This window comes from Hippoglossus hippoglossus, chromosome 9, assembly GCF_009819705.1.
Source record: "Hippoglossus hippoglossus isolate fHipHip1 chromosome 9, fHipHip1.pri, whole genome shotgun sequence".
Lineage (NCBI taxonomy): Eukaryota > Metazoa > Chordata > Actinopteri > Pleuronectiformes > Pleuronectidae > Hippoglossus > Hippoglossus hippoglossus.
Genome location: NC_047159.1, coordinates 2,515,858 through 2,660,036, shown reverse-complemented (window position 1 = coordinate 2,660,036; position 144,179 = coordinate 2,515,858). Strand labels below are relative to the sequence as shown.

The 144,179-nt window shown below is 44.4% G+C and overlaps 1 protein-coding gene across 2 annotated transcripts; it reads right to left on the bottom strand.

The window, feature by feature from the left end:
* Positions 1 to 64,469: 64,469 nt before the first annotated feature.
* On the bottom strand, positions 64,470 to 132,100 carry antxr2a (ANTXR cell adhesion molecule 2a). 2 transcript variants are annotated; one of them, XM_034596165.1, is made up of 19 exons: positions 131,873 to 132,087; positions 131,558 to 131,753; positions 127,446 to 127,517; positions 124,333 to 124,404; positions 123,122 to 123,203; positions 122,926 to 123,030; positions 122,733 to 122,801; positions 121,054 to 121,134; positions 117,541 to 117,601; positions 116,679 to 116,774; positions 115,470 to 115,539; positions 107,223 to 107,301; positions 106,792 to 106,887; positions 101,864 to 101,914; positions 101,094 to 101,183; positions 98,971 to 99,138; positions 98,657 to 98,737; positions 64,890 to 67,124; positions 64,470 to 64,855 (listed from the first exon to the last, which is right to left on the bottom strand). In XM_034596165.1, the coding sequence occupies exons 2-18, from the start codon at positions 131,728 to 131,730 to the stop codon at positions 67,086 to 67,088; spliced, it is 1,485 nt and encodes a 494-aa protein (XP_034452056.1). In that variant the 5' UTR covers positions 131,731 to 131,753; positions 131,873 to 132,087; the 3' UTR covers positions 64,470 to 64,855; positions 64,890 to 67,085. The 2 variants fall into 2 exon arrangements, with proteins under 2 accessions (XP_034452056.1, XP_034452057.1); XM_034596166.1 differs by having other exon boundaries at positions 131,558 to 132,100.
* Between the last annotated feature and the right edge of the window lie 12,079 nt (positions 132,101 to 144,179).

Sequence of the window (144,179 nt, the reverse complement as noted above, 5' to 3'; positions counted from 1 at the left end):
TCCACCACGCTCACGTGATGAATCGTCTCAACCTCAGACTGAGATTAATTTAACAGGCTGAGTATAAACAGGTTTCGTCAAGTGGAGGGTCGGCTTCTTCTTGGTTTGAGGCGACCGTCGTGCTGCAGATTTAAGTTATTCAGCTGAAGCTTCTTTACACAACAAGTCAGAGGAGGAGTGTTACACTGAGGGTCTGCAGGTTGAAGATGATCATGAATCACAGATTACAAGTAGTTTAATTTGGGCCTAAATGAGGAACCGTATTTATAGCAACACAAAAAGTATTTTCTCAGTTATTTGTGAGAGTTTTCACACCAAACACTGTAACTAAAGATTGACAGCTTGTTTAGAAGCTGTCAAAACATCCTGGACACGGACACTGCCATCTTGTACCAATCACGATCTACCATGTTTTTATAAAATCAAATAAGTGATTAAAACCTCATTTATCGGAAACATGAAAACTGGAACACGCATCAGTGTGATAAGAGGAAATGTATTTTACTTTTTAGTTTGACCCATGACCCGCCCACTATCATCGAGGAGGCGGGGTTTATGACCTATACTAGATCCAGCCACCAGGGGGTAGTCGAGAGGTGGTGGCTTCACTTTACGCTGTCATGTCGTTGACAAATTAAATTGTTTCTACTCTCCGTTTCAAACCAACCAATCAGCATGCTCGTAATGCAGAATGTTCCAGTTATCCATAACATATTATCCGTCCAGGTTCTCTGAGCTGATTACATCATATACCTTCAATTACAAACGTATAATTCCAGCTTTATGTAAGATGGGGGTAGAAGACCAAACCCAACAGCCTCACATCAGGATTTGACCCTGCCCGCCTGCAGTTGGAGTAAATATCAATAGATATTAAAAAAACCTTTAAACCTCCTCTCTTCTGTTTCCTCCTCACCTCGGTGTCTCCGTGTGACTCCACTTCCTGTGTCCGTCCTTTAAAATTAAAAGCGCTCTGCAGAGACGAGCCACGGCGACTTTCTGACTTTGTGGCAGCGGCGATACTTTCCTAGCGACGGGCCTCGGCTGCAGAACGCAGACAGAAGAAGCATCAACAGAGTAACCGGGGCGGATTAGAGCTGTTAAACACTGGAGCCTTTCTCCCTCCGATCTGATGAGTGAATTTACCCTTGGCCTGTCGTCAAATATTTACTCTCAAAGTGCGGCCGAACTTCGCCCCGGCACAGGCCTCATTTTTGTTCAACCTTTGGGGATATTAATGAAACTTCTCGCACAATGTTTGCTCAGGAACTTAAATGAATCAGAGGCAGTAAATAACGCCCACATGTCTGCAGCCCCCGGACAGCGTCAAGGGAACCGGGCGATAAATCACCGGAAGAAAAGCTAATGTGGCCTTATACTTCAAAGTTTAATCGTCACGCAAAGAATCACTCTCTCCCCGCAGGCGACAGAGGCAAAGATACCCGGAGGTCTGGACCTTCACTCCTGTCCCGCATCAATCACAGCGGGGCGTTTTTTAATTTTCTGACTGTAGATCTCTGCGCTGCTGGAGATATTAAGATTAGTGAAACTCCACGCATACAGTAGCACCTCCGACACGGACGTGCAAAGATGTTTCAGCCTCCGCAGCCGGAGAGGAGCACGAGCTGAACAAGTGAGGGCAACACACGAGTCGTGTAAGATTCCCCCCCCCCCCCCCGAAAAGTGAGGAAGAGCACGCACTCGATATGAAACTGACATTAATCAAAACCCTTGTTTTTGCAGATTTACACAGCTGCTTACGTGGAAAAGAGAAAGCAAGTGAAGACAAATGTGTTTAGTTGGTGGACGAGTGTCTGGTGGTTCATTGAAGGTTTGACGTCTTCCTACATCTCTTGTTAGACAGCAACAAGAAAGATGCTGTGAAGGTTGTTGTGGGTCGACTTAAGAAATATCAACTCAATCAAACAGTCACAATCAGCTGTGACACCGAAACCAGGTCAGGAAATTAATCTCTAGCTTAATTGTCTTAAAAATATGAAAGATTAACTTGTTCCCTCTTCTCTGATGTGGAGATTTACAACTTCCCTTTTACATATTTATTGCAAATAACATTTCTTTGAGTTTTTCCACTGTTGTTCAGATTAAACATGATATTGAAACACATCCATTCAGGTTCTGAGACCATATTCAGACTTTTGTTTTAACTCATAACAACAGATTGATACTTACGGCTTGTATCTCCCTTTAAGACCGGGGGTGAAAACCATGTGTTCTCCTAATCCCAAATTATTCTTAATTTGTGTTTCAGATTCTGCGAAATGAGGTTTTCAGGTTTTAGGAGTTTATTTTAAAACAATGTTGAGATTTTTGGATGATTTTTTATAGAGAAATCTCAGGTCTGAATGGACTGAGGGTAAAATTAATCTTTTGACATTCATAGAGTTTAATGTCGAGAAGGTGAAAGGTCCGAGGTGTGGCTCCTTTATATAAAGTCTATAAATGTCGCATACACAGTAAACTACAAGTGACGTTTACTTGTTTTTTCCTGCTTGATATTGTTGTTGTTCTTGTTTCCTCACTTGCACAGATTGCGGTTCCTTCTCTTCTGCTTCGGTTCCACTTGAAATTCAATATTAAAAACCTGATCTTCGCTGACTTGTGACCTTCGGGGGGGAGCCGGTCTTAAATCTGCTCGGCGTAATATCTATCCAATGTGCTACTGAGATTGGATTACGTGGCTCATCCAATCTCAATGATTCTTTCTTTTTGGTTTGGAAGGTAGAGAGAGAGACGCTGCCGTGATGGAATTACTTCCTCCGCTCAAATGAAATACCTCACATACTGTATTCACACACAAAAAACAGCACCTCACCTCCCTGCGTCTTCATTAAAGACCTTTGACTCAGATGAACTGCAGCGTCTCGCCGGCTCCGCCCGAGCCTCCGGCTGCGGCGTCTGTTTTATCTCTCGAAACCGCCTCTTAAAACTCCCGTTTATCGACTCGCTCCTCGTGTAACGACCTTTTGTTTTTTGACAGATTTGTTTTGTGTTGACCTCTCTGTTTATGACTCTGCCCTCTTTTTAAATATCCCCCCTCTCGCTGATTTTATGATTTTGGGATAATTATTACCGCCATCCTTCTTCTTCTCCTTCTTCTTCTTCTTCTGCGTCTTCATCTTATTATCATTATTATTACTATCATGACAAATTGTTTACTGCAAACTTGCCACAGATGGGAGCGGGGACACGGAGTGAAAACAAAGGATCGGACGCCAAGCGTTACATTAGTGGATAAACTCCCATGTGAGCTTCACACTCACATTTTGTCTTTCACATGACTCAGTGACAGTTTAGGATGCGAGTCCGTGACTTTCTCACGTCCCTGGATCCTTGTGCAGTTCGTGCTTTTCTGTTTTTTTTTTTGGGGGGGGGTTGCATATTTTCTCGGCACTCTAAAGATTAACAAAAAAATACATCTGTGCCAAAGTGATGATGCTGCAGTTTGGGGGCCAATAGATTAAAACACTAAGCTATTGACCCATAACTAAAGTGATGTTTGAGCTCATAATCTTTTCATCTCGTGGTAGGTGAAACCTGCTTTGTTGGATTTTGACCGGCAGCAAACAATAGGGAGGATCATTTTAACTCGGCTCCATGCTGAGCAGGTGGGGGGGGGATACAGATCCAGGGGGGGGGGGGGGGGGGGGGGAGGGGGCGGTGGGAGACTGATATTCATGAGTCGACGAGTCTCGACGTGTATTCCTGCACAATACTTCCACCCTTACACACAGTCTATACTGATACTACTCCAAACAAATCTCATTTACAACCTCCTTCCAAAAACAAACCCAGGAGAAGCATCTTCAACGTCCTCCCGGGCTCTGTCCTCCCGTCGTCTCTGGCATCGGGGGCTGTTCCAATACAGCGATGCAGAAAGGAGGATGCACATGGGATCCAGGCAATTTCATTACACCGACTCAAGCTGTTTCAGTTCAGGATCCAGGCCTTTGTGCCGCTTGCCCAGCGCTAAGAACTGGAAACATGGCACAGACAACATTATGTGTTATAGCAACTTCGCGCCGGGCCCTGTGATATGTCCATCTGCCGCGACTAGTGTTGCAGATCGCGCTGATATCCCTGCCTGTGTTCCCTCGCCTCCTCGCACTGAAGCGCTCCAGGTTGCACAGCCACTCAGCCGTAGTCGCCCTCGGTGCAAAACTACTTTTTGTTGTGGAGAGAAAAAAGAAATTAATCTCTCATTGCTGTTATGCTTTTGTGTGGATGTACACGTTTCACTGGCACGGTGCAGTCTCTGGAGCTTTGAGGCCGAACTGTGGCATCGTTATGTCAGTAATTACATCTTCTTCTGCAGCGAGGAAACACCGGCATGAGAGTGCACGACGGGACGTGCACGTACCGATCAGGTGTTTGCAGACGTTGAGCTGAAGAATCGTTATTTGGTCCTGGAAGTCAGAAGTTTGACGTTTAAATCACAGACTGTATATAAAGATAGATGGAATGGCTTTTCAGAAATTAAGCTCAATCATCTTGATCGACACCTAGTGGCCGGTTGCAGCGTTTGTCCTAAACCCCACCTCCTCCATGTTAGCAGACGAGTCACGTGACAAACTTAAAAGTCAAAGTACACTTTCAAGTTTAAGATGATGTTTGTATGATGGTGTTAATTAGTTATTCACAGACTGATTTCTATCTTTATTTATAGTCTCTGTTACAGAGGAGGTCATTGCAGAAGTTCAACCTTTTGTCTTCTGATAAAGTTTTTTATTTATTGGATGATTTGTTGAGGTCGGACAGAAAAGTTTAGTGACATTAAAAATCAAATAATAGCTTGAAAGCTGCTTATATTTGTTATTGAGCCAAAACCCAAACACCACAACGTACGAGCAAATGAAAAATCTGTTCCGTCTTTCAAGCTGTTGAAATTTTAGCTTCACACCTTCAAACATACGTGATCTGATGTTGTTCCCCAAGATTACAACATCCCAAACCCGCCGGAGCATATTGACGAGGTGGTTTACAGACGTCTGATCCCTAAATCCCACAAAACAAGGCGATAATTCATATCATACATTTATTAGAGAGAGGGTTTTATGATTATTTTTGTTTCAGGATCGGCCTTTCCCGAGGGCGGGCGGCTCGACGTGGACGAGTGTATCGGGGTCGAGCGGCAGCGTCTTGCAGACTAAGCTCATCCTGCAACATAAGCTCATACACTTTCATCTTGAGGATTATTTCTTTTCTCGGGGAGGGTTGGACAGACGTTTGTGGGCAGATGATATTTTTGAAATTTAAATAAACAAACACATGTCACGGTGGGGTAAGGAGGGTGAGGGAATGAGGGGGCCGGGGGGGGGAGAGGAAGGGGAGGGGAGGGGAGGGGATGGCCTGCAGCTATCTGGAGAAAGCTGATTATGCTAAAGTCAAAGATTCAAGCGGACAAGTTTCTGTCTGTGTTAATCAAGGAGGAACAACGTGAACGCACAGCCTGCGTCCTGGTGACATCACTTCCTGCATCATCAGCTGAGGTGCATCTTACAGGAGAGAGAGAGTTCTCTTCAGGGTGGAGGCATACGGTGACGAAAGCAATCTGGGATGTTCTGGCTGAGCGAACATGACGGTGTTATCACATCACTGTTGGGGCAGTTTTATGGGTTTTAGCGGCGCCGCTCGGTCCACGCAGCATCAGCTAACTGTAAAAATGACGCAGCAGAACCGACTTATTACGACAAAGAAATCCTGAATGTTATCAGAACTTCTCTTGTAGCAGCTTCTGACGGAGACGAGAGCGGTTATCTGGAAGTAATTCCTTTACAGGGACGGAAAAGACAAAGAGAAGCAATAATGTCCCGAATCATTCAGGAGAAAAGAGACGAGTCGGTATCATCACACCACTAATTAACTCCACGATGAGCAGGATGAAACAGAGGAAACTGAGTGTTTTCAGTCCAACACTGAAGTACAATGCATGTGTGGCTCCAATTTATTTCATTGTAGAGCTCATGTATTTAAAATTCTATAAAAAGGACGGAATCAACTCTGTGTTACTTATAGTTTTGACATCATTTAGGACGTTTGAACCAAGAGTTTGTTCCACTGGTTCTGTTTGATCTGGTTCGTTTTGGTTTTACGTTGTAATCGAGGGAACGCGCTAAAGAATTTCGTACGACATACGTCCACGTAGGCTGCGTCTTCCTTTACTGGACATTGATTGGTTTGCAGATGAGCAGTTGGGTCGGACGGACCACGGTTCAGTAGGACTCCGGATCGAGACCTCGGACTAAATTTGGGTTTGTTGGTCCAAGGCTCCTTTCACACCTGTTGTCCTGAGCAAACAGGGAAGGTGTGAACCCCCTAAGAAACTGTACTAATCAGGTAAACAGCAGCAAATTAAGAGATAATATAATTTGGACAATGGTTCCTGGTATGTCTCACGTTTTTGTAACATTTTGTTTCACTTGATTTCCATCCCATATGTCTAATTAAAAAGAGTAGGAGCTCTAGAAACCACACGATGCCGGACCCTGGACCTCGAACCCAGCACGAGTCCAACCCGTGTATTTGAATCCCAAGAATCAGTCCCGTAAAGAACAAACGAGCAAAATGTGATTAAAGTGAAATTGGATGTAAATGTGTAATAAGCACGTAATAGTGTGAACGCATCACTGCTGCTAATAAAAGTTTTAATTATCCGCTCACATGAATCGATTTTTACAGATATTGTCATGTGCAGCACCGTGAACTATATTAAAGGATTTAATACAGTTTTTTTTTTTTTCAGTATCAAATAATACCTCAGGCACTGAACAACTGTACATGTCACATTATCTATTATGAACATTTGCATTGTCAACATGATGCATCGGAGCCTTTCACAGTTTCCTGGTTTCAATCCACGTGTCCTTGTGTTAATTGTTCATTTATCTCCTACATCAAAATTCACGTCTTCTCTCCTCCTGTAAAACGGTTGCAACAGTTTGATGACTCATCCTCCTCAAGGGCGTGACGCACAGACGGCAACAACATCGATATCTGGGGCTGTTCTCCCTCCACCACAGCTTTGTGTTTATTCCCGACACATACTGCAGAATCCAGTAGTTTCACAAGGTCTTTAGAAAGGAAAGTAACACAAGTTTAAAAAGGCCTGAACCACCTGGAGGAGGAATTACTGTCGGGAAAGAGTTTAACACAGAAGATGCAAGGGCAAAAATACAAGTAAGAGTAAAAATAGAAATACTATAAACATATATGCAAGTTTAGAGATATGGATCAAAGTTGTTTTAATGTGCAATTTGTCCATACTTGTCCATACACTGTAAAAAATATACATTTTGTGTTGCTGTGCAGTCTAATGGCACAAAGAAGTAATTAGAAGTAATTATATATATTATATTTTTATAATTATATCATGTGGTTTTGATGCAGATCACATTTTTACGTGTTATCGCAGTTTATTTTAGTCTATTGCCTATTTTCAATTCACTTTTTACGTTATTAAAATCTGTAAACTGAGCTGCGTCTCAATTCCGGGGCCGCATCCTTCCTCACAGAAGCGCAATGAATCATGGGATATTCCGGCCCGGGGACGGACCCGGTGGAGCGTCCCTTGCTCGGGAAGAGGACGGACGCATTTGGACACAGTGTCGTGACGCCGCCGTGACGCAGCCTCAGAAGTGAGACGCAGCTTCTGACTCTAAACTGATCTCCAATGTCATTAATGGATGAAGCTCATTTTCTGCTTTATGTTGAGGCGAGAGAGGAGCGAGGCGCGTTTCGTCCGCCGCCGTAATGACATAAACATCAATCTGTCTGAACTGCTGCTTAAATGACTGTGTAACCTTTACAGCTCTGTTAAAGAAAGATGTATAATTTCTGCATAAAACAAGGCAGAGAAGCTGAGGTAGTAAAAAAAAAAAAAAAAAAAAAAAGAGGAGGCAGAGTCCCGACGCACTTTCACTTTACTGGGCCTGCAGTCTTTTTTATGTCCAGTGAAAAAGTCGCGCCCTGAGAGTCACTTTGTAAAAGACTCACTGATATTTCCCTGACACGCACGTTAAGATATTCACCGAATTTTAACAGATTTAAAACATAGCTGGGAACAACAACAGATTGAGAGCAATAAAAAGTAGAATAAAGCCTTTATAACCCACTGACATTCCCCACATAATGGAAATATTTTACAATGCCCCCCGATTTATGGACCTCCGCCTGCTATAAATTATATTATGCAAGAAACATTATCATGACCGGTGGCGTTAACTACCTTATATTAAAGAGGTTTCCAGAGGGAAGGATTGACTTGCTGCATGTAGCCTGGAACAAAATTCAATCTGCCGCCATGTTTAATGTCACATTTTTTATTATCTTGCAAGCATATGTTGGAATGGCTACAGATGATGAAGCTAGCTGCTGGGCAAAGTGATCATCGCTGCTGTTTTTTCCTTTTTTATTCAAGCCCTCTTAATAACTGGAATCCGGCAAATTGTTTGTGACCTTTGTCAAGGTTTCTGCTTTAAACACGGCGGCGAGCAGCGGCTGGGCTCGCCCGCGGCGTGTGTGAATATGCAAAGCTCCCCCCTCCGTTGTTTAAAATCTCTTTTTTTGTGTGCAAGGTTTCAACATGAAAACGTGAAATCGTTTGGAAACCTTTTGCCTCGCAGGGGCCTTCATGGAGAGAGGCCACGTGGAGCTGAGCTCTGCAGCAACGCTTGATGCCGCTTCCTTAGTTGAGCATATGCCACGTTCTGTTCTGGGGAGTCTGTGTTTGTGCCGTGGCCTTTTTTTTTCACGGAGCCGCGGCGCCGGGGACGAAGGGGGCCGGTCAGGGACAGCAGCTGTGCCGCCCTCAGCGAGCATCACGACATGCGTGACCTGGACGGAAAACACGAGGTAAGCAAAAAAAAAACAACAACACACACACAACTCCTCAGTGATTCTACCTCATGTCACTGGACGTGCAGGTCCGTGTGTCCCGGTGTCGCTCATGTTGTTCACTGGAGACGACGACGCAGGAGGAACATGTGGGTCAGAAGGGTCAAAGAGAAAGAAGCAGTGAAACCGGGAGGGGGGGGGGGGGGGGCTTAATGGAGAGATCAGGAGAAAAGGCAGCAGCAGCTCTTGGATGAGGGAAGGAGCCGTGAAGGAGGGACTGAGGAGGGGGGGGGCGGTGGTCGGCCTGGGCAGGGGTATGCTGGTGCATCTGCCTGCGGCGTCGGTATTGACGGACATATTTCCCACAGCTCCGTGTCACGGCGGGATCATCGCACATGATTACGGGGGGGATCAGCGTGATCGGCTGTCGCTGATTTGGCTGACATCTGTCGGTGAGGTGATACAAGCTGGGACGAGGATCGACCCAGACAGGAAGTCTCGAGCTGGACGAGGCTCCTCGTGCGCTGAGCCGCGGCGACATGGCGTCTTCCTCGTGGCGTTTCAGCTCCACGTTCCTCCATCTGCTCGCAGACGTCCCACACACTGGAGCTCGACGTCTGGTGGAGCTCCAGTGAGAATCAGTGAGGAGAAGAAAGTTGTGTTCACATGGATTGAGAGCAGATCTCGCATTAATTACAGTACCGTCGTTTTATTATGATGTCATTTTGTGCATGACAATCAAAAAGGCTAAGAATCCTAAAGTTTAATTTTACAATTTAGCATTTGTTGACAAAGCAAAGTCAAGTGACATAAAAGTTTGAGGAAAAATACATTTTCATTGAAAGGGGAATCTCTAGCTTTATATACAAAGTTTGCTTCATTAATCTATGATAGAATCACAACTTATAAAAAGGAATCATATGCCAAAACCTCTGCTGATCCATGGACTAGCAGGGTTGACTCACTAGCTTTGTCTGAAGTGCTTTGTGTGATGGTCTTCATTGCTCAGTTGTGATCACTGTTTTTTATAAGTCACCTGATCCAGCAATGACAGATGAGGTTTATCTGTGAAAACTTATGGACACAAAACTTTTGATATTCAGGTCAGCAGAGATCTCATTGGCTGTGATAACTTGATAACTGTGGTAACCAGGCTTTTCAGGGACAAGGGGACACAAATAGTGCAGCTTACATTAACTCAATGAATCAATCAATTCATATTTGTTTCGCCCATATTCACAAATCACAATTTGTCTCATAGATCTTAACGAGGTGCACATTCCTCTGTTCTTAACCCTCAAGAGCATAACTACCCAAAAAAACATGAACAGGTAAATAACATAGAAACCTCAGAGGGTCACGTGTGAGGATCCGTCTCCCAGGACGGACAGACGTCCACTAGACGCTGCGTGAAACTGAGAACATCCACAAAATCACAGTATTTACAACATTGATTAGAAGAAACATAATGGAAAAGTGTGTTAACGTTAAAAGTATTTATACACAAGCAATGAGAAATGAAATGAGGAGTTATTGTCAGGAATATGTGAGGAGACGTTTTGTATATCAAGTAATAATAGTCCAGGATCAATGATCTCTGATTCGCTGAGTCATGAACCGGCTCCGTTAACTTTCTCTGTGATAGGAGGACGCAGCCTGAGCCTCACGCTACACTTTACATCCACAGAAATACACATCATCCATGTCACCAAGGTGTGTGTTGTAAAAGTTGAGAACTAAATCTCTGTTGTTGCTGCAGGAATATTTCTGGTACGACACCGAGGAGAGTCCCAGGACACGTCCACCTCTCTTGAGACACATGTTCGACCAGCGAGAGCGAAACCTCACAGCGGAAACAAAAGCAATTTACACGTAATCCACTGATTGAGCGTCCTTTACTTAAAACCAATATCTGTCCAGCTTCAAAAGATGGATTATTTATCCCGTGGTAAGTAATTGCGTGGTTCATAACAATGAGGTTCGGATTAAAGAATTCATTACGGGGGTTTGAAGCGGAGCACAGCTTGTGTACAATTACCTTTAAGTCCAGCCAGAGAGATAAAAAAATCATGTCCTGGATATGGAGCGCTGTCATGTGACCCTCATCACAGCGGAGGCCCAGAGAATCGTCTCACAGCTAAATCCCTTCTTCATTTCATCTCGGAGATTTGAGGGGAAATTCTTAAACATATGGCTTAGATTGCCGGTAATGGCCGAGTCATCTGGGGCCGGAGCCTGAGCCCCTTTCTCTTTTTTTTCTTGATGCGAGGCTCCATCTTTGATTAAATGTCAGACTTTCACTGTCACATATGCTGGAAGGGAAATCCGCCCTTTTTCCTTAGAGGTTTCCTTATTGGGTCGTTCCAAGAAAAAGGGTCTTAACTGCGACCTGACCACGACGGAGACATCGTGCACGACGGAGACATCGTGCACGACGGAGACATCGTGCACAACGCCGCCGCTCTCGTTACGAGTCATCTCCGAGGCGGCGCTCGACAAACCAATGGACACGAAAGCTTTTAGTTCAGATTGAGCAGAAGACGAGTCACAGAAATCGTTTTAAAAAACCTTTTCAAACATCGATGTGCACAACAGAAATGTAGCATCGCTGTCATTTCAGATTCAGAGTTGGATGATTGGAATTGCATGTGTGGAGAAATAGTTGAAAAGCGATCAGGACTCAGATCCGTGGCTCCGAACACAGTCTGCTGCGGAGTCTAATCCGGCCGTCTTGATAATGTGTGATCACAATTTACTAATTAATCTTTTCCATTTAACGCCTGGTTCGAACCAACAACGAATAAAGATTTAATCAGCGCACACGATTTAACGACAAACACACACACAGAGAGCTGCAACTGAAGACGTCACCACAGACAATCAGATTCCTATGATTGTCAAGTAATTCATATTTGAAAATGTAGGTTTTTCCTCTTGTCACTGAGGATTTTAAAGCTGGCTGTGAAACTGAAGGCTTGTTTCAGGTTGTTTATTGCGTATATGACCCGTCACCTACATGAATAATGGCCCCCCCCCCCACACACACGCTTTACCAGCAGAGGTGTTTATGACAGATTAGAGGCCAGCATCCAACTGCATTTTTTCAATCCAGTTATTTTTGTTTTAATGCATGCGTGAATCAATTAATTCCATCATAAAAGGGCCGCCATAAACTGTGTGCAGAAGTTAATGAGTCCGGCATTACCACATCATTACACCAGCTGGCATAATGGAGCATGTGTTGTTTGTCATAATATACGCTGCCACTGCTTAACAGTCATAAATTGTTTGGATTGGTAAGTTTGGGGTTTTTTGTTTGGTGACAGAGACGGAAAGGTTTGAGCAGAGGGTTTCCGTGGTAACAGCAGGTGCACGTGGACGGTGCACGTGTGCACGCAGGTGACTTTGAGGCCGATGGGATTCATCAGGGGGATTTGTTACTGATCTGGAAGCAGCATCTTTGGATTCTATTGACAGAACATGATTTGTGCTATAGATCTGCAAAAGGCCTTTTGGATGTTGCACTACCTTATGTTGTTTTCATGGAACTCTCAAACTCACAGTTTAGAAACTTAACATAGTTGAAGCTGGAGTTTGGAGTCAAACACCCCAACTAATTATTATGAGGTTAAAGGTTTAAGTAAGAGATTTAAGTGTAAAGTGAGTTTCTAAAACACGACAGATGCAGAACTGAAAAAAACTGAAAGAATACAAATATCTCAGGAGGAAAAAGTGTAAAAGACACAGACGAATATGTCAAGAGAGCTTTTAGTGATAAGAGCCGATGCTGTTGTCAATGTGCTGGAGACAAAAATGTCACGAATACGTCTTGTCCTGCGTCCGCCTGCTGCTCCACCCTCACCTGAACGGTTTCTGTGTCGCTGTAAACCCGTCTGAGCGGAGAATCTCCTGCTGTGTTGTGCACGTGTGGAAGACAAACTGCAGAGGAAGTCCGGACACAGTTCTCCGGAGGTCAACGTCTCATGAATTCATTTCTCTCGCAGCCAAGTTAAGAAAACATGAGAAAACCAACGAGTAACTGAAACTAATAAATACTTTTTACTGTCTCCACATTCTCAGAAACCCTGATGATATATTCTCTCTAGTCCTCTGTGTTTTTAAAGGTATTATTCCCACATGTAGTACTTACAACATAAAGAGTAAATACTTCAGGTATCTTCAGACTCTCCTGGTGCCTCCTCGGGCTGTGATCTGTAAACTGTGGGAGTTGCTGATGACCTGACGGCTCACTAACAGTTTTACTGTGCTCACTCAACCTTCCCACAGTAAATGCAGGTTCAGAATGCATCGCAGTGATTTCCACTCATGCAGCACATGTATCACTCGGTCACAGGGTGAACGAAACGAGCCTCCATCCATCCTCTCGTAAGCAGCCTGCAGCACGGCGAGGGGGGAGGAGCCGGGGCCCGTCTCAAGGTCACCGGGCCCTTCGCTATACGGTGGCATGATGGGTAGCTGCTGCCGGTGCCAGCCAGCCAGCCAGGAACTACCCAGGTCCGCCTGGCCGGCGTTACCTTGACTGAAAGGAGGGAGGAAGGCACCGGCGCCCCCCTGCCGCTCCGTAACTGGTACCAAATGGTGCCTCCCCTCTGGGGTCCTGACCCACGAGCAGGCGGAGTCCCAGGACGTCTCCGAGCCGAGCGGGAGGATGGGCAGACAGCTGTCTCCTGTCAGTGGGACCGTGCACCTTGAAGATCATCTTTTCCTACACAGTCCTTTAGCAGGAGACTTAAAGAAACAGGGATAAACAGGTTCATGCAAAAAAACAGGATGTTTAAGGTTCCATTTACCCTGAAGCTAAATTCACCAGCTGAGATGTTTCCTCTCACATGTGATGTAAGAACTCTCAGCTGACTTTCCCTGAATGAATACAGGTTAAAACCATAATAATCATATTGAGCTCTGGGGGCAGGTGATTGCTTTAGATCTGTCTGCACAGAGAACATGGAAACAACAAAGTGAAACAATAACTCGTCTTTTAATTCTCCTGAGGCCAGTTTTCAGACCTTTATTTATTTATGTATTGTTTATTCGAGGGAAACCACAGAAGAGTGTCACGGCTGCCACGTCTCCCTGCGCAGCCAGCGAGGCTCGGAGGAGCGGTGTTATATGGATCTTGATGGGAAGAAGCTGCATAATTAATTTGTATATTCTAGAATGACAGATGTTTGATTTTGGCCATAAAAGTAATTAATAAGAGAGTGGAGGGAGAGGCAGATTGCTGGAAGATTATTTATGAAGACTCCTCACTGAGCCCGTCGGAAGGTTGGGAGGCGGGGGCAGTGTGTGTGTGTGTGTCTGTGTGTGTGTGTGTGTGTGTGGCAGGGGGGCATCAGCCCTCGCTCGTGCCCCAACGTCACCTGCTCCCATCACTGCCCCAGCTGTTCTCCTCGCTGCCACCACCGTCGTCTCCGAGCATTTGTTTGATTTCTCCTCTTCACTCGAGGTGAAAACTGAAATGACTGAAATACATGAAGTCTCATCAACGTGGAGCTCAGAGGTTTTACACTGGGAGTGTTTACACTGGGACGATAAACCAGGAACATACGCTCCTGATTGTTCCACAGGGAAAACCTGAACACGTGACTTATACTCACAAAGGTGAACTAAAGGAATTCATCTCAAACAGGAAGTTTCCACCGTGGTGTTTGTTTGACGGCGTGCTCGAGGACGCGCTCTGTGCAGCAGAGATCCTCACTGACACGTTTTAGGTTTTTGATTAGAGACGTTACAGACAAATCAGAGGAAATGTATGTAAAATGTTCATTTGCATGGAAAAGAAGGGAATCTCCAGGTTTGAAAAGTCGAGATTTTAAGAATATACTCCTAATATCTTCTATGATTTCTTTGAAGGGGACACAAAGGAAAAGCTAAACAAAGGAATCTATAGAAAATATGTGCATTTACGTTTACATTTGATGTTAAGTTATTTTTATTTTCTTAATTCAAGTTCTATATTTTTGGTGGTATTTGGGTTTTACGGTTAAACTAGAATATTCAATCCAAATTTTTTTTTTTTCAATGGCACCAAATCATGACGTACATTATCTCTGGGCACTTGAAGGTCGAGAAAATTGCAGAGAAACACAACAGATACATTTTCCGATAAATCTGAATGTTTTTACTCCCTAATATTGTTGTTATGCTAATTCCAGCATTAATTGATGCAGAGGTAGGGTTAGGGTCATACAAACGACTACTACTGAAGGTTAAAAAAGTGGATGCACCAACATTTCATGGAATTTGATCACACTGAACACTAGTTTCTGACGGACCCACCACCGATATAAGCCTTATACGCATCCCGGCTGCAGAGCGCTGGTCAGAGAGCAGGACCCGGACTCACAGAGCGACTGTGGAGGAGAAGGAAAGTAATTACATACGGCTCAGTGTTCTGCAGCAGCAGGGACGAGACAATTTATGCCTCAATCTCGGGCACAAACTTCTGCTTTTCTTTTTTTTTTTTTTTTTTCCTCCTTCCCTTTTTTATTGCGGAGCTGTATACGGCCTCAGAACATAATAATGAACTGTAATGGATGCCAAACAGTGAGGACAGGGAGTGAATGTAATTTTCTCAATGAGGGCATAAATCTCAAACAGAGGGTGTTGCTCGGAAGTCTTCGGGATATTCAAATGCGCTGCTCTGATTGAGGCGGCCGCGGTACATCACAGGTCCGGTGACCAAACAGAAGGTGAGCGCGGGTTAGTGCCGCACTGGGAGATCTGCGGGGACGTCTTCGTCAGCGGAGATTAAAAAACAAAGCTTCCATAGCGATGCACAGGAAGATTTAATCAACCCCCGCCCGTCTCCTGGCTTCACACAGACACACACACACACACAACATTAAAACGCTGTATATACTTTGTTGTGACAACAATAGGGTCTTGTTTCATTCAGCTGTGAAGTCTGTGGGTTTACAATAATTCAGACCAGAGCCAGCGCTGTGGATTATGGGAATTAAACATTATCTGAATAGGAGCAGAGGTAGAAGGGAAAGGTCTGCACGGGCCGCGATGGGAGATTAAGGTCTGACTGATCTCTTTGTTAGAACTGCAGCGTGATGACAGCCTCCTGGGGAACAGCTTCCTCTGTTGGCTCCACCCGGCGTCGTTACGAGGAACCCGCGCTAACGAGTTTCCATCTTTTATAGCTGAAACATCCCGATTCCCTAGTTTAGACTTGTGTGGGATATCTCCGAGAGTGTGATCGACTATAAATAAAGATGGATCACGCATTCCCACTTCCTGGTATATAAAAAATAAAGCTAAAAACGTAGATAGAAAATCTGCCATCCTGTGCTTTCGATGTGATTTGGAGTCGCGCCGTGGCGACGGTGGAGTGAAGAGACCGGACCTGAGCAGGCCTGGGCTCGTGCAGACAAAGATTTGGAAATTATATTCAGGTTCTGTCACGTTAACAGGGCTCACAACTTCATTTATTTCACTGCATGTGACTTTAATCTGGAAAAACATTGGTCTCCGGTCGAGTTTAGACAAACAACTGAATGCCTGTCGGGGTCGGGTCAGGCTCAGGTAGTTTTCTGGCGGGTACGGTCGGGATCGGACAGGAAACTGTGGCACGAGCTTCACTCTAGTGCGGCAGTATAAAATGTTTTTAGATTTCATTGTCCCTTCTGCTAACATGGAGGAGACAGGGTTCATGACCCACACAGCACTCAGCCACCAGGGGGCGATCCAGACTCTTTGGCTTTACACGGACGATATCCAGTCTCCAGGAAGGTGCGATGCCTTCCAGGCCAGATCTCAGAAGACAAGTAAGTGAATGATGATGATAATTGAGTTCGAGAACTCTGGGAGGCAGTAAAAAAAAAAAGAAAAAAGAAACACTTGAGCCAAGTAAAATATCACTTCCAATACTTGTTTGACCTCCTCTAAGTCATCAAATTAAATCTCCCTGGTGGTAAATGGGCGAGACTGCAGAGCCGACAGGTGAGCTCGGCCGTCGAGGAAGAGATTCCGCGCACATAACGGTGCAGATGTGTCTGATTAATGGGTAATGCATTTGAAATTAATTACAGAGCGATAAATTAGCGCTCCCAACGCAAGACAAAGTGAACTGAATCTTCCTCTTTCTTGAAGGATAAATAGAGAGATGAAATATAATGAAGAAAGAGGGAAAGTGATCATAAAGAAATACATTTGCATACTAATTAAAGCCGACTAATAATCTTCCCGGTATTCTTCAAAGGAGTGTACTCAATAGAAGTCATTTCCATAACTTACTGAGTTAGTGTGGTTCTGTCCTGCAGCGCTGTGGGGGAACTTCTCTGCGTCAGCCGCTTCTCTCGTGGCTGGAAACTTTTCTCGCCGCTGAACTTTGGCGTCATTAATTGTGATTCCCGACACGCCCTCCGCACAGGGTTAAATGTCCTTTCAATCTGTTAATTGCAGGACTTTATAATTCAAAAGGAAGAGATCCGAGACCTGCGATAAATCACGTGACTCCTCGCAGGGTGTTAATGAATTCCTCTCTGTGACATTACAGGACGTCTGACCTGAAGACTCAGCAGCATCCGGCGAGCTCGCTCATCACCGGGAGGCACGCTCAAACAAATCATCTGCAAACTGAGGTTCATTCAAATATTACATGTATCAACAAGGAGTTAATCCAGATGTGTTCTGGTCCTTCAGAGGAAACATGTCACCATAAAGAGGCTCAGCAGCAAACAGGGAGTTTTCTCCTGCAAGAATTAAGACTCTCACATTATCAGAGGAGGAAAATAGAGCCGAACGACGATGAAACGATAGAAACAGAAGAAAAACAGAAGCGAACATGGGTTTTGCTTTTCACCGAGGTAGAGACAGTTCCTGGTGCGTAAAGGAACTCACAGCATTTCTGCAACACGAGTTAGAAAACAGCTGTAAATGCACAAATCTCAGTTTGCAGACATGAACTCCGGGAAAATGTCTGTGGAATTGGGTTTTGGTCATTTCCCACAGTTTGTCTTTCACATATGAAGAAGCAGCAGGAGATTGTTCGGGTCAGACGAGTTCACAACAACAGGAACATGTCCAGAACACTCAGGTTAGGGTGTAGTGCCACAAACTCTTGAATCTCATCTTCTTCCCATGTTGACGTCTCTGCTGTATGTAAATATTGTGCCTCTCCGGACACAATAAAGGAACCTTGAACCAATCACTTCCTGCTGTATTGTCATTTTTACGAAGGGGCTGCAGGAAAAGTTCCTGTGCTTTCTCACATACAGCCTCACGTCTGAAAGCATGTTTTCATATCGCATCTTTTTGCAAAGGTACAATCATACATAATGAAAAGTTCCACGTCCTGCTTTCACACCAGAAACCAGCAGCAGAAACAGGATCTGACATCACGTGTCGTTCTTCCTCTCGCTGCAACCACACGTCAATTAAAAACACAAAACACTTTCACCAGTTGAGTTCAAACATCCTTCTGTTAATTTCCCGCCCGTCTGTCCCTCATCTCGTCGCCAGGCGCCGCGACGCGCTTCCATCCCGGCCGGGGGTAAACCTCTCAGAAGCAATATGTAATTAAACTCAGAGAGCATATTCTCTAATCCTAAAGGCTATTACAGATTTATGGTCAGTACATTGTCTGAGCTCCACAATGGCTCTTCCTCACTGCACTCTTGTGGATACCGTGAGCCCATATATGTTCTTAAATGGGTAGATAAAGGTTTTGTAACCCTTTTAAATCGGGCTCGGTAATGGGAGTGCTACAATGGCTTACTGCCCTCGTGGGGTAATACGCCGGCTTTTGTGTTTGGCCTGGTATGGATGGAAAAGCTTAGACAGGATAGAGGAATCTGTAATTATAATGCATCAGCCGTCATCAATGACATATTTCTGAACCCATTTCCAGTCACATTGGAAACAAGGGGAGAAATTGTAATTACGGTATATTCATTTTTTTTTTTTTGCTGGCAGGGATTAAAGTATTGAGTATGTTTAATTGTAAGTGTTCTACATCAGTGGAGTCGTGATTAAGAGTGACGGTATCCCCACGACAGGACGCTTTGAAATGACTTGAATACTTCACTTAATTAGTACTTTTTATTTGCAGTATTTGGACTCAAATCTCAGTGTGAAGCTCTGGGGGGGGGGACCTCTGATGTAACGCTTCATCCTCATGACGTGGAACTGGGCTTTTTCCTCTCTGCTCTTTTGCTGTTCCTTGATTTATTTGGCTTGTTTGGACGATCATTTATAAAAAACACATTACTTGTATTTTTGTGGTTCTTTTCTTATTTCCTTACTATAAAGAACATCAACTACTGTTTTTAAAGTTTCTGTGAATAGTGAACGTCATTCAAACCTGGGCAGTGTGAAGTGGAAACACTGGATATCTTACTTAGTTCCAACTTAACTTGTTAAATCCCAAACACATTAACAGCAGCAGGAGATAGTTTTGCCCTCAATTACCAAGAAGATGCTATGTTCGGAAATCCTGAAACAAACCAAAGTCTGTTAAAACTGTAGTTTATTTCTATTGTATTCATAGTTTTATATTCCTTTGCATGTTATAAACTGTTAAAGGTTTATCTCATCGTATCTTTAGTCTGGTTTGATTTTCATATTCAGCTCTTACTCCTCAGATAACTACATATATGTGTCTGGGGGGGGGGGAGAATCACTCGTCCAGATGAACTGTGTGTCGTCACTTTGAGATTCTTCAAGTTGAGCGAGCGCTCCTCACTGTCACGCTCGCTCTCCAGGGAGCAATCATCCCACTGAACGTGCTGAAGATGTCTGTGATATCAATATACTGATATTGTTAGGATGCAATCGCTCTGAGGGATAATCGACAAATATGTATTGATAAAGAATTGCTTGATGAGACAAAACTGAGTCGGGCACAGAGCTGCTCTGGACTGCAGGAGGAAAAAACTTAAATAAAAAGGAGGGAATATGAAAACTTAAAAGTGATTCAAGAAGATCCTCCTCAGAAAAAAAAGGTTTAAACAATCAATCAGGTCAAAGACCCGAAACTTTCCTGAGATAATTTCCTATTCAATTCCATATATTTTTAGTTAATTAATCGGTCCTCTAAACTTAACTGTGAGTGTTATTTATAAACTTACAAACACTTGTTTTATCCACTTCCTGACTGCAGATTAATGTTCACCTTAAACTTACCCAATAAACAGGCCACCAGTTCTTTGATAAACGTGTATTTGTGAACGCTGAACAAACCAAATCTCATCTGAACCGATCACACCGAACACCAGGTGTGATCACAAACTTCGTGTCCCACAAACAAACAGGGGACTTCTCGTCTGTCCCCAGCAGCAGTCGGACGCCTTCGTCCTTCTCTGTCACCGGCTCCTGAGAATCACCGGGTCCCGGTGCCTCAATGATAATGTATTCTCTCTTATTTGACTTTTTTAATGGGCTTTCGCCTAATTATCATCCCATGGTTCCTCAGAAGTGAGCTGGAGAGGGAACTCCGGAGCCGGGGAACAAAAGGAGGTCAGATTCGGAGGTGTTGGCACGTGGCCTGATCCGCTCTGCTTCCCCCCCCCCCTGCCCATTTCTGCGCAATGATACGTTTTCCCCTTGAACACGATGTCAATATGTTGATGTGCCTTCCTTTTATTAAGACGCCATCCAACTGATAACAAGTCCTGCTGTGTGTTACCAACATAAATAATTAGAACAGAGACCAAGGAACGGCAGGTGGCTTTTGGCAGAAAGAAATAATCAGACTTGATGTGGAAAATAAAGTAAAAGGACCCATCTGTTCACGGCAGGGGGGGGGGCGAAAAAACACGTTAACATATTGTCAGAAACATTATGAAATACACAGTTAATAATTCAGTCATGGCACACGGCTCCGGACACTTGTTTGAAGTAATCCAACAGAAGTGAGCCAGCGCCTGTTTTCAGGCTTCAGATGAAGCCCAGATTTGCACGTGCATGACTTGTCCACCGGCCATTTTCTCCCCCACGTTCTGCCAATTGCCTGCTCAGAGGGTTGAAGGAGGACGAGTTAGCAGAGCCGTGCATGTAAAGCTGAAATAATCATCTCAGGGAGGAGATCGGCCAAGACGCAGCGGCAGCGGAGTGGAACTGTCAAACCCTCCGATTCACTGCCCGAGCTCCTCGGTGCATCCGAGGGCAAAGTGCACGAGCTGCAGGAGATCACCGACTTACTCTTCTCCATGACAGGTCCGCTGGGTCAAATGCAGCTAAAGACGACAACGAGCGTTTGGTAAAGTTTATTCTGCAATTATTCTTTTTCTTCACGTGTCAAAAGATACAAGGAAGTTGCTGGGAACACGTCAGGGACAGACTGTGAGACGATGAGCAAATGGTAGCAACAACCTGTAATGTAGGTTGTATCAAAAACATTTGAATTACTATAGTCGTTCTCAGCTGGTTTGGTTCGTTTAGATAATATATGTTGTGAATAAATTCACGCCGCGGCAAATGTGACATCTGTATGCACCCAGGCTGAGCAGCCATTTTGGAAAGAGCGGAGACACAAATGACCAAAATGAAGAGGCCGTCTAGAAAGGCCACTTCAACCAATCAGAGATCAAGAGGCCTCCTGTCAAGAGCTTCTCAGCTGTTGCGAGGAAGCACTGAGGTATTAAGGCCTCGGCAGGAGCCGGCGCTGATATCATTTCATCTCGCTCTGTTGTGCAGCATCAGGTTCATCGGTGGAAAGCCGCTCTGCAAATCAGGCAACACCCCCGGCTTACAAATGAGACGATCAAGGCTGCAGGGCTTCCCCACTCGGGGAGTGGAGCACAGCGGCGCCTCCATTACGAGACTGAACTTCTACGCACGCCATGAGCTCATCAGCTGCCGGCTTCCCAGAGCTTTAAAGACACAGTTATTTTAGTTGGAGCGCAGCAGCAGCGTGCAGAGAAACCTCCGATGAACAAACCACGACGTGGACTGAGGGGAGAGAGAATCCGGTCGTCAGGATTCATGTGTCTCTGAACTACAGATATTAACGTATTAAATCTGTAAAACCAATAATCACCTGTTTCACTGGATGTTCAGGTCACGTGAACTTAGAGCTGCAATAACTTATCGAGTAATGATCGAAAAACTACAGCGAATATTTGATAAATGCATGAGTTTGTATTTTTAAGCATCCTCCAAAAAGATAAATAAACCAATGCTGGTTCGATTTCCTCCAACAAGAGAATTTGCTGCTTTTCTGTGTCTTTGTCTTATATGACTGTTCATATTAATTATCATCTTAACCTGCATTATGAAACAGGATCTTTTTCAATATTGTTTGACATTTTTAAGTATAATTGATGTGTCAATTAATTGAGAAATTAATAATTCCTTCCATAAAATGTTTTAAACACAGTTTTCATGATTTTTTTTAAATAAAGCACTTTATGATCTTTAACTAATAACCTCCATCATGGAGGTTATGTTGTCACTTGTCTGTTTACTTGTGGGTTTATTTGTTTGTCAGTAGGATCAAGCCGATTTGAATGTGGTTTCACAGGAGGATAGTAAACACTGTACGGTAACAAACATGGCTACAGACCAGTAACTACCATGGATGTGTAGCTGAGATGATGTGGAATCAGTAGAATATCAACTGTTTAAATGCATCTTCAATAGATTTAGAACTCCGTCCAAACGAGCATGAGGTTCCGGTGCAGAACCAAAGAGATCTGTTGTCTCTGAGTGACAATCTCATCAAGACAGAGCAGATATCATTCTTTTAATAAGTCAGGAGGACAAATTGCTGAAGGACAAAGTACAAGAACCACATCTTTAACCTGAAAGTTGTTATTCTCCTGTAACTCCCCTCAATGGTTTATTTTAATTCCCCTTCAACAGTACATTCATCTCAAGGCTCTTTCCAGTCTTGTTTCAATTAAGGACGACTTGTTCACCGCTGATGCTGAGGTGCAACAGCAGCTACAGGGGAAGAACCCCCCCCCCCCCCACACACACACACGTAGTTCCCCTAAAATGGCTGCTGCCGTGTCCCTCGCAGGGAAACATTATTCCTAATAAAACTCTTTAATAAATACCTCAGGTCCTTGGAGAGTTCCTTGAACCTGAAAAGAAACAGTGTCTACACCCACGAGCAGAGGAGCCCATTACAGCCGCCGGTGGAAGATTTAATAGGTGTCATAATTTATCATGTAAACCCAAAAGTGTTTCTTAATTAAGTGCGGACGTTAATGAATTTTTTAATTTGATCCCTGTAAGTACTTTGCCATGCTAATTGCAATATTCCACACATTAGTTATCGGCTATTGCCCTTGGCTATTTGCTGTCGTGAGGAGGGGACCCCGTTCCCCCCCCCCCCCCCCCCGCCCGCCCGCCCGCCCGCTCAGCTTAACTTCATTAACACAGACGGAGCCAAACTTCAGAGGCTGTGTTGTCGAGGAGTGTTTTTTCGGGGGGGGGGTTTTATGTCCTGGTCAGAAAACAGAAATGCAGCCGTCGGATTCTTTCCACTAATTTAAACGTATTGATTGTTTCTTTGTATTGATGAACGACTGAACCAGTTGTATTTCTTGATGGTTCCAGCGTCTGTTTGCCGGTCGCGCCGCATTCCCTGAAGCTCCGAGCGGCGCCGCCGACGAGAGGAGTCACTGAGTGAGCTATTTAAAATGACTAATGCGAGCCGGGCTCCGTCTCGACGACTGCCTTTGTATCCGAAGTCCCGCTATCACCGGTGGCAGGTTCATATTGTTCACCGCAATTAATCTGCTCGAGAAACATAATAATGAAGTTGCCAACTGCTGCCCTGTGCTAGTATTTTATTAATCAACTGCAATTAGGCGGCGCTGCTATGTCCTTAGGATGACTTTTCATTCACTCGCAGGCGGGGGGGGGAGCGGCGTGCCAACACAACACAAGCTCGGTGAGAGTCTGAGTTCACAGATGCGTTCAACAATGTGCAACAATGTGGGGAATCGAACATTACGCCTCCAACCAAATGCTGCCATTTTTGTTGATTTGTACTTTTTATCGATCAGGAGGAACTATAATGCAGCCAGCCACCAGGGGGCAATCGAGACGCTTCGGCTTCACCTTCGTTAAGCTGTCGTGTCGGCCATCTTTAAAGCTGCTTCTGTGATCATGTATCAGAGACAACGATTTGACAGGAGGTCGATTTCTTTTCTTTGTAGAAACAGATTTTTAAGATGCATACACATAATAATAATAATTCATAACTATTCAAACTGAACTAGTGCATAGATTGAATTTAGTTATTTAACAGTAGACATCAGATGAGTTCTTCTGAGTGACCGCACTAACACGATGACAGCGAGTTCCCGTCCTCGCTCCCCCGCAGCACCGTCACGGTGAAGATGGATTCTCTGAGCTCTTTAATTTCGCCAAAAGGAAACACAAGGCCATTAACACACATTTCTATCCTCAAGCCCCGCCCCCTGTGTGTCATGACATTCAGGCTTAATGGAGAACTCGGCAAAGGCAAACGCTCCCCCCCCCCCCCCCCCCCGTAAATGTTTCATGAAGTAATTCCACCCATATGAAGAAACTCAGAAAAAAATCTGTTGACATTATCCCGCCGATGTTGTCGGAGCATCTGCAGAGGAAATGTATTTAATATTCCGAGGCCGTCTTACACTCTGACATTAGCCGAGGAAGATAATCCCTCAAAGATTAAATTAAATGTAGGCTGGAGTGTTTAGTGCTGCTATTGTTTTCATTAGTGCAAAAAGGAATTGTACTTGCTGCGCATGATATTAAATTTGTGCTTCTGGGCGAGCACTTGACATCAATACTCCCCCCCCCCCCCCCCCTCCGATAAAACATAATGTCATTCAGGGTGCGTAATCTCCAAGCAGCAGGTTAGCATTATAGTTTTTAACTACACTTAGCGGTTGCTAAATATGCATTTGTGGTATTAAAATAAATCTTCTGTTGAGATAAAAGCAGAAGGTGCATTCACTCCCGTCCCCCCGTCCCCCCCCCCGGCAGCTTCCAGCCATTTGCTCGTCTTCACTTCAGAAGAGAGGTGAAGGGCGGCTGGGTGGGGGGGGGGGTGACGTGGCATTATGAGGATGATAATAATGCATTTCGCTGTTTATTCAAGCAATCAGATGTTCTCTGTTGCGAGGGCTTTTTGGGGGGAAATGTCAACAGGTTGCAGGGGAAGCAAACATCTGTGAATGTTGATTAATTACGGTTTGACAGATGTTACCGAACGTCTGCAGAGTCTCGGATTTGAGAAAACAGTAGAAAGCTTCGTCCAATCCTGTTATCAGCAGCGGACGGGTGGAGCCGCACATCAAGCGCAGCTGCCTCCTCCAGCAGTTAGCATGGACGTCCTCTGGGTTTGTACACGACTGCATCAGACACCGTCACCCACTGATTATTGAATTACACCAGGATGCTGTAAGTCCACAAAGAAGGAGACCCCCCGATTGGGACATAGCTAATGTGGTGCATCACATGTCAGTTAATATCTTTGATATATGAGTATAATGACACTGCACGTTATATCGCTGATATCAAAGATCACAAAAGGACAAAATTAAGTTTTAAAAAGCCACAAAATACTCGGACGAAGATGAGGGAGCAAGTGAAGAGGAAGCTGAGGCTGGAGAAACATGCACAAGGTCAAAGTTCAACACTAAAACTTATCTACTGCAGTATTTTGATATTATGATATTGATCAAATCTGGATATATCCTGGTTTGGTAATAGTTTATCTCTCCTTATTTCTGAATGTACATAAACTATGATGTATTAAAGCTTGGAAGTTTTCATACCTTAATATAACAGCTTCAAAAAACTTAATAATAATAATAACTAGGGCTACGTTGTAGCACTAACGGGCCGAGCTCATGCATTTTGAAGCCTGTTGCAGTTAGTGGAGAGAGCGATCAATGACCAAGCGCATGTTCATCAATGTATAAAACATGTCACTTCCTGTCGCCAGCAGGTGGCGCTGTGACGATGAGTCAATATAGATTCAATTTTCACCACTTTTGAGCATGTTGAAGGCTCAAAAAGCCAAATCATTTGGGTTAGAATAATAATAATAAGAAGAGCCAACATTAACTTCAATCTAAATTAAATATGTTGTAAGAATTTAGATATTATTGTTATAAATCATTGTTATTAGAGTAATTGTTAGAGACAGACTGTTTCTACAGTTTCCGCATTTGTCCACCAGGTGGTAGTGTTGTACTGTTGTTGTACTGATTAGGCCGCGGAGGGGGGGGGGGGGACCGGGAGAAACGGCTCCGAACCACGGCCACTAATCACGCACTACATTCCACGCCATCACGTGCAGCGCTGTCAGTATCACTACGCACAGACTGATCTGTTCAGGTCAAAAACAAAAAATCTCCATGTTGTTGAGATGACGTCATTTAAAGTTGATATGATCGAACGTGTAACGTCAAAAATAGGCGACTTCCTGTTGCGTTTTGCCAGCATCTCCGCCATAACGCCTTTTTTGCGGAACTGGTATATATGAATATATATACCAGTTCCACAAAACTATTGTTGTACTGTTCCTAGAAAAAAAAAAAAAATGAAAAAAAACATATATATAAAAAAAACCACTAAAGCCTAAATGGTGGGCTTCCTGTTTGGTCTAGCATATCTATCCAAGAGACTTATTTGTTTGTTATGAAAAGACACATGTCCCTGTCGATTTTTGTACATGTCGGCCAATCGTGGTGTCGGGGCTGCCCTTTAGGGGGCGCTAGTCAGTTATTTTGCCACGCCCATTGGCAAAATAACGTAATAATTCCTTAAAACCATATGAATATTTTCAGGGGGGGAGTGTTGATACACAAATGTAGTTTGAGGGAGGTTGAACCTCGAACACTGAAGTTACAGCAATTTCGAGTGTCACAGCGAGTTGATGAACTTTGACGCCACGCCACTATTATGGCGTTTGACGAAAAGTCACAGTAATCTTATGCCGTCATTATCAATGTCTTGAGACCCGTTTGACACAGTTTGATATGGTTGCAGTAAGTGGATGAGGAGCAATACATCCAAGTGGAAGACATGCAAAAAACAAGACATTTCCTGTTTCCACCAGGGGGCGCTGTGATTTTAAGTCATAATTTCTGTGTAGATGTCATCAGGCCGGGACTCTTGTCTTACATGTCTCGATTGGACTCGATTGGACCATGTATGTCCGAGATACAGAACCTCGTGTTTTGATGGCGTGTAATCAAACTGTGACGCCACGCCACGGTCACACCATGTGACGAACAATCGATCTTTGAGTCAGTGTTTATCTCCGTCTTGTTGTGATGACACTCATCTCAATTTGAAGTTGATCAGATAAAAGCCCTGTGACAAGTTCGTCAAAGTAAAAATGTGGAATATGGCCAAAATGGCCACTAAATGCAAAATGGCGGGCTTCCTGTTGCGTTTTTCATAATGCCCCTTGAGACTTTTTTGTTTGTCTGGTCACGATACACCTGGGCTACGATTTTTGTGAAGATCGGTCAAAGGGAAACCTAGGGGCTGCGTTCCAGGGGGCGCTGTTGAGCCATTTTGCCACGCCCATTTCAAATTACTCCAGAATACGTACATTTTCACCACTTTCTAATTTTCTGCAAAGTTTGGTAAGAAGTTTTCACATGTTAAAGCCTCAAAAAGCCAATTCATCTGGGTCACTATAATAAGAATAATCCTTACAATTTCCAGAGGGCCTCCCACCGTCGGTGCTCGGGCCCGAATAATAATAATAGGGAGAATGGCATGTCTGTCATTGCCACAGCGCCCCCTAGATGCCACCAGCCAAGAGACAACTAGCTATTCTCCGTGTGGACGTCATGGCTGAGCCACCGAGGACAAGAGGAGAGGACAAGCGGAGAGGAAGTGACCGAGTAAGAAACGGAACAAGAGTGAAAGTCGGAGCATATTTCCACTGAGAATTATAAGAGGCCAAAGGTCAAAGGTCAGACATCGAGCTGACGTTGTTGTTGTTGTTGTTGTTCAGGTGAGTCAGAACTTGTTGGCTTCGTCTCGTGCTTGACGCTGGGATGTGTAAACTAATTTTAACCCATTTCAGTATCGACCTTTCCCACTGGACCATGAACACCATGTTTCAGCCACATTTCATATCTTGATATTTACACTCAGCTTGTTGTCTCCTCATGGAAACTGTGTGGGTGAGTCTCACCTTGAGCTGGACGACTCTGTGAAGTCCAGACGAGGTAGTGGACGGCCCGTCCCTCCACGGGGGGGCCGGACTCCGCCACCTCAGGGTCCCCGACTCCCCCCCCCCCTGAGGCTGAGGCTGGAGAAACATGCACAAGGTCAAAGTTCAACACTAAAACTTATCTACTGCAGTATTTTGATATTATGATATTGATCAAATCTGGATATATCCTGGTTTGGTAATAGTTTATCTCTCCTTATTTCTGAATGTACATAAACTATGATGTATTAAAGCTTGGAAGTTTTCATACCTTAATATAACAGCTTCAAAAAACTTAATAATAATAATAACTAGGGCTACGTTGTAGCACTAACGGCCCGAGCTCATGCATTTTGAAGCCTGTTGCAGTTAGTGGAGAGAGCGATCAATGACCAAGCGCATGTTCATCAATGTATAAAACATGTCACTTCCTGTCGCCAGTAGGTGGCGCTGTGACGATGAGTCAATATAGATTCAATTTTCACCACTTTTGAGCATGTTGAAGGCTCAAAAAGCCAAATCATTTGGGTCAGAATAATAATAAGAAGAAGAGCCAACATTAACTTCAATCTAAATTAAATATGTTGTAAGAATTTAGATATTATTGTTATAAATCATTGTTATTATAGTAATTGTTAGAGACAGACTGTTTCTACAGTTTCCGCATTTGTCCACCAGGTGGTAGTGTTGTACTGTTGTTGTACTGATTAGGCCGCGGAGGGGGGGGGGGGACCGGGAGAAACGGCTCCGAACCACGGCCACTAATCACTACATTCCACGCCATCACGTGCAGCACTGTCAGTATCACTACGCACAGACTGTTCCGGTCAAAAACAAAAAATCTCCATGTTGTTGAGATGACGTCATTTAAAGTTGATATGATCGAACGTGTAACGTCAAAAATAGGCGACTTCCTGTTGCGTTTTGCCATCATCTCCGCCATAACGCCTTTTTTGTGGAACAAAAAATAAACTATTGTTGTACTGTTCCTAGAAAAAAAAAAAAAAATGAAAAAAAACATATATATAAAAAAACCCACTAAAGCCTAAATGGTGGGCTTCCTGTTTGGTCTAGCATATTTATCCAAGAGACTTATTTGTTTGTTATGAAAAGACACATGTCCCTGTCGATTTTTGTACATGTCGGCCAATCGTGGTGTCGGGGCTGCCCTTTAGGGGGCGCTAGTCAGTTATTTTGCCACGCCCATTGGCAAAATAACGTAATAATTCCTTAAAACCATATGAATATTTTCAGGGGGGGAGTGTTGATACACAAATGTAGTTTGAGGGAGGTTGAACCTCGAACACTGAAGTTACAGCAATTTCGAGTGTCACAGCGAGTTGATGAACTTTGACGCCACGCCACTATTATGGCGTTTGACGAAAAGTCACAGTAATCTTATGCGTTCATTATCAATGTGTTGAGACCCGTTTGACACAGTTTGATATGGCTGCAGTAAGTGGATGAGGAGGAATACATCCAAGTGGAAGACATGCAAAAAACAAGACATTTCCTGTTTCCACCAGGGGGCGCTGTGATTTTAAGTCATAATTTCTGTGTAGATGTCATCAGGCCGGGACTCTTGTCTTACATGTCTCGTTTGGACTCGATTGGACCATGTATGTCCGAGATACAGAACCTCGTGTTTTGATGGAGTGTAATCAAACTGTGACGCCACGCCACGGTCTCACCGTGTGAAGAACAATCGATCTTTGAGTTAGTGTTTATCTCCGTCTTGTTGTGATGACACTCATCTCAATATGAAGTTGATCAGATAAAAGCCCTGGGACAAGTATGTCAAAGTAAAAATGTGGAATATGGCCAAAATGGCCACTAAATGCAAAATGGCGGGCTTCCTGTTGCGTTTTTCATAATGCCCCTTGAGACTTTTTTGTTTGTCTGGTCACGATACACCTGGGCTACGATTTTTGTGAAGATCGGTCAAAGGGAAACCTAGGGGCTGCGTTCCAGGGGGCGCTGTTGAGCCATTTTGCCACGCCCATTTCAAATTACTCCAGAATACGTACATTTTCACCACTTTCTAATTTTCTGCAAAGTTTGGTAAGAGGTTGAGCATGTTAAAGCCTCAAAAAGCCAATTCATCTGGGTCACTATAATAAGAATAATCCTTACAATTTCCAGAGGGCCTCCCACCGTCGGTGCTCGGGCCCGAATAATAATAATAATAGGGAGAATGGCATGTCTGTCATTGCCACAGCGCCCCCTAGATGCCACCAGCCAAGAGACAACTAGCTATTCTCCGTGTGGACGTCATGGCTGAGCCACCGAGGACAAGAGGAGAGGACAAGCGGAGAGGAAGTGACCGAGTAAGAAACGGAACAAGAGTGAAAGTCGGAGCATATTTCCACTGAGAATTATAAGAGGCCAAAGGTCAAAGGTCAGACATCGAGCTGACGTTGTTGTTGTTGTTGTTGTTCAGGTGAGTCAGAACTTGTTGGCTTCGTCTCGTGCTTGACGCTGGGATGTGTAAACTAATTTTAACCCATTTCAGTATCGACCTTTCCCACTGGACCATGAACACCATGTTTCAGCCACATTTCATATCTTGATATTTACACTCAGCTTGTTGTCTCCTAATGGAAACTGTGTGGGTGAGTCTCACCTTGAGCTGGACGACTCTGTGAAGTCCAGACGAGGTAGTGGACGGCCCGTCCCTCCACGGGGGGGGGCCGGACTCCGCCACCTCAGGGTCCCCGACTCGCAGCGCTGCCCCCCCCTCTGCCGCCCTGGCGTGGCTGATCAAGCTGTTCCAACAACTGGAAGACATCACAAGTTAAACACTCATTATTTTAATTTGATGCTAATCATGTGTTAATGAGACTAATCCTCGCAATGATTCAGGTAATTTGCTTAATGGCTGCCTAGAGTCCAGATTACAGCAATCAGTCACGTTTGATAAGACGTCTGTTGCGGGGCAGGGGGGGGGGGACCGGGCGGAGGAGCGGAGGACAGGGAACAGGTGAAGGCCAGCGGGCCTCCGGGAGAGTGAAGACATGCGAGTTCACCGACCCTCTCACCTCTGAGCCCTTAATGCGTCGGCTCATCATCAGGCCGAGCCTTTTCCACGCTTCCCCCAAGTCATCACGCCGCACGCCGCTCGCCCCACGCTGGATCCTGAACATATTGCAAGTAACTCAGAACAGTTTCCTCCTCGGAGCAGACGCACAAATCAGTCAAACGAAGGTGAAAATCCTCCTTTACTGAACTGAATCGACTGTTTATCATGGAAACAAGTATCTTCCACGTACGTTTGATTCCTGTAGAAAACATGTTAGACTCACTTCACCATCATTAACTGTGTGATTAACTAAAATAATACTGTAATATTCCAGATTAAATTCATGATTTGTCTAATTATTAATGCAATTAAGAAATATTGACACCAATTATCCTATAAAACGTATTTGTCTTCTCCCCAAATATCTAATGCTGAGGCACAATATCCACTTAAGAGTATTTTTATAGGTTCAGGAAAGGTTTGTTTGTTTTTAAAGAAAGCGACGTTGATGCCTGCACTACAGCCGGACCCCCTGGTGGGCGGACACACTGTCGGACAGTCGTCCCTGAGAGGAGGACGAGGAGGACGGGGAGGAGGACGAGGAGGACGAGGAGGAGGAGTGAGAGCTCTCCTCCTCACTCAGATCAGGAAGCTACGTCTCTGACAAATGGCCTCGGCATAATGACCTGCTAACAAACATAAATCGTTTTCTCTTGCATTTTTACTGTCATCAAAACAAATGCTCATTAGCCTTTTATGAGGGATTGTGTGAATAATAAATAGATCCTAATTACCCCCCATCACAAATGCAAATGTGTGAATTAAAAGCAACGGGTAGTAAAACAATAGAGCTACTGTCCCCGGCTTAATATTATTTGTACACTCGCTGAGTTATTGAGCAATTAATGCTTTGAATTAATTTTTGTGTGCGGTTTCTTTACATTATTGTGTCCACTGATTGATCTGCTGCTTTGACTCTCATCATTGTTTTATTTCAGCAGCTCCGTCGCCGGTGATTATTAAAACAGCTCCGACCTTTGACTCCTTCAGATTGTGAGCTGTGTGCGTAGACACGTATTTATTACCTCCCGACAATTATGCTTTGTTTTTGTCTGTTGGTTTTGCAGGATTACGCCAAAAAAAACTACAACGCAGATTTCCATGAAACTTGGTGGGAAACGTGTGTTACAGGTCCGGGAGGAACCGGAGGAATTTTGGTGGTTTATGATATTAGCACCACAGTTATGTGCGTCGTGTTCAACAAACAAACGGCATTAGACGGCATTATTGAGGCGCAGGCTTTAAAAACAATGGCACTTAGTCAAATCGCCGTCGCTGCCACTGTTTGTGGGAAGCGTACATGTCACGTCAATCAGAGGATAACCTATATTTTACACTCTAATCCGAGCTAAAGCGTCAGATGCCTTTACAGGGGGGCCCGGCCCATTGTCCAGGCCGAGGGCTTATCCATGTCTCACATGCTGAGTGACAATGGACTTATGAGTCAGTTGTTCTGTGCAGCCTCTGACCGCACGGTCCACCAGGTCCTCGAAATCTGATGCATGTGTTACTGCAGCCACACCTTCTGTTGACGCTTCAACACCCCCCCCCCCCCCCCACACACACACACACACACACACACACACGGACACACAACCTGATGGGCTCAGGACGTGTGAGGTTTTCATTTCTTTCAAATCATTTGCTTGTTTAAAACGCAGAAACCTCTTTTCTTCCCATTCCACCTGTTTAACTCACTTTACCTTTAACTTCTTTTACATAAACATTAGCAGGTAAACGCAGGATTTTAAACACAAGCTCTTCTGTTTTTCTACTACGTTTGTTTTGCACTTCACATCAAAGAAAAACCCACAAGGCCACAAGAAGGATTGTGATTTTCTTTGCATTGTCCTCACGTGTATTTCTGTTTTTGAAAAGCAATACAAATAAATAGTTTATAATTCTCAATCAGGAGCATTTGAGCAATTCATATGACACTAAATGAGTAATTTTAACATTTATAATATTGTGTATAATGTGATGATTAAAGTGAAGCAAAAGATATAAATAAAAGGTACTAGATTTTTTTATTTCTACAAAACTTTCGACATCACGAAAGCATTGGAGACTTCGCTGTGTTGTCGATGTTGAATCGTGCACGATGTAAAGAAAAATAAATGCACTGATGCACGTTGTTCACATGATGCATTGGAAATATTAACTTCATGTCCGGCATAGTTTCAATCCCCCGGGTGTCATGTCGATAGAAACCAGAATCCGCTGCAGAGTCACTTGACCTGCGAGTGAATGACGATTATTCTCATTGCAAACAAAAGCCAGATGTTAGTGTTAGTGAGGAACTGGAGCTTCATATATCGATATATATGGTTTACCGGCTAAAATACAATTTAATTTCATACCCAGAACTAAGAACTGATTTTCATTTAAAAGATTCACCGTCTAAATGTGATTAAAAATGTGTTTGGGTGAAAGTAAACTCTGTTTGATTGAGGTGATGGATGCATCGTAAGGTGCTTTGGATAAAAGCTGCTTGAAATTCCCTCGCAGATGACGGGGGGGGGGGAAGCGACACTGACGGGCAGATTACGTCCAACAACAGAAAAGCTCTTTCTCCTTCACTTACACTCATCACGGGGATTACAAATAAAAAAGGTAGCTCAACACACGGACTTTCATTTCTGTTATTGTTCGACAGGCAGCTGCACGAGGACTTAGCTCAACTGTAACTGTGTGTGGATTAGATCCGCCTGATCCATTAGATGGATTATGATTATGACCACATCCCAATATCATTTCAGGCCTCACACCCCACTGCTTTCTTACACATGGGCATATGATTTATGGAATGGACAGGAGGGATTCCACTGAAATAATGTGCAGAGCGTTTGTTGAGTAACTTTTATTCTCTCACACTTTACCTGCATCCTCTTATTTTCAGACGTCTCTCATCCAGGAGGACGTCAGAAGAAGATCTAATCAAATTCACCTCATATTTGTGTCTTGATAGAGTTTTATTTCTCTGTTACAGTATCCAAGGTCGAGTTAAACCCAATTCATGCACCTCCCCAAAAATCTAACTACGCGTCTCCGACACTCGCCGCCATTTTTGATTTGAGTGGAAGGAACGAACAACGGACGACGTCTCTCATCTTCGTTGTAGTTCTTTAAGAAAAAGTAATTGCTCTTCAACATCTATCAGATCCAACACGAGCTGTAGTAGTAACACTCGACGTTGTTCTGAAGTGACGCCAGAGAATTTGTGTGGAATGGACCAGAAACCAGAAGACACACAACACCAGCATGGACACTCACACACAGCTACGCAAAACTATGAATGCTCGGGTCGGTGTTTACGTGCTTACCTACGGTGTAGCTTCGACGCAGAAGCATGAATCAGCCTTAAGGAGGCCACATATGTAGAAACTTGAGGAAGGTACTAGATATCTCTGAGATGTGTGTTAAAATGAAACCAGGATAGCTCAGATTTCATGATGATCACACAACTTGTTAACGTCTGTGTTGCCCCAGTTTCTCTGATTCTTCAGGTATTAACAACAAATACTTGAGACATTGACCGTGTCCAGAAAAAACTGATTTCCCCTCAACTTCCCCAATGAGAAGCACAATTTTACAAAGGAATTTTCAGTTACTTATCACATACAGTTTGCTGGAAGCTCCGGTGAAGGTCCCGTTTCCCCAAGTTGTGAAGTCATTGTTCCAACTTGTGTGTGTTCGTGTGTTTTAAAGTCGGGATGTGGAAAAAAAACGTGGATCAATCAAAATGTGAAGTTCACATCAAAAGCTACTGTTTAAAGTTTTGGGTTTTTTAAGTGATGACGTCAGCAACTCACGAACCAAACTTGTATTTTACAGGTCGGGGGAAATAATTTGTCCTACAATTCTGACATGAAATCTCTGTGTGGTTATTATTAACATTAATATTGTTTTCAAACTTACTCTGTCTTGAAGAGTCCTAAACAATAGTTTGAATGACACCACCGGGGGGATGAGTCGTGGGCACCAAACAGGCAGACGAGGCCTAATGAGAGATGCTGCAGAATTGCATTATGTGAAATGTAGTTAGAGACGACAGCTCCGGATCCCTGAACTCTGCTGGAAGAACAAAAACAAACCGCTGAAGTTCCCCTTTAATTGTTTGCCTGTTTTGAGTAGTATTGTAATGTCAGGAGCGATTCAGGAGGTGCACCGAGCAAATAAAGCAATTAAACAAAGGTCACGAATGGTCAGGAGGTAATGAGACGGATAAATCAAACAAAAAGACATTTCACATTTACTGTATTGTCTGGTGTCTGTTTTCTGACTGATTAAGACGTGGAGAGAAACTTATAATGATGCTCTGTGGCTCAGCAGTCGATTCAAACTTATTCTTTCACGTTCGCTCAAATTTTAAATGAAAATGAAGAGAAAGAAATCTCCTGCAAACTGTCATTTGGTGGAAAAATAAGAATAAAGAGCGATTCTGAACAGAATAAAGCTCTGAAATGATGATTGTTACCGTTCCTGTTTCTGAACTAACACCGTCCCTGTGGTTGAAGCTCAGACCTTCGCTGTGAGTCTGCAGCAGCTCAGCTCTCTGCAGGAGATGCTCTGCAGCCTCTGATCACTGGCCTGATGAATGGGGGTCTGAATTGGAAATTTAATTGGATGTGGTTACAATTATAAAGCCGCGCTCTCCCCGGAGCAGAGACTGCTACCGTCGGCCGGCGCCGGCGGGGGGAACAAGTTATCAGCGGGGGGAACGTGTTCTGTCACGCCGCCCCCTCGTTATTCCAATCGACAGGGTTGTGAGGTGTGTCGGATCGGCGTCGCCCACAGTGGAACCGTTAAAACACCTGGACTGCTCCGATGGCGGCTGGTTGACCTCTGTGATGGCCTCCATTGAACGGCCAATTTATCAGGAACGGCCGGCGTGGGAGGGAGATCTCAGCCGCTTCTGCACGTCGGGCGCCGGGTTTTTACTGCAGGTGACTTTTTGAGGGTGTTGAGGTGGAAAGTCTTATCACGGCATCGCGGCCTACAGACGCAACACTTATCTCCGGCTCTGCTCATCACGAGAACACAAAATGCTCGTCTGTCCCGCAACGTTAAACACGTCACACACGCGGGAGCTGCAAAGATGGAGTTTTATGGCGGCGCCGCTGAGCTGCTCCACCAGAGCAGCACGTGGCTGTGCTCACAGGGAGCCTCGCCGGTGACCAATATGCTAAGCTTGTGCAGACATGCATGTTCTCTCCCGCTCTGCATCATTTTCTCTCCCTCAACATTTCTTCGGCATGTCTACTTTGAGTGTATTTGATCCGTCCACTCTCATTTTCCAACCGATAAACCCTCTCGCCCGCTCACCCGCTGCCTTCCCCCCCACCCCCCTCTCTTTCTCTGCAGCTGCAAACCCCCCGAAGGCCTCCGGAGGTTGAGGGAGCCCTCTTTTGGTCAGAGTCAGTAAGGCAGCAGCTCTGTGGCACCACAGTCGGATCCCATCAGTGAAATGAAAAGCTCTGTCACAACCTCAGTGCAGGGATCAGTCCACACACACGCCTGCTGTTACACCAGCGTACATTATAATCTCTGACATATGTAAGATCTGCCTCATGCTTTTTTCTCTCCAAGCCATAAGCTGAAAAACTTACAGAGAGTGAATCTGCTTTTAGCAGGAACCACTGATGGAAACGGAGCAATTATTAGATTGAGGCCAAGAATGAGAGACTGGAAACTATTGTCCTCGTTCAGCTGCGTCTCTGTTGTCCTCTACAAAGGAACCAGGCTTCAAGGAAAGTTTAACTCAGTTATCTTCAGTTCTGATGAACATCCATGAAATCGTGTAAACCAAGGTTTCCTCAGAGAATCGTTAAATTGCATTTGTCACATCCAGTTTTTTTATTTTAATTAAATCACTATTTTTAAGGATAATCATAATAATCATAACTATTATGATTATTATTATCATCAGTATCATTACACTATTTATATAGCATTTTTCAAAAACAGTGACAAAGTGCATCACAAGGTAAAAGTGAAGAATTGAAGGCAAACACAGGAAACAATTAAAAGTTTAAAGATCAAAACTGATAAAAGAGACGAGAAGAGAAAATAAAAACTAAATTAAATTAAAATTTTCTAAAATGATTCAGTGAGTCAGTAAAATTCAGGGTGGGGATAATAATAGTAATAATAAAAAATAAATAAAAACTTCACAGACCTGCTGCTTCTCAACTCAGGACCCTTCAGATGACAGTAAGTCCACGAGTTAATAATATAATATAGTTAATAATCAAGCAATGTATATATTTTATAAGTTATCCCAATGAATGGTTGAAGTTGGGAGACACAGCATGTGATCATCTCTTATGACGCCATTAATAACATTATGTTTACATGGCGGTTTCTCTCCCAACATATGGACACAGAGAAGCTTTAGTGCTCGACAGGCTGGAGCAACAGTGTGTGTGTGCGTGTGTGTGTGTGCGTGTGTGTGTGTGTGTGTGTGTGTGTGTGTTGCAGTGTTTACATGCACACGGATGCATGTGTGCACATATGTGTGCATGTACATTATCAAGTGACTCCTCTGACTGGGTTCATGGCTACTTATCCATGTGTGTTAATCTCTCTGTCTCCAGATCCTCCTCTTTACTCTCTCTCTCTCCTGTCTTAAGAGAATGTCTCTTTCTCCCTCCCTCCCTCGCTCGCTCGCTCGCTCCCTCGCTCCTCCTCCCCTCCCTCCCCTCCCTCGCTCTCTGTTGACATTCCAAGCAGTTGATAAAGAGAACGTTTCATTTCATGCCCGGCGTCAGCACCATGGCGGCTGTGCATGAGCGGGCCGTCCGTCAGAGCGAGAGACGAGTGGGGAGGATGCTCGACTACGTGAAGTCAGAGGGAGAGCAAATGGGCCAAATAGAGAGAGGGGGGGGAGAGGAGGGAGAGAGGGGGGGGGGGGGGAGGGAGAGAGAGACATATGTGTGTGTTGGAAAGTCATGTCCTATTTAAGTGACTATTATTAGAGCGGGTCACCATCTGCAAGTCGAGATAAAGCAAAGGGGGGAGGGGGGAGTGGGGGGTGACAGTGGAAGATTATACTAAAAAACAAACAAAAATATTAGTGCATGATAATTCCAGCTCGTAAGCAGCAACATAACATGTGAAGCCACAGGAACGAGCTGGAATCCAGTGGGGACGCATTTTACAGGTTTGGTTTGTTTGTTTGTTTGTTTCCAGGATTACACAAAAAACACTCAACTGATTTCCATGAAATTTTGTGGATTGGTTGCACACGATCACAAGAAGAATCCTTTAAATTTTGGTCATTTTTCAACATTTTCGCAGATTTCTCAAAAGAATAATTTCTGGATCCTGGTAAAGCCAGCCATTGCTTAAAATGCGATGCTGGTCTATTAGAGGAGTTACGGCACAGGTACATGAGAACACACCTGCACTGTAACACCTCTAATAGACCAGCATCACATTTTAAGTGGCGGCTGGCTTGCCTGGGTTTTCCAAAACGACGACTCACTTGACCACAGTAACTCTGCTTGTTTCTTAATCAGCATCCGTTGTTGCTCACTCACGTAGCAACTGTGTTTTCTGGCTTTCGTATATTCATGTGGTGGCTTTTCGTAGTTGTGTTTGTTGTGTTTTCCGTTAATTTCTCAAGTATTTTTTGCAGCAGCCACAAAATGCATCAACCAAACACAAACCCACGTGACTTCCTTCCCCTCGGCCCCGTGGCGGAGCAGCGTCCGAGCTGCACGATGAAGACAGCCCCTCTGCACTGGCTCCAGCTCGGCAGCTGATCTGCTCTCAGAGCTAATGTCACCTTGCTATGAAGGCACATATTGCGCAGTGTGAGAGCAACTGCTTCTCAGCCCACACTCACAAAGCAGATGTTGCCGGTGTCAGGGGTCGGGTTCGCAAGCTGGATGAGACCTAATCAACTATTTAAACAGCTGAGCGCCGATGACGTCGCCACAAACACACATTTACAGGCCCTCTGAACTCGCTCTGCTGCGACTGGACACTTTGGATCTTTTGTTCATCTCATTATTACGTGAATTTTCACCTCCACATCTCCACTGCTGCTTATTTATTATTGTGCTGAGTTTATGACGATGTCTGTGTCGTCATATCTGTATTACTGAATGTGAGGTGTCAGCACCAGTTCACCAGTTAACCAGTTAACCGGTTCACCAGGTCAACGCACCGGTTATTTCAGGACAATGTTTAGGATTCATCCTGTTTAAGAAAATTCTGATGTCATAAACCAAACAATCAATAAAAGACAAATAAATAGATTTTAAGAAATGTGATCCTCTTATTACTCATAGTAACTAATAGCTCTCAGACTAACGCCAACAGTCCCTGAAATTCAATCAAGCTGCACCAACACACACAAATAGATAAGTCCTCTAAATATGGCTGACTTTTATTATCCAGATCCATTAATTATTAATCAGAAATTGGTAGAAAATGTCCAAAACCTCCTGATCTCGCAACGTTAAAGAACTAAAGAATTGTTGCAGTCCTGCGAGTTCTTTCTCGTCTCATCCTTCCACCGATCTTTGTGGAAATCTGGACGGACAAGGGGGGGTGGACATTGTTACCTCCCTGGCGGAGATGCAGATCCAATTAAAAATCTGGATCTTGAGTATTATAATGTGCTTTGATAAGAGGACAGTTGGGCCTTGGACAGTTCATTCTACTCTCATGTGCTCTCACGGATCAGATCCAGACTCATGAGCCCTCGATTCAACTGATCATCCTCCGATTCCACCGTCACCTCAGACGATTAAAGAACACATAGCGGAGACAGACGCGATCCAGAGGCCGCCGGGACCCTGATGACGGCGGCCTCCTGTCTCGCTGAATGACAGAACCGTGTGGCGTTGGCGGAGCGGACATCGGAGGAGTGAGACGGACAGACAGAGAGAACGGGAGAGGAGAAGAAGAGCCTGGGGGGGTGCTGCAGTCAGTTTGTCAGAGGAACTCAAGGGTCCAACCTGCGTCACTTTGAATTCCTGGTCTCGCCACATGATATCACCGCCCCCCCCCCCCCCTCTAAAAACCAGCAGCCCCACCCCATCCTGTCCAACTGGAGATGGTAGATTAGCAGATAGATGCCCAGGCTGCGGCCCGAACAACATGTAGGCCCCCGACAAATGATTGATTCCCTCCTAATTCTCTCAAATAGGATGTGTGAGGAGGGTGGAGAGGGAGAGCGGAGGAGACTGAATGGTGATGATGGTGGTACACTCGATGGGTGGGGGGTGTAGAAGAAGAAGAAGAAGAAGAAGAAGAAGAGGGGCGAGAGACAATAAGTAGGCCACCCTGTGTCAGGTAAACTTTGGGCTTGTAGCTAACTGGACGTGTCAGGGCGGCTAAATGTTGAGCTGTCGCCACGGAAACAATGGTGGTTGAAGATATGGCCTAAAAATCTTATGTTAGCATCACATAGAGAGAGACGTGAGGGGGGGGGGGGGCGGCGGGAGATTGGGAGAGGGCCGGGGGGGTGAGGGGACAAGCCTAACTGGGAATTCCTGTATTTGCATTTTAGTGTTAATAAGGTTGCACACGTTATTAATTACTTTTAACGAGAGGTGTTATTTCTGTACGTTTATGGACAATCCAACAAACCTTTGCGTTTCATTTATGCTCAACGTTAAATACGGAAACTGACGGAGCTCTCTGTCCGAAATGTAATCGATGGTGGAACTTGTTGTTGTTACTTGTTGATGTTGTTACTTTGCCCAGAGACGAGCGGCAGCGTCTTTCTTAACAGGCTCATTATCATTTTACCCTCATTTCTTAGGGATAAATCATGGAGCTGGTAACAGACGAGTGCAGCGTATAAACCAAACCCAGACGTGACCGACCAGAACCTCAATATCATTTCAAAACATGTGTCCAGACCTGGACCTGACGGGTCCCGGGGGGGCCTCAGTGGATCCCGTTGGCTCGGCTCGGGTTTCCACACTCAGCGATATCAAACAGACAAACCAAGCTCATCCTTCATTTCCAAGGCTGAACTGGAAATTCATCATTTTAATTATTAATAAATATTCAACAAATCAGCTGTTACCAGTTGTCAATCGTCGTTTCAATCATCCGAGGTGTTTTAATGTCGCAGTCGGCAGCTACTCGCTGCTCTCATAAGTCATGTTAATGTATGGGACAAACAACTGTGATCCAGAGCTCCTCTACAGAGACCGGGCATCTGCCTTTGTTAATCAGCCGCCCCCTTCCCCCTCCCCGAGTAGGAATCAGAATAATGAGTCAATTAATGTGCTAAAATGGCAACGAGAGATAGAGAGAGAGCGAGAGAGAGAGAGAGAGAGGGAGGAGGGGAACTGGAAAAGACAGTGACGAGAGAGAGAGAGAGAGAAAAGAAAGGAACTGAAAGGGAAACAGTATAGAAGAAAGAGTGTTGTGCCATTTCATTGATAATTGTGTGTGTGTGTGTGTGTGTGTGTGTGTGTGTGTGTGTGTGTGTCAGCCAGCAGTTGTTTGCGGTGCTTGTGGTTTTCAGTATCACATCCACGGAGCCGCACAGCAGCAGCCGAGCATGACTGATGGTCTCGGCTGACACCCGCCTCCCCTGGCCTGTCCGTCTTAAGTGAGGAACCCCGGGTTTAATTGCAAAGGGCACATTGGAAATGAATCGAGAGAGAGAAATGAGACGGGTCGGAGGAGCGAGTGTGTATTAGACAAAACGACAGAAACAAACACGTAATGAAGAATCTCACTTCAGAGTTAAATCGGCTCTGCTGTGTTGATTTTGGCAAATCTACAATTTTCCCTCTTCTCCTTGTATACGACTGTGATCCTTGCTCATATACGTTTTTATGTTCAAACATAAAAGCGAAAGTCTCTCCAGAGGATTCACACGGGGAAAGAAAAAATAACTGCACGGGGCTATGAAGTAGATTGAATTCGTGAAATAACTTTTTAGGGAATTAGAAGTAAAGACGTTTATTATCTGCATCACTATTGTGCTGCACGTGTCAGTTATACTTACGTACCAGGCTAGCTATCAAAACAACGCTGAAAGGAAACACAAGGGAAACTAGAGCGGCCCTCGGAATGCAAGGCCCCTCTGTCTCCGGATGAAAACACATTAAAGTCACAAGATTCACATTTTTATTTGGATCTGCACCAAATTGCACAAACTCATATCTCAGTCTGCTAAATATTCCTGATTTAGAAAATTAACGATAAAACGGTAGAAGACCCAACCTTTAGAAAGACATAACCCCCCCCCGCCCCCCATGCCCCATGTGTGGGGTGAGGAAAACATTTATATATACACATTTATTAATAAAACAACAAATCAGCTGTTTTATCAAACTGACATTCGCACAAACAAACGTCAATCATCATTTCAATCATCTGAGGTATGAAATATAATTGTCATTTTCCTGCAGAAGCTTCTCAGTAAACAAATCTCCAGCTGACGGTTCACCTGAGAGGACGCAGAGTCACTGATCTTTAACGCGTCGGGCCGACGTGCGAGCGGCCGCCTGCCGACACCATCGTACACATGTGGCATTAAGAGACGCCGGTTTTACAAATTGACCGTGAGTGTAATTACCCCGTTGCTAATTGTCCCCCCCGTGAAAGTGGCACTGCCCCGGCCATTACGATCCGCAGCCACTTCAACCTCGCCGATCAATTATTTCCACTCTTGAATAATTAATAACGGCTTAATTGCCGGCGCCTCATTGACACGGAATCCGCGGGATTCTTTATTCATCATCTTGTTGTACACCGTGTTTCCTTCTCACTATCCTGAGAAACTGTTTTTAATTACACTTAAACACACAAGCGGAAGCGGGAGATGTTCACGCGGCTGTAATCCGGAGCCGCGGTGACCTGAGCGATCAATTATTCAGAGCCGTTTGCCTTTGAATCAGTCACTGACACACCGCACGGACGACAGGAGCTTGTACAGCTACGAGGAGAACACCAGGGGGTCCGGGCCCCAGCGGAGAGCCAGGTTCAGACGCCTGCACACTTACTCTCTGCCTGTCACTAGGAATCACCGACGACCTTTAATGCTCTCGCCCCCTCCGCTCGTCCTGAAGCTAAAGTAAATTAGCATGTGTCTCTGAGGAGGTCTTTTAAGATACAGCGTGTCTTATGAACGTGTGATCGCGAAGTGGAGTCACTGTAGCGTTCAGGAGGAACAGGCAGGCGGGGGAGTGATGGCGACGACTCTGCAGGGTGGAGGATCCAGAGCGGTTAAGAGGAAGGGAAACACGTGAATGTGAAAATCAACGAGAGGCTGAGTATCGGGGAGACTGAGCAGATGTACAGACGTTAACAGTTGTGTTGCCATCGTCAAATCCACGAGGCTCATTCTTCAAAAGGTCACAGGGGAGCTGCAGCCACGATAAATAACCCAAACTCCAACTTGTATGTCATCGATCTGAGGTAGTTCCCAGAGAAAAGCCACAAAACCACAGGGAGAAGTCCACAGTGAAAGGCCTGGATGGTGTTCGGACTTTATTTACTGTGTCATTCAGGGAAAGACAGCATTGGAATTTCTATAAAACAGATCTAAACCATAACAATAACGGCACATGATAGAAAATCTTGGCATTCATCCCTCAAAGAGATCCAGAGACCTGGAGACGACTGAATCAAGGTTTTACATTTGCTCCCTTTAAATAACTGCAATCCACATTTACCATGGACCAAACACAGGGAATGGTTACTTCCTTTAGTTAGAATATTCTAAAGTCAAATCTGTGTGGCCCAAAGAAGTTAAAGCTAAAAACAGAACCACTGGGGAACATCTGGATATTTTTTCCCTGAGATTTGTAGATAAATGAACAACACAGCATAATGTTTCTCCCTTTCATCCAGTTTATTAATAAACCTTTCAGCTTTAAAGCATCTTTTAAAAAACCTCCCTGTCCACAGCCTCCTGGTCCTCGTCCAACACACTTTAAATAACGCATCTCCCTCGATTTCCCTCGAACACACAAACCACAGAATCTCCGGGACAGAGGGGCCTTGAAAGCCTCTTTTCCCGTCCAGATGCTGGCGACGTCTCCCAGGCCATTCACGCCTCACACAGGCGGTGCTGCGTCGGCCCGGAGAACGCAGACAGAAGGGGAACTACACGAGGAATAAGAGCCGGTTTGTGTGCTTTTCCGTGCAGTCTTGAGGGAACAGTGGGGAGGGCGCTTGAATGCGACAGTGCGAGAGGTGGTGCGATGGCACTGGATCCATGGCAGCTGTTTCCTTCAATGTTTCATGCTCACAGCCACAGCTGCTCTCCAAATGAGAGTTAATATTGCAGGGGGGCCGTCCACCCTGGGTCGAGCCTTGTCGCATGGTCTGAATGTCAAACTCCGCCCAGCAGGGTGACACCGGCTCAAAGGACACGCTGCGTGGCTTTCCCCTCGCTCCTCGCTCGCCCTCTCCTCCCTGTTGATGTGTCTTTCTGCCTCATTGGATCTTCCCCCCCCCCCTCCTCCGCAACTGGACAAGGGTGAAATCTGTATTTTCCATGGGCACGCCAACGCGGCCGCCGCTTTAAATGAAAAATAAATGAGGAAATAGAAGATGGTTGTCGTTGTTGTCGTCAGGAGAACTCTGCGTCGACATGGAGATTTGACTGGTGTCTGTTTCTGGAGTCGTCGGGTGTTTCACGTGGACACGAAGAACCCAAAGTATTTCTTACTTAAATTATTAAAACTGACTGAAACCTCCAAATTAAACTCTTCTTGTAGTTTGTTTTCAATTTTTTTATTATGTAATTCAAATCCATTCATTTCCTTTGAAAACTATTCGTCCACATACATTTGTAGACAGAAATAGAGATGTTATTGTTCAACATCCAGGGGTTGAGTGATTCTAGTGCGATATACTACGATAACATTTACATAAAACATGCAAATTTGTTGTTAGTAATTACAAGAACAATTTTCGAAGTTTGGATAAATACTCAACATTTGGACTAACGTGAGAAATGCTCGTACAAAACAAGAGTTGTTTCTTGTATATGCATCCTTTCATGGAGCAGGACGACCAAAACAAAAACACTGATTCGTCACCTCGATGGTTGAGAGGTTTTGTGATGTCATTATTTCCATAAATACAAAATATCAGAGCTACTTATTCTACGCATAACTGTGGGAAACAATTCAGCAGCGTTTAAGGAAAATCTAAGAAAACATGAGAACTTTAAGATATACAGTGAGTTTCATACGACCCCGATCGGACGTGTTGGGCCAGTCTGAGTCAAACGAGGTTCGAACGTGAAGCTTTTGAGACGGTTTCTCTCGTGGACATACACGGAGCAAAAAGCCTCGGTTTGTGCGACGCTCTTCCCGCAGACCTGCACGTGACCTGCGCTCTGCAGTAAACCTGTGCTGATCCTATCCTTAGTGATAGATGTAGGGTGCCCCTCCACTCTCCGGTGTGTCGCAGCACCAGATCCCTGTGGACTGCCACGCACACACAGTGGTGGCAGCGATGAGCATGATTGGAAGTGTCCTGTCTGCGGTGGTGCAGCTGCATAAAGGAAACAGCTGCTGAAATATCACATGCAACCCCCCCCCCATGTCTCCTGGTATCTATCTCACAAACACACACACACACACACACACACACACACACACACACACACACACACACAGTGGCCAGCTCAGCTCGGAGAGCGCGGACACAAAGACATGTGCAAGATGGCCTCGGACACACAACCCCACCGACGTGTGCACTGCTGTGCTGTTGTCGTCGCCGGGCGGATGACGAGCGCGCCGCTGTGACGAGGCTCCTCTTTCTTTGGGCTCCATCCCGCTCCTGCTGTTTCCTCTTCACGTGGACTGACACGCCAACAGGAGATGATGCTCAGGGTCTTTGTTTGAGGCGTGAAGAGGAATCTCTGATGCTGCGTCCAGGCCTCTGACACCCGCTGTAATTCTTGCCTGTGTTTGCGTGCAGCTCCAAAGGTTTTCCACACCTCCCGGTGATGTCACCGCACTTTATCTATGCTTAAATATTGAGTCTAAAACACAACAAATCCCTTACAGCTAATGTTTAACACGCTTTGTGCAGCTAGGAGCATTTACCAGTTCAGACCCAGTGTCAAACCAATGTGACGTCACCTGTTGGTTGTGAGCAGTTTTGCCATTTCGTCCAGCGCCTCTTCCTGGTCGTTTGAAAGCAGAAGTAACCATATCTGGAGGAGCGGTGGGTGGAGCCTGGCCTGCGTGGCGAGGAGCTGATTGCTATCTTTGTTCCGTGGCCTAGTTCTCGTGTTGTGATGTGCCAACACGAGAACCAACCATCGAAACTGAAGTCGTGCAGACGGAACACGCTGCCGTTTCACTTGTGGGACTTTCAGGTGTGACATCTCCCCGATTGTTGACATTTTTAGCCACAACAAGAAGAAGTGATGTCCGGGAAAAAGAATATTGCCATTATACGTGTGTGAGACTAATATACTTTAAAGATGTGGTATCGGATCGTTGAGTAGATTCGCCTACTTGCTGATTCACGACCCGGCAATTCTGGCAATGTCACAGGTGTTTCTGATGCTGGAACATCTCTACGCCCAGTTTGATCAACTTTCTATGGTTCAATCAATTCTTGATTTGTTTTGAAAGAAACTGGATTAAACATAATAACATGTCGTCAGTGTAGGTTTACTGGAACATATTAAAATTAGGAAAACCTCTCAAAGAACAGTTACTGATACTCTTCTTATCTGTGATTTGATCCCACAGGACAAAAGGACTTAAAGAAAAATGAAAATATTTGACTCAAACATCTGGTTCCCGTCAGGTGATGATGTCTTATTGTTCCAGATATCACGACGGTTATGTTCCTGCAGAAAAACTCTGGAGGTTTCTTCTCTTCACCTCATCAGCTGCTCACGTCTCAGTGGGAGTTTCAGGCTGCCGGAGTCTTTGAGCTTCCACAAAAGCGTTTTATCACATTGTGAAAGGAAACACAAACCTCTGCCAAGTCATTTCTCATCCACATGCACCCTCACACCTGTTGCCTTCGCACTGTGTGTGTGTGTGTGTGTGTGTGTGTGTGTGTGTGTGTGTGGAGGGGGGGGGGGGGGGGGTTGCCACAGCGCTGACAATTACAGGACACAATATAAATAATGTTAGAGGCATATGGATCCTATTTGAGCAGCTGAGTGGAGCTCAACCAGATGTTCTGGGAATCAAACATGTTGAAAGGTGGAGTGTGTTATTTGAGGGTCGACCCCCGTGGCCCCGGACCAGACGACGACTTCAGTGGAAAAGCTCAATGATCTTACGTTCAAAAAGATTTTCTCTTTTCTCCTCTGAGGAAAATAACAATCACACAATCTCAGAGTCGGTCGTGTTATTTACAGTATAAGAATATTGAAGCTTATTTCAAATTCTTAAAAGGTCAAAACACAAAACACACTGTCTGACCTGCAGATATTTATTTGAAAGTAAATAAATGTCACTGCAGCATTTTCTATAACATTTAAAGAATTTAATTACAATTACTACATATTTGATATAAATATAAATATGTATAAGTCCTGTTTGTGCTGCAGTTACTCAAAATAAAACATATACAACTCAAACTCTATCTTAACTACTGAAGTCTTAAGGTTTCTATAATTGGTTGTTTTTTTCTGTCACTCACCGATGTATTTATTTATTTATATGTCTTAGATGTATGTCCTTTTTTAATCTTATTTATGTATTTAACCATTTAATTTCTTGGAATTGTTTCTCCTTTAATACTCTGGTTTTACTTACCCGTCTCTTTTAGGATCTTATACAATATATGATTGTTTTTTAAATTTATCTTTTTAAGCATTTCATAATTTTAACTTCTCCTCATGTCTTGTTATGTTATTTATTTTTTACATTTATATATTTGTTTACCTGCTTCTGATGTTCCCTTACTTCCGGTTATTCTTTTGCTTTGTGGAGAGTATTGTTTTAAATTGTCCTTATTCTATAAAGCACCAAGAAAATAAAACAAAATCTGACTGATTTAGATGAGAAATAAACACAACAGCTGTGTGATTAGATTCTATTACAAGAAAATAAAAGAAAACTAGTTTAAATAAAGAAAATCCAGAGACATAGTATAATAAATAAACACATTAATACAGGATAACTCAACCTAATGAATCCATCCCGGGTAACGATGGTTCCTGTCCTGCAGAGCTTCAGGCACATTTTAAAAAACAAGCACGATATTAACGCACATTTCGCAGCATAAATATTCAGGATATTAAACATGTGCAGCTCCATCGAGTGCCCATTATGTCAGAGACGAACGAGAGAGAGTCACTGAGTAGAAACCATTTGTCTCGTCTCTGCCTCTCTCCCTGTGCTGCTCCTCACATATGGCCGTCCTCAGAGAAGCAGGTCTCAGCAGGAAACGGTTCCCCCCCCCCCCCCACAGCCAGAGCAGGGTGACGCTGAGCTATATCAACAGTGACAAAAGTATATTGAATAATTATCTTTGGAATTAATACATTAGCCCAAACTTAAGTAAATGTCAGCAGATCAGTATATCTGCGGCTGAGAGGGAGAGCGGGGGGGGAGGGGAAGTGAAGGACGCTGTGCTTCATTAATCACGTCTTCCAAAGTAATGTCGGCAGATGAAATGATTCTTACAGAGAGCTGTCATTACAATCACACCGGTCATTTTAGATATCTAATTCCCCACTCAGCATCCCAATCTTCTGCTGCGGACGAGGAGGGAGGAAGATAATTAACTCATTCTGTGCCGATTACCTCCATCCTGCTCCCGCACAGGAATATTAAACAGGCAGCTTCATCCAAAACATGCTAAACTAGCCCGGCTTCAATAAACCTGAGGATTTAAAGCTGCTTTTCAGATATGGAATAAAGTCCAGACATTTTCCAGAGGGGCTGCATGTGAGGACGCAAATGTCAGAGTCAGTAGATCTGGAACTTTTCTGGGACTTTTCCTGCTCCTGGTAAAATGTCCTGTTGTGAGAATACAACAGGAAGACAGTGAGCGAGTGGACGTGAAGAAGAGGAGCCGTACACGTAGAAGACGAAGACGTCAACTTGGAAAGACGAGGAGGTTCCAGATCTTTTGGTGATGAGGGCCGACGCCGGTGTGGATGAGCTGTAAACAACAACACTGATCTTTCCACAGCAGAGTTCATACGTCATGTCCGGCCTCCTGCTGCTCTACAGGCTCCGTGTAAACTTGACTAACAGTTTAGATCATCACCCTCAGGTTCTCAGTCCAGGAGAGTTGATCACAAACCAGACATCTAAAAGCACCAGTCTGGATAAAGACGGGTCCGAAAGTTTGGGTTTGAACACCTGCTGAGAGTTTGAAGGGGTTTACTGGCAGCAAATGCAGGGGCAGGAAGTTAATCAGGTGACAGGTGTACAGTGGCTAACCAGGAACTAGGAAGTGAAAAGACAGGAAATGTCAGAACTGACTAAATGAAACAGGAAGTAGAATATTATGCATAAAACAAATGGGAAGTTGCAAAAAGTTTTCAAAAAACTGACTATTTTCTTTGACTAAAGTACTTTGCACCAAGAAGTTTTTTTCAAATGCTTTTTTCAAATCTGTCTTCCGATCGTCACAAACAAACCTTGAGTCGGATGCGTTTTATTATTCTGTTCATTCTAATAAATCCGCTGTCGCAGATAAAATGGAGTCGAGCAGATGATCTTGTGCTTCCTCTCACTTCTTGAAAAAAGAAAACATTGAGTCCATCTTCTAATCGAGGAGCTGAGGAGTTTTCCTGATCGCTTCCCAGCAAATCGAACCTCTTCCAAAAACTTTACGTAGGTTCAGTTTATTTTCTCCATGTGTCAAAATGTTGGACGAAGACGTTTGTCCCTGGACTCACCTCGGACACGACACGAAGCTCTTGTCTTCTTCCAGCCCACATGACAACGGTTACTGTAAAACCTCAAACCGTCGTCTGCATCTGTTCAATCAGCGCTCGCTGTTCCCCCACAGAGGAGCCTGATTGATATTTCCTGTGACGCGAACATCGGTTTGTCGTGAGCTGAACTGAGTCGCACACGCCCCGAACCCGGGCCCGCTCGCTCAAAAAGTGTGCGTACATTATTCACTGGTATGAATAAATCACCCCGACTCCTGATTGCGCAGCATATGTGGAGCCTAAGTTGTGTTCATCTGCCATTCCAGGCATCTGCTGGGCCGCTCTGCTCGGGAGTGACCCAGCCCGGGCTGGAGGGACGCGAGGATGAAATATACATGGCGAGTTTAGACAAGGAATCCAGGAGTGAGTGCAGGGCGGTGGGTTATTGATGATGATGCTCCATCACGTCTCCAGAGCTGCGATCCCTCTTCCTTTGTTTCCCAGAACTGCTCCATATTACATGATGCTTCCCGGGTCAGAGCGGTCCGCTGACTCCTCTCGTCAGGTTCCAGGTTCCGACGCACGCGAGGCGCTCATGGTGCCGTGCATGCTGGGAACCGATTTAGATTATTATTAAGATTATTAACTTGTGGCGATGAGTGAAAAGTCATTTAGGTTCTTATTAAAGATGGAAACTTGAACGTTCAATGCAGTATTCAATTCAATCTGCACGAGATTACACAGACACACTCATAGTCTCTCATCAGTCGTCTTAATATGTCTCATTTCTTTTCTTCAAGATCCATGAACTATTCTCGAGGAAATGTAGAAAATGTCAGAAAAACACTTTGTCTCACGATGTTAAAGGAAGAGACAAAGACATTCCTGGATCTGCCCGTCTGTCCAGATCCAAACCAGATCTTTTGGGCTCATGTCTCATCCGTGGAATTCAGTAGTTTATACGTAATCCTGACAAGCAAACAACACAAGACGGAGGTGAAGAGATGAAGGTGAAGAGATGAAGATGAAGAGACGGAGGTGAAGAGATGAAGGTGAAGAGATGAAGGTGAAGAGATGAAGATGAAGAGACGGAGGTGAAGAGATGAAGGTGAAGAGATGAAGGTGAAGAGATGAAGGTGAAGAGATGAAGATGAAGGTGAAGAGATGAAGATGAAGAGCCCAAGGTGAAGAGATGAAGGTGAAGAGATGAAGATGAAGAGATGAAGATGAAGAGATGAAGGTGATGAGATGAAGGTGAAGAGACGAAGGTGAAGAGATGAAGGTGATGAGACAAAGGTGATGAGATGAAGGTGATGAGATGAAGATGAAGGTGAAGAGATGAAGATGAAAATGAAGAGATGAAGGTGATGAGATGAAGATGAAGAGATGAAGGTGAAGAGATGAAGGTGAAGAGACGAAGGTGAAGAGATGAAGGTGATGAGACGAAGGTGATGAGATGAAGGTGATGAGATGAAGATGAAGATGAAGATGAAGAGATGAAGGTGATGAGATGAAGATGAAGATGAGATGAAGGTGATGAGATGAAGATGAAGAGATGAAGGTGAAGAGATGAAGGTGATGAGATGAAGATGAAGAGATGAAGGTGATGAGACGAAGGTGAAGAGACGAAGGTGATGAGATGAAGATGAAGGTGAAGAGATGAAGATGAAGATGAAGAGATGAAGGTGATGAGATGAAGATGAAGAGATGAAGGTGAAGAGAGGAAGGTGATGAGATGAAGGTGATGAGATGAAGATGAAGGTGAAGAGATGAAGATGAAGATGAAGATGAAGAGATGAAGGTGATAAGATGAAGATGAAGAGATGAAGGTGAAGAGAGGAAGGTGAAGAGATGAAGGTGAAGAGATGAAGATGAAGAGATGAAGGTGAAGAGATGAAGATGAAGGTGAAGAGATGAAGGTGAAGGTGAAGAGATGAAGGTAATGAGATGAAGATGAAGGTGAAGATGAAGATGAAGATGAAGGGATGAAGCGCCTGCACTTCTCCTCTCTTCATTCCTCCAGATGAAGTCGTCTTGATCCTCTTCATCAGTTTGACCTCCTGCGTTCAGCCTCAGATGATTGATGCCTTTTCGTCCCGATGTGAGACCTTCACCTGTCGCTCTCTCTCTCTCTTTATTAACGACATGTTAACGCCGGGCGAGTTCCACCGCCGACCAATGAGCTTTGTAATTAACTTGAACCTAAAGACACGACAGAGGAACCGTCTGATCACAGCTGCAGGTGTTTCTCTTTCATCTCTTTTCTTTTTCGAGACATCATTTACAACATCTGTATTTATAGACGATGAGTTTAATGATGTAAACGTTCCCTCGTGACACGTGATTGATGGAGAAAGATTCCATCTCCTCTCCGGCCCCCGAGGCCTCCGCCTGTAATTGTGTGTACAGGAGCGACGTCTCTGATGCGTTTCACACTCATTACTTTATTACACGTTTTAGCCAAAAGCGTCAGAATAATGTCGGTGATTCGATTCAGGGCCGTGATTAAAGCTGCAGACTTCCTTCATTTGTTCTTCTCAACAAATCGGAGGTGAATGTCTGAGATCCAGCGTTTCACAAAACTCAGCAAAATCAGCTTTCAGTTGTTTGACATGAACTTTGTTTGTGCATCACGGAAGTTTGTGTTGATTCGGACTCACAGTCACTGTCCGGCTGCAGCAAACACAAACAAGGACAATATATAATGAGATGAGATTTTCAATTAGGCACACATTTGCCTTAATCCTGCAGAAAAGTGAAAAGCAAGACAGAAGCATCAGTATAATAAAGTCATAAATACGTAAACATGCAATATAAATACAATATTATGTAAAAATACACTGTGTAAGGAGGAGGTTTTTATGAATTTATAGAAATGATGATATAGGCTAGTTAATATTATGAATCACTAAACAAAGACGCTGTACGTGTGTGTTTATAAAAGCTCGTCTGTGCCGGCGGCCGACGAGCTGCTCGTCCACAGTCTCCCACAGAAAAGACGCGTCGCAGATCTTTTAATCTCATTTTCAGGACGTCTCCCGGACGTGTTCCAGCTTCACAGCATTAAGAATACACTGGAAACAGGATAAGCTGCGGATGTGCCCTCGCGTGACTCCTGATCAACGCTCGCCGCCTCACAAGTGCTCGAGCTAAGCTGTGTAATATGTCCACAGATTCCCCAGCAGATTTTCATTTGGGCCTCATGACAACACCGGTGACCTGATAGCCATTGATCCCGCGGTGTGAGTTCGGCGGCGGCGTAAGTTCGGTCACGCTACTGGAGATTAGACGACGTCCCCAGACGAACACAACATACGTGATTATGCCGCACATACAGTGCGAATGAAAAACGCATATGTGTTCTCAGTGCCCGCTGTGTGTTGTTGAGGGTTAAGACCCCAGGAGACGCCTCTGATCTCAGAACAGCTGAACTCTCTGAGGCTGCGGACGCAATCAGGACTTTGGCCTCTGATCCCATTGGCTGAAATTCCCTCAGGAAGAATACGTACGGAAGCTCAGTGAATGCACGGCTGACTGAATTTGAAATGTGCCTCAGATATCCATCTCTTTTCCAACATTGAAACAGTGAATAGTCACAAAAGTCTTTGTACGGGAGACGTCTGGGATTTGTCTCTTCTACTCAGACACAGTTTCGTTATCTCCTGAGCTGCATCAACTTGCTGCTGAAACGTGGAAAGTTAAATTATTATAAATTATAAATTATAACGTGTACGGAGCACAAACCTGCACCAACGTTATCAGTCCTGTAAACGAGCCTGATGAGTTTGATCCAGATGAATCATTTCCTGGGAAATTAGTGAAAATGTCTCCCAGTGTTAAAGAAAGTGAAGGATTCCTGGCCACACCCCAAAAGTTAAAGGTTTCTTTATTTATTTATCGATTTTTATTTCTTTTACGTCTTTTAATCATTTCATTCCTAATCTTTCTGATCTTTTATTTTGTTTGAAAATTGTTTGAAACTTTGCTTTGTGCTAAAAAAACAAACTTTCTTTTAATTTGGTCTCTGTGTTGTTCGGTAGTTTTTGCGTAATCCTGACAACGTGAACGTCTTGGAGGAGGTAATGAGACGGATTCCATTTTATATCTCAGTCCGTCTCATCCATCCTTCACACATCAATCACACACCGGACCGGGGGATCGAACTAGAGGTCTTCTTGTGAGTGGACAACCCGCTCCTCCACCTGAACCACAGCCGTTAAAAACAAAACTCTGCTGAGACAACTGTCGTCTTTCAGTCACTAGACCAAAGTGTTGAGTTCAACGTGATTATTATTTAAACGTTGATTCACTTTGAGCAGAGCAGACGTATCGATGCAGCTGCTGTCAGATCCCCACACGTCTTTACCCACAATCCTTCATGTCAGCGTCTGTGTCCGGCTGACGGGGGGGGGGGGGGGGTCAACCTGCGCCCAGGGGCTTCCTCAGGTGAGAAGACGTCAGAGGAATCTGGGGATGAGACGGATTTCCTCCCCCAGGGGTCGCTCTCACTTTATCTCAATGTCAGTCTCTCTCATCCGTCCCAGTGAGATGAGTGAGGCTGTCCCGGCCAATCGTCCAGGAGGAGCTGATAGAGGAGTGAGTCAATGAGGAGGAAGAGGAGCAGGAGGACGAGGGGGAGGGGGAAGAGGAAGAGGAAGAGGAGGAGGAGAAGGAGGACGAGGACGAGGGGGAAGAGGAAGAGGAAGAGGAGCAGGAGGAGGAGGTGGAAGAGGAAGAGGAGGAGACGGAGGATGAGGTGGAGGTGGAGGTGGAGGGGGAGGAGGAGGAGGAGGAGGAAGAGGAGAAAGAGGAGGAGGTAGAGGAAGTGGAGGAGGAGGAGAAGGAAGAGGAAGAGGAAGAGGAAGAGGAGGAGGAGGAGGAGGAGGAGGAGAAGGAAGAGAAGGAAGAGGAAGAGGAACAGGAGGAAGAGGAAGAGGACTGCTCTGTAATATTCAGTCACTTTGGTTGTGGTGTTGGGATGAAGATATTTAAACACAACAACAAACACGAAAACACAACAAATTACAAAATGCAACAGGAGTAACTTTGAACAGATAAAGTCGATGAACACATGTCCATATGTTTTATGATTTGTTGTTGTGTTTTCTCACTTCCTGTGATATGTTCTTATTAAAGTTGTGTTTTCATATTTAAATATTGTGTTTCTCTTGAATGTTTTCTTAAACGTTGTGTTTTCTTATTTACTGGAAAGTTTCCCTGAGGTTTTATAAACGTTGTGTTGTTTTATGTTAACTCTGTGTTTTCTGAAATGTTTCATTATTTGCTCTCGTGTTTTGCACTTCAGGGCCACCGTAGAAACACCAGCGACTCAAAATAATAATAATAAAAAGTGTGTGGCTTAAACATCACAGTGTAACACACAACCAACCAACAATACAAAAAACATTTATGAAAACATTAATTTATTTCCGTGTCTTCTTCTGACATTACGAATGAAAGCTGATTAAAAAGTTAGTCACAAAGGCACAAGCTGTATTTTGAAACTCATATATAATAATATTTACCTTTATTGTTCCCAGCGTACCTCAGACCTCTGTAACTATTTGCTGATAATCTGGAGGCTTTTCCACAAAGCAGGATAATCAGGAGGATAATCTCAGTTATTAATAGGATGGAACAAATATGATTCACACGTCAGAGCTGAAGACAAAGACGTGAGAGGAGGAGCGAGGGACTCGTCCTGGAATCTGTGTTCGGGCTGTTTTTAGGATCTGAAACTCGTTTCTATTGGTCGATTGTTGTGTTGTTGATCAGGGATTTCAACCTCCACGTGTTTTTATCTAAGGTACTTGTCGTGGACTTCGTGGATTAAGCCCGAAATGTCGATTTAAATGGGGATTTGAGATTAATTTTTCCTCCTGTACACGGTAAATAAATCAAACATTCTGCAAAAACAGAGCGAGATCCACTCGTGTGAGATCAAACTACGAGCACACACTTCAGATGGCGGCGCCCAGCGTCCTGCCAGCCTCATGAATAAATGATTTCCCCCCCGCGCTGCCAAACTCTGCCACAATGAGCGAGACTGTATTTTGCCATTTAAATTTCTGAGCCCATTTTCATGCAAATGGGGAAATTTATTGTCACAAACCGCGTAACGTTGGCAGTAACACCTTATCTTAATGAATATCAAGTGTGGCTGTATTCCGCTGCCGCACTAATCAAGTTTTAGTTGGGCCGTGATTCATAAAGCCACGATTCATGGCCCCTCCGCTCGCACTCAGGCCGCGCGGCCGATACGACTGCGTTACGAGGATTGATGAAGTCATCCATCAGATTGATCGCCAGCATTCTACCAAATGAAAATGATTATCGAATTACTGCGGCCGCGCCGTTAAAGGAGCCCGCGACTCGTAAAGACCGGGGAAGTTAGAGCTTCTCTGAGCCCACTCAATTAAAAAGTACGAGGTAATCGCCTCTACATGCTGTTAGTTTGAGTTATGGTGGTTAGCACAGGCCCCCCCCGCCGCTGGTGCACCTCACTCTATTGTGCAATTACTTAAGAAATTATACATTAAAACCTCGGAAAGCAGCAAAGGTCACTTCAGGTGACCTTTAAAAGTGTCGTAAAGTTAAATAGAAAGTTGGACTGTCCAGTTTTTTCTAATTTTTTTTCTGCTAAACTGCTCCGACGCAGGAACCTAATCCCTAAGCCTCCGTCCGCTGTGAGTAGCGTGACGGGAGTTCTCAGCCGCTGAGCCAAATATTGATATTAATCAAAAACCTGAAAATGAAATAAGCTCCTTTACTTGTTTATCGGTTTGTTGTCGACCTTTCACACGAGGGAGGAAGCGCAGTGTAAACAGTCGAGGCCGCTTGTTTAATCTGTTCTGTGTAAATACAGACGAGGGTATTTAATAATATTTAAGTTTTACAGTCAACGTTAAATGTTGTATTAAAGAGGAACGTGGACATTTGATGGACATGGATGGATGAAGTCATATCTGAAACTAAGAGACAACAAATAAATCTGAATTATTTAATTTTCTAATGTTTTCAAATGTTCGGTTTACACAGCATTGAATCATAAATAAATACATTTTGGGAAAACATGTGAAAAATCTAAACAAAAAATGTTAATTCAAGATCCACTTACTATTAATTTACAAATCTTTAAAAGGGAGACAACATTTGAATCTACTATTATGCAGCAAATACATAAATTAAACTGAATAAAACTTGACTCCATGTATGAAAACAGTCGTTTACAATAACGAGAGTGACACTGTTATAATAAAGGAAAAGATTTCAGTCAGAAACGTTTTCACATGAAAACATATTTTACAGTTTTATGTGTAAAATCTTGTTTAATGTATTTGCTCTTCTATAAATAATCAGACCCCATTTGGAAAAACAGCATTTTTTAAATCGTTAAAAACGTTATTATGAATTTAAACAATGATACTTATTTTTATTTAATCTAATAGTATTTAGTATGTTTATAATCAATGTTATATGTATGTTTATTATCAATAAAAAACATGTTGCCTGATATTCTGTACATAGTTTCTTTAGTTTTCATCATTATCTTTATCTTTTTTTTATTCATCAGAAAAGTACTTTACACCTGCCACGAGTACGATTCACGTTTAGAAGTTGTGATAACTCCTAAAGTACAGGAAACATTTCTGCACATTAAAGAACTGAATATGATTCTTAACTTAACACTTTGTTTCCACCTCTTTACAACAGTTTGAGTTTGATGGAAAAACAACAACATTCACTCACCGGTTTAACAATCAAACTGGAAGTAAACCAGCTTCATCTAAAACAAAAGATCTGCGGATGTGTAATACTCTCGTTTTCTGGGAGGGTGATCACCCCCCCACCCCCCCGAGGGATTTGTCCCTTTGTTTTTAACAGATACTTCAATTAGCAGCGTGTGAGTCAGGGGCCGAGGTGACAAACATGTTGTTGTGTGTTTGTTTTCAGGAGCCACCACCACCACCAGACTCCAATAGATCAGACATCGACGGAGGTGTCAACCAGCCGCCGCCACCTCCACCTCTTCACCGTCCAATGGGAGGCGGCGAGAGGAGGCGTCGCCCTTCACCTCCCGCCCCCCCCCCCCCCAGGCTACACTCTCTCCGTCCTCCTCTCCCTTCATTCACTGAGGATCAAGCCTCCGTAATCCCTGGATTTTTATATCCGGCAAAACAGCTTGGGCCCATCAGCAAATTGCGGCGGCATATGGTATAGGTTTATGATTCATCTGGCACATGCATAGCAATGAGAGCCTCATCATCCGCGGGCAAACACCGGGAAAATATCGTAATGTTAAACGATGCCAGCCGCAGAGAGAGAGAGTGGCACAGGCCGAGTGGGGGGGGCGGTGTTTGTTCGGCCCAGCGAGAGCAGCAGCTGACGGAGTCGGGACCAGAGTTTGGGATGTTTGGGATGAGTCGTCAGAGTCTGAGGGCCCGACGGGGGGCCGGAGTCTGAGGGCCCGACTGGGGGGGCCAGAGTCTGAGGGCCCGACAGGGGCCAGAGTCTGAGGGTCTGACTGGGGGGCCAGAGTCTGAGGGCCCGACAGGGGGGCCAGAGTCTGAGGGTCTGACTGGGGGCCAGAGTCTGAGGGGCCGACGGGGGGGCCAGAGTCTGAGGGTCTGACAGGGGGCCATGAGGGGCCGACAGGGGCCAGAGTCTGAGGGTCTGACAGGAGCCAGAGTCTGAGGGTCCGACGGGGGGGCCAGAGTCTGAGGGGCCCGACGGGGGGCCGGAGTCTGAGGATCTGACAGGGGCAAGAGCCTGAGGGTCCGACAGGGGCCAGACTCTGAGGGTCTGACAGGAGCCAGAGTCTGAGGGTCCGACGGGGGGGCCAGAGTCTGAGGGGCCCGACGGGGGGCCGGAGTCTGAGGATCTGACAGGAGCCAGAGTCTGAGGGTCTGACAGGAGCCAGAGTCTGAGGGTCTGACAGGGGCCAGAGTCTGAGGGTTCGACGGGGGCCATGAGGGGCCGACAGCGGCCATGAGGGGCCGACAGGGGCCAGAGTCTGACGGTCCGACAGGGGCCAGACTCTGAGGGTCTGACAGGAGCCAGAGTCTGAGGGTCTGACAGGGGCCAGAGTCTGAGGGTCTGACAGGGGCCAGAGTCTGAGGGTTCGACGGGGTACCAGACTCTGAGGGTCCGACAGGGGCCAGAGTCTGAGGGTCCGACGGGGGGCCAGAGTCTGAGGGCCCGACGGGGGGGCCAGAGTCTGAGGGTCTGACAGGGGGCCAGAGTCTGAGGGTCCGACGGGGGGCCAGAGTCTGAGGGCCCGACGGGGGGCCAGAGTCTGAGGGTCCGACAGGGGCCAGAGTCTGAGGGTCCGACGGGGGGGCCAGAGTCTGAGGGCCCGACGGGGGGCCAGAGTCTGAGGGTCTGACAGGGGGCCAGAGTCTGAGGGTCCGACAGGGGGGCCAGAGTCTGAGGGCCCGACGGGGGGCCAGAGTCTGAGGGTCTGACAGGGGGCCAGAGTCTGAGGGTCTGACAGGGGCCATGAGGGTCCGACGGGGGCCAGAGTCTGAGGGTCTGACAGGGGCCAGAGGGGCCGACAGGAGCCCGACTCTGAGGGCCCAACAGGGGCCACAATCTGAGGTGTAAGAGGACGGGGACACATCAGGCCTGAATCTGTCTCACTCACAGCCTCAGTGCAGCAGCAGTGTCTCACGGTGACGACTCTCTGCTGAGAGGAAGAGATTTATATCACATTAGCTCCAAATTAATTTAAGGTGAAATGGAGATGAGTGTTTTTACAGCTTCGCAGCATCAAGAACATTATCTGAAGGTGGAAGGTTAATACAGTCGTTAATTAACAGGCAGATATTAAAGATCACAGCTGAGCTGAGTCCACTTTTCTTTCAGATTCAGGTTTTCAGGCCAGTTTGTGGAAAACAAACATGAAACAAACTGATGATTCTGCTCAAACGTGAAAAGAAACTTCGATTCACAGTTTAGTCTGAAGGTCAAAGTGTTTTAAACAGCGTTAACGTTAAGATCGTGATTATTTATCTTGATGTTCTTCAGCGACCTGTTTGTTTGTTGGGCTTTTTGACACGTGTCATATTGTTTAAGCTGCAAGTGAGTTGGCCTCATTGGGATCAGTAAAGTTGTTTGAATCGGAATAAACTTTTTAAATGTTTCCGAGACCTAAACGCTGCCAGAACCGAAATAATTATATTTTAAAAAATAAACACAAAACACAGGGTCAATGATAAGAATGGCTTTTTTATTGCTAAGGCAAATTTGAAGTTGAAATGTAACCCAATGTTAACAAATTCAAGTAGATTAACTTAAATATTTTTTGATTTATTATTTTATTATTGTAACCAAGCGTCTTAAACCTTGACAGTAGAGCTCCTCCCTGCACCGAGGCCCGACAGTCCCTAACATGAAATCAAATATCTCACACTCACAGATATTAGTCCTCTTAATACTCGGTTATTGATATTTTTCATCATGATTCATGAATTATTCTATCTCTGGGAAAATGGTGAAAAAGTTGAAAAACGTCCAAATCTCACAAAGGTAAAGAAAAAGTTCCCGAAGTATTTAAAAAAAAACAAAGACACAAGGAAACAAAGTGGATTTCATTTAACATTTTGCTTAATTTGTACTTTGGAATCAAGAAAACTGGATTTTAACATCTGTCAGATAAATGATTGAATATATTTTTAAAACTGTAACATAGAAAAATACCTGAAACCTTTTCTGAACCTGTTCTGGTTTTCTAACACGTGTAAAATGTTGCAGAAACCATTCATGTGTTTTATTTCCCCACACACACACACAAAGCTTTACACCTGAATCTGGGCTGCGCTCCGTGATGCTCCTGCTAGGTATGAAATAATGATGGCACAATATGTGTGGCGAGGCGCCGGGGGGGGAATCGTTGAGTCAGACCGAGCGAGATCACCTGTCCGTCCGGAGGGGTCGCAGGTCCGTCTGGAGCCGAGGAGGATAAACAACACACTGACTGTCGGCTGCCCGTCGCTACTGACCCGGGCACGGCCCCCCCGCTGACAGACGGCCCTCTGAGCCAATGGCGTCGGGGCACAGTGAGCCCGGGCTGACCCCGGCGGGGGGGTGGAGCCCTGGCAGAGGAGGGGTGGAGTCACCTTGCCGGCAGCGTCTGCTTTAATGAAGGCAGAGGGGAACTTTGGCTGGAGGTGTTTCTGTGGAATCATGTCACATTTGCAAAGAGGCACGAGCGGCCGATCGCTGCCGACTTCTCCAGCAGATGTTCAGAAACGGTGCTAACGTGCTGGACGATGGGAAACTGTGACGCTAACGAGAACTGAGTTCAAAACTCAAATTAAACCTGATTGTAACGGAAATATCTGCATTAAATATCCAGATTTATTAAAGTGTTTCTGTTTATTCATCTATTCCCGGATGCTTTATGTTGGATTTCAGTGAAATTTACACATTTTCAAATCAATCCCACTGTTTGAAGTTAAATGTTGTTGTTGTCGGCTTTTTGTCGGAACGTGTGTGTTTGTGTGCAGAGAGAAAACAAAACAGAGGATCAGAGCTTTGTGACATATTCTCATTGAATTGAATTTGCATCCACCAGTGAAATGTTGAAACAGCGACAGAATAACGACATTTCTACGTGAACTCAACGGGCCGATACGTAAAGTTTGCTGTTGCTACGTGGCTAACGTTAGCATCAACAGCTGCTTACTCACCAATTTAGTTTTAGTCGTGTCCGGTGGTGGAAAGTAAAGCTGACGTTTTGTTATTAATGTCCAACGAGTCAAAACTGAAGAAATAAACGTTTTTCAAGTTGACAAAAATCATGGGCTGATGACATGTTTTTTATGATGTTATCACATATTTACTAAATGTGCTTTTATTTAGATGGTTTTTGTTTTTCATTGTCTTTGTTTCTTCTCATCCTTCAAAAGTGGGTAAAGATTCAAAGACACAAAAAAAAGGTTGACACAGAAAAACCCACGAAAATATGAGAAATTTAAAACTATTTCTGTTTCTATGAAGCTTTAAGTTGAAAGAGTGAAATTATTTTGTCCCGTGGATCAGATTATATTAAAGAACTGTTTCTTAAATGTGGTGGAGTAATAAGGAAGCGTGGAAAAAACTATAGATCCTGAAAAACCATGTGAAATTCAAATTTAAATGTGACTAAATACTAATTAATTACCTGAGTCAAAGTCGATTAAAAGCCTTTAAGAGTTTATTTCACTGCAGCGAACACGAATCTCACGTGAAACACGTCACACACATTCAGACCCAGTTCCCGTTTCCCTGCTTCTCTCCTGAAACATCCGATCAAACCGCCGCCGCAGTCTCATCATCTTACAGGACTCGTAAATCTTTTATCAGCATTTATGGTATATTGGGCTTTAAAATTCACAGGGAGCTCACGGGGAAAAAAGAGCATCGGGATAAAGCTCGGAAATCCTGAACCGTCGAGCTCGGCTAATCCCCACCCCCCCCCACCACCACCTGCATTTCCCACAGCCGTCGCTGAACAGCAGCCCCGCGTTTCGCCTGAGAAGGGGATTTAGTTGTAATGCTCTCAGAAACACAATGCATAAAATCAAGTGTCAACTCTAACAAGCTGTTGTGGGGGGGGGGGGGGGGGGGGGCGGCCGGGCCGGGACCTCGGGGTCCGCGGGGGGGGGGGGGGGGGGGGCTCCCGAAGGTTAGCGGCTGCATCTGATCCCAACACTTTCCCAAAATTTCAGAGGACAACTGTGCAAATCAGGAATAACCTGGGAAGCCAGACGGGGTGGGGGGGGGTTGCAACAGCTGCTTGAGTCTGCTCGCCGCCTGCCAGAGAAACTTTATCAGGGGAAGTGGAGGCTGAAGTTTTATGGCACTAAAGCCGCCTCCATCAAATTGTGAAAACAGACCCTGGTGGCGCAGCTCAGGGCGGATTTAGGAGTGTGCTTTGTGTTTCCTCGGCTGTTAGCGCTAATACAAAAGTGGGGGAAAAAAATTGCAAAGAGCTTCGGATGCCGTTGTCCTCGTGTGCCACTTTTTACCGCTCGGACGACGGATCGACTCCAACACAACATCCTGTTCCTCTGTGGATCCTGAGAGAAACTCTCGTTGCAACGTTGCTGCGGCGACGCTTGAAATCTGAGTCAAAAACGAATTCACATCTTCAATATTCAAAAGTCTTGATCCTCGTGCGTCTCTCGCTTGATATTTGTGAATTTCTCTGCAGCTGAATATTTGCAGCGTCTAAGCTTCTTTAAACACGCAGCATCTTTTTCTTCACTCTCCTCTCACACGTCTTTGATTTGTTCACATCACAGCTCTGAATACTGAGCTCCTCCTGATGTACGAGCTGGAGCGGCAGGTATATGATATATGAGAATAAAGACAATTCAACAAACGAGTGATTCTTCTTCTTCCGCTGAATATAAATATGTCCAGAGGAGTTTTTTGGTTGTAGGTTTTAAAGTTGTTTCTAAAATAACACGTTAATTCCCGGTTTTGTTTTTCTTACGTTGTTTTTAAAGTAATTTGCTGATATCTTTGCACGATTTTGTCGGTTTACCCACTCGACCACTTTTATCTTTCATCAAATCTCCAGTAACTTGTGTACATATTTTTTATGTATTTTCAGAGACAGAAGATGAGACTGAAGGAAACGACAGAAAAGTTCAGAGAAAGAAAAACTTCACATCTTCACACTGTAAAAAAGAAAAACTGTATGAACTAAGAAGCTCTGAGAGTAAAGAGACAGATTTGTGAACAGTTGAGTTTTGGGTTTGAATCTCGTCTGAATCTTTAAATAAACTGTGATGAGCTCGTTCTGCAGAAAGATGACAATGATCACATGGATGTTTTTAACCACTCAAATAAAAACCTGAAGAACCTTTAGAGATGATTTGTATGTTTTTGTAATTGAAATCACCTTTCAAGAGATTTAATAGTTAAATATCAGAAAACAAAATACTTCTCTGTGGATAAAGTCGTTCAAATTCTCAGAATGTAAATTAAAATCCTAAAATGAATCTGAATTTTATTCTCTAAATGTTCAGCGATGGAACGATTCTCACAGTCGTGACTTCAGCTGAATGAATTCCAACGACACGGTGTCGCTCCACAAACTGTGATGAGAGGGAAACTCTGATATTTATGAAACTGGACATCAGACAAAGATGATTCTAACAATGAGGAAGGGTTATTGTACACACACACACTCGCACACACACAAACAGACACACAGACACACACCTCAGCTGGCATCTTGTCACACTATGCAAATGTGGATAAAGCAGAAGGTGTATGAGCGCATATTTTTACTAAATGCAAGACCTCATTTTTGGGGCGTTGGAAACCTTAGGGCTTTTTGTATACGTGTGTGTGTGTGTGTGTGTGTGTGTGTGTGTGTGTGTGTGTGTGTGTGTGTGGTGCCTCCGGTGACTGACTTCACAGGGGGAGAGGCTGCACACTGTCCACTCCTCTGTCCACACACACTCTGTATAATCACGTTCCCTGTCGGGCCCTATAAATCTGTAAGGGCCCAATTAAAGATGGCCTTCAGCGTGTCCACCCCTACCAGCGCACACGTGTTAAAAAAAAAAACACACACAACACACACACTTTTTCCTACAATGTGTATTTAACACAACAGGGTTTATTCGTCTGAAAATACAAACAGTGTAAAACTCAACAATACAAAAAGCCATATTTGGGTTTTTTTGGGGTTTCAACTCACACGTGTGAGTTGAACCTGGAATCAAAGGTGCTTCGTGAATATGAGAATATATAAAAAACACAATCTTAAAGACAATGAAATGATAATTTACAGTCGATGAGTTGAAACTGAGCAGAAACCGAAGCAGGCGAATGACATTCAAGCTACACTCATGTTTAACATGTGGATAAAAAAATAAAATAAAGACGCATCAACAACTTGTTTTCGACCCGAACTGTTGAATTTAAACTGTTGAAAAGTTAAATGTTTTAAAAATAAAAGTAAACTTATCTTCTTTTTTTTTTTTCACTTTTGAATCTTAAACATTAAAACAACTTTTTTTTTTTTTAAAGCAGAAAAACAAAATAAAAATTTTTCATCAAAAACATTCATTTACAACAAAAATATATATTTTATGTACAATAAAAAAGTGTTGGACAATTTAAATACCGTGTGTGTGTGTGTGTGTGTGTGACGACGTGTGTGCGAGGACACACAAGGGGACATGTGACGTGTTGCTGCCGTGGCGACGTGTGTTGTGACGGTTGTGTAAATATCTCATTAGTCCGGGTTGAAAACGTCCTCGTGCTCCTCGTCGTAACAAAGACGACAAAAACGAAAACGTCCTCGTCCAGAAAAAAACGCTGACGAGCCTGTGAAACATCCGCCCGCAAAAATTATGCAAGAGGCTAAAAGTGTTGAAGTCGGACATAAATACCAGTGCACCCCCCCCCCTCCCCACCCCCTGGATTTGATTCGGGTTTATTTACGTCCCTCCGATCAGGACGAAGAGGAAACAAAGGAATAATTATGAGCGGCGTGTCGCGCGGCGCCCGCCGCCCGCCCGCCCGCCCTCGCACGCGCCCCGTGCCCACCGACCGGGAGACGCTCGCCCATTCCCCCCTGAAACTTGATGGTTGTTGAACTTATTTTTAGTGTCATTTGATAAGCTTCCCTGCTTGCACAGAGACATCCCACTGACCCAGCCACTGGTCATTGTCTATACCGCTTCCCGTCAAAGCCGCCGCGCTTTGTCAGGTTTCGACTCGAATATCCATTTTGCATCTGAAGTACGGAATCCGAAGTGACTGGATCATTCGAGCCTTTTTCTTCAGCTGCTGCCCCCTTTCCTCCCCCACAGTGTTTCCGCTCACGCTGACATCATTTGGGATTGGCGTCATGACAGCGCGCTTGAGAAATCCACAATATATATAAGTATATATCCCCTGCTTTTTGGGGTGGGTTGAGGGGCGGGGGGGGGTCACATAATTTCTGGAAATGAACAATACTTATCCGTCCATCGCATCCGTTGCTTTTAGTTTGCGTTTCGGAGGTGGCGCGGCGTCACCGCGGCGCCGTGTCCTCTTTTTCCTGAGAATAACGCGGTATTAGGTCATCCAATGTCAAAAGGCATAAAAAAAGAGGCTTCACAGGCTGCTGCTTGCTGTTGCCTTTAATTATTTTAATTAAACTTTGATATTCCGGTGCCGAGAGAACCACCGGGTCGTGACGCGGCCCGGGCCCCTCAGAGGGATTGAGACGCCGGGGCCGAGCGGCGTCGGGGCGGCTGTATCTATATCTTGGAAGTCCTAAGTGATGGGCCTGTTTATGGGCGGTGATGTGCTACGCCTTGCCGAGCAGAGAGCAGACTGCGCTGGAAACAGGGGCAGGAAACACCAAGCGCCATGTCAAGGTCTTCAAGGCATCAATCCCTCAAACGGAGCCGAGGCTCATCGTGGCGAGGAGGCTGTCCCGCGGTCGAATAACGCTCTATTAATTTCCTTGTCCCGAGTGCATAATGAAAGGAAGGTGTCTTAAAAAAAAAAAAAAAACTCAACTACAGGGCGAAGTCTTGATGCCTTTCTAGTACCTTGGGGCATCCTGTCCACAATTTGTCATGCGTGTGCACTTCTCAGTGTTAAAATGACAAGAGGAGCCCGTCAGAGGGCGGCCGCCGGGCACCCGGCCCCGCTGGAGTTGGACAGGAGTCGCGAGGAGACATTGCCAAGAGGCAGTGGACTTCTGCACTGGTGAGGCCCCACTGGGATTGTTCCCACTTCCTCGCCGACGGCAAACAGCCCCTTCCCTCCGTGGTTTTTATTTATTTATTTATTTATTTTGTTAGATAGCTTCCGTCTGTGTACGTGAAATGTGGTTTTTCACAGACGGCACAATATGGTCAGAATATGTGAAGCCTTTGGTAACGGAGTCCGAGCGCCGGCTTCTGGGGCGAACCCTTATTAAAATAAATTAAAACCTTATTTTTTAAGTGCACGTGTGTTTAAAGAAAAGCTTGTAAATAACTTAAGGAATAACAATATTAACATTTGAGCCGTCGTGTGTGTGTGTGAGCTTCGAGCGGAGAAGCAGAAACTTTGTGCACAAAGTGAAGCGGAGGGAACAGGAAGTGGTTTTAGCTGCAGGATTATACATCTTTTAAAAAAATAAAAATGAAAATAATAAAAATAAAAAACCTGAAACTTCTTCTTCTCGAGTTGCTTGTCACTCGCTCGTCTGTTTTCTACTGATGCTGCACTCGGTTGAAATTAATACAGCGACCCTGAAAACAAGAGACGAGACAGAGAGTTAACACTTTCAGAATTAACATCAAACTTATATATGACTTCAGTTTTTCACTGTATTTTGAATATTTGCTCATATTTATTATTAATATTTACCATTAATACTCTAATTTTTCTAAATATTAACATATTCTATTAATATAGATTTTAGTAATAATTGTTCTACTTTTAACCCCTTAAAAAAATATATATAATAAAATAACAAAAATAAAACAGATAATATTCATTGAACAATTACAATCTAATATTTAATAATGATAAATCCTCTTAATTCATTGTTCTCAGTGTTTGACATCGATGTTTCAGCTGCAGTCGAACAAAACATCATCAACTGATGAACCTGCACCAACGTTTTTACTGTTCATTCACTACCGGAAAATACAACAAAAACACAGTGTGTGTGTGTCTGTCTGTCTGTCTCTGTGTGTGCATGTGTGTCTGTCTGTCTGTCTGTGTGTGTGTGTTTGTCTGTGTGTCTGTCTGTGTGTGTTTCTGTCTGTGTGTGTCTGTCTGTCTGTGGAGCAGTCGTCTGAGTGCAGCAGTAGGCCAACTGGCACCAAGAGGGAGCTCTCGCACAGTGAATCCTCCGCAACTCGTCGGCCTGCAGCCTCTCACTCACACCACACACACACACACACACACACACACACACACACACACACACACACACACACACACACACACCCACACACACACACACACACACACACACACACACACACACACACACACACACACACGACAACTGTATTTCTTTAACGTCATAAAACAGGTAGTTGTAGTTTTTACGTTTTAAGGAGCAGAGAGACAAACTGACTGACTCCAGATCTGAGGACAAATTCCTCCACAAGAGCAGCAGCAGAGTTTTTCCCTTCGTGAAAAGTAAAAAACCCACATAATCACACTTTCTTCCAGTTTCATCGTTCCATGCAAACGAACACTACAACAATACAACGCAGGCGAACGGGGATTTGACTTGTGCTTCTCACAGCTGTGGTTCTCCGTGGTGTCTCTGCTCATATCGGGATAATTACGTCCATTTTAACGATTCAAAACAGAAAAGAGATGTGATGGTGTTGTCTTGTAACTTCAAGTCAAACTTCAAAACAGAAGCCTCCAACTGGCTTTGAACTCAGAACCTTCTGGGTGTGAACTTCTGAGCCTCTGTGAAGGTTTAATGTCGAGGAAACATGAACATGAAGACACACACATCAGGATTTCGGGGGTTTCCAACGTGCACATGTACGTAAATAGTTTTATTGTGAAGGTGAGTGTGTGTGTGTGTGTGTGTGTGTGTGTGTGTGTGTGTGTGTGTGTGTGTGTGTGTGTGTGTGTGTGTGTGTGTGGACATGCGATATCTTCCTCATGCGGCCGTGGCTCAGTGAGTTTTTATGTCCTCTTCCTCCTCTTCCTCCTCTTCCTCGTGTTTTGGGACTTAACTGTGCATCTCCGCTCTCTCAGTGTGTGAGAGTGTGACGCCCTTTTTACTTGTGAGTTATTTAATCTTTAAATCTTACAAATATTACTTGATATAATCATGTACAAATAAAAACTGCTCATGTGAATTAAATGTTCTTGGACAGACGTGATCACAACAAGTGGCTTTTCGCTGTGTCGACAGTAAAACAAGAGTAAAGAGGAAAATTAATTTCCTGCCTCAGCCTGATTTCTCACATTAATCTGGTTTCTCTCGCTCGGGACGCTGACGTGTTCCGGGTCGTTCTCTTCCGTTAGCCGTCACTGTCCAGGCCCGATCTCCGAGGATTCAATTGTTTTTGGAAAAGTATGAGCACTTACACTACTTTGGTTGTCATAGTAACCGTGCAGACCCGCACCTTTCTGACCTTCTCTGTCCAGCATCTCATGCTACAACCCCCCCGACATTTTGCTGCTGCTGCTGCTACAGCACAAACAATAATTTTCAGAAAATATAAAACGTGTCAGTGAGTCTTGAACCTTGTGCCAACAGGTGACGTCATGTTCCAGGTATTCAGTCGTCATGGCGACTCAGAGGGATGACTCGATGTCCAGGACGAGTTTTACAGCCACAGTTGTTGAATCACAACAATATCAACAAATGCTGCAGCTTCTTCTCTCCTGCACGACGCCGTCCGGAGGGAAACCATCCAGGAGGAGCTGAAAACCATGCAGGCACATTCTCGCACATGCAGGCCGCACCCCGTCCAGGTGGCAGCCTCCTTACGGAGGCGTCACGGACAGAAATGACCACGAGGCGCCGGTTCGTCGGCCGCCTGGTCAACGCAGACCTGCCAGTTCCTCGCTGTACAGTATCAGCACTACAGTCTGGCTCGGGAGCAGAAGTGTGCATGGGCCGAGTGTGACGAGGGCTTTAGACAAGCTGGAGAATCTTCCATTCCTCATTACTTGGCAGGACGGCTGGGTGTTTGGTGGGGGGGCGGGGGCTTCGCTCCATCTCTGCATGGTAAGCCCCTCAACGTGTACCCTCTGCAGCTAATCTCACACAGTCAACAAATAAGGCACATCAGATGCTGTTTTGGCCGCGGCCATCAGAGCGGCTAAGTTCAGTGGATTTCGCTGGTTTACGGCGTGGAGGGAGGGGGGGGGGGGCCTCAGCGAGGGAAGGGGGCGCTCTCTGCAGCGGCAGGATGGGAAGGCAAAGCAGGGGGGGGGGGGATCTGGAGCGAGGGGCGAAGCAGGTGCGGCACAATACGGTCAAACCCATTCCAGCTCCTCGGTTCCCCGGATGAGCGGGGCCCCGACTTGGCAGCGAGCGCTGCCTCGTAACTGGGCCACGCTGGAGAGACGGGGGGGGGGGGGGGGGCCCACCTGTGCCACGCGGAGCGGCAGAACAATAGTCTGAATATGTCAGCACGGAATGTCAGTGGAATCTCATCAGACAGACGGGAGGGAGCGTGACTGCAGATAGACGGGTGGATGAGTCAGGTGGGGAGACGGAGAGGTGAAGAGACAAGAGGAGGGGGTCAGGGCGAGAGGCAGCGACTTCCAAATGAAGACGGAGATTAATCAGGTTCGTTACTGACGCTCCACCGGCATTATGTGGAAATAAATGGAAATATACTGAACGGTGACACAGGACCGACGGACACGGCTCAGGAGATCCAGCAGAGAATCTCAAATGCAGACGACTGCGCCTGTATTTGTCTGTTTATTCATATTTAATCTATAAAATATCAAAAAAATAAGAACAAAAAAAGTTGATTCACTGGTTAATTTTCAGCCAAAAGCAGGATTCTTGCAGATTTCGCATAAACTGAATCATCTGAACTCGTCCTGTGGCGTCTGGACTCCGTGTTGTTGTAAACTTTTCTCTCTCTGAGTCTCGAGTTGAGCTCATGTAGGAGGACGAGCTGCAGAGGTTCTCATTAGTTCAGGCTTGTGTGTGATTTTGAATGTTATCTCTCAAATCCAGAGCTTCTTGATTCAAGGCCAAACTCTGTCCCTTTTCTTTAAGACAAACAGATACTGTTCTAAATACCACAGACCTCAGTCTATCTCCTGGATCTGCCTGTTTCTCCTCATCCTGAGGTCAGTGGTTGTTCTCTTGGCCCTTAACGCTCCTTCCACCGAGGTTCAATGAAATCAGCTCAGCAGACAAAACAAAAAGAGAAGTGGCAGTCGGAGTTCTCAGACCTCCACCTGGCTGATTGGCCACTTTAACACCATATTGCATAAACATGTATTGAGATCAGATACATTCAGATCAGTATCTGGATCTGCAGCTGTTCATAGAGACGAGCGGATATATTTATTATTTCTCTCTGAATTGTTTCTTCAGAGATAAAAGTCAAAAAACACCCAAATGTTAAAGAGAAGTTGTCTTTGCATAATCCTGCTGACAAACTGACAAACAGCAATTAAAACATTAATTACCTCCTTGCTGGAGCTAAATATTTTTTCAAAACACAAAACTGCTTTTGTAAAAACTAATGAGTTTTGATTTTTATTTGAAGATAAACCGAACGACGTTAGGTTTCTAACTGGGTGACGATGTCCTTTCTCTTAAGTTGTGTTGTGTCCACTTTGCTATTTCCTGGCTTCCCAGTGGGGTTTGGACAGAAGACGTCTCGAGTAAACAAGTTTAGATAAATACTGGAGAAGATGTCAAACCACCGTATGAACCCAGGTTAGTTTATTACCCTGCAGCCATTTCCCAAAAATCGACTCCCCTCTCTCAGCAAACACGGAGAATCAGAGAGAGAATAACTGAACCAAGACTAAAGCCTTCTCTTGAAGAAAGTGAAAAAACAAGTCCTGGATCTGACCCCAAAATTTAATGGATTCCTCCCTTTCCCCCCCCCCAACTCACCCTTCCACCAAGTTTCATTAAATTGGTTCGGTAGTTTTTGTGTAATCCTGCTGACAGACAGCATCAGAAAACACAAACAGAAAATGAAAGTTGATGCTTTTCTAATGTTTTTCTTGACATGTTCACATTTGTCTGTAAGAAAAAACCTTTAGTGAGCGGAAACAGCTGAAGGTTGAGTTTCTTCATCTGGTTCCACAAAAAGCCTTTGAGTGAACATTAGTCATGTTTGGAGAGAAGGTGCTTCGTCTCAACTACGACAACTTAATATTCACCTTTCAAATCAAACATCAGTCATTTTTCTTTTCAGCTGACAGGATCTGATCCTCGAGTCGAACGCTGGAAGTTTCACTCGTACATTTGAACGTTTCCTTCTCTAATATATTAAATCAAGCGTTTGTCTCTCGATGACGTCGGCTCAGAACAAGTTTCTCCTACGACAGTATTTAGGAGGCAAATACAGAAAACAAACACAGCTGATCAGGAGTCAGCTTCCTTCCAAATGTTTGCACTGAGCTCGTCGTATTAATCGATTGTATAGTTTGTCACATTTGTGAAATCAAAAAAAAAAAAGAAAAGAGTAGAAGCCTAAAGGAAGCATCCATTTAGGTTACAAACAAATCTCCCATCTGGACTGGAGTGCAAAAACACTTTCAAGCATGGGGAGTTGTAATCAGTTGCAAGATGCTTATTTTTGCAGTGATAAGCTTCAGGCTTTGAAAGATTTTATCACCAGAACAGAGACTTTTCTTTTTTTTTTTTCTTCTTCCCACATTAGAGCTTTGCAGCTATACAGTATCTTAGTTAATCCAGGGTTTAGTTAATCCAACAGCAAACAGGACGACGGCTACATTACTCCAACACTTGTCTGTTGTTGTGGTAAAAAAATAATGACGAGTTGAACAAGGGAAAGTATTGAACTGTCGTACGCGTCTCAGAGCACGTTCGACGGCGGCCGAGGGAACTCAGCGCACGGCAAATTGTGAAAACACGTGCAAATAGAAACGTCACACGTGCAAATTAGGAAAACAAATGAGCTGCAAAAAGTCACAACACATGCAAATACAGAAACGTGCTGCGATTTGGAAACTGAAATGTTTCCAGGGGACGGAAAAAAGGGATGAACCGGCTGTAGTTCAATACTTTGTGAAGTTCAATGACAACTGACGAGGAGCAGACTTCAATAACTTCACAATAATTACTAATACTTTTACGTTTGACTAAATCAAGAAGAGTCAGTCACAAGCTCTTCTTGCGGTCGATCACAAGACACTGTGATGTTGACCTTTGACTTCTAGGAAATAAATTCGAATTTTATACAAATATTTTTATTAAATTTGTGTTTTGTGAGGCCACAGTTATATTGACCTCTGCACCGAAGTAAGGCAATTTCGTGAGTTCTTCATATGCAGAAATCATAATTAGGTCAGTAAGTGAATATTTATGCCAAACCGGAAGAAATTCCATCATAGTTTCTGAGATTTCATGAGTTTGTGATGCACGTATGGACGAACAAGCCGAACAACAAACCTCGGCACGACGACATTAAAAGGAAGATTAACCCAAACTTCGACTCAGAGCCATGTTGGTGCAATTCACCAAACTACTTCTCAGTGTTAGAACCCCCCCCCCCTTTGACAAAAAAAAGTGTGAACTGTTCCTTTATCAGATCCACAGTCGTCCTCTCTGCACACAGTGTCGTCTCCGTCCTCCGCGCCCCCTGCCTGTGAAACCTCGGCCTCCAGACATGTGTTCTGTTTTACTCCGTCCTCTGCCACATATTGAACAAATTAAAAGTTCAAGTTGGACGGACGAAGCACAGCTGCACGAGGACAGAGGAGGACGCCAGAGTGTGAGCAATCCTCCCTCCACGAGGCTGCTGGCCCTCTTCTCACAGCACCTCACACACACACACAGACACACACAGACACACACACACACACAGACAGACACACACACTGCCCACACAGCGCAGCCATCTGGCCTGCTGGGAAATCAGAGCCACCTGAGACTCGGCCAAATACATGATGCTTGCTGACAACTCGGGCATTTCTTCTTCTCATTGTAAAGAGATGAACACAGATTGTACAGGCACATAAGGTACATGGGAGGACGACGTTAATAAATAAAAAACAGTTACTCCTTTACGATGCTGCGGAGTTGAACCCTTGAATACGACGTATCGGAGCTGAAATCTACCTCCTCTTACAAATAAGTGAAGAATTATCAGCCTTTGGTTTTGCCACCAACCAGTAAAGTGTAAATAAACACGTTGTTTTTTCCAGATTATCATGAGGTCACTGTGACCTGTGACTGATGGAATAAACGCCTCTTTGGTCCCAAGTGATAACCGACAACAATTTCCTAAAGACAGACTTGAGACATCATCTTCAAGACGCCAATGACGCGACCCTTGAGCACCGGGAATCTAACCAGTTAATCAGTGAGTCCAAGTGAACATTTAGCATCTCGTTCACTTGCTCTTTGGAAACAACGGTGATCACACTCGAGTCTTTGAAAAACTGCAGGACGTCAGATGTCAGGATCGAAAATCGTAGGCTTTTTTCTTCGAGCGACAACGAGGAGGAACTCGTAAGCTTTGCATTCACCGCTTGTCGTCAAGTTGTGACTCGATCAGAACCAATCAGGGAGAGATGCCGGTGACTGCGTTCGTCCAGAATACATCCCCAGAGATTTTGAACCAAAATGGCGCAAGAAGCATGTTCAAACTCTGCAGTAACGTGGACAAGAGGCGTTAATGTAGCACCAGTGAGGCCGTTGTCGTGTGGATGGAGCGTTGGGCTAAATTCCTCCATTTCCTGTTTGCTTCTGAAGCATTTATCAGCCTGTATGTGTTTATTCTTGCAGCTCGTCCCCGGTCAACGTGCTGCGGCCAAACGTCTCCAAAGCAAAGCGCGAAGCAGCTTCTGACCCTGTATCAGCTGTCTGCGGCTGCAGGGATAAGTGCTACCTCGTGAAGCTTGAACACGGACGCCACACTGTACTGTAGGTGCAGCTGTTTCCTGTCTGGGCCTCCTGCTTGCCCGCCCTCCCAAGCCTCGCACAACTCCCCACCCCGCCCGCCCTGGTTTTTGTCAGAGTAAGCGCACATCATTGGCAGCTAAAAGCTCTGGGCACCGTCCCTCTGGTTGTTCCAGGGAAATGCCAATCGTTTTGGCGTCGACAGGGCCCTCACAGACGGTGCAGGAAGGCACAGATGGCACTAATGGACGCGCAGAATCCAACCGAGGGACCGGGACAGAGCCACACCGGAGCGCCGTCCAAATAACTGTAGTGTGAATGTACTGTATGGCCACGCGCCACTCTGCTCTAGCGGGGGCCGCTGCCACGGCGATGCGGCATAAAGAATTTAAAATGATAAAATAATCATAGGAGAGGGAGGTGGTGGGAGGAGCGTCGTGGAGCGGCGCCAGGAGGATCAGACAGAGGAGAGATTGTTCTGAGGCCGGATATGTGTTTAAGTGACTGAGACAGGCCTCCTCCGGCTAATGATCTGAGATGAGAAAGAGCCAGTTAATAGACTGCAACCTTCTCCTGGTACAATGATACTTGTGTAGAAGGTGTAAACCAGCTGATAGCCTGCTTCGTGACCCCCCGAAGCGATAGACTCTCTCTCCCTCCCTCTCCCACGTGAGGCCCACATGCTGCAGATTTTGAACATTTGTTGTGTAACGCATTCACAAAAAGACACTCCAGTCCTGTTTAGCTGGTGGTGCTAAACAGATGCTTGTAGGAAGAAGCTCGTCGGTCGCAGCTTCTGGGCCAATGAGAACCTGTTTGGAGCCGCGTGTTCTTCGGATAAAGTTTGAATATACGTCAACCGGGTCGTGGCACCTTGAGTTTCAGCCTTTTTTTTCAACCGTCTGTGTGTTTTTCCTAAAAATGTAAGTGGCGAGCGGAAGAGCAGTTAGGTGGGAGGATTGGAACCGGAGAAAGGAAAAGCGTGGCATTTGGAAATGTATGGGAAAAAAAAACTTTCTCAGGTGCTAATTGGCAACGGAAAATATGTACGAGAAAACTGTTTTCTTGCAAAATTCATCCTAGAAGTGCGACTAACGTGAAAAGACGACGATTTAAACTGCAGCGGCACCCGAAAAAAAAAAGAAATAGAAGCCAGTTGTGCAGTGGACACACAGACACACAGCTGCTCCGTGTCCCAAACGCTCAGATCTGCAGCTCAACGCGCTCAGACAACATGTGCAAACCTTCTGAACTAGACTCCAAACTAAAAAATAAAGAAGGAGGGGGCCACCCCATTTGTTAATTTCTCCTTTGGGTGCCACCGAGTATCAGCGTCCTCAAAAAAAAAGCCAGTGGCTCATCTGTACTTTTAAATTATATGTCATGGCCACAGCCCGTCCTCGCAGAGGGGCCAGGAGAGACGCCACAAACACTCAGAGCTGCACCAAAAACATAAGCTCACTTCATGTCTCCGGGTCACGGCCCCATCAACAAGCATCTCGTGCCGCTGTAAAGTATGTGCACAGTTTGTTTCTCTGCTCTGTGCTAAAAGGGAGTGAACCTCGCTGACGCTCGCAGCTCAGGGTCCTTTTTGTCCTTTTAGATATTTAGAAAGTGCACAAACAAAATCCGGATTAAGCCAATCAAGGAAGCTGGTGAGAATTTGAAAAACAGCAAACTTGCCAAAAAGATGTAGTTTTTCTTCTTCCTGCAGAGAAGTCCATCTATTGGGTTGTTGTTTTTTTGTGCATGTGCAAATTCACATCTCATAAAACCGTGATGCAGTGAATGTGTATTATAGACTCCATTATTACCAATATTGTATTTTAGAGTTGTAATGTGATCAACAGTGATTCTGACACAATCTACACACAACTATTGAGATATTTACAAAAAAAAAAAGTGACCCGAAAATCTGCCATCGCTCTGCTCGGGCCACAAGTTTTGTCCAACTTGACCTGAACCCAGTGTTTTGTGATATAAGTTTCTGCCCAATAACAGGCACATGCAGCATAAAGAAGTCAAGTATTCCAGCCAACGGGACCAAACGTGACACAAACACGAACGTCACTTCAACATTTTGGTCAGAATCCGGCTCAATATCTTCTCCTGGGTTGTTTTACCAATACTGCAAAGGGTAGAAAAGCTACTTCGGCTAAAATATACTTTATATATTTTTTAAAGTCCAGGTCCAGACTCTGATCTACTCTTCACTGACCTCTGTTATCGGCTATAACCACAGAAACAACTTTGGTTCCACAGGTATTCACCAGCAGGTAAAAATGGTTTCGTATCACTTATTAATAACAACGTACATTTCCCATCAGGTGTTTCTGCTGCTTCAGACGACCGACGGAACATTTCTTCCGTCCTCGTCTGGAGTTGAAGACAAAAACTGTTTCCATCCAGATATAAATATGTTTAAAGTCCATCTGGGCCCAAACTTTGTTGCCTTGAATTTAATCTGTCAATATTTTAAAAACAGACGATTCAATCTTCACAAACCTTTTTGTAAATAAAGGTCTTAGTGCGACTCATTAGCAAGCAATGTGCTTTACTCTGATGCCAGTCGTGTTTCTGTGTGAGCGAGCAGATAAATTCTCAAGTGCTGAAGATCTCGTTTTGGAATGGAACTCTTTGATTGGCCTCGATTTTTGGAAAGTGTCCCTTCAGTGTGTGTTAATGTGTGTGTGTGTGTGTGTGTGTGTGTGTGTGTGTGTGTGTGTGTGTGTGTGTGTTACTGCTCCTGCTCCCTGCATGGTTCCCCCTCTTCCCCCTCCACCGGCGGCATGCTGGACGGGGTCACATGCGATCTGCTCTGAGCGGAGATGCAGGCCATGCGACAGCGAGGGCCAGTAATTGGAGTGAGCTGTCAAGACGAGGTGGTGTGTGTGTCTGTGTGTGTCCGTGTGTGTGTGTGTTGTGCACGTGCCAGGGCGGCTCCTCTCCTACAGGGTGGCACACATTAAAGTCCCTGATGAGGCTAATGCAGGAGGAAATGGTTTTGGCGTGGCGCCCGGCTGAGAGGTGAGAGGGGAAGGCCGGGCTGGGGCGACCCTGACCTCGACTGAATCTGGAGCAAGTGCAGGAAAGAAATAAAAATAAAAGCATAGAAGAAAGTAAAAATGGCAGAAGATACTGTACATGTGTTTATATTTATTCTGAATATAAAAAAAAAAGAGAATTGCAACTTCAGGAAGAAGATATGGACGTTCGTGCACATGCAGGACAAAAAGAAAATGCTAAATCTCCTTTAGTTGTACGACAATGAATCTGCTGAACTTGCAGAGATGAAGCCTGTTTTGTATAATTCTGTGTTTTTGTCCCCGTCATCTGCAGATATGAGTTTTTAATGTTGAATTTATGATGGTTCGCATGTGTTTATTTAAAACCTGCCACCAACACAATGTCCCTCGTGCACGATAATGAATAAAAGCTTTTTTTAATTGGTCACCTGAGTTTAATTTTAAACAAATATTCATGTATATTTTTAATAGCGATTCTGAACCTTAGAATTCAACGCCTCATATTTGTGTAATTATTGAATCATTGAACCTTCAGACGTAAATAATCCAGAGAGAGATCACAGCCCTCGTTTCTCCGCTCGGAGTTAATCAACTCATTAAAGATGCAGATTTGCAGCTAACGACGTGTCGACGTGAACTCGCCAAGAAAACAGGCGACGTCTTCCTGCCGTCGACGTGATTAACAACAATTACAGACAGAGAAAGTCAGAGAAGAGCATTAATGGGACGCTGCCTAATCACAGGCACAGCGGGGATAATTGTGTTGTGGCTTGATGAATTAGTTATTATTAGCTTCTCTGACAATTTGGTGCGTTTCTCGTCAGCACGTGAACATCTGTAGCCGCGTTGTTAGTGTTCGACTCTGACGGACAGAAAAGTTACATTTCAAACACACATTTTCATTTTTCTAATATTTTAACAATTAATTCTGCGACATTTTGGGTGTTGAGGTTTTCTGCTTTATTATTTTGCCTTTAAATAATCATGAAAGATGTTGCTTTATTCGTATTCTACATTAAATGTGTCGTTTAAACTATTGAACATGAAACAGTCTTTGATAAAAAAAAGAAAGATTTCAGATGTGTGGCTGTGTGGCAAAAAAAAGAAGCATATATTGTATTAATTTATTTGTATTAACTGTGTTGTAGTTGCTGTTTATATTCCAGGAGGTGTTCTGCTTATTTAGCAGAGCACAGTTGATTTGCACCAAAGGTTCACGGCTCATAATTCACGACCAAAATCTGTCTTCATGTTCAAAGTTGAATTTGACTTTACAGCAGAAACTCTCAGCTTTAAATCTCAGCGGGAGAACAAGTTGTTATTTACGAGGCTGTAAACTAACGGGGTTGAAACGCGGGCGAGCGGCGGCGGCGGCGGCGGCGTCCTGCTACAGCGGGTGGACGAGCTCGGTGATAAAGCATCTTGTTAGCTCTACTGAGGAAAATATGCTTATCAAGCCGCATGTTAATACAAGCAGTAAATAATGTGATCATCGGCCAGCGATGCTGGAAATATAACAGCGTGAAGGAGCCTGAAGCTACGCTGACGACAGGGAGGTGTTTATGTGTCTCTCTTTTTTTCCACATGGGCTCCAAACTGTGAGAACTGGGCTAATGTGACCTGAGCGTGGAAGACATGAGCACTAACACACACTGGGTGGACCAACTGCAGGCTATTTACCCAACATGCACGGAGGAAACCTCACTCAGCTGCGTTAAGGCTGCGGAAACGGATACAAATCAGTTTAACGGGATGAATTTACACAGGAGACAAACTAGAAACAGATTTTTTAATCAGGAGATTTTTTTTTACTGCTGCTGAGTTCTGATGCTGGGAAGCTGTAAAATTCATGTTTTATGAGGTTTTCCGGTGAAGTGAAGCTGCTGCAGCTTCGTTTTTATGAATTATCTCGAGCTCAGTTGGAGGAAACATCCAGGATACTGTACGTCGGGACTGAGCACTCAGCATCTTCCAGAAGACTGAGATTAAAATGTTTTCACACACAAACGTATGTTATGGACATTAAGAGGAAGCTGCAGTGAAAAACTTAAAGAGTTTGGTGTCATGTGATGCACAACAGTGAAAAACATCCGACTGCCTTGAACTGATATTTGCAAGAAAGAAATCAGGCTTATCTGGGGACTGGTTTCTACAAGTGGGTTAATTTGGTGCAACTTGATTAAATGTTGTTGGTTATTGGTGCTTTATATCTATTTATATCTCTTAATATATCTTTATGTCTTTATATCTCTTGTCCACATCGCACTTCCTTGAGCTTTGAACGATTCCCACGTCAGTTCTGAAGCCGATAACATAAACAGCCTTTTCATGTAAACTCTAATTGCCAAAACAATAAGCAAAATGGTCTCTAAGTTGATTAAATCGGGTGTTTTTAGATTTTATTTATTTTAGAATTGACCCATTAGCCCTGATCTTCCCTCCGGCTCCCTGCTCGAGCCCTGACACAAAACTGTGTTGAGTTCCCGCTTGCACTCTATCTTTAAGCCGCATGGTGCCATGTGCAGCTGAGCTCTCCGAGTGTGCGACACCTAAATCAGTCCAGATGAAAACAACTGCTGTGGTGCATCTGCTTCTTTTAAAAAGGGGGACGGCCCTCATCAGCTGCACCAACACTGGTCAACATTCTCCACTGTGACAAACGCGCCTGTGAACCCGAGTCGACTCTGGTTGACCTGGGAGTTGGTAGAAGAACGGGGGGGGGGGGGGGCCTTGATATGCAGGATGATGAATCGTCGCACGGCTCAAACCTTCCCCAAGGCCCGGCAGTGAAATTAACAAGTTTGGCAGAGCGGCGTTGCCTTCGCAGGCGAGCGCTGCTTCGGCAGGCGGAGGGCGGGTCGCCCCGCGTCTTTGTCTCAATGGAGACAAATCTTTGGCGGCCTGTTTGTTTGGAGAGGGGGTGTGAACAGTGCACGAGTCTATCAAATCAATTAGAGTCTTATGCAGAAATGGCCTGGCCTGGCCCGGGTCTGAAGGAGCTTGGCCCAGATCTTTTGTGAGGGGGTTATGTGAGTCAGAACGTTTCCACAGCCAACAGTCATGATTCGTGTACTCACAACACCAGCACGAGCGGGGGGTTGGCGGGGCGGGCGGGGGGGGGAGGAGGGGTGAAAAGCTTGCATATGGCCAGAGCCAGTGTGTCACATTTGGGCTAGAGTTCACATTGGGCTCAGACGCTCACACCAGTGAAGCGATGCGAGGATCGGCTGCGGCACCGCGGCCGCGTCTGAGGGCGAGATTTAGCGGCTCAGGGAGCGGCGGGTAGAAACCTGCACCACATGTCCGCTGACATCACCTCCGTGCGCACATTTCTCCTCCATCTCCTCCTCGACTGATGCAACGGACAGTGTTTACCTCTTTACGTCGTAAAGAGGAATGAAGCGTCAAGAGCTCCTCTCACGTCTCTATGTGCCACTCGGGCTGCTCCTGCACGGCTGCAGGGAGGAATCACTACTTCCTGTCCGTCAACGGTGAAGCTTGGATGTCGTCCAGATCAGCGTCAACGCGGAAAACCATCAACGCACCACCGTTTGATTCCCCAGGTGACGGAGCCCTTCACACCTTGACTTTCTATTTTTTTTTCGAATTTATGCAAACGAGTCTGTTCTCACTTTCCAACATGTCTGATTTTATTTTTCTCTCAGTGGAAACCGACAGACAAAACACGAGGCTTCGGGCGAATCACTTCCTCTGAAGGCGTTAGCACACGTGTGTTTTAGTAACACGTAGTACATGTTACTGTGATTGACACATACTATGGAAAGAGTGAAGTATCTTCTCTTTCTTACAAACTTCCAGCGGAGTAAAGACTGTTGATGCAGAGGAAGCTGCAGAGTTGACCTAAAAAGTTCTGTGGCGCTAACAACGCGACACATCTTTGTCACATACACACGTGTTGTTTTGGACACATCAAGAATTTATACTCTACGTTAGATACATACATACGGGAACAAACGAAGACGTCTGTCTGCACTCGACGTTCGTTTCAGCGGTATTTGTGTACGTCTTTCTGAAAGGTATCGATACACATGAAACAGCAGTGCAACCAGAAATCCTGTTGGGGGCAGTGTAGGCAATAGTTCCAGGTAAACGACACACGAGGAAGAAATTACAACAACGGTGAAACTATGTGAGTTAAGACTTAAAATTGGTTTAATCCGTTAAAATCACTTATCGAGCAGAATTGCGGGTTTAAGAAATTTTGAAATTCGTGATTTACGTTTGTTTTCTTCTCTGATATTTAAAAATCATCAATAATTTATTCAAAACACAAAGAAATCAATAAATAAATCCTCAACAGTTTAATGGATAAAGGAGAACATGGCTTAGCTGCATTGGGATGTTGTGAAAAGTCCCATTAACCCATCAGACACTACTGGAACATCTAATAATATAATATCCGGAGTGGAATCGTCCTGTTGATTTATCAGTCAGGCTCCGAATGTCGACTTCTGCGCCGCTGCTCTTTTCCTGCTCTTTTCCTGCAGTAACACTGATTGCACTGTTTAATTAAGCAGGTTTTCAGACTCGGCGTCGGGTCAACACTCGCCTCAACTTCTGCTGCCGCCGTCAGCGTAAATCTGAGAGCGGCCTGCATTATCTTAATTTATTTGCATATGTTGGAGACCACAGACATTCACAGTCGCCCGAGGCCTCATCTCGAACACTCGGTATTGAGTGTAATTATTCAACAGGGTGGCGCGGCTGCGTTTTCTATTACGAGGCATTAAAAAGGCTAATGTCGCCGCTGTTTTCCTAATGGCGAGGTTGGTGGCCACGGCATTTATTACCGCGTGCAGATACTGCGAGTCTCCGAGGATATTTCACCAGGAGGACGCACATATGATGCTGCGGGGACGGGCCGTGTCTTTGCAAGTTTGCAAGTTTTTCGGGGGGGGGGGGGGAGTCACGCTGCACTGTTTGGGGCGACACGCGCGTCTTTAACTCAGCGTGTCAACATCACTTCCACTGAAGGGAAAACGCCAGCTACCATGTTTTATGCATTTGCTTTTCAGTTCAACTTCTCGTTCACGTCGCCGCAGTGAGACGCAGCTCGACTCGTGCTTCGAGCTTTTATATTTTTACATAAAACAGGTTTCATACGTTCGCTGCGGATGCGTCGGCCTTGATCGCCTGCCAGACGCCGAGACGCCGCCGAGAGGCGATGGAACGTGACACAGACGTGGCGTCTGGATGGGAAAGTGTTTGGATTCAGCCTCATTTCATCTTTGTCTAGTTGAGACAGTAATGACTTTAGGGTTTTTTGCTTTTCCCTCGATGGGGTAAAGAAAAAATGTGTTTGTGGATCAATTATAATTTAAAAAGATGCTCTCGAAAACAAAGGGAACACAGGACGACAACAGGCGATGACAAACAAGAAAATGTCTGTTACATGATTCAAGTATTGAATAGACACTAGAATTTCATGATACCCTGTCTTACTTTTCTATTATCTTAATTTGGGGATTATAAGCATGTTAATATATTATATATTTATCTTTGATGGATGTATTAAATACAGGAAACTGTTTCAGTCTAACCCAAAGTCTCAAAGAATTTCAATTTTAACAGATAACTCTGGATCTTTCCCTCAGTACTCTGCTGTAATCACAAAATATTGATAGATCTGTTTTCTCCAATATCAATATAACTAATTATACAATCTCCCACATGATTCAGACAAACCCTGTCACAGGATCATGAATTTGACCTGAATCCTCACAAACCTGATATGATTCCACCTGAAAGTCGCTAAAACACAATATTGAATCATCTCCCAGCCTCAGTGACGATTCCACGACATATGAGCAGGAGGCAGCGGCCGAACCATCACAGCTACAGAACCAGAGAATTAACTTATCGGTGACAGAGCAGAGCAGCAACTCTCACGCACCCGATCTGTCTAATTGACTCAAATATTCTGCCCTGAAATCCCAAAGGCCTCGAACGTGGCGCACACACACACACACACGCACACACAGACACACACACACAGACACAGACACACACACAGAGGCCCCCTGTCCCCTCTGCTCTCTCCTCCCTCGCCCCGGCTTCATTAGCAGCGGTTTGCATCATCCCCGGTGAAAACGTCACATGTCATCAGTGACTCCATTCTTTATCACTTCCCGCGGTATAGACAGTGTAACCTTCAGAAACCTGCTGCCCACAGTTTTACGTCTTAATTAGGCGCACTGTCACAGGCGCCCAGCGCCCCTCGTCCCGATGTGAACGGACAGAGAGCGATGGAGACGGAGAGGGAGTGTGAAAGACGCAGAGGAGGACAAAGTCACACACCGAGGCAGCAGACAAAGGCCGAGCGAGAGGGAGAGAGTGAAGGAGACGATGTAGAGTGGAGGAGAGACAGCGACGGGAGCAGGGAGAGGAAGAGGAGGAGGAGGAGGAGGAGGAAGAGGAGGAGGAGGAGGGTGAGGAGAGTGGAAGTTGATGTCCTGCAGTCGATCGGATGAGAGAAAGTAAAGGTGGAGTATTCTGGGTGAAGTTAAGTTTTGACATGTAAAACAGATGATGAAGAGTTTGATGTGATTTTAAATGAAGTAAACTTCCAGAAGAACATTTAAACTAAGACCTGGCGATCAGGTCTGAGCGATAAATCAATATCAGTAATTATCGCAATATCGTTTTCATCAAAAACTTTAAAACAAAAAGGTTCAATATACATGGATGTGAAACTTGAGGAGGCAGAAAACAAAATTCATCTCAGATTTGTAAAATGTTGAAAAGTGAAAAGTCTCTGCTCATGAAGGAGTTTTAAACCACAACCTTCATTCACCAGTAAAAATCCATCTTTAAACTTAAAAGAAATAAATAGTAACGCAACATTTATCATGATAATTGGCGATATCGACTCTATGGAATTGTTTTTATTGGGATATAATTTCTGGCAGCATCGTCAGCCCATACTGAAGAACAATTAGAACTGCAGATGACAAAATAACATCTTTTAACAAAAGCACAATAAAAATGTTTTCTACAAACATTTTCCTTTTTAAAATCATGTTTTCACACAAGCAGCAGCAACATTTACTCAATGAGCAAAGAAAAAGCAGAAAATCTAAAAAAATAAAAACAGAAACCAGGTCACTTTTGGTACTCAAGTGTTTTTTGATACTCGGTGCTAGAAACACCATTTTCGTGCGTATTAAAAAATAATATTGAATCTCACTGTCCAACCAAATGAGCTGCAAATCTTCTAGATTATTTAAAAGCCAATAAACTTGTCCTAAAAACACAAAAAAAAATGCTTCAGTTTCAGATTATGAAGCTTAAGTTGCTCCTGAAGTATAAAAACAAAGTGTGAGAACCATCGAGCATCTTCTCCACAGTTACATTCAAGCTTTGTGATTAAAACCTTATTTTTAAAATCTGGATTCTCATAATTAAAAGCATTTTCATGTAGGTTTTGTCGCAGAGAGCAGAATTCAGTACGAGAGCACGAAGGAGGAGGAGGAGGAAGAAAAGCAGAACAGAGCGGAGAATTGTGTTGGCGACTTGCTCGGCGAGAAAAAGAGTGAAAATCCGGCTTAGCGGCGAAAACACTGGAGATGCTTGTGTCCTCGGTTTGGGGACAGCTGACGGGTTAACACTATTAAGACGGCGGAGAACACAGGACTGAATGTGCATCTGTGCCTCCGAAACACTGCGACCGAGCGGAGACACGGACTCGCAGACAGACGGACGGCAGAGGAGCGAAGGGACGACGCAGGAACACAGATTCTTTCTGTTTTCTTTTTGTTACTCCACGTCCACGACGCCTCTTTATCTTTCCTGGAGGCGAAACACAGCTTTAACAGTATTTTGTACGTCCTCATCTCGTGTTTCCTCTTCTCCACAGTAACATAAAGTATTTCTACATCGAATAAAAAAGATCCTCTTGGCTCTCGGGCCCCTGCTGCCGCGGCCCCCGAGAGCAGACGTGTAAACAGACAAACAGACAATAAGGGAAAAACCCACAGACGCTCCTCTGATGAGCTGCTGTACGGCCATGAAAAAAAAAAAATACCATTACAGCACTTAGGCATCAATTAAATCTGTATCATCATTACTCAGTGTAATTGAAGGTGAGACAACCTATCAATTGTAAAAGATCACACTGTCATTAAGGTTAATAAGCTGTTTTATAAACTATCGCCATTAACATCGGATACATCTATTATCATGATGAATGACATATTGATAAAATAGGCGGTGAAATTGTCGTCTTCCTCCGGAAAAAAGACCGCGACTCAAACTGTGGAAAAAGTGGAAATTTCCCCCGAGCTGGGACCCGAGAGGGAAACGACAACTACATCTGGAAGCTCGTCAGCGATGCTTTCAATTAGCCGCCGTGCAGTTTTGCCAGCGATTATCACATCTACAGCTTTTCTCTCAAATCAATTATGGAACGCTGTGATTTATTCATGGGACACTCAGGCTCACGAGGAAGTCGACCCCTGGACTGACGGAGAAAAAACATGTGCAGCAGCATCCTTAAAGAAGACATCTGTTTAAATCAGAAGACATCAGTCAATAAAAAAAACTATTTCAACTATGTGAGCTGCATTTTTTAAAATCAGAAAAGTCAAATTCTGATATTTCCAGGACATTACAATAACTTATGAACTGTGATGAGACACAAAACCACGACGGAAGCGTCTTAGGTTCTTTTCCTCGTCTCGTCCGAGGTCACTTCACACAAGGAGCAGCAAAAAAAAAAAAAATTTAATTAGTGTCAAATACAAATTAAAACGTCTTTAAATTGCTGTTGAGCCCACAGTTTGGGATGAAAGCGCTCGTGCTTAAGCTCATTAGCGTAATTAATCTCACGTTAAAGAAGTGGCAGAGGCCCGGCGCTGAAGGAGTTAACGAGGTGGAGCCAGTAATTGGACGAGGAGCGACCCTTTCACGGCCAGTGACGCCGACATCCGCTAATTCACTTAAATGGTCACTAGAGGCCGAAGAATTTGGATCCAGAGAGAAACAGTGAGCGGCGTGGGGGGGGGCCTTAAGAAATATCACATTTTTTTATATTTTCAATCATGATGACACCCAAAAACTGAAGCTTTAATATCCACTAGCTTGTAATAATGCAGGACTGTCTGGTCGAACACAGAAACGTCATAAATCAGCTGCAGCCGGAGTGAAGAAGAGATTTCTCGTGTACTAAAGTCCTTAAACTGGTTTCCTGTCAGTTTTAAAATATTTTACTGGTTTTTAAAGCACTTGTTTCATGCAGCAGCAAACACACGTCTCACATGCTCCCAGTGTGTGAACCAGTAACGGCTCCTCAGGTACGAGTCGCTGAAGGTGAAGCAGGTTTTTAGCTTCTACGCTCCAAAGCTGCCGGAGCACCGAGGACCTGAGAGCAGCCGGACGTGCTGAAATCTTTAAACACAAACTTAAAACCTCTTCATTTTGCCTGGTTTGTTGTTTATAGACGTCTTAATTTATGATCATTTGAAATATCTGGCTATAAATATGCAAGGTGTACCTAATAAAGTGAACAGACATGGGCTGGGAGTGGACAAGAGCTGAGTGAGAGAAATTTAATTGTATGATTACTTAATAGGTTTAATCAAAACTGCATCAGCCATTGGCTCTATCGTCCTAATTGTATATTTTATATGTATGTCATATTAAATATGTTTATTAGTTGAATATTTTATGGTTTTCTAAGTTTCATTTGATGATTCTCATTGTTAAACTGTGGACTTTGTATTGTTTCGTATCTTTCTTAGTGACATTCTGATTATTTTATGTCATATTTACTTCACACTACGAGACACAAACAAATCAATGTAGATAAAAGTTATTGATGTGATACTGAAATCAGACGTTCATAACAGATCTGAATAAACTGCGACGGTTCTTTAGAGCTGACATCGACGTTTAAAAAGTGAGTGACCTGTCGGAGCTCCACCGTCAACCAGCTTCAGAGGATCAACAGGACACGAGAGACGACAGGGAGAGGAGGTGTGTGTGTGTGTGTGTGTGTGTGTGTGTGTGTGTGTGTGTGTGTGTGTGTGTGTGTGTGTGTGTGTGTCTGTGTGTGTGTGTGTGTGTGTGTGTGTGTGTGTGTCTGCGTGCATGCACAGACTCGGGCCTGCAAACCGACCAATAGAACCACATTAGTGACACTTCACCGCTCTGTTCATAATAGAGACGAGGGGCTCAGAGGGTGAGACGTTCGGGGGGGGGGGGGGGGGGGTTACACGAGGCCAATTAGTTTATTTTCTGAGCAAAACAAATCATAAATAAAATTCGTTTAAAAAACCCTGAACGAAGGCGAAACGTGTCCGTGTCTGTGGAAAAGAAGTAAAGATATTCTAGTTCCGGAGGAGAAAAGTGGAAACAACGTTCAAACTGGAGGATGAAACAAGTAAGAAAGCTGCTGTTGTATGTTCCGTACATACAAAGCACATATTTACATGTTTATTCATAACGTACGTCGCTTATCAAACATTTCAGAGTGGATCACATTACACGCAGCTCCATGCGAGGGCCCTTCACTACATATTAGCCGGCGCCGTCACACCGTTACATTTATGTATACAAAATACGAGCGGCCTAATTGAATATTCACTGTGAACATATTCCCTGCATAACACGACTCCCCGCTTCCATCACTTTAAAAATTCAAATCAATGGGAGGAGAGGAGGGGAACATTAGAATACATTACTGCATGTATGTGTGATCCTCCTCCTCCTCCTTCTCCTCTATATGTCTGTCAAGAGGTGAGGAGGAGGAGGAGGAGGAGGAGGAGGAGGGCAAAGTGCACGCGACATCGCCGGCCTCGGCAAAGCTGACGTTAACAATAATGTAATTTAATTAAAGCCAAGATCCCAGCGGTCCTCTCCAAACGACGGGGGCTTTTGATTTTAATAGGTGATGAAGAAAATGGCTCGGCGCACGGGCGGACACCGCCACCGACCAGTCTGAGGGACTCTGAGATTTAAAAAAAAAAGGAAAACGGCACAGGCGGGACATCAGTTCAGATCGTATCAGGCGGCGGTGCAGGGGGGGTGCAGGGGGGTGCAGGGGGTGGGTGGGTGCAGGTACCAGCCCCGGCCACCCAAATACAACAACACCGATCAGCTAATGGAGAGGAAGAGGGGAGGACCCTGAACGCACCACGGGCCCGGACGGTCCCGGGAAAAACAACAAGGCTGGAAAATACAAAAATACTCAAAGCTGCGTCCAAAGTGGATTTCTGCCCCAGAACAAGATTTAAAAGACGAGAGGATGAGGAACAACAAGAGCTAATCCGAAACCGATCGAGAGCGGAGATCAGAGTCAGAATCTTTACATGCTGGTAAATGACATTAAATCTGGACGGATATTAAAATCTCACACAGACAGATTGTTTTCGCTTTGTTTTCAGGCGACGTGTTGCCGGAGAAACGGTTTTGTTTTGTTTTTGTTGTTGTTGGAAAATCTTTCACTAAAGTAACATAAATGAAGAAGAATTCGATTTTTCATATGTTTCTATTTATTGACTCAAACACGTAAAAATGTGTGCATATGAAAGTGTGTATTCAAAGTATAAAAACACTAATGAGCCTTTAGAGTCAGAGAAGAGTCTCAAACATGTTTTTAATGCTCCTGACCTCAAACAACAAGTCTTAAGAATCAAAGTTATACATATTATTATGGAAAATATTCATAACAAGAGTTGTTTTTAACTGAAAACAACCTTCGACGACTCAAATCCAAGAATCAGATTCAGAGAAATTTGGGAAGAACATGAAGGGATTTGTTTCCTGACGTCTCTCTAATCATTTTCTCATTAATTCTCTCCATTTCCCACATTAGGCTTAGTTTTCACTTTACTCCTCCAACCAGCCGCCACCAACAACAATTATAACACACACACACACACAGACACACACAGACACAGACACACACACACACAGACACACACAGGGTTCCCTCATTGGTAATCCTGTTACCAGCCAGGTCCCAGCCTGGACTTGCCGTACAGGGCCGTGCATGAGGAGGAGGGGGGGAGGAGGGGTGAGTGGGTGGGTGGGGGGGGATTAACATGGTGGTCATTATCGAATTTACAACCAGTCATACAGACATCTGCCCTACTTTTCCTCTGTTAATGTAAAAAGAACTAATCTGGTTAAGAGAGCACGGGCGCGGCCCGTAAATCGGCGGCGCTCTCCGCCATAGTTAAAGCTGTCACTTCTCTTGTGGGGGTTGCGGCGGCTGAATGGAGCTGTCAGCCGGCTACTTGTTAGGGCTAACAAGGCCGTCCACTGATAGGACTAATGAGGCCCAGGGCTCGCCGCTACCCTGCACAGCAGCCCACCGCCGCCACCACCGCTGATGCTGCTGCTGCAGCGCTCTGTGCTGTGCAGCGTCTTAAGAGCTCCAACGTGCACAGATCTACATGGATTATTATGAAAAGACAGAAAAAATACAGAAACTTTCCAATGCAGTTCCCTTTTATTAGGAATTATCATCGAAATCTGTTGAATCGAGACACAAGAAGCCGTCAAGATACCAACACTGGATGTTTTTATGTTTTTACTTTTAATAGAGTAGTAATATAATAGTTGGGTGTAGACACAATCCATCGGGACAGTTAATTTTAATAGTAAATTCTCTTCTACATTCATGCAGAAGAAAATATACAAATACGCGTGAGACAAAAATCTTAAATATAAATAAGATGAGGAGAAACAAAAATGACTGAAGCAAACATCTGATCTATTAGAAAAACACAACTCATTCAGCACTTTGCACCTTTATATGCAATAAATCATACTTTTTGAATCACGTGCTTTCCCGGTTTCTTTGGTTCTGTCCGATATCACATGAGCAAGAATCTCCACTGTTTTTATTTTAGATAATTTTCTTTTAATTTTATAGAAATTGCTATTATTTTCACATCTCTAAAGCAAAGTCACCGAAGAAAAGATCTATAAAATGTCTAAATATGAGAGGCTTTATTAAATGTATTAAACTTTAACTACAAAACTCACAGGAATCAATGGATTCTATGTTATCACACGAGATTTGCTCGAAAAAATACAAGAACTGGGCAGCGACGGCCACGAGGAACCAAAACTTCAAAAAGGTTAAACTGCAAAATGATTTCTAAAGAAAGGAAAATGTCTTAGAACCCGGAGATAAACTAATAAAGTGTAAGACTTCCCCTGTGGCCAGAGAGTAAAGATGAAGTTCTCCCAGATCTCACACATCTTATTTCCTCCTCGAGCCGAACCCACACGACGCTGCTCCTCCCTCAGCGAAAAAAAAAACACCCACCGACTTAATTCCTCCGTTTTCACACAGAGGTAAATTAGACGCCGGGTTAAATGTCAAGCATGAGAATGTTTTTTTCTTACTCCACTCATTTCATCTCTTCTCCCAATGCTTCATTATTTGTGACGCCCTGGTTTAATTCCAATTACCCCTGTTAATTAGGAAATCTCATGCTCTCTGATCTAGAGCTTCATTTCAACCTAATGTCATTTGCCAGGTTGTTTACTTCCGATTAAAAGCCCTTTTATTGTGAAATTAGGTGTTACATTTGTTTCGCTGAGGTATTTATCCGTGTGATGGTAAATATCCCGTCTGATGTCAACACGTCGACGTCCCCTCGCATGCATTAGCCCGTGTTTATTCTACATTAGCGCTGCTGTCAACTCTTTCTTTGGGCATATATTAGTACCACATTAGCATATTGTCTCATCAGACGTTTAGGTACCAAATTATTCTGTCCACCGGCTGTGGAGGGAGCCGAACGTGGGCCTTCCGCCACGCCGCACACCTTCGAGACCGCGACATCTTCGCAGGCATTTTTTAATCCTAACGCCGAACAAATGCAGTTTGACGGCTTGTATTAGTTTCAAGAAAAGATGTTCTCACCATATTCAGCGTGGCATTGTAAAAGACAAAGGCAGGAACAGAAAGGGAAGCGTGAAAGGATGAGTGTGTGTGTGTGTGTGTGTGTGTGCATCTGTTTACATTTGTTTTTTCCTTTTTCTTCAAAACGATGCCGAGCAAATGTTTGCTCTGCTTTACATCTGAAGATGAGGCGACAAAAAGATGCAAAGCAGGAAGCTGCCGAATACATCTTTTCTATGTTCGATTCCGTATAAGACTGAACAAGCAGTCTGTCGTCGTGCACGGAGTAAATTCCTCCATATCGTTTTCTCCTCACTACAAATGAGCCTTTAATGGTTTTTCACCTCTTGCAGGATGTGAACTGGGTCATTGTGTTTTTATCTCGGCCTGCTTCAGTTCCTGTGAGGCGGCCGTCTCCTCTCCTGGACCGCGGCCATGTGACCAGCCTGCCCAGAACATACCGATACACCAGTTCACTGCTGATCCTATGGCGTGGCTACTGTCCAATATTTAAATCTGTATTTAAATCTGATTTAAATCTGATTTACTGGTGCAGTGAGTCGGGTCGATCTAATCTACTGTTGGTAATATTTCCCTTGGTCGTCCGATCTCTTTCTATTTCGACGACGCAATTTAAAGAGCACATATCATATTCTCTGTGCTTTTATTTTGGAAAAACTGGATGAGTTAAACAACAATAAACAAGATCACAGTAAATTAGAAGAGGAACCTAAAACTAAATCATTCTAATCAACCAGTATGACAATAAAATAAGGTCATGGTCTTAATTTGTAATGGCAAAATAAATTAGGATCTGTTGGTGATGTTACGTTTGACAGACGACACCGTGTTCTATCTCTATTGTTGGATGATTAAATTGAGATGAATGGAAAGTAGGAAATCTAAAATCCTGCTTGGTTGACATTCATCTGTAAAAAAGGAAACCGCTCCACAAAAGACTCCATTTCCCACAATCCTCTCTGAGTTCTCATAACAAAGACGTGTGTTTTGATCATGGCTGTGGAAGACGATAAACATATTGGAAATATCATTTTTTTTCCCGCCACATTAAATCGTTCGCTCCTCGACCGTCTGCTGTCGAGAGAAACTTTCACTGGGAGAACATTTTCCCACAAAACGTGACCCAGTGGCTCACGATGTAAAAATGCAGTGTAGAGGCCAGAGGGAAGCTGCCAGCACTCGGAGTCATTGCTCATTGTTTACCGTCATTATTCTCCCTTCGCCGGCTGAATGACTACTGATGACTTACTGATGTTAGAACCCTACACGAGGCTCCTTCACTGAAACACTGACAGTTAAAGAGCAAACATCTACGTCCAGCTCCCAGTCTAATGCTTCTCTTGGCTCCGGTTCCAAGCAAACAATCACCTCGCAGCCTCCTAATTGAGCCCAGAGAAACCGGCGGCCGCTGCCGAGGAGGAGGGAGAAAATAGACCCGACATGTATTTCTGTGACCTCCGAGGACAGCTCTGCCATGCCATGCCGTGCCGTGCCGTGCCAGGCTACGGCAAGCAGACTGTCACCTATACCCTCGGTGGCCCTCGGCTTATGCCAGCCTCGTCCTCGTTATTTATTTTTCCGCCTTACATCCGTCCTTCTCTCTCTCTCTCTCTCCCTCCCTCTCTCTCGCTGCTCCCTCCGTCTGACGGGACTCCTCCAGAGCAGGTCCGTGGAGTCCCTCTGCTCACAGTCACTTAATTAAACGCTCCCACAGCTCAGGCTACGACGTGACCGACGGCTGTTAAATTAAGATGCTGTCACAGCCGGGGCACGGAGCGCTGGCAGGGTGAAGGAAAGATAAAAACAGCTGAGGGAGGAGAGAGGAGGAAGGAGGAAGGAGGGAGGCAGAGAGGTGGGAGGCTGGTTCTACGTCCACTTGTGCTTTACTGCCTCCCGTTTGTTTCTGTGAAAAAAAAAAACTCAAAATCCTCTCAGATGTTCCCGACTCCTGATGTGAAATGTCTTCTTATCCTTCCTTCCTCCAAGGAGCTTCTATTTCTGTCTGCATTTGTTTGTTTGCTTGCAGGAAAAAAACTGCAAAAGCTGTTTTTAAAAAGATTTTGCAGAGGGGTGAGGAATGACCCTTCAATTTTTGGTGCAGATCCAGATGAGGGGGCAGATCCAGGAATTAATTTTTCACCTTCTTTAAGGGGTGTAATAGAGTGTTTGTCAACATTTTTATTGATTGCTCAGAGAATATTTCATGGATCCTGAAAAATATATATATATCTATATTTAGGGGACTAATATTATGTGCAGATCCAAATAAAAATCTTGATCCAGTGAATTTAAATGAGACTGTTGGGACTTGGCGGACGTATCCTGATTCCCTTCTGTATCTATTATAGAATCATTTTATTGTACAATTCTAAAATAATGGAAAATCCCTCTCACAAACATCTGGAATCTAAATCAATGTCTTCACGTTGATTGAATTTCCCCCATAAGAAAGTCCAATGGAATGAAATTCAAAACAAAGAAAATTATTCTAAAAAGAGATAAATATGTTTCTTTACTTATAATAATAATGCCAATGATGACAAATATGGCAGCGACATGTAGGATGACAGAAATCAGAGCAACAAAGAAAAATATGTTTTTTCTTTTCAGATGAGCTAAGATGAAATTTGAGACTTTGACGATTTTGACGATAAGACGAAGAAGAAGAAGGTTCTGTTTCTCAGTTTGTCTGTTTCTGATCTAAATCAATAAAAATCGCCTCGTTGGAGCTTTTAATTTAAAATTTCAAGATCTGATCTGCACAAAAAACCCTGATAAAAATGTATTTTCTGAGCTCCACGATGTCGAGGCCCATCAGATAATAGCATTAACCTCCGCACACACCAGCTCACTCAGCCCACACGTCCCCCTGGCGAGGAGCAGGCGAGCGTGAGGAGAACAAATGGAAATCCAACTGGAAATCCAACCGGACTCACAGGAACTCAAACGCTCGCTCTCCGTTCCTGGCTCGCCCGCCCGCTCGCCCGCGTGTCTTTCTCCGTGGCACTCGGAGGGTTTAATGTACAGTGATGCATCATTCATCGCGCACCTTGTTGGGACATTTTGCGGACAGCTGCTTTCAGAAAACAATACCTGGAGTGTGAAGGTGGGGGTGGCGAACGGTAAAAAAAAACAAAACAGAAAGCACACCACCGCCTCTTCAAAAAGAGCCGAGTGAGCATCAGAATAAGGCCACCCCCCCCTCCCTCTCTGCCACCTTCCTCTACCTGCTGTCCCCAGTCGATCCCCGGCAAAACTTGGCGGCAGATGTTGCTGTGCTAAGTTGGCTCTGAAGTGCCTCCCCGGCTCCCCGGTCTCACCGACAACACAGTCAAACCACATTAGATCTCTTTATTTGTGCCCGGGGCAAGTTCGGCACTGCAGCTGTGTCCACCCCCGCTCTACCTTTGGTGTTGAAGGCCCTCAGGCGCTAAATGTGAGACCACAAAAAAAAAAAAGAAAAGAAAGACAGAAAAAAAACTGTTTCACTCTCATTTTCTGTCTCTCTCTTCTGCATCTGCTGACAATCCAGCAGTCTGGCTGCGGGCGGCGGCGCTGAGGGAGGGAGGGGTCAGCGAAGGAGGCCGCTGAGCGAAGGGAAGGAGGGCGAGGACGGAAGGAGGAGGAGAGCGGCGAGGTGGCGTGGACACCCGGCTCCCCGAGCTGAACAGATGTCTGCGGCAACCTGCTTCCTTACACCTGTACAAGTCCCCGTAACCTCCGCGGAAGCAGCCCGCAGGAAAATTCATGACCCTGGAGATTTCCTGTCCGCCATCAAAGGCCGCTGCCCTGCCCCCCCCGTCCCCTCCTTCCTCCCTTTCCTTCTCCTCCTCATCATCCCCTGCCTCGTCTCCATGTCCCTGCTGTGCCATCTACAACCAAACCTGCCACCAGACACAATTTAATCAAGCCACGTTCACTTGTAAACACCAAAATCACAACCAGGTTCCAGACCCTGCACACGAAATATATACATACCACAGTCGGCCAAAGTTTCTATATCGAAATAATTCCACTATAGTGGCTAATTATAGAGATAATTATTTACTGGGTAAACAAAAATGTATTTGTCTCTATTGTTTGTCGACCTTGATACACGCATTTGACGGATTTGTCAGTTTCACCCCCTTATATAGCATCAAATAACTAATTAAAACCAAACTTACACTTGAACATATATCAGTGGGATAATAAACTGCAAAACAACCTAAAATTATGGAAATCAATATATTTGACGTGTACTTTGACTTGTAATTTTAGTCTATGTCCCATCTATTAACATGGAGGAGGCTAGGTCTATTACCGATATTGCAGCCAGCCACCAGGGGGCGATCAAGAGTAGGGTTTCCATTTTAAGGAGCAGTTATTTCATCCATCTTTTAAAACAGAGTCTATGGTTAAAATCCAGCTTTATCAAAAATTTAAAAACATCTCAACTCATTTAAAAATAAAGTTTGATTCCACGGCAGCTCGGTGAAAGCGTCCGTGGCCCCGTGTCTGATTCCCTCCCGCGTCTGATACGTGATCACAGACGTGAAAGTGGCGTTTGGCTCGGCGATCGGCATGTGAATGAAGCGAGCCAGCTGTGCCAGGGACTCCGCTGGCAGCCCGTCCTCTCCCAGCCTAAGTGCTTTGACACAACTGGTTTACCCACCAGCGGGTTTCGCTCGCACGTCCCTCCTCCTTCAGAACAGTTTGCTCGGAGCGACCTCATGTGTGGCGACATCTATCATCTCTCGCACGGCGGGATCGGCCGCTTTCCGACGTTTCTGCCTTTTTTCTGCTCGAAACTCCGACAGTTGGACGAAAGGTCGGGCGAGGGGGAATTGTTGTCAACAAAGGGGCGTCTGCCACTGCGTGAGAATCAGCAAGTTTGGTCATCTCATAAAATATTAAACCCTGGAGTCATCGTGATGCCTCATAAAAGAACCAGGCACCGGGAAGTTATCATCATGGCAGAGAAACAGACTCACATCATACATGAGTCATTCTTACTCTGACAGGGAGAAGTCATTCTAAAGGATACGTCAACATCACACACACACACACACACACACACACACACACACACACACACACACACACACACACACACACACACACACACACACACACACACACACACACACACACACACACACACACACACACACACACACACACACACACCAGTTGTAAGCTCTGCAGTAAGGGACTGGTCTGCACTGGTTTTTGCTTGAGACCTGCGCTTGAGTCCGGACACTTTCCTGAAATCTTCCAGAGCGGCTGTATGTGAGAACGCTTGCTCCAGATGTTTTCTGAAACTCTTCCTGCCGATCACTCAGTAAAATGTCCGGACGAGCCCATGTGAGAATACAGCAGGAAAATTCACAGTGAGCAAGCGGGCGTGTTGATGACGTTTCTAACCCGCGATGGAAGTGACACTGAAAGACGCTTGTGTGACTTCTTGATAAGAACAAATCTGGACTAATCTGGTTAAAAATACAAGTTCAGGAATACACGTTGACGTCCATGTTCCTTATAGCAGCGAACGTTATTCCCCTTGAGACATTTGCAGTCGTGACATCATTCTCTGAACCATTCAAAACTCTGATGGTTCCACTTCTCTTCCTCTGAAGAAGGAAGTTTATACATTAAACATCTGTACAGATGTGTCACTTGTTCCCGTTTGCCTGCAGAGCCTCTGCATTATTTTACAGGAAAACGTTCGGAGGAGTCAATTGTTGTCACTTGAGCTTTTAAATTAAATTAGATTTTGAGTTGGCCTCATGCTGATGTGGTTGTAAAAACAGCTGTGTGTTGCATTAATGTGGGATGAAGGGGGATTCCTGACTCCAATCTTCGACATTCCTTTTGAGATGAAGCAACAGCAGCTCATGCCGTGTCCAGAGCAGATGTTGTGGTTTGTTGGTTTGACCGTTTCCTTGTAAAACCCCCCCCAAAAAAACACTCTGACATGGCGGTTTGTGAGGAGCGTGCTCTCCTGACCGCCGGGCCGGTGTCAGGTTTCAGTGAGTGTCGGTTGCTAGCATCAGTACAGTTCCTCTTCCCCCGAGGAAGGGCTGAGTAAAGTCCAGGGTTTGACCGTATTAGGTCTCGTCCGCGCCGCGCCTCCTCCTGTGAGTCGCTGCAGCTGCGGCTCGATTAGGAAACAGCAGCACAATGACAGAGTTGTGCCAGCAGCCTCCTCTGCCGAGGCCCAGTACACAGATCACTGGAACAACACAGCTGTAGTGCAACACGGCAATAAAGTAATGAGTCACTGTGGCGACTCAAAAGATTTGCAATGATAAAAACACAGCGGTTTTCATGGAGGTTACAGAAGCATTTGAAAGACCAGAGTGTCTCATCGTAAACCATTTGAATGTCCCAGGAGTGGAGAGGAATATCTACTGGGGAGCAAAGGTGACGTGACAGTAGAAAGATGTAGATATGAAGGACTCACTCTGAGCAGATGGAAAAACAAAAAGACGACTGGGATTGAACTGCCGACCCTCTGGTTAGTGGACGACCCGCTCTAACTCCTGAGGCGCAGCCGCCATGTTCACACCAGCGGACGTATATAGACAACATCACATTTGTATTGTCATATTTCTGTTCTTTTTCCTATTCTTTGCCTTCAAATCTGTATTTTTAACTTATGAAAACATAATCACGAATACTATTTTCTATTTCTGCCAATAGATTCCCTTTAATATTCCATGGACTGCATTTATATGGCAATTTTCTAGTGTTAGCGACCACAAAAAGTACTTTACATACACTCAAGTCTCATTTAAATCACTATCACTCATACGTCCACACACCGATGCTTCAGGGGCCACCACCGACATCCTGATTAGTGAACAACCCGCTCTACCTCCTGAGCCACAGCCGCCTTTAAAGATGATACACACTCGTCCTTTAAATCGTCAGAAAAGACAACAACTTCTGACTGATGAAGGATATTTACTCTTTACATCCTCAAATACAATAAACAACTGACCACTGATGAAACTGTGACTCACTCCCTTCAGGCGAGAGGTTTGAACAACAAAAAACCCAACACTGAAACGCTCATTTACTGGATCCCACACACACACACACACACACACACACACACACACACACACACACACACACACACACACACACACACACACACACACACACACACACACACACACACACACACACTGAGGTATTACACATCGTGGCTTATTTATAATTCTTCCTCATGTGTATGATGTCTGTGCTTTTGAGTGTCGAGTTGTAGATTTTGAGAAGTTTGGTCGTTGCAGGTTCTTAGTGTCTTACCTTCTCTGCCGAGCTGGGACGCATGAGGGAGACTCGGTCGTACTGCCGCCCCAACAACGCCCAGAAAGCATCGAGACGACCCTGATCAAACAGAAAACATGGGACTGCATATAAATCACAAGATCCCATTACGTGCAAAACAATGTGTGGAAGGGAAAAACTATCTAACCAACCATTAAAGCTCGTTAAATTCTTCAAAAACCTACAAATAGTGACTGAAACATGATTTATCAAATAGCGAAAACCACAAGGAAGAAAATGGAAAGTAGTATTTAGTCGTTTTTTTGTGTCAGGTTGGTCGCGGGAGTATTTACCTTGATGGGAGTGTACCACTTATTCTCTGCGTGGTAGGTGGGAGCCGGCTTCGGGGGGGGACGTTTCACAATTGGCTCCTCTACGTAATCTGGTAAGGACACGATGGCGTTCTTGGCTTTCTCCAGCCGGGCCCCCTCCTCCGTCGAGCCCTTTTCACCCCAACGCACCTGGACACGCGAAACCAAGAGAGTCAGTAACACAAATATCAACCCAGCACCGAAATGATCCCAGTTCAGACGATTTCAATAACAGACCCCACATATTCAAACCCCTTCACTCAGGGTTAGTGTTATAGATTTGTAATATCAGAGCTGGATATAAACTGTGGAGGAGATTTTCTGACTGTAGCCCCTGATTTAAGATTAGTCACAACATCCGTGATGATTATACCAAAGTATTTGAACAACTTCCATCACTGCAGTGTAAATCCATAAGAAAATAAAAAACACCTGAAAAACCTGTTGTTTCCTTTGTTAACAAGCTCATCTACATACTGTATTATTTGTTATAGAGTGTGTGTGAGTGTGTGTGTGTGTGTGTGTCTGTGTGTGAATGCAGGTTTGTGTGTTAGCTAAGCTGTCCTGCCTTTTAATTGAATTCATCACATCTGTTGCAGGGAGGAGATAAAAAAAAGATCCAGCATCTCATGAACGGGGAGAGGTGATTAATTAGCGACACAGTTTTCAAGCTGTAGGTTAAGCCGTGACAATATAGAACAGCTTTTCAGAATCATCTCTGCGATACGTCCCTGGCCGGCCGCATCATCAAGAGGAGAGAGGGCTGCGATGAATAAAAGATATGTTGTCACCTCAGCCCGTTAAATACACGTTTGACATATTGGCAGCGGGCAAAGTGACGTCGAAAACGTGGATGCAGGAGAGAAAAGGACGTCTCTCTACAGGCGCCTTGTTCTCCGAGCGCGAGGGCGAATCCTCAGAAGTCAGGAGACAGACCTGTCGGTGGGAATCAACCTGCTACGGGAAGAAGAGCGAGGAGGGAGTGTCGGGTTCGCATCTCGCCCAACACACTCGTGGGGATAGAATCAAGCGGTAGGAGCTCCCCGAGGATGCCGGGAAATCCCTGCAATGCCACCAACTTCCTCGAGGCTGGAAAGCGGTAGGGGGTACGGCAGCGAGGGCAGAGGAGGGAGGAGGGGAGGGAGGGCGGCTTTCAAACCTGGATTCCCCGTGGACGGAGCAGGCGGATAACAAAGGCCCTGCCAAGGTTTTTGGGGGGAGGTGGGGAGGGGAGAGGTGGGCGAGGTGGATATGTCAAGTTGACAGCAGCACTCAATCCTTCATCCCCACGATGACTTGATCCAATCAGGCCCCGGACGGCCAAGGACGAGATGGCAGGGCCTGTCACGTCGGAGGCATCAGTGGACTGACGAGGAACGGCGGCACGGGTGGACAGCGTCAGTCCCACCTCCCGCCGCCTGTGTGTCTCCGCTAACTTCTAGAAAAACCCTGAACGTCAGCAGGTTTCTCTTGAACATGATGCAGGTTTACTGGAGAACAGCTGTCAGACGAGCCACTTCCTGCCCGTCCGGGGACTGGATCGGATATTTGTAGGATGCCAGATTTTTATGTCACATAAATAGAAAAGATTGAATAACAACACATTGTGAAATTTGCTCCTCAGACCATTTCACATGTGGGCAGAGACATTAATCTGTTATGTTTGATTCATGTGTCAAAGAGAACAGAAGAGACAGGATTTTGTGATGGAAATGTATCAAGAATTACCTCTCAGGGGTTTTATGCCTCCACCAGACACAAAAGTTTTAGTCTACACACATTGAAGTCACCGTGACCTTTGACCTTGACATCTAAGCAGTTAAAAATTTGAACACAGGCTTGAGATATCATGCTCAAAAGGCCTAAAACATGTTTTGTGAGGCAAACGTGACCTTGACCTTTGAACTTTGACCTCCCAAACCTAATCAGCTCATCTTTAAGTCGAAACTGAATGTTTGTACCATGATTGAAGAATGTTCCTTAAGCCGTTCTTGAATTATCACGTTCACATTATATCATTCCTCCGGCCAGTGCAGTTAACCCGAAGCCTCATGTTTTGAAAACCAAACAAAGAAGAAGAAGAAGAATGATGTCAAGTCTCTGACCTCCATGCGTTTGATTCCTCCAGCTCCTCTTCCTCCGTAGTAGGAGGCGTCCACAGTCGGCCACTGCGACTTGGGCAGCGGCTCCGGCTCCTGAGGAAGACGTGGAGGGAGATTCAGAGACTCGTTAAAAATCCAAACAGACGCAAACTTCCTCTACCATCATATAAACATCGTCGTTTATCAAACCTGCAACGCTGACAAGAGGAAGACGGAGCAGGAATGTGCTTGTATTGTTCTTTTCTTTCAGGTCCATTTATATTTTGAATCCATTTCCTTCCGATTGTAAAGATCATTTCCGTAATTTTGTCAAGAAGGAAGTGAGACTAAAATAATGTGATATCTTTATTTTTAATCAATACTTATATGAGAGGCAAACTAGAGACCAAAAGAAATCTGTTAGGATATGAAAAACGATGACAAATGGGTTGTTGGACATAAAAAGGTCATAAAAACAATTAATTAACTAAATTTCTCAGAGTAATAACATCAACAGTTTTCAAAATATAGCTCAACATTTTGAGAAATAAACTTTTTGTCTTGAGTCAGAGGAAAAGATCTCGACCACTCATCATAAAAAGATAAAAATGGAATCAATCTCATCTTCTTATTTTGAAAAGAAAGCCACTAAGCCTAATTATGCAGATGCAGAAATGTTCCTGTAATTTTCTGCTTTGGTTTAATAAAGAACAGTATCTGAGCTGTGGCTTTGCTTGATGAGTTTCCTATATTTTAATTCTAGTATTTAGAGACAACACCACATTAATACTCACAGGTGGCGGAGGACGGGAAGGTGGAGGAGGTGGCGGCGGGTCTTTGATGACCTGGATAAACACAAAAAGCAAAAGAGCGTCAGCACAAAGTCCACGGAGGGACGAGTGCAAACACACAAACACACAAACACACACACACACACGCTCAAACCGTGTGTCAGGCCGAGCACAGACGGGGCTGACGGAGGTGATTCGTGACAGGTGACTGAGACAAACAGAGACGTCCCTGAGCTCGCTGCACGGCAGAGAGACGCCGCCGCCGCCGCTGCCAGGCTGCTCTGTGTACGCAGCACCACCACCCCGCTGACTACTGATTACAAGGGTTCGGCTTGTAAACCAACATCAGGGGCCCCCCCGTGCAAAATAAAGAAAAGCTGAAAATCAACTTGTTGACAGGGGAGTCTTTGGGGCGATCGCTGTCGCCCGTTTACCTCTTAATTAATTGGACGGGGTTCAGTGCTCCCGAGCAATACCCCCCAATCATAAAGTCCTAAGGAGTTAATTAGCTCCAACGAGATACGGAGGAGGAGGCTCGGGCTCGGGCTCGGCTCCAAGCTCCGTCTGGGTGGAAGATGAGTGGCGGCAAACACACAACGACACACACACAACGACACACACACACACAGAAGACCGACACACTTCACCCGCAGCAGAGTGACCGGCCCGGCGGCATTGTTCATGACAACACTGGGTGACATGGCACCTGAGGAGCAGGTTGTCCACAATGTGATTCCCCTCAAGGACAAGATGCCTCCACGAGGTTTTTCAGATGTGCATCGCGAAGCAAAGGCGCGGCCTGACACTGGCATTTGTCAGGTGTCAGTCAGACGCCTCACATTCCCCACGTCCAACTTTTTACTGCAGGTTTGCTGAAGACGCCACTCGGGCCTCGTGTGTGAGACGGATCACGCCGGGGAGTTTATTCTTTGGCATTTTGAGGTTTCAGGGGTTGTAAGTCATCCTCTGGTAAAAAGTCCGTGGCTGTAGCTCCCGAAACACAGAGGTCGTCTTATATTTCTGTAAATCCTTTGATACGAGAGGCCCTGGAAGAAGCTTACAGGTTATATGTGGTGTCTTCTTACATATTCTAGACTAAAATTCAATTTGAATATTTTAAGACTGAGGATTAAACCTGTTCCCGTTAGGTGGTTTTGCAAGGTTCTGTCGGTTGACAGCGTGAAAACTTATCAATCACAATCAGAGGAAGTAGAGACAGCATTAAACAACAGAGGAAGAGAAAGAAGAGGAAGCAGCCGCCGTCTTCACCTCCGACGATATGTTTGAACGCTTTTTCTATTGCTCATACGATGCCTTGCTCTTTTGGCCAAGGACCCTTCAAAATGCAGAGTAGACGAGCCGGGGATCGAACCACCAACCCTCTCTACCTCCTGAGCCACAGCAGTGCTGCTCCTGAAGTTGGTGATAGTTGTAGTAATACCATAAAGATGTTACCGTGGCAACCAAATGAACCCGTTCCATTCAAACGGAAAGACCACTACTCGCCCAACTGACAACACGCCCACGTCAGACGCCGTCTACAAACCAATCAGAGTCAAGTACAGGTAGACTCCGCCCACGTAGCTGATGACGACAGGACTCACGTATATGTCAGACAAAACACTTTAGTCCTTAAATTACAATGTGAAACCAAAACAAACCAGATCAGATGAAACTATGGGACAAACAGACGAAGCCTCAGACTCTGAGGAGAGGAAACGTCCTGAACGAGCGTGAACATGAGACGAGGCGAGGAAGGAGCCGAGCTTCCTCTTCTCTCCTCCGCACAGATTGTGGTGTCAGATAAAACCTCTTCACAGTCTCGCGGACGTTAGCGCCACACCGGTCTATAAATACTGTACATATATAATTACAGCGAGGACGTCTCTCAGCTGGAGCTGTGGTTGAGTGGAAGGCAGACCTTTGTCCATTAGTCATCGAAGACAGATAGTACACTGTCATCACTGCTTATGCATTTGCTAAATTGGTTTTTGAGGGGAGATAAAAAAAAAGAAAAAAAAAAGGAGCAATGTAATTATAGCATATCATAGATGCTAACAGCTGTTTCGTTCAGGGATCCCACCGCATTGGCCACATACTGTTGTCATTAGAATAATGAAAAATAATCAATTACCGTTAATTAATCGCTCTTTGACACACAACTGGCTGTAAGCAAATCCAGTGCGTGGCTGCGAGTAGCCTCTCCATACGCTGATTAACGTGATTTTAAACCTCACCTTACGCCGACGGGATTATCTCTTTTTATTAAGTGCAGCAGATTTCCACGACATATTGTGGGATTATGCCGATGACGGCGGCGAGGCTGCTGTTTCCCAGCTACCTGACGGACAGATGTGAAGAGCGGCGCTCAGCGATGTGGCGGCATAATTAAAAAACTAGACCGCGGGATACTTAGCCATCTGACGTGCGCTCGCCACTGCGGCCATGACACCGGGGGGGAGAATCAGACCAATCAGAGGAGCTCGGGGAATCTTCCCCATGTGGCCGTCTCTGCAACTGGACAAGATGATCTGTTCGTTCCCAAACTTGCGATCAAAACTTGTCGTCTGAAGCTTTTTTCGGGAGGTGGTTCCATTTTTAAATGATTCGTGTTTTTGTTTCCGGACACATTCGACTGTTTTGAGAATAAAAATGTCTCCGAGGGAAACAGACACACAAGACTGGGAAAGTTCTGCATCAGGGAGCAACGCTGACGACTCGTGAAGTTAAACAACATGAAATAATCTGAGATTATTAACATATAAGGCACCGACTGAGTTGAAAATGTGTCCAAAAAGTGCCTCCAAATTATCAGGGAATCATTTGTAATTTGGATAAAGTGCCGATGGTTATTTGAAAACTGCATCAACGACACAAAAACTCTTCTGAACTGAGGGCGACGCCGTTTCCGAGTTTACTTTCCAAACAAATCATAAACAAAGAAATTACCACTCCACAGCTTGTATGACCTCTCTCCTGGCACCAGGCCATGTGGGAGAGAGGCAGAGAGAGAGGGATTGTGGGAAAGAGGTTGGGCCAGTGTGTGTGTGTGTGTGTGTCTGTGTGTGTGCGTGGCCTCATCCTGACTGCTGAAACCTGGCAGACTGGGGGTTTAAATATTAACAAGCCACACATGGCCCTCCTCTTCTGCCGCGTCCCTCGATGGAAGGCAACAGCAGCTCGCTCCACCAAGACAAACACGTCCGCGGCCAGACATGCTGCAGGGGGTTTACATTTTAATGCCTTTGTTGGTTTTCCAAAATATGCTTCCATCTCATTCTGGATGGGCTCCCTTCAGGTCCACAAAGCCAGGTAACGTCGATCATTTAGGGGGCGGCGTGATTGAGCCGGAGCGGAGGTGCTGAGGGGAGGAGGGGGGTGCGGTTTGGATGGAGGGTAAATTTGCCTTCATCAGAAAATAATAAAAGCAGAGGCACAGAAAAAGAGCGGGTGCACCATCTGTAGCCCCGCGCTCTCAGCCCCAAACCATAATCTGTTGTGGGTTTTTCTAAATTGTTAAGTGGGAGAGGAAGGAGGTGAGGGCGGGTGAGGAGGCAACGACGGTTTCCAGCAGTGAACAGAAGTTTGAACTTGTTAGAATATCACATTATTGTGGCCTAAATAATCTGTGATAACTATTTTATCATCATATCTATAGAATGTTTGAATAATTATCAGGTTACCATCAGTGAATTTGATCTTTAATATGTTTATTGTGTGTTTTATCTCATTTATGTCAAATGAAATATGTTCAAAGCACAATAGGATACTTCTTACTATACTATATCATACTATACTATAATGCCTACTATTGTGCAGATAGGTGATGATAGATGATCAGAGACCATGAATTTTCCAATTAATGTATGAAATTATTATTTTTCATAGTGGTAACATTTAATGCTATTAAAATTAAATATGCTTCTCTGTAGGTTCATGTCCGCATTTATCGAGCACACACACACACACACACACACACACACACACACACACACACACACACACACACACACACACACACACACACACACACACACACACACACACACACACACACACACACACACACACACACACACACAGCATTGTTTATTCTGTATAATAAAAGGTTTAATATCAGCAAACAGATAAATCAGTCAGGCTCATGAATTAATTTTAAAAAATGAAGTTGTTCCTCCACGTTCACACCAACACGTGAAACTCGCTTCAACCAGCAGAGTCTGAGACTCCAGCTAATCCGTGTTTACCAGAACTCAGTTAGTATTTTAATCAGGAGCAGAAACATGACGGACTCAAAAGTGATTAAAACACAAACTGATAGTGAATCACTCGCGTCCCCAGGTGGATCGAATATCAGCCCTGAACAAACACAGCTCGTTAACTGAGGAACAATCTGTCACATCTCGTGTTTGTTCTCTGACTTCATCTTTCCTCAGAAATTCGTGTGCGATCACTTCATCACGTCAGCCGCTCATCGGCAGGATGTGGGCTCTCGACTTCCTGGTTGAGGTTCGAGCCTGTGTGGTGTTGCTAAGCCACCGCGGGTGAACGAGGTAAACCGGAGGTGATGAAGTTGAGCAGATGTTCCTGCACCGCTTCCCCTTCACCGCCGGCTGATGAACAATATCGAGCCTGCTGAGCGCGAGCGACCTCGGCTGAACCTGACCCCCGATCGGCTGCTGGTCGCCGTGGTTTCAGCTTTTGGTTTCTACAAGTTACATTAACCGAAACGCTTCCTCAAATTCAACTGCCACAGTTTCAGTTGAACCCAGTTGCTCAAGACGAGCTGCGTTTTGCAACAGCAGGACGTTTGCAACAGAGGGAATAATGTTCTCACATCTTTATACTGCGATGCCATTTCTTAGAGAATCTTCTGAATCGTCCAGTCCTGTAGTTAAAATCAGCGTAAATGGATCCTCAGTGACACTCACCAGTGTGCAGCACAGAGGAAAGAACCACCACATGAGGGCCAGAGCCACGAGGATCAGCAGCACCAGGAAGACGATCGCCACCGCAAAGCCGTCCGACTGGGGGAGGAAACCACAGTAATCAGATTACACGCTCTAATTAGGTCTTTTTGGTTTTGGATTCCAGGGACAAAATCTTGGTGTTTGATAAACATCGCAGAACTCAAGTGTTTTTATATTTCATTTCAAATTAAAAAGTGACGACTGACACTGGATGTCTGTGTATTTTTGTCTATTTGTGGTGTTTACTGCTCCTTTAAACCAAATGTTCCCCTCGAGGATGATCCACACATCCATATATCAATTCATCCGTCCATCCATCATCCCGCTGCCATCCTCACATCTGGTCAATTCACATAGAAAATGATTTTAACTTGTCGGTGCTTCAGACTCACACACGTGGAAGCAGTGATGGTGTACGAGCTGGAGATGAAGGATTTGCCGTCGTTCAGGCTGATGAGAACGTCCATGGTCCTGAAAGAGAAAAAAACGTTTCATCCGGATTAACTAACTGGAAATCAAATAAATAAGTTATAACTTGACTTGTGACAGAATTTACTTTTTTGCAGACTGTGTTTTAATCTAATCTATTCACATATGAGGAATAACTATCAAAGATCTGTGTGATTTTAATATAACTAAAAGAGAAACTGCTACAAAGACTCAATATTAGATAAAAATGTCCATTCCAATATCAATAATCATTGATGCAAAGAAAGAAATAAAGGAGGCAAACTAAAAAGCCTTTATTAATGTGGGAGAGATAGAAATGCACCTGGAGCACAAAGGCCTTCATCGAGGTAACTGACTTATCTATCAATCAAATCTTATCCATCAATTATCAGTACTTTCCTCTAATGGTTTGACAAATCAACTGAAAAGCTAAAAGTCATTGTTTCACCAGTGATTTAAAAAGCATCAAACAAAGTGCTCACATCAGCACGACGCTCACTAAAGAACACAACGGCTGCAAACTGGATGGTCGAGGCGAGAGCGAGGAAATCCTCATTATCACGGGCGCGGACGCAGGGAATCGGACTTTCGGTAACAAGCCTCGTGAACTCCTACGACTTATTTAGACGGAGGAAAGAAAGAAAGAAAAAAAAAAAAAACGCAGAGACCAAAATGGGTGCAATTAAAACCCCTAATGATGAACGGCACCGCAATTTCCATATGTCTATTATGCCCAATCCAATTACTGCAGGTTTAATGAGAATTCAGGAATACGGAACAAGTGAAACGCCTGAAATCCTCCAACACAAAAAAGACAGAGGAGAGAAAGAAGTGCGGCGGCGGCGTGGTTGTGTGTGTGTGTGTGTGGTTGTGTGTGTGTGTGTGTGGTTGTGTGTGTGTGTGTGTGTGTGTGTGTGTGCGAGTGGCCAGCTGTGAGTGTGTGGTAGCGTACAGGGGAGGCCTGCATAAAAACCGGTGCTGCAGAATAATAACAAGAGCGCTTCTCTTTGCTGAGGACGGAGCCTGAGGCAGAGCCTTGGGCCACCAACTCTCCTGTGGTTCGGAACAGATGAGCGACCAGACCATGTGTCCATTACTATGCGTTGTATTTTAAATAGTCTGAACTGACTTCTTATTTACCCACGCTAAATATTTAAAAACAAGGGAACTTTAAAACCGCGTGATGCAGTTTGACACTTCGACTTGTTGACGGCTCCACTTCACAGGTTTGACTTGTCGTGTCGTCGAGGAGGTTTACGTTTCACGGAGGTTTGTTTCTGTCCGTCAGCAGGATCACGCAAAAACTACTCAGCTGATTTTGTTGAAATTAGTTGGAACGTGGGTCAAGTAATTTCAGGATCTTTGTTCACTTTTTCTCTGATTTCCCTGAGACTCTTGATGAGGCTTATGAGGCTTTTCCCCCATATTCAGCAGAATCTATCAAATCAGTTTATTTCCCTGAAAACAAGAGTGAAGCTCGAACTGGAGAACCAGTTGGCGCTGCGGTTGTCGATGGACAGTTCTCGAGATACGTGCTCCCCTTCAGGTAGATGCCCTTTCAAATAAATAGATTATATGGTTTAGAATCTTAGTTCACATTGCAGATTTCTCTTTGTTCCTTTTAAGAACCAGTTTAAAATGTTCCTAAAATCTTCTTTGCAGACTTCACACGACATAAGCTACGTTTAAAAAACGGTTGGTCTTATTGTTGGTGCCAGAGTCGAACCAGCTTTTCGAAACACAGAGAACTCGTTCGAGATTAAACACCGGCTCCGAACCTCGGGAAAGGTGGAAAAGGACGAGGCTGATCTAGTTCCATCCTGCTCCGGAACATTTACAGTCCGAGAAACAGGCAAGAGACAACACAAATAGAAGAGAGTCAAAATATATCACGTTATAAACCCGGAGAACCACATAATCTAGCTTGTGGGTTACAGTGCACAGGGTTTGAATCCAGTCCAGCTGAAACACAAAGTCGAGTCCCGACTGGACTGTGAACTGCAGCTGAAACGTTTGTGCTCGTTCCTCCTCTGCATTAAAACGAGGAGATGCTCGACAGGACGAGCGCTCCTCTAAGAGAACCCGTTTGCTTCCATCACAAAACGTCTCTTTGTGTCTGAAGACGCGGAGACGCACGGCCACTCCAGGTCCTTGCATGTTAACTAAGTGCTTGAGCTGAATGGGTGAGGGGAGAGGCTAATTCAGTTGACACCCTCAATCCGTGGTAATGGTGGGCAGGTTGTTAATCAAGCCGGAGGAGCGGACCCCCCGGCGTGTGAAGGAGGGAAAGCTCCCAAGCGAGTTACATTGACGAACGCCAGCACCGCCCCCCCCCCCCCCCGTAACCTGACATCACTGGACATCCTTAACGCACCACAACCCAACCAGCGAGGCCTCCTCCTCCTCCTCCAGACTAATTACAGAGTTACTGTTGAGTGGGCAGAATCTGAGGCACAAGTCGTATATCCTCGTCTCTTTTCACCCTTTTTATTTCCAAAAGAACGACAAAGTATTTAAGTGGTTCGGCTGTAACACATTTTTACAATTAGCGCCGAAGTGTTTAGTCAGTGTCTTTGTCACTCAAGGGAAAATTGAATCAGTTATTCAGATATTTAAGATTCCTACGGGGGGGGGGGGGGGGGGTTTCTTTTATTTGTTTTTAAAGCACTAAATGACCAGGCCTTCAAAAACATATCCAAGATGTTATCAAATTTTATACTTATGCTAGTCTATGTTGTTTTATTTTGCTCATGTCTTGTATTTTGCATCGTGTCTTCTTTCATTGTGCAGCACGTTGTTCAACTGCAGTTGTTTTTTCAATGTGCTCTATAAATAAACTTGACTTAACAAGAACATCCTGTGCTGCAAACACTTGAGGGTAAGTGTTCGACTTCCTACAGATTAGATGCTTAATTGTTTGACCAGAAGAAAACAACAATAATAGAAGGTCTATGAAAAAGCTGCTTTTCTGACATGAACCAAAGCCAAACTTTTTTCCGGAGAGGCTGAATATGAGAACGCAAAACGTCCGAGTCAGTTGCTCTGGACATTTTGCAGAACTTTTCCTGCAGCCTCAGAGTCAACGGTCAACTTGGTAAGACGACGAGATCTGGGAGCTTTTGGTCACAAGAGCTGTGAATGTGCCGTAAACAAAAACATGTGATTAACACGTCATGTCCTGCCTCCTGCTGCTCGACCACGACAATCCCCCGGTGCACTTTTCATAGGTAAAAGGAAAAATTACACAAAATGTCTGCACCCAATTGTCCGGACATTTTCCAGAGCTCGTGTCTGAACGCGGCTCAGGTTCGTGCCAATCTGGTGATGTTGCACGGAATATTTAAATGTTGGCACGAGGGTTAGAAAGTGGGGGGAATAAAAGGCAACTGCATGAGTTTAAAAAAAATGAATGAATAATTTAACAACCCTCCCTGTCATTTAACTTTCACGCAGTCAAAGCCAGTGAGTGACAGTGAGGAGAGAGCTGCAGCTGCTCGGTGGGTCGCCGCTTGTGTTTGAATAAATGGGAGATGAGAGGGCAGATTGTCACGGGGGCCGAGGGATCAGTCAGAACCCGAGCGGAGAGCGACACGGGCTCCCAGGGACACCAGTTGAATGGCAGAAGGTTGCTCCTCGCCCCGCCGATCTCTGGCACCGCGCTGGAGAAAAAAAAACTTTGTCCCTGGGCTCACTATAATCTGTCTGAAAGTAGGGGGCCCCCGCTGTGACACTAAGCTTTGGTGATGCGATGCAGCTGGAGAAGCTGACAACGGTGACGCTAATGGCTTTCAAACTTCCCGTAAAGATGTGAAAATTGAGGAGGCTGAATAATTCACAGCGGAGCATATGCGAACGGCTGTCACTCGGCATCCAGGAGCCATCACTCTGCAGTCTGACTTCGTGGCAGAAGTTCTGATGGAGGGAAAGGAAACTCGGCCGAGGCGAGGGGATCACCTCCTAAAGCACCGGGACCGGGAGACACTTCCACTGTTTGGAAACTAAAAGACCGGCTGATGGTGCGAAGTTCAAAGTAAACTGGAGGTTTTGCGGCAGAGCAGCTGGTGACGCCGAGGAGAGAAAACAAGTGTGTTGCACGACACGACGTCTTAAATACACATCTTTACTTTTTCCATTCATGGGACAGTGAAGTGCAGGAAGCCATTTACTTTCATTACTTTAAACTGCAAAGCATCAAAGACTTAATAACCTATGTTTTCATAGTTTTTCTGCTGGATTTACGCAAAAATTACTTGACGGATTATCACGGAACTTGGTGAAATGATGCGTTATTGGTCAGAGATCCAAATAAATCCAGGAATTTTGTTTGCCTAACTCTTCTACTATCTATTGCAGAAGCAGGAGTTCAGGTGCTGGAAACACCGAGTTAGAGTTCTCCTATGTTACGATGAGAAGTGTAAAAACCAATGGAAACAAACATCTGCACTGACAAACTTTCTTTCCAGGTGTTTCAAAAACAGCAGCAGCATATTTTACAAACTGATGAGCTGGAAAAATAAAACTGTGTTTTCAGATAATTCACCAAATCATTTAAAGTCGTGTGAAGGTGATTTATTTAAAGCTTCTTTCTTCTATTGTCTTATGTTGGTTTAACAATTCCTCATGATGCATTTTACATTTTCTTTAACGCACTTTGAACTACTTGAATTGAGCTTCACATATAAACGATCCAGGTCCCTGACACAAGGACGACGCCTGCAAAGTCGTTTATATTAGATATTTCTTTAATAAAAATAGATTTTCAGAGATAATAGATAAAATATATATTATTATTTGATCTACAGAAGGTGATGCACTTAAAATAATGGCTCTTACGAGGATCAAGTGCATTAAGTGATGATAATACTTTTACGAATTCTTATCGATTCTGAAAATTCTCTTATTTCTCTATTTGCTATAATTATTCTTAATATTTGTGTTTTTCCAGATCCGAGAACAGCTTGAATCCCTGATCTGGCTCGTCGAGGATCTGAGTCCCGCACGTAAGAAGCTGCAGGTTCCGGCTCCGTCATGTGACAACGAACCGATGCACGTCCAACACGCCGGTGCCACATGGAGGACAATCAAACAACAGGACATTTCTATCGTAAACATTTTCATACCCCCACTGGAGCAGATGGAGCGGTGCCCCGGCGAGCAGCAGCCCCGGGACGGCCTGTTTAATTATTGACGAGCATCAGCTACTGTACCTGCTTTGTAAAGCAGGTGTCGACTCCCCGCTCAGTTATTTCTTTGCCCTTCGTCATTATTGTGAAAACACCAGGTGAGGACATGCTGCTGCAAGAGCGCAGCCACTTAACCTCTCGATCGGCGGCCCAGCAGGGTTTGCCGGGTCTCCTAATGGGGATACACCAAGGGGGGGAGGAGGGAAGGGGGGGGGGGAGGGCAGGGAAGGAAGGGCATCGGCAGCTGCCAGTGTTTGAAGCCTGATGCCACAGCTGTCAGCACAGATGATGCCTCTCCGTGAGTGCTCCTACACAGCTCAATGACCAACTGAGGACACTGTGATTCCTGGACATCGAGCCTGGATGTGGAGCCGCCGCCTGCTGCGGGACCCCGGTGGGACGGGGAGCAGCGGCCTCCTCGGCTCGAGCAACCGCTGTATTTCGAATATGTTTCCCAACAATGCACATCTGCGAGGTCAAGACGGGAAGGTGGAGGCGGCGCTCGCTGAGGAGAGGGCGGCCCCACGTGTAACAAACATGGTGGAAAAAGGGCAAATGCGCAGTGAAAGATTCTTCCTCGGCTGAGTAGAGCGGTGTTCGCGGAGCGCCCCGAGCGTCCCCGCACCAGTGATGGAGCAGAAGCAGACAGATGGACGGAGACGGAAGTTTCCGGGCTCCGGCGTTCCGTGCAGGTGGCCCGGGCGCATGGATTCTCAGTGCATGGTGAATAATTCAAACGGGGAGCGCGGAGCAGGGAACGGCTGCATCTGTCGCAGATCCTTTTAAAGCCCCTCCAACAGATGTGTTTACTCACCGCCCGTACCAGCTAACTACTTAATGGGTCACCACTGGCAGCCAAGAGTTAATTAAGCAGGGTCTTCCTGCAAATGGCGGCCGCGGAGCATCGGCTCAGCTCCTATCAGGCGCCGTAGGCCCGCGGTTTACGGATGCTGTCGCTCGAGTGAATCTTTCCGACTGTATCCGAGTGAAAAACACGAGGATGTTTTGCTCTCCTGATTTTTAGTCAAGAGAGAAAATCAGGATATCAAATCATTGCATTCCCACAATTTGAGGTAAAGAGATTAACTGTGAAATCAGAGGGATGATAAATACGGAGATTTGTTATTCTACAAATCAATCAAACTTGGGACGGATGCAAAGCAGCAACGTAAAAATTAAATATCGAGCTATGTCGATAAACCGTTTTTCCCCATTTAGTCATTTATATGCTAAAATAAAAATGTGAGGATTTCCTGTTTCACTTAGTTTTGCATCTTTTTAATCTGACTGTCTTTGAATAAAAAAACTTGTCTTTGACCCTGACATTTAACATTCAGCAGAGTAAATGATTAATACAAAAATACATATCCCTACAATTAATCCCTGATAAAATCATAGAAAATAACTGTATCCTCTATTTATCATGCAATACATTATCTACCCCCCTTTGTGTGTGTGTGTGTGTGTGTGTGTGTGTGTGTGTGTGTGTGTGTGTGTGTGTGTGTGTACAGTACATCACTGTTGATTGAGTGACGTACAGACGCGTACGAACAGTATCTGAGAACCTGAATGAGTTTTTGTGACTTGTGAATTTATGCTAAATTAATTACGTTCACGTTTTCAACACAGTTTGATCAATTGATTTACATTTTCTTCAAGACAACCTGCAAACGACTCGATGACTGAATGGTTCGGGTGCATTGAGCAGCAGGTCCCTGTTTCCTGTCGCTCTGCCAAATAAAAGGTAAAAACCCTAAAAAGTCCACTTTCAATAATCGCAGCAAACACAAAAACACAGAGGGTCTCACTGCGTCTTTCAAATCCCTGCACATATTCAACCTTCAGCTCTGGGCAGAACAACACGTCATCCTGAGCAGCGTTGGATTTAAAACCCGAGCAGATTATCTGAGGTGAGGCTGAAGTTGATTTGGAGCCGCGACAGCGTCACCGACATCATATGATACATAATCTGCTTCAGAGCCGAAACGCCTTCAGGAGCCAGCGGCACTCGTAATCATACATTTTTGATTGGATTGCAGTCGGCGAGGACATGAAAATCTGTTGTTCCATCTAGAATGCCTCAGCGATCGTCTGTTGTGCTTCGGGATTAAGAGAGAGTCGGAGTTAAAGTCAAACAATAACTAACGCAGCCAGGAATAAACGCTTATTTACACTGTTTTCACTTAAATCTTTGTGGGTTGTTATGTATGGGATGTTTTTTTGCTGTGGAGCTCCATCTACAGTGTTGACTGCGTCTTTACGCTCCTCAGCTACGGGTTTGACTTAGAGACGAGGGACAAACTAAATCAAATTAAAATATGAACAGGACGAAAAGGACGTGAGGGGGTCACGGCAGCTACAGGAGATTTTAATAATAACGACTTATTTAGAACCTTTCAAGGTACAAAACAAAGACGGTAACATTTGAATAAACCAATACTGGAAAATAATAACGGGAATAGTTCTATTGGTCAAAAGCTTTCGTGAACAGGTGAGTTTTTTGGGATCTCTGCTGGACGAGAGTTCCAGAGCCAAGAACGTAAATAAAGACGGACGACGCATTTCCACGCCAAAGATCAGAGATATGAACGCTGCCGTCCTGTAAAATTGGAGTCAGCGCAGTAACGGTATCAAGGTCCCGCCCATACACGCATTCAACCACTGGTGTGTCAGTCTCAGCTGTCAATCATGACGTTCCACCACTATTTTTGTAGCGGTTCTACGTTAAAAAAAATTGTTTAAATCACTTTTATTTCAGGTGTCTTACCTCGTTGTCTTTCAACTTAAATAACCCAAAAACTAAATTTGAATCATGACAACGTAGTAAAATCTTCTCCGGCTTGTGTGAGTTTAAATTAAGAATTAAGATCACAACTGAGTTATTGTTGGATTAAATAATTTAGATTAATAAACTTTCACAACCAAATAATTGACTAGTTCCTAATAAAATCATATTTAATAAAATGTCCACATATACAACACGTCCATTCACCACTGTGCACTTACTGTCCGACTTCATAGAGCTTGGGTGCAGGACACAGCAGGTAATCGTTCCGCACTGCGCTCGGCTTATGATCTGAAAAACAACATCAACAAGCTTATAACACGAATCAGACAAATTACATTACCTTCAGACATTTTGCAAAATGGGCTTATGTCACTTTTGTGAAACAGCGGCCACTGTGGTCAGAGGTGGTAACTACAGGATATGTCTCTGAATCACGAAGTGGACAAAGTGTAAAAGTAAACATCAAGTAAAGATCAACGTTAAACCTGTGTTTACTGAACAAGATTCAACTTTGTTTATAATACGAGTGTTTACTGTGTGTGTGTGTGTGTGTGTGTGTGTGTGTGTGTGTGTGTCCGTGCACGTGTTAGTGCATCTTTCAGATTATTGATGATGCCCCAAGTGGACAAATGTGAGGAGGCAGCCTCAAACTGGGAAAGGACAAACAGACATCTGCTCACGGCCACTTCCTCTTTCAGATGAGAGTTAAAAAATAAAAAAAAATCTAATATGCTGAAGTATTTTAGTCAAATGATGAAAAATCTAAAATAACTTGTCAGAGAGGGAAGTGTTGTCGTTGGCAGCCGTCGATCCCACAGATCCTGCGGCCAGAGCTAAAAAAAAAAAAAAGGATTTTGGTGCCAAATGCGGTTTGTTTCCTGGAAAAAGTATTTTTGCTTTTTTCAACAGAGCCGAGCGAGGCCTTGAAAATACGGAGACACGGCGACCTGCAGAGGCTCCGCCCCTTCTGGGGGGGTTCGGATCACGTAGACGATGATGGAGCTGCCGGGAAGTAGCAGACGTTTGGTTTCACCTCCGAACAGACAAAGCATCAACTCACATCACAGACAGTCAATGATGAGATTTAACAAAAAAACACAAGAGTCGAGCCCATGGAGCTGGGGCGTGACCTTTAGATGACGTCATCCGTGACATCATCAAAAGGGAGGGGCTTAATGCTGCCTTCCAGAAACGTTGGAAGTCTCTCGTTTGAATGGAAGAAGAAGAAGAAGAAGAAGAAGAAGAAGAATGGATCAGATCCATGTTTACATCGACTGTTTGAGACGGAGTGACTTTCTATTTTGTTTATTTCTATCTAGTTTGTTTGTTCTAGTGAATTAAAATGTGGTTTCACAAAGGGACCCTTGGGCCTTGGTGGAGGTTTGTGCTGTAGTTTTTTACTCCTCGTTGTTTTTCCAGACACTCACTGAAGGTTTGCTGGTCGACTATGAAGCTGCAGACGACGCCTTCGCTGCTGCGGCCGAGTTTGAAGCCGTTTCCTCTGAGGACGATGTCGAAGGACTCTGTGGAATGTAAACACAAGATAAGACGGGGAGGAGGAGAGACCACCTACGTATAAGTTGGACTTTCTTCCAACTGCATCTTGATGTCGTGACATATACCTGTAGTTTCTATGCAGATTTAATTTTTACAGGGACATTATCACCACATGGAACATTCCCTAACTATGGGATATCTTGTTTTTCCCAATCGTTGTGGTCATGTACACGTTTCTACAGCAATGTGGTGGATTTTCACAGATTAGATTTATGTATTTGACTTCAAAAAGACAAACTGCTTGAACTTCTCCTCTTTTCCACCTTTCAAATCATTCTACAGACACGAATGAGTCCCTCAAACTGTTATTAGCCGACATGTGGGTGTTTTATTTAGGCAATAATACAATATCAGTTAATATCGCAATATAATAAAAGGCCAATATACATATCAACATAACTATGGGCATTGAGGAGGTATAACACATAACTGATCAACCTCAAATTTGTAAAATATTTAGTTTTGAGTTAATAAAGATGAGTTAAAAACCACGACCAAGTCCAAACGTGAGAGTTAAAAGTCTAAAAACCTTCAGTAATTTAAACGTTCTGTGGGTTTTCGAGTTTCCTGTTATGACCCGAGTGCTGTCAGATGGTTTTCCAACAAGCCACCGTGATCTTCTCCGGCTCTGACTCAGTACGTCACCACTGCCTGGAACTGAGACGTCTTTTCCAGTTACTGTTGGACAGACGTCTCGAGTCCTGCGAGGCTGCAGCAGGAGGATCCACTCACCGTTCACGCAGACACTGGACGGCTCCACGCTCAGAATCTCTGTGCACGATCGCTTCAATATCTAGAGGATGAAGAGGGAAAAAAGTGGGGAATGGGTAAATCATCGCTTTGCAGCCCCAGAGTAAATACATCAACTCCTGGTCGTTATCAGCTCTGTCAAGTTTAGAAAACAGATTAAGGGGCGCAACACCTGAGAAATGTCTCGGCCCCTGATCGCGGCCCGGCGGCTGAAGGAGAGCGTCAGCGGCGAGGAGGAGAGGAGGCAGAGACGGCAGCTGTGTCAGCCTTTATGGGGAAATTATGCAAGACCATTCCATTCCTCAGTTCTATTAAAAACCTCCGGGATCCTGCATTAACATATAAAGAGGCCCGTGTGAGCCCACTGTCACGGCGCCGCACTGTCCGCTGTGATTCAATAAATCAACAAAGGACAACTATGCAAATCCCCGGACACAGTCGGTAAAAAGAAGCATATTAACGGCAATACAGGACACTTGAACCCTTCATTTGATGTTGGGCAAAACTTCAGTCTGAGGAGTGTTTACAGCGGCCTTATTAAATATGATGGTTTGATGTGGAAGCGTCAGAAAGGGAGAGGGGGGGTGCAGATGACAGCCGGGAGGAAACGGATCTGCCACCATTTCCTCCGTCTGACCACTTCCTTGGCAAAAAGGAACATGAAACAAAATGGACTGCGAGGACGTGAGACACGATGTCGTCTTCTTATCAAGCGAAGTTGACATTCAGACAATAAAAGGGCTTTTTTCCTTAAAGAGTAAACGAAGTGATTTGTGCAGCTCTTCATTTCTCCGGGATCTTGGGACGAACATTCTTCCGCAGGCTGCAGGAGGGGAAAGAGGCAGTCGTCCAAATATCTCCAGCCAGCGTTGAAACTCGTGGGGGTTTGTGAAAGGATGAGGCCCCGAGTTTTATCAGTTTGTGGAAATAATTAGGTGGGAAAGGTTCACGGGGGCCGTTTCTCTCATGCATTATTAAACAGGAAGTCTGCGACACTGTACACTGTTGCTGAACTCAGCTGGGTGTGAGTTTAAATGACAATAACAATGTGGCCGCGCTGCAGTTTTGGGGCGGTTTTCCCAAAAGGACGGCAGCTCAGGCAACAAAAGGGCCCAGTGTAGCAGAGAAATAAAAATAAATGTCCTGACTGGGAGCAGAAACCCTCTCTCTCTCTCTCTCTCTCTCTCTCTCTCTGTGTGTGAGTTTTGTCATGCCGGTCACAGAGGCAGCGTAGATCCTGCAGCAGCAAGAGGCTGCACAGATGATCTCAAATCCTCACAATCCAGCAGAGGAAGGCGGAGGCCAAGTAGTCAGCGCTCCGGTATTACAAATCAGAGAGGAATGCTGCACGTTTTCATTGGGATGAAGCGTCACTGCTTCTCCGAGCGCTGAGGGGATGAGCTGTTCAGTTTCTGTGCAGGACCGTCTTATAGAGGCTTTAATAAGTTTCACAGAAAGTGTTGATGCGTCGTTAAAGATGCAGAACATATGACTTTAATGAGAAGAACAGCCTCGTGGGAAAAAGACTGGAGAGCAAAATGATCGATAATCAAATCCAAGCTTCCAGATGCTTTGAGCTCATTTTAACCTTAATTATTACAAGATGGATTCTCATGCTCTTTAGAAATGTCAGATATCTTGGACCTAACTCATGTTACACCTCATTACACCTCGTTTTCATCTGCTTTTGTTTGCTTGTTATTCAGCCGGATTCACCAAAACTACGGTGAACACACTTTCCCCACACTTTCTTTAACATTATAAAACAGGACGTTTGACATTTCCATTTATTTCTCAGACAATAATCATACTTAGGGGACTGATGTCTATTTGTGTTTTTAATTTGTTGCTGGTCCAAATAAACATCTGGAGTCAGTGAGTTTTAACAAGGGGCCTGTTAAAGTGCTAAGTAAAGTTCTGGTTCCCTTTTCACTTACATGGTTTTTAACCAGCAACTGTTTTGAATGTTCTTTTTCCTCGTTTTTTATCATTTTGCCGCAAATATATGCAACATGCATTGGAACATGATATTTTGTGTTCATCAACAACCTTCACTGACACTGACCCATTATTAATATAATGCAATAAATTAATGCACGCACCATTGTCCACCTGCACATGCTCTGCACAATATTTAACACATTGCACATAGAGTATCTAAATCTAAAAGGTTTTTACCTTTAATTTATTCAGTACATTTGATTTTAGTGCATAGTTTTGCAATCAGGTGCAAAACTATACCTAGTATTTTTTCTACCTAATATGTTTGTTATGCACCAAACAACAAAGAAAATTCCTATGTTTGAATAAACCTATAAATAATAATAACTTTATTTATATAGCACATAAATGTAAATAAATACAAGTAAAATAACAAAAGTAATAAAACAAAAAGGAGATAAAAAGGCAGTAACACGTGTATTACTTTAAAAGGAGTCATTGAATCTACTAGTTTCTTATCCTCAGGCCCTGGTGGCAGAGGCCTGGAGACACAAGGACCCGACCTGATGATCCAAGGGAAAATCTTAAACTCAAATTTAAAGGTGAATTTATTGTATCAAATAGAAAATGCATATTTATCATGAGAATCCAGACATCGTTCGTCCTGTGTGAGACGCAGACTGAGCCACAGTTTCCGACCCTCCGTCACGTGACAAGCAGCTCTGTCGAGCTCGCGCTCAGAAAACAAGTCACACCCTCGTGGCTTTGCATCATTTTTTTCTCGCCGCCCGTCTGAGCAGCTCTGTCTGGTTCCGCTCTGCTCCTCAACACTGCCCGGGCCCTGTCGGCTCCGACACTCGTGTCCAAGTCCGGCTCAGGTCAGAGAGCCTCGGCGACTCTGGGCTCACGATCATGTACAAATGTTGCCACACAAACCCCCGCCTTGGCTGACAGCGCTCAGGCCCGAGAGCCGCAGCGAACGGAAAGTATCGCTAATTGGCTGGCAGCGGAGGACGAGGCTGCACTGGGAGGGGAAACTTCATAATATAAACACTGTTTCACGGACTCTTGCTCTCAAACTGACCAGATGGATTTGATGGGTTTTTACTGGCTTTTATTCTGAAGTTTTTATCGAAATAATAATAATAATAAAAAAACAAAAGCGTTAAGGCGTCGAGGCGCCGATGCTGCTGCCGCTCGGAGAGTTTTTGACACTCAACACAATGAAAACACTGTGAGGACGATGTCATATGGACAGTGACTAACTGTCAAGCTGCTCCCACTCCAGAGTCTAGTGTTCCGCACATTTCCTTCTCCGAGGAAACACCGAGCGGCGTTTCTGGAAAATGTTTTCCACGCAGCTTTGCAGAAAGTTCACCGAGGTTTGTGATAAACTTCCACGAGGTCAAGGCAGGAAACATAATTTGGTGAATTCCCCAAACTTTCCATCAGTCTGCACCTTTAGTTGTTTCTTAAGAGAGCGAAGAGAGCAAAGCCTCCCCCTGATCTCACTTGAACCGACACACAGACGGAGGAGAAAACAGCCAAACTCACCGAGTTGACGATGCCCTTGAGTGCGTGGAAGCCATCTTTGACAGGAAACACTTGGTCCTTGGTGTCGGCGATTTCGGCGAGCTGTCGGAGACACGAGAGAGAAAAGACGTCTGATTTAAACGCTGCTTTCTTCTTCTTCTTCTTCTTAATGACGGAGCACTGTCTTTCTTTCCTCTCAGATCATGGGCAGCAGGAGACGAAGCAGATGGCATGACTGTGGCAAACACTTCATAACACTCAACTGTAAGAGAAAAAAAAAATCTGCACAAACTGGGAGAGACATTGTCTTTGTTTATGACTTAATAAGAGCTGATCGCAGGGTGGTTACCAATGGTTACAAGGGACAGGCCGTTGTGACGGGTGGAGGAGAAACTGGAAAACTACAGACATCACTGACTTAATGAGACGAGCACAAACTCCAGATTACACCAGCAGAGAAGTGATGAATGAACCAGTGACCAGATTAAACGTATTGATTTCCAAACAGAGTAGAAACGGGCCAGAAACTGATTGAAACAGGCAAAATAAAAACACAGTTTCTACTTTTAACAGATTCTTTTAATGGCTATGTGGTATTTCCATGTATAAATATATATAAAACAAAGTATTACTATTACTTAGTGTGTGCCTGTTGGTGATATTGATGGGTGTCCTAGTTGCATTACCTTTGCCATGAAGGTAAGATTATGCAGAAAAACTACAGAACGCTTTGTGTCAGGGGAAAACCACGTTAATCTTTATTATACCGAAAATTTCACTTTCTTTAACGTTGCAAAATGGGAAATTTTTTCGCAATTTAAACAATTTCCCTGACAATAATTAAAAAATCAGGCTTATTTAGAGGCCTGGCATCTGTGAGTTGGTGCAAATTGGTGCAGATCTAAATAAAAATGTGGATCTAGTGGATTTAAATGTGTTTTTTTTAGGGGTTAGACTTTTTGAAGAAGCTGTATGTGTAATAAATAGAGCTACAAACTTTAATATGAGGCTGAGATAATGTGGATTTAATAGAGAATCAATAGATTAAATTAGTATTTAATAGTTTCATAGAGCTGCTGTTTTATTAGTTTTGTTTTTAACAATAAATTTAGGTTTTTAGTTGAGATCTTTTTTCCATTTTTTGAGAGCTGATTGTGATGCTAATCATTAAACATCCTGTAAACACACAATGACACATAACCTGTAAACGCCGGGTTGTAACATGTGTTGGACTCATTCATCTTCTTCGTCCATGTTTTGTGGCAAAAATGTTTTAAAAAACAACTAAAAAACAGATTTTTTTCAGAAGAACATTCCAGATAAACAGATATCTGCGTCCTTAAAGCTCCAGAGCTCGGCTGGAATCAACATATTTCACCTCATTTCGACCAAACGTGGAGCAAACTGCGGTTTAACATCTGAAAAGTGGATTTTCCTGAAAGAATAGTTTCAAAGTTTTGTGTGTGTTTGATTTTTCTGCCATGAAAACATAAAGCCTAAAGCTTCTGTTCTGTTATTAATGACTTCCTCTTTTTTATGTTATGGTTCAGGAAGTGAGAGTTTTTTGGTGGAATATCTCTTTAAGGCTGTTTAGTCTGTGATGTTACAACTGTTCACCTTTCCTGTCACACTTCCAACACGGCAGCGTGTCTCGAGCCGAGCGTACGTTCAGCGACAGATTCAGACTAAAGCTCTCTCACCTGCTGCTCGTCGAAGTCCTTGATGCCCACGCAGTAAACACGGGCGCCGTACTTCCTCGCCTCATCCGCCTGCTCCGTCACACACAGGGGTGGACGGCAAGAAAAGAGAAAAGATCAAAACACTGTGAGAAAGAAAACGGCACGTGCACTTCAGGAAAGATGAGATGTTCGGTGTGGAGGGAAGCGATCTGACCTCTTTCACTGTGAGCTCGTGGATGTAAACATCAAGTTTCCCGTCGGTCAAAGCCAAGATGATGCTGGACGACTTTTTGGACTGTTTCTGAATCTGCTCCAAGGCCTTCGGGTTCAAACACAGGACAGATCGTCACATTCAGCTTTTTCAAAAGAGGTATTTGTGGGCAGGTTTGTTGGACAGAGGGTAAACTGACCTCTTTGATTCCCTCGTGCATGTACGTTTCACCGGCGGGTTTCACGGCCTTCAGACGCTCCAGACCCTTTTCTATCTCGTACCTTCAAACACACACAAGATAAGTGATGAGCACTGTGGTCCACGTGTTCTCTGCTGAGCTGAAGTCACAGCAGGACTCTGGGTTTTTTGTTTCCACCTCCTTAAAAAGGATCCGAGCACAGATCTGCGATTAGTGGGTTAAGAATAAATTTGTGGTTGTGGTAAAAAACCATAAGCACGTTATTCTTGTAATAAAGACAAAAAAAGAGAAGTTGTTAATTTAGACAATATAAGTGTGTTTTTTGTTTCTAAAGTTTCAGCCTGACGTCAACATGCAAACTTTTAAAGAAGAGCTCAAGTTGTAACTGCACAAAAAACACTGCGAGAGATTCTTGAAAGAGAATTTTGCAGTTTTAAAACAAGAGCAAATTTGAATGATGGTGCATAAAAGCCTGCAGATGATTTATTGTAACACAGTATAATGTGAAGCCACTTATTTAGCACCAAGTAATGTTAATAATTTCTATATCTATATCGTATAAACAGTCCTGTCTACATTGTATATATATATCATTACTATTTTTAGATTAGCTCATGTTTATACTGCATGATTCCTGATTTATTACTTTTTCACTTTATCTTATCTTATGTTATCTACCCTTAGTTTCTTATCTACCCTTAGTTTCTTATCTACCCTTAGTTTATCTACCCTTCTTGAATCTTTACTGTTTTCCCTGTGCCTGAGGCTCTGATGACCTCAGTGTTGTTCTCCTCTCTTCTCACTGCATGTGACAGGATTACAAGCATTAGATTGTTTAGCAGATTTTTGACACCGACTATATTTTTCTTTCCCATGTTCAGGTTCTATAAATACGTGAATGGAACATAACATGTTCCTGAAGGGAAAATAAAGTTACTTCAGACTTTCCTATTTAAAATTCAGCAAAGATATAAAAACACTTCTTCTTCTGTGTAAGAATGTGAATAAACTTAATGTAAATAAATACAAGTGTTCAAAACTATTTCACAAACACGTTCAGTGATAGAACTGGGCAAAATACATAAAAGGATCATTTCAGTCTGGAATTTTCTTGCAGTTATATTCGATATTGAGAAGTTACACGTACGATGGTGATATGATGACGTTAACAGTGTCACACGTGTGCAGAGTGTGTGTTCAGGGCTGAGTACCTGTCTCCGGTCAGAGGCAGCAGGACCGTGGCTCTGGCTGAGAAGACGATGAAGGAGACTCTCATGCTGGGGCTGAAGAGAAACAAGAAAATCAATGATCCTTTAATTAATTCAGATCATCTAAAACCTGGAGGCAACTTCCTGTTTGAAAGAAACACAACATTTTCTTCATAAACTCATCTTCACTTGTGTCCTTCCTCCTCTTCATCAAACATCCGCCCACACACACACAGTGACATGATGGAGTCAGAGTCAGTTTCATAAAACAGCTTCTACACGAGTTCACTTCAGGAGGATCACAGAGGAGCCAACAGAAGGAGCCGGTGGACTAATATTAGTGTGTGACTGAAGTGATTAATCGACGAGCAGGAAACATGATGTGGCGACGATGAGTCACACGTAAAGAAAACACACACACACACACACACACACACACACACACACACACACACACACACACACACACACACACACACACACACACACACACACACACACACACACACACACACACACACACACACACACACACATCCTGTTGCACGAACATGTACTTTGTACCTGTGACTTTTGTATTTTTTTTTGAAAGGTGCGACTGACCACAGAGTTTCTTCACTCGCTCCGTCGCACGACACAAGACTCGAACTTGCCGACGTGTTTTATTTTGCAAACACAGCTGGTTTCTGTGTAAATGTTCAGCTGGAGTTTGTGAAATCACAAATCAGAGCAGAGGAGAAAACTTATTTTAATGTATTTTACCACCTCGTGTTGAGAACATGATCTTAGTTCTTATTAGGTGTAAATATCAGTATTGTAACTTTAATAACTGTGGACGGTTGTGTTTCTGTTTAAATATCAGTGACACAGAAATACAGCACTTCTTCAATAGCGTATTTTACATAATTATAGTAATAATAATAATATATTGAATATTATTTTCTTGAATAAATAATAAGTTATTATTATTTATAGGTTTATTCAAACATAGGAATTTTCTTGGTTGTTTGGTGCATAACAAACGTAGAAAAAATACTAGGTATAGTTTTGCACCTGATTGCAATAATTGAAAAAACAACAAAGTTTTACAATGAAGTCTTAATTCAGCAAAAACAATTAACAAGGAAATATCTGACATCAAAAAAATACACTAAGTGAAAAATATAAAAAATCTAAACTAGCATTGATCAACAAACACCAGTATTTTCTAAGCTTGTCGACTTTAATAAAAACTACTGATCAAAGCAGATATTAACATTATTAAATATTCAAATCCACATGAAATACTACATTTGTCAGCACAAAGGCAGCAACTTAAAATGTGCTCATTGTGATAAGACATTTGATGAAAAGTCTCTTTGTTCAAAATACCGGTTAAAAAATTTGGTTTAGTTTGAGTTTCATATGAATTTACACTTAAAAGAACCTTTTTGTTATTTGTATTATTATATTTTTGTTGTGTTAATTATGTTTTTTACTGTTTCATTTCTGTATTAAATTATTCCCTGATCATATTCAGTCCTGAAATGTGTCAACAATAAAAAGTGCTTTGTAAATTAAGTTTATTATGAAACACAGATATTTTAAAATCAGAAAAAGAGTTTCGTTTATCAGAAATTGTATTCGAAGAGAAAATGTGAGTGGTGCAGGTCCAGCCTTCGTTTAAATGTAAAGTACAAAGTGGATTAATTAGATTACATTGGAGTGAAAAGTAATAAATAAAGTGTTGAAGTAGTGAAGAACAGGACTCGAGGTAACTTCCCACCTTCCCAACACACGGACTCCGTCCCACAGAGCGACTCAAACCTCAGATAATCAAGCGCTGCCGTGTTTCCGTCGGGGATCCGAAGCCTTCGGAGCATAAGGAGAGGTGCTGATATTTCTCACCCACGTGACACACGGCCCAGTCGCGATCCTCCCCCGCAAACATAGCACAATCTTTAGGCCACACGGGCAGATTTGGCAGGAAGCGGTAGCAGCCGCATACATCCACATCCTGTCTGCAACTTTCAGTCATATGTGGACTAAAAACTAACGGACGAGAAATCGTGGGTGGGCGACTTATCGTATATATACGTTACCGCTTCTGCTGATATTTTCTCCTTTCTGAGAAAGAGTTGGGATGAAGAGGCAGCGATGCCAAGGACAAATCAGGGGGAGGTGGTGGTGGTGGTGGTGGTGGTGGGATGGAGTTGGAGTTGGGGGGGGGGGGTGAAGAAGGGAGTCCAGTTTGCTCCACATGGCGGAACAGAAGTGCTCTTGGTGAGCGGGCATTGTTTAGCAGATTGTCCTCGTCGCCTTCCAGTGTTCTTTTGCTTTACTGTACATTGTCGGCCGCCCGTCAGTGGAAGCAGGGGGATACGTGTGGAGCCGGACCCCCCCCACCCCAACGCCGCCGCCACCACCGCCACCACTCTCCTCTCCCCTCCCCGGTGCAAATGGCCATTCTCACAGCCCAGAAGACTGCTCCTCTCTGCCACCCACTCCCACCTGGTGCCTTTGCTATTTTCTTCAACCAACCACTTCATTCTGGCTGGGTCGCCACCGTCTGTCCTGTGCTGGCAGGCGCCGTTTGACTCAAACGTTATGCAAGCTGAACGCTTTCGAGCCGGTTTCTCCCGATTTTTTTTTTTTTGTGGTCATTTTTTGATTCGATGAATTATGTAGAGAAAGGAAGCCGTGGTTTATGCAAAATGAAACAGGTGGGAAGTCGCCCGCTCGTGAATTATTGACGTTTATCCCATAAAACAATCGCACTGATGTTCACTTATCATTTGGTTCCATTCACTGCTGTCACTTGTGTTGTCGGTGTGCGACGACAACTTTTGAGGAGATGGTGAATATCTTCCTTGGCATTAAATCCTCGTATTTACTACGTACTTGAGCGTTTATTGATTTATTATATGTTCACTGCTATAACTCCGTGTCGCCATAAACATTAAGTTATTGCTTCGCCCCGGCTCCATGCAAAGCCAGATCCAGGGAGTGTGATTTTCACTTCATGTGTTTTTCTTATTTCAAAACACGAGCATTGTGAAACGCTTCCCGATCCACATGAATAAATATATCACACCTCCAGAGAAGACGTGAGAGGACACTTGTGACCTCATACTCACCTCACAAATCTGTCGGTGAGGTTCTTCACAAACGAGTAAATCTCGATCCAGTTGGCGGAGACGCTTCCAGACCTGAAACCAGGAAACAAGAGTCAGCTCACAGCTCGTCAGCCGCAGCAGATTGAGTGCTGGGGAGTTAACAAAAAAATATATAATACTGTACAGTATTTGTGCTTTGTGCCACAGTTGGACATTAACACCAGCCACATGCTGGATAATTGTGCGGATAAATCTGTGTAGTGTAGCTTCAGCTGCTCGAGTCCTCACACGTTCACAGGAGCTTTAAAATCGAGTTGGACGGAGGAGTCGGGATTTGTACAAGGTACGAAAAAAACAGAGATAACTAAAGTGATATGGTTGATGTGAACTGAGAGCTGTGAGACAGAGTAGGAGGGAACTGCACCACCACCAGTCTGAGGTGGTCAAGACAACATTAGTCCATTTATATTATGAATAAACGTTTTGTTGCAGCACTTTTCAAAACCAGCTTGAAACAGGGTAAAAACTAATTAGCTGAAAATCAAGATATTAAAATACAAAAAGATGCCGTCCTGTTGTTGTATGCCTCTCTCCTTTTGTCATATTTATGCATCATTCTCTTCATTCAGCCGATATGAAAGCGTGAAAACTGAGAATGAGGAGGTTTTCCTTTGAGGTGTTTAGTCCTAATTGGTTTTAAAGACTCTCGTTAAAACCAATTAAGACTTAAAAAAGAAAAATATAAATTCCTGGCTGTGACCAAGGACAAACCGCTGTGAGGTGGGTGTCACCCTGTGGCCCCTTGGCCCCCGCTCGCCCCTCGATAAGTCAACCTGACCACAGTGGGTACAGTGTGTAAAATGTGCCCTTGATGTAAGAGGTAATTAAACCAATAATTACAATTCAATGTATGTGCGGAGAACATAAAACAGAAGAGTTTGACCATTAGGAGGCTCATCTTTCATCCTCTCTCTCCTCCCCGCTGCCCCAGTCAAGGTCACGGGTGAAACAAAGTTCCACGGTACTTTGACAGGATTTGAGTGTCACTGGGTAATTAGCGGTGGTTAATTGTGGTTAAGTGTTAGCACCGCGGTTAAAGCAGGGGGACAAATTAATGGTATCTGGCCCCGGAACTCATCTGTTATTGATCAGATGAGGCGTTCGAGGCAATCTGGATTTTTAACTTCCCTGTGATCGGTAAGCATTCCTCCCTCTAGAATCTCACTCTGTTGTGCAACGGTAGCTTCCAATGCTAATGCTACGTCTCCAGATGTTCACATGTTGATCACAAACACACCAGCGGCCACAAAGAGGCAATAAATCGAGTAGTACCAACTAGTATATAGATAAAACATAAAATGCTGTCAACGTAATCTCAGCCCTGATGAGCATCTTCAAAAATCACATGACCATACATGGAAACTGCTCGTGTGCATGGTACAAGGATATAAACAGATATGTAAATGGACAGAGGCCCGAAAATGTAACTTCTGTGACGGAAAGTCAGAGCATTTCCTTCCTATGCCCGATGAGGTGGAACTGTTACTGACAGAAAGTACAACAACCAATCAGGAAGCAAACGTGTGTTGTTGTTTCCAAAAGTGCAGAACAAAACGAAGCCTGCAGAGTCTGTTCATGGGCTCGAAAACTCAAGATTGATGTGACGTTTACTTATAAATAACTTCTGTTAAAATGATAAATACCGAACAGGACTGGGATCAATAAAGAGTCCGACAATATGACTGTGAATATAATTTCAAGTTATTAGATTTCAAAGTCTATTTGAGCGTGAATCACTGTGCTTGTTCAGCAAATGAACAATAGGGAGTTTTTCATTACATCATTAAACTGTCATTCATTCATTGATTCTGAGGAATTTGATTTAAAATAGAACCAGATTCAGAATCTCCACCCGAGTATTTGATCTCCACCAGTTTCTCTGCTCCTCCACTGTCGCTGCAGCTCGAGTGGAAAACTCGCCTGAACAAATAAGGCCGAGAGACACTTCACAGGACGTTTCCTTGGAAGGAGCTACCTGAGTGTGTGGAAAACCAAACAGAAAAACTTTCATGAACTGGCCTCCGGTGAAATCCTCATCTGCAGAAAGTCAGAATAAAGGTCAGAATAAGAAAATCTGCACAAAACCACTTTGTACAGAGGCTTTGTAAATTACAAACTGCTGACGTTAGCACATTAGTCTTATCAGTAGAATCAGGAAACGGAGCTATTTCTTCCTGCAGACAACACTCAGGCAAAAAAAAAAGGCCTGTGAACTCAGGATGTAACAATCACCACGAATCAGGCTTTTACATTTCACAAACCCAAACTTGCATCTGTGCACCGGACACGCCCCTAACGTACAAACGTACCAGCAAATAATCAATGTCATCATCCTGTAATTTAGCAATTTAGACGAGGGTGGGGTGGTTTGAAACCGGGTCAGGGGAAGCAGCGCTGCAACTCAACGGCCCTGAGAGAGGTGGCTCGTTTCCAGGCCGAGGGAGGACAGGATTAAAAACAGTTGCTGTCAGGACTGTAAACTCTGTGAGGTCTTTCTGCACGACGCCGCTGCAGCTCTGCAAAGTTCTGCTGAACCGACTGAATCTGGCAGGGAGCTGTCTGAGTGTTTGAAGCAGAGGACTCGAGCACATGAAAGACACAGGAAGTGAAGGCTTCTCTAAGTCTGCTCGAAATGACAAAGCAGCTCTTTCTCTTCACTTTGTACGAGTAACACGCCCGATTCAAAAACGGTTTTTGGTCTCATTCTACGCTTGACGAAGGTCGTATAGGTTAAGGTAACACGAGGATAAAATCTGTGTTCCCATAGGACAGAGAGAATTAAAAGACAAAAGGACTTTTAAAGTTTGGGGGAAAGTACAAACTGACAAGCCTCCATTCTTCCTTATAATCATTCCCTGATGTTATTCAGGTCAGGTTAGCAACAAGTGGACAAACAATAGACTGTGGCTTTTTAATTTGGCCCATGTCCCATCCACTAACATGGAGGAGGCAGTGTTTATGACTGAGACTGCAGCCAGCCACCAGGGGGAGCTGCCATGTTGACCCTCTTAATAATACAGGCTGTGGGACAAACCTCATTACACCACATAACCAGCTTTACTCCCTGAAGGCAGCGGTGGTTCAGGTTTGGTTAACCCTTCGGCAGATAAAGCTAAGGACGTGGAAAGGTCACGTTCATGTTTAAAAGTGTGGGGGGGTTTGTTTTGAGCGCTCTCATCCTCCTCTTCCTCCTCCTCTTCCTCCTCAGAAACCACTGAACTCAACATGATCGTGTCTGTTTGTGTTTAGTAAAAGTTCCTGTAGCTGCACATTGATTTCTATGCTCCTAACAACACAATGACAGCATCACTTTAACATTTTTATACAATAAAGTAATGAAGTGAAACCAGTGGTTGTTATCGTTTCGGTTGTTTTGGTTGTTTCAGTTGTCATGTTGGTCAGAAACCTGAAGCTCTGAGGTTTTACACCGAGTGTGTTTCATTGTTTTGCAGCTTTGTTAAACCAAGCACTGGAGACAGGAGAGTTACAGTGGAATATCAGTGTGCATGTAAACAGGTCTATTTCATAATATGGCATTGATTCAATTCTACTCTATTTGTATCGGATCAAATCAAAACAGATGTTATCTCAAGGCACTTTGCATAGTTAGGTTGAGATCTGGAAATTTATAGAGAAACAACAGTTCCCACAACCAGGAAGCACTTGGTGAAAACCACTACAACCACTGCCAATCAACCAATCAATCAATCACGTGCATCAATCAGTATTTTAAGTACCAATCCCAGTTTGCCTCATGGGGCTAAACGAAGCTGGGACCCAGGCTGGACCTGCCTCGACCGGTTGGGTCTGAATTCAGAAAGACCTTCACTGAGAGTTTGTCATCACATGTGGAGAAGTGTCTGAAGACATTTGGCCAAGTTCACGAGCCACTGTTAATATCGTGATCACGTGAAAACCCCTTCTTCCTCACGAGGTCTCACCGGCGGCACCATCACAGGTATCGAACCTTGTTCTCTCGTTTGTCTTTGTGCAGCAGAAACATTGTCGCCACTTGTGAACTGAAACAACAACAACAACCTTCCTCCCCTTCGCTTCTTCTGTCCGTCACTTACTTGTCCAAGACGAAGTACAGGTCGTAGGCTCCGTGGCAGGAGGCTTCCTCTGCCCGGCAGGACGCGGCCAGCAGGGCCAGGAGGACCACGGCCACCGCCGCGGACCTCCACCGACTCCTGCCGTGCAACACGTCCCCCAGCGCCGCCAAATGTCCCGAGAGCTTCCGCCACATTGTCTCCGGCTGCGGTGTCGCTGCTTCGCGTCGGAATGAAGAAGAAGATGAAGGAGGAGGAGGAAGCGGCTTTGAAAAGTCAACGAGACTCAGCTTCATGTCAAAGTTCTTCCTCCAAAACAAAGTGAGTCCGCGCGCTGACCTGCAACAGAGGAAAGCACGGCTCTGACGTCAGCAGGCGTGAGGGCTCTGCATGGTCTTGAGTCACGGTTCGGTCACATCCTCTGTGGGGACAGACAACAAGCCTCCAGCAGACCGAGGAGACACCGAGGACACGAGCCGAGGACACGAGCCGAGGAAACTTCACCGAGCTGAAAGGAAACGAGCCCAGGGAACTTCAAAGGAAACTTCAAAGAGAACTTCACCGAGCTGAAGGAATATTCCGAGGAAACTTCCGAGGAAACTTCCGAGGAAACCTCCGAGGAAACTTCCCCCGAGCTGAAGGAAAAGTTCAGGGCTCGGGGGGAAAAGTTAGGCTGCGTTCAGGTGCACCTACAAAGCTCGGATATCTGAGTGATCAAGACCCGACTTACACTGACCTCACATTGTTGTGATTTACAGAATTAAAGAAACAAAGGAGATGTTTTTGCATGAACCATGGAACTGATTCTAAAGTCTGCTGTGTGCTCGTCCTGGGTTGATTCTGCAGAGGCTCAGAATTATTCTTTGTCATTAGTGAGTCCTCCTTAAACAGAAAAATATACTGTCACCTTAAACTGTTTGTGTGCTGGATGCTGTTTATACACAGTCAATGGAGCAGAGTGAAGTTAGAAAACTATGAGCTCATCCCACCTGGTTTTATCTGCAGCTCAGACCGCAGCCTGAAGACTCCCCCCCCCCCCCACTGACTGCTGCAGAGCTGTTTGCCTGTTTATACAATTTTCATCAATATTAAACATTTCAAGTGTCCAAGCATCAAACTCAACTTCTCTGGCAATTTACAAGAGACATGAAGTCGATAATATAAATGGTTCATGAGATATTCACTCAACATACCGACAAACAGACATTTGTGGAGTTAGTAGATGGATGTTTATATATTAGTTTTACATGATATTTGGATTCCAGTGTTTCCGGCAGCTCTTGAAGGCAGCATCAGTGTGAAGTCCAGCTGGAGCTCGCACACCCAATAACATCTGTTTCCTCTTTTGTTCAAGGCCACTTTATAATGTCACGTCCACAATATCTACAATTCATTTAATATCTCCTCAGATATTAAAGACTTTATAGGATGCAAAACTAAGGCATTAACTCACACAGCTCGGGTTGAGGGTTCGATTCCCTGTGGTGGTACCAATGCATAGATATGAAAACAAAACACAAATGTTGGCTCCAAATGACATCATGCAGGTCAAAGACGACAGAGTTTCTGGACAGTGGGAGGAAGTGGAAACGCGTCGTCCATCTTTATCTACAGTCTGTGGTCAGACATGATATTTAACAGTGCAGCAACATGAGGGGATGATGTAATTATGTTTTTTTTTTTATTCAAGACACATGAAGCAACCTGCAGGCGCCTCCATCTTCAGCATGGATGGTTCATTGTGTGATTTTAAAATCCCCAAACGTGGCAGACTGGCTGCATCTCCCCGCTCATTGATGTGGACCTGGCAACGCGGAGCTGCATAAAACTGAAGCTGTCACTCGCCGGGCTTTTAACCGACTGCAATATGAACATGTGGCCGAGTGGCGTTCCAAAACCGGGAGTCTTCCAGGAAATACCAGGATGGATGATTCAAATGTTTTCACAGTTGTACCTGTTGCATCTAGATGAGTAATTACATTGCGTAACTGCCGTATATCTACCGTGTGACGTTCTTTCCCCCTCAGGCAGTGATGATGGTGACCCCCCCCCCCCCCCCCCCCGCCCCCGCCCAGCCCCACCATGAGTATGTCAAGTGTCAGATTTTACTGTCGGTAACCGTTCCATCAACAAATAGGGTTAGTTGAAACAATGAGAGTTCCTAGCTTTGTTTGAAAAGCGTGGCCTGGAAAGGAGGGAAATTCCCCGGCCTGAATTATTGTCCCGGTCCGCCCCTGCCCGCAGGTCACAATAAACCTTAATTGCCTCATGTGGTAAGACGTACAGGAAACTCCAGGTTCGGTCTTCTCTGATCACTCACCCCTCCTGTTGGAACAAGGTGTGGCAGAGGATTTGACTTCAGGCTATGAAATGTGGTAAAAACACTGACAGACACTCACACAGTAAATAAATGAGCTCATGAGTCCAGACGCTGATTCTGCTTTCCTGCCTCGACACTGAACTTCCTCCTCCTGCACAATCCCAGTCCTTTTACATACAGTGGACAGATGTGAGACAGAGATGGTCTCAAGATGGGACGGAGACATTCCAATAAATCACTGTGTGTTGCTTTTGATCTGCATATAGAGATGATGAAAACACTCACATCCATAAACCACATTTAGTTTAAATCCTGGCTGCTTCGAGCTTTTAAAGAGTCAAAGAACCAATTCCTCACGCCGCGGCGTCTCCGTCAAATGGATTCCACACAGCCACTAAATCTATTTTCTTTTGTTTGGCCTCCGTGTGGAAATTGCGCTGTCACACAACTCCATATCAGCGAGGTAATTACCACTAACACACCTCATCAAATCTGAATAGTCCTGAGAACAGCAACACACGAGTATAATTATCTGCCAAATCAAAGTCTAACTGGATTTTAATTAGAATGTTAATTCCTCTGCACGGCGTTTGGTTTTAGTATATCCTACCTAACTCGGTGCATCCAGTCGGGGCTGCGCAGAACAAAGAGAGACAACGATAAGATGAGGAGAAGCGTTTATTTACCATTATTTGGGGGGAAATGTTTACGAGAATCAGTGGATTGAGAAAATAGTTGTAGTGCATTGATTTGTCACGGGGGCTTTTGAACTGGAGGGGGGGAAATCAAAAGTGACAGTTAAAACCACAGCACTAATTCAAGGAAGCAGCGACGTGTGGAGGCCGATCAAGAGAGAGAGACGCGTGACAAAATACAAAAGTGTTGAGAACGAGCGAATATTTCCGATCGTTGAGAAAGAAGCACAGAGAGGTTCACCGGGATTAAAGGTCGGGTGCGTTAGATTCATTTCAATACATTTTTTAATAAAACACGAGGAAACATCACCTGTTACATCTCAACAAGATAACATCATCATTATCTTCGACTATCAAGAGACAGGAGGACGACCGCCGCTACGTTACACGTACTGATGGAAATACCAACACTGCTCTCTCACAGGACGTTATACCCACAATCATTAGCGCGCTACATGCTAAGTACTGACGCAGCACAGACCCCAGGAAGACAACGTAATAGTGAAAGATCTGAGAGCAGTTTCAACGAGGGAGAGACCACCAGGAGTTTCCCCCAGCGACCACACGTCAGAGACCTCTTTGGGCCTAAATGTCCAGCGTCCAGAGGTCAAAACCTGCCTCAGCGCTGAGCGTCTCCCAGAGAGCAGGTTCTCTGATGGAAGCTCGGTCTTTTTGTTGTTGTGTAAACGATCAAAGGTTCCCAACTCGATGTGTGTGCAGTGCTGAATCAGTTTCCTGCTCCTCTGTGACTCACCGTGTGTCAGTAAACATGTCTGTGAGGAGGAGGTTACTCAGCTCCGTCCTCTGAAGGTCCTTCAAATCAGAACTGCTGCGTGTTTACTTCATCAGGAGCACAGGGGGAAAAAAAACCCTCGTTATTGATAATTGGAGAGGCGTCAGGAAATCGAGCCACCTCAAGAAGAGCAACCAAAGAAGTATTAGTCACAATAACAAAGATCCATGGAGCCTTAATAGCGTCTATAACTCATAATTACCTTAATAAGTGTTGTTTTAGCTTGTTTTTCCTCCGTTGAGAAAGCATTGTTTGTCACTAATGGCATCTTAAGTTGAAATTGAGTGTTGTGCCCAGAAGTAAACAGCATCTATCAATCACGACTTGAGGCCAAGTGTCAAACTATGCAAAAGCTGAAAGAGTGTGTGTGTGTAGTGTGTGTGTAGTGTGTGTGTGTGTAGTGTGTGTGTGTGTGGTGTGTGTCCTGCTACACCTGTCCAGTGCAGGAGTATCTGTGTGTAAATACTAATGATGCACACATGCTCCCTTGTGGTCAATCAAAAGGTGATTGTGCCTCTGAAGTTGTGATTCTGATCCTGGTGCGTCTCGTGTTTGATGCAGACGAGCAGCCGACAGTTCATTTAAATACAAGTGGACCAAATAGCACAAACATAGATGTCACTTAATATGGCTGATTATTTGCTTGAAGATCCACGATCGATTCCTCATCTCGCAACGATGAAGAAAGTGTTAAACTAGAATCAGAGCCGTGCAGGTGTTTGTCTCCACCACCAGTTTCCTGCTGCATCCATTGTTTCTCCAGACTCATAAGAGGCGACCTTTGACCTTTGACCACTGAAACCTAATCAGTTCATCTTTAAGTGACAAGGAAATTCCCAAAAGACAAACTTGAGATGTGTTCAAGAGGCATTGGTGACCTTGACCTTTGACCTCCACATTTGAATCAGGTCATTCTCGAGTCCAAGTGAAGGTTTGTACCAAATTTGAGGAAGTTTCCTGAAGGTGCTCGTGCGATATCGTGTTCACAGGAGCAAAACCGTGATTGGTACGGTCACCGTGATCGTGTCCTTTAACCCTTGACCAGCAATTTACACCAAATATGAAGAAATACCTTCAAGGCGTTCTTGAAATATCATAATAACAAGAAAGGAATGAATCAACAACCCAAAAACATAATATCTCCGTCGAGAGAAACGGACGAAGAATGAAAATTGCCACAGAAAAACTTCCCCGATCCGCTGGATTTACATTTTACGTGAACAAATTACCAAACGCCTCTTTGTCGAACTGACTCGTCCCATCATCTCCTCCCTGCACGACGGGCCTGGGTTAAAACACACATGTGCACTGACTCCCTGGTCCTGGGAGGCAGACGTTAGCATTTAGAGAAGGACAGGCAGCGGTGCATCGTCCACATAATGAAATGAATCCACGTTTGATCCTCACGTCGTCTCCTGGTAATTGTTCTTGATTCCCCCTTTGTGTTTCACGCTTGACTCCCCGCTCATATCAGCCGGCGTGTATGAAGACGTGTTCGTTCCCCCTATCAGTGACAGCAGAGTTCAGTGATTAACAAATTAAGGATCTTCTTTGCCTTAATCTGTCTCGAGGCTTCTTTTTTCTCTCTTGGCTCCGGTGGAAACATGTTTGGCAGTGACAGCACCTCTGCTCCCGTCTTTAATTGGATTAGAGGGAAGTCGGGATTAATACCGTCTCAGACGAGGCGTCTGGGACGGCTCCGTGAGGGGAAAACAGGTGATGAAGTTATTTCAGAATTACCTTTTCAACTTCTTCAGCCGCGTTGTTGAGACATCAAGGATCTCTTTGGCGTGGGGTATCGTGGGAGCGGGAGAAAGCCTGTGTGAGGGCGTATGGATTAATTTAGGGAAACATTAGGCTGAGACGATTAATGTCAAAGTGGAAACACTCAGCGGTTTCCTGATGTTCAGCGGCGGGGGCTGGGGCAGCGCGAGCGTTTGGTTTGTCCTGGTCGGGACGTGACGGGATATTTCGGTCTGCTGATAAATATATGTTAAATCTAATCATTTTCACATTTTCATGAAAAACATCTGTCAACATCTGTGGTCCCCAAACAATGAATCCAACTAACTTAGGTGACGTCCTGAGTTTAGATCTTCTGCCGTTGCAAGGTTTGCTTTGGTTGTTTTTTAGTCAAATATAAAACTCTTGGATGTCTTTAAACAAAACTGTGCAGATATTGATAAACATGAGGTTGAGCTTTCAGTGGCAGGTTGCTCTTGTGTAACTAGAGTGCAGCTCGAGTAGTTATTTTCTGTCCAAACCCATAAGAAAACTAACCGAGCCGACACAAACCAGAGAGGTTTTCTGGGTTTTGAGTACAAACAGGATGTTCAACCCCATTACAGGCAGGTGCAGTGTAAAAATCAAATAACCAACATGACCACACTCTGCTCACTCTGGTACTTCTGCTCACTCCTGCAGCATCGACCTTGAGGTTTAGTTTGGTCGCACACTTCTTCTGTTTGTGGTTAAGCAGCGCACAGACATGAACAGAAACAGAATCATTACCAGCGACAAATTTAGAAGTATTTGGAAATGTAGTGAAATCAGTTTGAACACATTTGACTGAATATGGTGAATGATAGAAGCTCCTGGACTTTAAAAGGTGACGTTTATCTAACAAGGTGAATAAATATGAATCCATGTGACACTTTATATTGTAAATGCTTATATTTCTTTAAATGTTGATTTCCAGATTTGGATTCAAATGAAAACCTGCTTCCTCTCGGTTTTCCTCCCTCTCTCATTCCTCCGCTCTGTGTTTTATTTACTTGACGTCCTCAGCTCCTGGTGAATGTTTGCTCACCTTTCGGTCCAGATAAGTGTCGGCTGCGTTCTTCAGTCAGTAAACATCAGGTCAGCGCCGCCTCCTGAGACCTGCTCATCTCTGGAGAAGTCACAGAATTTCATCACCGGGTTGCGTTTGCCACATTTTTTACGGGTGAATATTTTATTGAGGCTCTTTGCAAGAGAGAACAAGTCGGTAGTTCGGGGTCTTGCTCAAGGGCATTTCATAATGTATGACAGTTGGTTGACACACTGCTTATTGTCGCAAGGATCCTGTGAACTTCCATCGTCTGATATTAGGAAATTAAATTCTTAAGGACAGTCATGTGAAAAAGTGCTATGTCACATGTAAACTCCCCACATTTAGGATGTAAAGAAATGGATCAACGTCACATTTAGAACATTTTGTCCTCAGAGGTGTTGTGTAACAATCACAGCGGCTTTGTAATCGATTTTAATAAATACTCCCTTAAATGTAGAATGATGCACGTTGACTAGATTCAAAGTAAACAGCTTTTAGCATAGATGAGGATATTGCTGAGGAATTCACATGTGGCATGTGGAGACATTTCCTCAGGCTCAACAAAACAACCCTCTAAAAGCTCAAAGGGTAAAAAAACATGTCTTAATTTAAAAAGTTTTCTTTAACCACAGCGATGATGTTGGTGGGAAAATGAAGATTTCTTCTTCTGCAACTGTTTCGTTTCCCGAACATTTGAGTTTCCTCTTTCCAGGAACATTTAGTACGAGTGCGTGTCTACAAATGATGAGCAACAGCATCTTGCACGAAACAATGGAATGAGGTCACTGACAAACAGGTTAAAGGTCGTTAAAGCTACAACCGTCATCAGCCTCTGGTGGTCACCAGCTGCCACTGCAACGATCTGACCAAACTTCCTCTGATACGACTTTTTCTCACGTCTCCATTGGCAAAATAATCAAACAGCATTTTGTTCCAATTGACCAAAATAAATACTGAATTCTTTAAATCTACACAGCTGGTATAAAAAGTCCTGTATAAATATGTCAGTGGTGGTTTGTCAGATCTTTCTACTTTCACACTGATCTCGTTAAGTCTGGATTTCTCTAGTTTATCAAACTGAACCATGTTTATTTCTTTTTGGATAATTCACAGGAAGTAGATTAAACAAGCATTAAACAATAGAAGAAGAACAAGAAGAGGAAGCAGCTGCAGACTTCACCTCCGACGATATAACGCTTGGACGATGAGGACGTTCATGTTACTGGTGGTAAAACCATACTGACGCCACGGTGGGAATGAGATTTCTCTATTCAACACACTTTAATCAAGGAAAGTTAGCGAATTCCAACGTGTTACCAAAACGACCAAGTTAAAAAGAAACGATGGAACAAACACATGAAGCTTGACTCATTTTTCAGGTGTGAAAACGTCTTCGTCTGAGGTTCCTGTAGAAAATGTGTGATTGAAAGTTTAAAAAACGTTTCAGAGAGTGTAGCCGATGGAAAATCGGGGTTAGCGTTTTTTTTCCCGAGCGTCGTTTAAGAGTGCGTTGGACTGAATGAGTACATAAGAGGCGCGGAGAAACCGTGAGTGGAACAAATAACGACAAAGAGACTGAACAGCAAGAGCGCGGCCGCTGATGCGAGAAGCAAAGTGGACGAGGCTCTCGAGTAGCTGTTGCTTCACATGTCAGGCTGCGGCGCTGCTGAACACTGACGGGGGGTGATTGGTGAGGGCCAATCCTTTTACAGCTTAATGATCGTCCCACAGCGCCCTGTCCCCCCGGGGGGCAAAGACACTTTTTAAAGAAGAAGAGGGAAGTCTACGAGCCTTGCTGTCGCTTAAGTTGGCAGAAAAATAATCGCTGCAACCTCGTCACCTCCACTGCAACCGCCCCCCCCCCCCCCCCACCCCCTCCCCGCCTCCCTACCACCCTTCTTACTCTCGTTCCACCACCAGCCCCGGTTCAAAACGCCCCGGGCGCTTACAGCAAGATAGCGAAGAACAATTGCCGTGTTCACAGTTCATCTTGCCGATGTTTTTTCCAGCCTGTCATGGGAGTCTTTGCACTTTTCCCGGGCGTAAGAAGGAAACTCGCTGGCACATTGTCGTTGTTGTTGTTCTTCGAGGCTCTGGAGAGGATCTGACCTCCCGCGACCTCTCAGGAGGACAGGTGCTCCACGGAAAGGATCACAGCGCAGCATGTCGGCTGCATTAAACTTTTACATGGATGTGCAGGAAGGATCACACGCGTGGTTGAAGCATGAATATACCGTCGACCCCCGTGATCATGCGTAACCTCCCGGTGACCGCACACTTCTGTTGTAACATCTGGGAGGAGATAAGAATCTTTAACCGTCTCCAGTTGATCCTCCTTTTATTCTTTATCAGCAAGAAATATGAAAGTGAGATCATATTTCCAGTTTCGTCTTTTTGGAAGCAACAACACGTTCTTGTCAAATGTGAGTGGATGTTGGACACAGAGATTTTAAAATAAATCCATCACATGCATCTCATTATTTTCTATCACTATTTTCTGCTCTAATGTCAGAGATGATCCGGACTTTATTGTGCGGCACTCGCTTCTTTTTATTCTGCTTGCATTTCTTTTCAAATTAAAAAAAAATTGTGTTGGAATCTTGTAAATAAAAGTTAGTTTTCACTTTTATTCTGGACATGAAGGTTTAAAAGTGATTCAAAGTGAATATGGGACCTAAAACTGCTTCTGGTGAAGATTGCGTTATGCAAATTAAAGCTTTTATAACTGCTGCTTATTATTATTGTCGTTTAAAGGTATAAATAATTAAATTGTGGTGAAAACAAGTGACTTCGTAAAGGGTTTGAGAAACATTTGAATGTCATGTCGAACTTGTAGCTTTAGCGCTGCCTGGATTTTATACAGATCCGGTTTTAAATTACATGTTTATTCACATGTTTTATTAATAAAATGCTAAATTCAGAAAGATTATGTGTTTACGAAGCCATTTTACTTTCACGTTTCTTGTGATGCTTGAAGATGGTAAAACTAATTATTACCTGAAGTCCAACAACAACGTCCTCAGAAAACAGAAAAGTGAAACTCCTGCAAACTGCAAAGTGTTTTTCATCTTGTGGACGTGTTTCCAAACTCTGTGTGTGTGTGTAGTGATGTTAGAAGTGATGAGCTCTTCATATCAGCTGCTCCCCCGGGTTCGGCTGAATCAATGTAAACAATCCCCCCCCCGTTCCTGGAGCTTTAATGGATTTACCTAAGCAGTCACACTTGAGTTCATGCACGGACCTACCTCCTCACTCAACTTGACAAGCTTGCCGCTCCGCATTTACTCTGACGACCACAAGTATCTAACACATGTGACAAAGTCCTCAGACGGAGCAGGGAGGCAGTGGGTGGGGGGGGGTGGGCGGCGGTGGAGGGGGTTGCAGCTCGCCAGCTCCCCCCTCAGCGTCACATCTTTTGACAGCTGCCATTTTCAGTACCGTGCCTCACTCCCCCCCCCCCGACCGCCAAGTCCCCATCAAGTCCGCTCGGCGACGCCTTTTCCCTGCTCAAGTTTTTCCAGAACGCAGCGGCGGAGGGAGCTCGGCCCGCGTCGCCCCGGATTAGCAGCAGGAGCACGAGGGCTAAAGGGGCCTCGACCCGAGCCTGAGTGACAGCTGGGGGGGGCCGAGAAGTGAAAAACATCCTGAACTCAGAGCTGCAGATGAGGATGAGACGGAGAAGATGGTTTCACTGAGGCCGAGTCCGTGTTGTTATGACGACTGGAACCAAGGCAACGGAAATATACCAACTATGACAAAACTATATACTCTGCTACTATGACTATAAACTATACTACTATACTATACTGTAAAACCATTGTCAAATCTAGACCTGATGTTACTTCAGAGGAGTTTTAACGTTTAACTTGCCTAAGTTTTCTTCTTTGTCTTTGTACGTTTGTGAAGCAGTTGAAACTTTTTCCAAGTCACACAGACGTTTTTTTTTTAAAAACGTAAATTCATGTCACCTTGAGAAAAGTCAAGTAAAATCACGACTTTCCATTTGTGGGCCTCTAAAATTCCCTTAGCGTTCTGTCTCAACCATAAACATGAAGCCAAAGCACCTTGATCGCCCCCTGGTGGCTGTCATAAATCTCATCTCCTCCATGTTAGTGGATGGGAGATGGACGAAACAAAAAATGTTCAATAGATTCTTCTCAAGATGGTTTCTGTTGTTTTAGTTTACTCTGTGTTGAAGTGTTCATTGCTCCGGAGAGTTTAAAATGGGTTGAAAGATCAGGATTCACAGCTAAGACTCACTCGTGATTGGTCGAGCACATGTGTTGGCAGGACCTCGCCGCCACGGCTCCATCCCACAAACGCTGCTGCAGATTCTGGCTCTAAATGATGTCATCCGTGCAAGATGGCAGCGTTTGCATGCAGGATCATTTGGATACACGTCATCCGTCTTAATCTTAATCTTTTGAGATTGAGGAAGCTTCACATAGTTCCAGCTGTTATGCTAGAACAATTATTAACATTTCCACATCTTTCAGTATCATCTCTATGCCTCCTCGTTAAGATTTTTAAAAAGTATACGTTGTATAGGTTGTTGTATTCTGTGGTATTGGAAGGAGTTGCCCTGGCTGCGGTACAGAAACCCCGGGTCACAGAGTCGTGCAGCTGATGTTTCTAATTGATAAATGTGCTGAAAATATGAAACTCTGAAAGGAAGAATCCACTTGTGCCTCTTTTTTCCAACGTGAAGCCAAGAATCGAGCGGAATATTGGCCAAAATTTGACAGAAACATTCCCCTGCTGTTACAAACTGACAGTGTTGATTAGGAGGGTCACTACTCATATGAGCTAAGATACACTCGCTGGGAAAGAAGTGAATCTGGGATCCCTGCACTTCTCAGAATCCTAATCAATAACCTCGGCACATTCCCTCCTCGCCAAGCCCCGGGTGAGAGAAAACACATGTTAGGTAGTTCACAAGGATCAGAGTGCTCATGAATAATGACGCTTATGTGAATTCAGCCATTCTTGTAATTGTTTGGAGGAACGAGAGCACGGAGACTCGTCCAGGGTTAAATCTCGTAACCTAGAAAACAGGCAAACAAACAGAAAACACAGTGACGAACTGTAACTGCCTCACACACAGTGTTCGGTTCAGGAGGAGGCAGCGTGATGGGAATCTTCTTGTTTGTTTCTCAGGGGAGAGTTTTCTTTCATTTCAGCTATAGAACCATGAAATTGTTGTTTCTCTCTGGAATTCGGTTCAAGTTCTTTTTAACTTCACTCTGAAAGTTCACAGTTTACAGAATATGTAGAGATCTTATTGTATTTAACTCATTATTTGTACTTAGTTTATTGTTTTTTCTCAGTTTGCGTTTATTTCTTCTTTGATATCAAAGGCATCAAATTTAGATTTCCAAGAAATGCGTTCAAAAGTCACTCACGAGTAAAGCGAAACCTATTTTCAAAGTTTTCCCCGGGCCTGTCAGATGAATGTTCAGTTCAGCAGGCAGCTGTAGTTTCTGTCAAAGTTCCCTCAGTGCCTCCGCATCACTCTGCGATCGTCTATAGCACCATCAGCTAACAAGCTCCCATCTCAGCCCCGAGCCATGTCCCGGTAACGTACACCAGAGCGCTGCATGCTCCCCCTTCACATGGGATCCCTTTGAGCACGGGACTGCACACTCTCCTTCACTGTGCACCGCTGTGTGAACTTTTAATGCGATTACCGGCCACATAGGATGACACGAGTCCAGGCCACGGTCGTCCGTTTTGCCAAAGCAAACATAAGAGGTTTGGATGGATGGTGGGCAAATACCCCTGCACATCCCTCCTGGCAATCACTCCGGCCTCCTTCTCTGGTCATCGTCTAATTTCCAAAGGGTCACTAATCTAATACTGAAGGGCGGTGACAGTAATGAGGGCTGCGGATGTGTGGTCCCGGGCTGCGGCATTAAATGGGCGCACTTACAATACCAGTAAACTCGGGCCAATCTCAGCAATATTTAGCCGGACGTTGAGCTGCAGTGCCTGAGCCTCAAGTCATGTTAGCTTAACACCAAACACCG

Coding starts and splice junctions, on each gene's coding strand:
- antxr2a (XM_034596166.1), bottom strand. CDS start 131,829: ATGAAGCTGAGTCTCGTTGACTTTTCAAAGCCGCTTCCTCCTCCTCCT. Junction 121,135..122,732: donor AGGACTTCGACGAGCAGCAG/GTGAGAGAGCTT, acceptor TGTCTCCGACAG/CTCGCCGAAATCGCCGACAC. Junction 101,184..101,863: donor CTTCCCGTCCTCCGCCACCT/GTGAGTATTAAT, acceptor CGTCTTCCTCAG/GAGCCGGAGCCGCTGCCCAA.